Source organism: Rattus norvegicus, chromosome 4, assembly GCF_036323735.1.
Source record: "Rattus norvegicus strain BN/NHsdMcwi chromosome 4, GRCr8, whole genome shotgun sequence".
Classification (NCBI taxonomy): Eukaryota; Metazoa; Chordata; class Mammalia; order Rodentia; family Muridae; genus Rattus; species Rattus norvegicus.
Window position 1 is genome coordinate 161940522 of NC_086022.1, and position 144179 is coordinate 162084700.

Here is a 144179-nt window from a genome sequence, read left to right on the forward strand (position 1 = left end):
CTTCTCCAGACTGAAACAGCCTTCATAGCATTTGATGGCTTCTGGTGTCTTGAGGAAGTAGATACCCACACAGATCATCCAGAGGATGCTTCCCTCTCCTCTCCCTCCCATGTCCTTTCCTTTCCCTTCTCTTCTCTCTCCCTTTGCTTTTTGGTTTTCCTTACCTTTTTTGAGTATTTTCACCACGCTGGGGTCTGAACACTGGTCCTTGACTCTGAGCTACTTCCCCTTCTCTTCCTTCCCTCCCTTGATCTTCCCTATTCTCTTTAATTAAACAATTATGCATTTGTTTGTTGTTATTATCTTTTAATGAGTATGAGTGTTTTGCCTGCAGAAAAGGTCATGAGATCCCCTGGAACTGGAGGTGGTTGTGAGACAACATGTGCTGAAACTTGAACTTGGATCCTTGGCAAGAGCAACAAGTGCTCTTAACCACAGAATCATCTGTCATTCTACCTCCTCCTCCTCCTCTTCCTCCTCCTCCTCCCACTTCTCCTCCTTCTCCTCCTCCTCCTCTTCCTCCTCCTCCTTCTCTTCCTCCCACTTCTCCTCCTCCTCCTCTTCCTCCTCCTCCTTCTCCTCCTCCCACTTCTCCTCTTCCTCCTGTTCCTCCTCCTTCTCTTCCTCCCCCTCCTTCTCTTCCTCCTCCTTCTCCTCCTCCACCACCACCTCATCATCATCATCACCATCACCATCATCATCACCTATTCTACCCCTCCTCCTTTCTGCACCCCACCCCATCTCTTTTGAGACAGGATCTTACTGAGTTGTCCAGGATGCCCTCAATTCATGTTTCTCCTGCTTCAGTCTCCAGAGAGCCCTGGGATCACAGGCATGCATGTCCTGACCTAGCCTGGCTGAAGAACCTTCTATGGTTGTTGTAAGGAATATCTATAGGCACTGGGTTTCTTTTCAATTTCAGTGATAACCATCCTGCTAAACATGGTGGCACTACCTTTAATCCCAGTATTCAGAACACAGAGGAAGGGGGAATCTCTGTGAATTTGGGGCCAGTATTGAACCTAACGAGATCAAGATCAGCCAGAGCTGTGTATAGAAACCTGTCTAAAACAAACAAACAAACAAACAAACAAACAAACAAACACATTTTTACTTTTCTTTATTTTTATTTATTTATTTATTTATTTATTTATTTATTTATTTATTTATTTATTTAGGTTCTTTTTTTTCAGAGCTGGGGACCGAACCCAGGGCCTTGCGCTTCCTAGGCAAGCGCTCTACCGCTGAGCTAAATCCCCAACCCCACTTTTCTTTATTTTTGAAGGTTACAAAATTCCAGACTGGCCTGTGTTTTCTTCAGTAGGATTTCACCTTTTCCCTTGCATGCTTTTTTGGTGGGAATTTAGATTTAATTTTTGCCTTTCTTCCACTACAGGTAAAATATTTCCCCCTTGGCCTCATCCGAGATTTCCCCCATCACCCTCTGAGTGTGCTCTGCCCAAATGCAGGGAGTTCTGGTTGTCTAGGACATTTATCTCACTTGTATTCTCTGTACTTTCTGGTACTGTGGTTTTGGTGTCTGAGCAAACCCAATTTGGGGAAATTCCCAGTCATTATATGTTCAAATAGCTCCCTGCCCCTGGGGTGTGTGTGTGTGTGTGTGTGTGTGTGTGTGTTTGCTGTGGGGCTAGGGTTTAGCCTAAAGCCTACTGCATGCTAAACCAATGCTCTCCCAGGGGCTCGATTCCCAGCCTCCCTTGCTCCATTCTTTTTCACCCTCTCACTCACCCCACAAATGTTATGCCTTTTTCTTCTTGGATTTTTCTTGTCTTTATTTTTCTTTCCAGTTCTTATTCCTTTGATTTTCCACGCTGAGAGTTCCTATGTCAATACCCTCATGCTTAGGGATGATTTCCTCAGCCCCACTCAGTGTGCTAACGAGTCTGTCAAAGGCAATCTTCATCGGTTAGTGTCTATAACCCCTTGTGCTTCCTTTGGACCATTTATTGCTCACAATGTCCATCTCTGTTCACAAGGCCCATCTGTTCCAGCGAGCTGTCCCCTTCCTTCCTCCCTCCCTTCCTTCCTTCCTTCCTTCCTTCCTTCCTTCCTTCCTTCCTTCCTTCTTCCCTTGCATATGAAGCAATTGTTTTAAAGTCCTGTCAAATCTGAGTCTGGCTCTGATGCTGTCTCTGCCTTTAGTCTTTCACTATGCCTTTGCCATAGAGATGGACACAGGGGAGTGGGTGAAAAAGGGCATTCCACAGGCATCTGGAGAGTGTGGGTGAGGGAGGGGAGATAAGCAGACCACCCTGGGATCAGGTCTCAGTGTGAGACCTACTGGTTTGGTGAGCTTGTACCCTGACTATAAATTCCACCAGGGCTTCTTGGGCCTCCACTCCTCTCTGGAAGGGACAAGATAGCCAGACAAAGGAGGCAGATGTTGGGTATTTCCCTTCTATCAGGCCAGGAAAAGGTAAAGGAGGCATTCCTTTCTTCTAAAGGAAGAATGAAGGATTTTCATCATAAAAACAAAAGGAGAATCAGGTTCTCATCAAACCCAAGGACTGGCCTTGGTGAGGACACTGGTAATCCCTGCAATAACCAGGAAGAGTTTCTGAGATCACATCCAGGAAAATATGGCTGCCCCACATAGGGGACACACTTGACTTGAATTCATACTGGTCCTCCCAGACCCTGCACACCCTGCCTGCTGGCATCTGGTGGCTCCAGTGTTTTCTGATAGTCCAGTTCTGTTCTTTCCCATGTTTGGCAATCTTCTTCTGCCATTTTGGGATCAGCCATTTATTTAGTCCATGGCCTCACTTCTCCAATGGAAGAACCAGGTTTTCAGTTCATTCATTCATTTATTAATTCTTTTTTTTTTTTTTTTGCCTTGTGGATCAAATTGTAGTTTGCATACTTTGTAAGCACTACACAGAAGGAAAGCTAGGGTAACTTACCCAAAAGCCTAAGTTCTCCTTTGCCCTTCATGGCAGCCCCTCACTTGGTGACTGCTGCTTTGACTCCAGTATTGGCAGGGACTGAGAGGGAAGCCCACATTGTGTAGGCCTCAGGAGGCCCTTCTCAACTCAGGGCGAGACATTACCTTCCAGGAAACAGCTGGAAATGTCTGAAGACTTTCTTTTTTTGCAGTCACAAATGTGGAAGCACTCTTGGCTTCCAGTATACACAGGGAGCTAGCTACTCACCATTCTATGGAAACCCTCTCCACAAGAATGGTTCTGTTCCCAAACCCCAATGCTGCACAGTTACAACTCATCCAGGATCAACCTTGAGGCATGTTTCCCAGCTCTGGCTCCCCATCCCCTGACTTTAGTGTTGAACCAGTTGATGCTTTCAACACCACCCTTTGAATTTAGCTTTTCGTTGAATCCTTCTGGGATCTTACCATGAGTGATCAATGCTTTACAGTGTCTACTGTCCACCAGGTAGCATGCTGGTTGCTTCTTCCCATTGTCTGGCTTTATCCCTTCTCAGCAGATATTAACCGAGCTTCTCTTATGAACCACATACACCATGCACCTGCAACAGGGTCGGGGGGGGGGTGGTGGTGGTCAGGGGCTGCGAGCCTTGAGTTTCATACTCAACTCTGCTGAAGCTCAGAAAAGTTGTGACGTTCCTAGTTCAACTTGGTGGCTACCGTTCTTTAAACAACCTCAGCCACTACTATATGAGCCAAGAGAAGCCACCACAACTGTTTCCTTTGCTAGGGACATGGGGGTGCCCAGACACTCCATCGTTTTGTGCCTAACACTCAGGGTCTGCCAAAATTAGAAAAGTGAGGCAAGATTTCGAGTGGGTCATCAGGGCAAGGGGAAGACTGGAAGCGCTGGGGTCCGAGCCCTCACCCAGGTGCTTCACAGGCCTCCCAGAGAGAGGGAATGGGTCTTGGTGGGGATAATAGTCCCTCTAAATACACTCAGTGCTGGCCTTTCTCATTGAGCAGTTCAGCTTTCAAACGCTTTGCTGCACAGAGCAAGGGCAGGGTGTTTTGTAAGCCCCCCCCAACCCTCTGCACGCCTTTTTTCTTTTTTAGGAAAAGCAATTTGCTCCTTTCTGATTGAGAACAAGATCTGGCAGGGAAGGGCTTGTTTTCCCCCACTTCCCTCGCTCCCCTACTCTCTCCCCACCCTTGAGTGGAAAAAAAATTTTGAGATGGGGGGGGTGGAGGAAGAGAGGGAATAAGAACACAGGATCCATGCTAAGCAAAACTATTTGCATAAGCTGTGCACTCTCACTTAGAGCCTGGACCCATCCAACGTATGACGAATTCCCCGTCTCGGCTACCTGCCAGCTGCATTTTCACGGGGCTGGCAAGACTCTGCGGTCTACATTCTACACTGATTAACGACCTTCAGTGAGGAGACCACCAATTGCAATGCCAGCACACTTTGCTTGTTAAAGGGGACAGGGGGCCTTGTTGGACAAGACCCAGGCTTTTTTCTTTGGGTGGTGGGCGGGTAAGCAGGCCAGGAAGGGTAAGAGCTGGGCAGGAGGGGTACATGTGTGCAGTAAATAGACCAGAAAGACAAACTTCAAGTGGTAGGAAGAATCTCATGCCAGATCCTTGTGGTGAACCCTGGACTTCTTCTAGGTAACTATGGCTAGCCAGAAAGGACCGAGGGTGAGGGGTAGTCAGTCCTGAGAGTTGCAGGGGAACACATGCTATAATGAAGAGCTCCAAGTAAAAACACCGGAGCTGCCATCCCCACTGGCTCTATGCTGGGGGGCTTCTAGCCACACCTACAGCACAGAGAAGCATCTGAATTGGTAGCTTCTTTCCCCCAGAGCAAAGATCAGAGATGTGCCATAAGTCACTCAGGGAGGAAAGCTCCCTATCCCCACCCAGACCCCACCATCTTTTTCCCGAACTAGTGGGTGTGTGGTGGGAAGAACACAGAGGTATTTCTCATGATCACTTGACACAAGGAAGCATGGCCCGGGAGCTCATCACTTGCCCGACTGCTGACTTGACATACTGTCATACCTGTCTGTGTCTCTGGCCATGGGATTGAACTGATGGAATCTCTTGTCTTTTCTCTTCAATTCCAACTGCATCTTGTGAGGGCTGGGGAGTGGGGCTTAAGAGGCCATCTCCCTGGCTATCCTGGCCCTTAATGGTTGGGCATACCAGGTGTTTTTGAAAGAGACACTAGGATTCTCCAGTGGCTTTCTTTCACAGTCACATGCTGGAGGTGTGCGGTCCTCTCTGTCTAGGTAATATATCTTCTCTTGGGATGTCTCAGTTGCTCAGCTCCCAGGGTAATAACGGAGCCCTCTCTGTTCCAATCATCAAAGCTTCAATCTCTCTCTTACAGATCCATTGAGAAGTAAAGGGAGAGGAAGGTAACGGTCCTGCTCTCAAGGAGTCTGATGTAGAAATATGGGGTGCCCCTTTGCTCACTCCAGTCTCTGCAGGCCCCAGCCACCCCCGTATCACCAGCCCCATGCTTCATTAAGGCAGCACAATGTGTCCCCATGGTCGCTTGCCAGCCGGGATGTCCTGTGTGACAGCAGATGCAAAGAGAATGAACAGGCGGCTGAAAGGCTTGGGGACAAAAAGAGCACATTGTCCAGGGCTCTGAAAGGGCTGCCTGAGAGGAGACATATGCATGTGAAAAAAATACCCCAGTGGGTACCCCCCTGCTGGCCCCAGCCGGCCCTCACCCAAACCTTCCCTTGATGCTGCACCAGGATGTCTCCAGGCTGGTCAGGGTCAATCTAGCTTGGGCTAACAGCAGGCAAGGAGTGAGGGTAGAGGCCAGGCTTTGGAGCACAGTTGCTCAAGGGAACTTCCCCATCCCCAGATGGCCCGTCAGCCGTCAATGCATAGGGTTACGGCATCAAAGTTATCCACACCAGCCAGCTCCTCCCATTTGACAGGTGAGAAGACTGAGCCCCAGGAGAGAGGTAGCTGAATTGGTCAACTTGGTCAGAAGCTTCCCGTATGTAGCTCTCATCACCTGGTCTCATACTCTTCCGGGTACCATCCTTGTCCATCCAGATGGGATTCTGAAAGGGGTTCAATATTTCTTCTGGGTTACCCTGCTGCTGCTTTACCAGGGTCTAGAGCCAAAACCCAACCAAATTCTAGGCTTGGTTCCGTGAGTCTGGAGCTCCAAGGAACGGGAGAAGGAAAAGCTAATGGATTCCAGGAGCCGCTGTTTGGTGAGAAACAACTTTGTCCTTCATGGTTTCATAGAAGGACACGTGCCTGGGGTTGCAGGTTGGCACCAGAGACCCAGCTCTCTCCTTCCTAGTGAACTTGAATTTCTGAACAAATCTCCCCCAAACCATAAGCCTGGGCTTTGAGAGAGGCCAGGGGTCTCAGCCTGTGGGCAGGTGTCCTGGCTGCAGCCATAACTCCAGCAGTAACTCACCTGCTTCTCGAATGGACCCACTTGAGGGTCCAGGGCCACTGAAGGGTCTTCGTACATAACTGAACACTGTCAAAGCTAGACTATTCATGTTTTAATATTCAAAGGCTTAGCAGGGTTGGGGCAGGGCTGCAATTGCCCATGACCTTCATGGGGGTTATCTACATCAGCAACTGGTTCTTGAACGGGGATTTTGGGAGGAAAGAAAGAGGATTTGAGGAAAAACAGGGATCTTTAAAAAAATCAGTTGTGACCCAGGCAGTGGAACACACCTGAACAGTTTGCACTCTGGAAGTGTAGGAAAGATCAGGGGTTCAAGGCCATCCTTACCTACTTATCAAGCTGGAGGCCAGGTTAGAACTACTCAACACCCCTTCAGCTAAAAATAAATAGAACAAACAATTGTCACTGAAAAAAAGGGGACTGTGAGAGAGGAGGAAGATTATAGACGAAGTAGGAGGGAACAAGAGGAGTTAATGGAAGGAGAAAGACAAGCTAGCCCACATTTTCTCCCATTCTGGATACACACAAGTGTGTGTGCTTGTTCTCTCTCTCTCTCTCTCTCTCTCTCTCTCTCTCTCTCTCTCTCTCTTCTCTTTATCTCTCTCTCACACACACACACATGAACACACATACATGTACACACATGCACACACTCACACACAGGCATGTGCAGACACATATGCATGCACACATGCATATGGACTCACACACATGCTCACACACATATGCACACACATGCACACATAGGCATATGCATACACACATATGTGCGCATACATGTGCATGTATGTAGAGAGAGAGAGAGAGAGAGAGAGAGAGAGAGAGAGAGAGAGAGAGAATGGGGACTATCTTGGGGAATGAATGAGACCAGAGGGTATGGAGGGGCAGGAAATAGTGAGGGGACAAATATAAGCAGGTTATACTGATACTGGGTATGAAACTATAATAAACCCATTATTTTATATGCCCATATAGAAAATCAATAAAAATGTATTACTAATAAATACATTAGAGAAAATGGGTAGGAACGTGTAAAAATTAGGTTTATAATATATTTTTCTTATTTCCACAATACATTTCAATTTTAAAACATTTTTCAGAAAGGTAGCGTCTCCCTTTAACTATCGTGAGCTCCAGGACCTTTCTAGAGGGAAACTGTCTCAAAACAGGAAAGACTTCTGCAGGACCACTCTCCCTGTAGCTGTCTCCAAAGGACTTCTGACAGGAGGAAGCCTCCCCCCTCCCGCCCAGGGCCGTTTCTCTTCTGTCCCTGCCAAGGCAGGCTCTGTTCTGGTGGCAGACCGCACAGGTTGACTCCCTCTCCCGGCGACATGAGCTCACCACTTACTAACAGATGTGAGGAAGTCTGTGTGATCCCTACCAACAGCTGTGCGAGATTCTCTGCCCCTCAAAGTCCCCAGCTTCCCGTGGGGAGGTGTGCAGGAGGAGACAGGCAGGCCAGGAAAGAATGCCAGCTCTCCATGCTGTCCGAGCATTGGTTGGCTTCTGGGGTGGGGGTGGGGGTAAGCTTGCTATTAGAGACACACATGCCGCACAGGGTAGAAGATGTCATTAGGGAGTTTATTTTGTTCCAGATGTATTAAACCAGGAGCTCCAATTTGGACACATATGTCACCTTGCCATGTCAACACACACACACACACACACACACACACACACACACACACACACACACTTACACATGCAGTGACCCAAACTGGGCTTAGGCACTAGAATAGGAAACCTTTTAAATTTTTGTTTATTTATTTAGCTTTCAAAAGACTCTGTTACTGAGAAGTCAGATAATCGTTTGCTCCTGAATCATCTGGGGTCCTGGTGAGTGCCCTCAGACCCTAAGGAAAGAAACTTCCTTTTAGACTAGGTTGGCCAGAGAGGCTCTGTGGAAAAGAGGCGTACTTGAGTTGGCTGGTGGAGGGCACAGCAGGACCAGGAGGGCAAGAGTATCTAGGTATCCTTTGCTCAACACGGGAGGGAGAGGCAGTGGGTGGAGTCAGCTCTTCAAGCTCCCATGAGCCCCAGTGAATGGCCAGTGGCTACAGAAGCATCCCTAGACCTCAGGAGGCTGCATAGGAACCCAGGATGGATGCCAGAGTCTTAGGAAGTTACTCAGTGGCTGAATTGCCCTAATGGCCAGTCGATGTTTGCTTCTGTTTCACTTGGCAGCCAGGAATTCACAGTTGAAAAGCAAATCTCAAACTTCTGGACTTCCAGACCACCAAGAATTCTTACTTGCTTTTGGAAAGGTTTATTTATTTTTATTTAGGTGCATGTGCATGTGCGTGTGCGTGTGTGTGTGTGTGCACGCATGTGTGCCTGCCTGCATGAATTTGTGTGCACCACATCTATGCGGTTCCTCATGGAGGCCAGAAGAGGAGTTGGAGTCTCCTAGTACTGGAGTTACAGGCAGTCGTGAACTATCTAATGTGGGCACCTAGAACAGAAACCAGATCTACAGTAGTGAGTGCCCTTGGCCATGAAATCTTCTCTTCAGTACCTCAACAACAACAACAATAAGAACAGCAACAAAAATCTATTGAATGCCATGTGCAACAGTCTCCAAGAATTTGTAGGTAAATTTGGGTGTTCCTTATTCAGGGTATAGGAAGCCCAATATCAGAAAGTCTACTGTAAAATACAGGCAAAACCAACCAATCAAACAACTCACAAGAAAGTATTATCAACTCTTTCCCAGAGGCCAACAAATACTGAGGCAAGTTTCAGAGAAGGCGATAGCTACTCTGGGCTTTGTGGCATGCGTAAGACTTTTTCAAGCAGTGAAGCAATGAATGGTTTTCACCACAGGAGTCAGCATTGATAGGTGGAAGAACCGCCCCCTTGATATGTGTGAATGCAGGAAGAGGTGGGTAAGCACCCACCAGGATCTTACTCTCACACTTCCCAGGGCAGAACTAGCACTGAGAGATCATATGCAACAGGAATCTCCTGGATATTTACAGATTCACCCCAAGGATTTGACAATCTTATCCATAGGGCCCAGTGTCCAGAATTGCTGAGGCAAGAGAGCAGAGGGTCTGGGGTACAGAAGACACTTGGTCACTGATTTGCTCACAGGCTGCCCTGAGCAAAGAGTGTCTAACCTGGGGTCTTGTAGATCTTCAGCAAAATCTCATACAATAAGAGGGATTTGAGCAGAGTTAGTGTTGTCAACGGAAACCATGTTTGTCACACTGCACCCTGAAACTGTCCTCAGGTGTTTCTGTCATATCACCTCTGTCTGTCTTCTCCAGTCCTAAAGCACTGGAAAAGAATCCAGAGCCCAAGAAGTGGGGGGGGGGGGCGCGCATGTAATAATTCTTATAGGGATGACAGAAATGCCACATGAGTCAGACTCTCTCTGGCCAGAACTTCATATTTCTGAACTCTTGTCTGTTCTGCAAGGCAGGTGCAGGTGGTGTCAGGCCCTATGCTCCAGAAGGGAAGGGAGAGCCAGGTCAAGCAGCCTGCCCAAAGTCACACCACTGCTGACTACCAGTGGAACCCAGGCTGAGTGATTCTGAATTCCAGAGCCAGGGACAGGGATGCACCCACTTGGTCATCTAGTAGGGACACAGCCTGAAGCTGAGCTCATTGTGGGACTGCTGTTCCTGCTTCTGTGTTCCTGCCATCTTGCCTTTCCCCTGTATAAGAATAAAGCCAGAACTGCATGAAGCAAACATATACACTGGGAAGATACTGCATGCTGTGGATTGTTAGGTAATTGGGAAGTGGTCCCAGGTACCCCTAATTCCTAAACATCCCGATGCCCTCAGTGTTGTCCCTTCAAAATGCTAAAAGGAAGATATTTCATTACACAGGTGGGAATCAAAGGTATAATTACACCAGGTCACAGTGTTTGTGGCATCCTGAGATCCCAGGACAGGAGTGGATAGGACTCCTGTCAGATGCCCTGCCTACCACTGGCGTCTAGCCAAAGCACCATGTCCAGAGCCCAAGGGATGGGAGCTTTGTTTGTTGTGATCGCATGAGTTTTTCTTCTCTCATATTAGGACTCTGTCATGATCAGAGCCTCCTACACCATCCACCACCCTGGCTCAGGGCGTAGCAGCTCAGAATTTGGAGCATGAACCTTGTGACATTCCGGGACATGCTGGGGCTAGAGAAACTTATTTCGTTGCTGCTTCTGTCTCAGGGGCTCATGTAGCCCAGGCTGTCTTCGAACTCAGAGGGTGTCTGAGAATGACCTTCAGCTTCTGGTACATGCCCATGCTTGCTTGCAAACATGCACCATGACATCCAGTTTGTACAGTGCTGGTGGTAAAATCCAGGACCTTGTCCATGCCAGGCCAGCACTCTGCCAACAGAGCTACACCAACAGCCCTTTTAAGCTCTCTACTTGATCTAGAATCACACCCAACCTCCAAAGAGAATGTGAAATCATTGAGTTAGCTACAATTTCTTCCTTCTTAGGTAACCATGGCAAGAAGAAAAAAAAATAAAGGCAGATGCTTTCCACCAGATAAAACAGATTTCCATAGTGTTCCACACCTGCTTAAAAACAAGGTTCAATGTTCTCAAACCTTAGGGTTGTGAAGGGTATATCTAGACTACATTGTAAGTTCTGCCTCATAGAGTTAAGCAGTGCAATCCGTACAACTGTCCACTAAGGCCCTCACTAGCCCTCCCTGTTTTAGTCTGGTCTCTGTTGCTGTGACAAGACCCGAAGACCAAAAGCAATGTGGAAAGTAAAGGGTTTATTTGACTCATACTTCCAGGTCATGGTCAACTAAGGAACTGGGGCCAGGAATTGGAAGTAGAACCCACTGAGGAATGCTACTTCCTGGCTTACTCTCTGGCTCATACTTAGTCAACTTTCTTATAGAGCTCAGACACCCCTGCCTAGGAATAGTGCTGCCCATAGTGGGCCAGACACCCCATGCTGATCATCAATCAAGACAATGTCTTATAAACATGCCCATAGACAATCTGATCTAGGCATCTCTTCAATTAAGGTTCCCAATTCCCAGGTGTCTGTAGGCTGTGTCACGACGACAATACAAAATACACACTGCCTTTGAGCATCTCAGGATGTCTACATAGGGTGGTCTCTAAACAAAATCGCCATAGTATACCCCATGGCAGCCCCCTGAGGGAACACACAGAACAGAGAGAAGGAGATGGGAAGACAACTAAATGCTCCTAAAGATGGGTCAGCAAGCTAGGAAAGGGGGAATTCAGAACAGGATGTTAAGCTCATGGACAGCAATCCAAGGGAAAAGAGAGGGTACAGGAGCAGGGCTTCATGCTTAGACTCGGGAGCTGCAGCTCACCAGGCCCCTCTCAAGATTCTCTTGTCTGGGCTGCTCAGGCTGCCTAGGAAAGCAAGGTCCCCAGAAACCAACATGTACAATGCCGAGGGGAGATGAGAGAGCTGGGGTTTTCCAGCCACACTCGCAATCCTCAGCCCCACAGTACCTCAGTGTGTAAAGGGGAGAATAACAATCTCCCTCCTGTTCCAATGAGTCTGAGCAGGAGGCCTCCTGGTGGATAGGAGCTCTTCCCAGAGGCTCCAGGCTCTGTCTGTACAGGCAGAATGGAAGGTTTTCAAACTGGCCAGTCTGGCTTCCAGGAAAACCCATGACATGTGAGGAATAGGCTGCCAAGTCGGCTAGAGGTAGAGCCAGGGCTCTGAGGCTCTTTGTCCTATGTGGTGGTCAATTCCCTGTGGAAACCCGAGGTGTCCCAGGCCTTCAGCTTCATCTCAGCTGAACAGAAAGGCTATGTCTTGAGTGGGTAGAGAGGGGGAATGGGGATGTTCGGAGACTATCCGTTTCTTAAGAGAACCTCTGAGGAAGAAACCACCCACCTCTGACAGGCCTGTCCAAGCTCAGTCTGCAAGATTACAGAGGGAAGAGCCCACTATGCTGCTTCCAGTAGCTATCTGGGTGTAAGTGGTGCAGAAAGCACACATAACCGTAAGCCTCAGGATAAACACTGGCTGTCTGCTGCGGCTTGCAATGCTTGTGCAAACTAGACATGGATTCATGGTCACTGTTGCAGAAGCTTCTGTCTCCACCCTTCACCTTTGCATAGACACAGTATGGCTGACGAAGAGCCATGTCTGCCTCCGTCTGTCTTGCCGTAGTTCCTCTGCCAACAACAGCTCACAGATTCAGCACTTCACACCCCGTGTTGAGCATTCAGTCTGTCCATTTCCTCCCTCTGTCTATTGAAGACTCAGCTCCTACCTCCAGCTGATTCCCCGCACCATGACCCACTCTCCTCGCTTTATCTCTGCACACCCACATCCTATTATTTTAGGGTCAAAAATAAAATAAAGTTCAACTGTAAAACTTATAAATTATGAGCAACTGGATCAGTCCTTGGAGATCAGAAAAGGGAAAGGAAGGGGGAAGGAAAGGCAGGAGGAAAATAGCACCCCACCGCCATATGTGTGCACGTGGAAGCCAGAGGATGTTTCTCGGATGCTGTCTCCTTTGTGGGGGACAAGATCTCTCACTGATCTGGAACTCACCAATTAGGTTAGACTGGCCGGTCAGCATGCACCTACCACACTCAGAATTTTTCAAGTGGATGCTGGTACTGGAATTTGAGTCCTCCTACAAGCATTTGTTACTGAGCCATATCCCTAGTCCAATAGTTTAATTTCTAATGTTAACTAGATTGGAGTAAGAAATGGGGCACAATGAGGCAAACCTGTTGGGTTTATTCTTGGGGGGTTTTCCAGAGAAGGTTAACAGGGTGGAAAAACCAGCCCTGAATGTAAGCTGCACCTATCCCATAGCTGTGAGGGAGACTATCAAATAGGAGTAAGAGGCTCTATGAGGTGCTGGGAAATGGAGAGAGCTCTATCTAGAGCTTTGCCATTGAAGGCCTGGAGCTTATAAATTATTTGTTCATTGGCAAAGGAGTTTTGCCTTGGAAACCAAAAAGGCTCAAGACTCAGACCTGGTGATGAAGTGTCTCTAAACTGGGTCATGGACAAAGGCGAAGGATAGGCAACACCATAAATAATGAACTTACAGGACAGATGGTGTCAACCCAAGCATTTAGAAGCTCTCTACAAGGGACATGAAACCCAGAATGTAATGAGCTGCTGGGAAGCTTTGGGAGACTTCAATGTCAATCCATTGACTAATGATTTAGCTCAGTACTTATCTAGCCTGTTAGAACTACTTTGAACAGAATCTTCAGACTTCAGTCTGTCTTAGCTGTCCTCTGCAGATTTCTAAGGTGGATATTTCTGGCACAAGATGGGCATTCAAGGTCATCTTAACTTGTGTTCAGCTTTAACAAGCTCTCCAAGACAATTGACCTGTACTGAGGTTGGAGAGCTATTCCAACAGAGACAAGCTTGTCTATACAATACTCATGTTCTTCCAGAATGAGGGTCTTTCTCATTTAGAAAATGCATTTCTAAATGCATCTGGGAATCCCCTTGTCCCAAACTAGTTCAATAAAACATGGAAAATATTTTGTTCAAGAAAATATAAAAAATAGAGTGTGTCTTCTATATAGAGGCTCCTATCTGGATATGTGGGAAGAGCAGTGAAATGCACTACCATGTGCGTGTTTTTAAGAATGTGTTGAGAAAGCAGAACACAAAGCATGCAAGAATAAATGCAGTTACTAATGGCATCATGAATACAGTAGAGGTGCCAAGAATTTTAACTACATATTCTTGTGTAACTTCTGAAGACTGATTCTCCATCTGTAGTAATAAACAGAAAACGAGAATATGAAACAAGGACAACAATGATTGTGGTGGTTTGATGATGACGGTAGTTGTGATGATGGCAGTGGTGATGACAGTGATAGTGATTGTGACAGTGATAAATATACTGATGTTGATGGTGATGACACTGGTAGGGATGATGGTAGTGATAATGATGATGATGACAGTTAAGATAGTGATGATGGTGAGGATGGTGGTGGGGATGATGGTAGGGATTTGGTGGGGATGATGGTGGGGAGGATGATAGGGATGTGGTGGGGATGATGATGGGGATGATGGTAGGGATTTGGTGGGGATGATGGTGGGGAGGATGATAGGGATGTGGTGGGGATGATGATGGGGATGATGGTAGAGATTTGGTGGGGATGATGGTGGGAATGATGGTGGGGATGGTGGTGGGGATGATGGTGAGGATGGTGGTGGGGATGACGGTGGTAATAACGATGATCGTGATGATAATGAAGACGGTGATGTGGGGATGTGATGATGGTGTGTTGGTGGATGATGATGTGGTGATGGATAGTGATGATGATAATGGTGGAAAGGACAATGGCAGTGATGGTGGAGATCATAGTGGTGATGGTGATGGTGGTGACAGGGATGCTGGTGACAGTTGTCTGATAATGGTGATAGTGGCGGTTGTTGAGAATGGAGAGACAAGGTCCCAGCACTCTGATACAATCTGCAAAGGACAGCTTGGAGGTTTTGGAACAAATGAGAACATTCTGAATAACACTGTAGTACCAATTCTTCTGAATTGCCTTCCCTGGGCATTTTGGGTCTGTCATTAGCCTGGTCTCTCTCCTACACAACTGGACTCTCTCTCTCCTAATGTTTATGGTTTTGATTTTGTTCTCATCCTCTTTATTGCATGTACACCTCTTTGGTGACATACACTTCCTTGTGCTGACTTAAATGGACTTTTCTGTCTGTCATACTTAGGATCTTTGAGTCCGCCCTTCACCCCAGAACATTCTTTTCTTTTCCATTCCATAAAATCAGACAGGTCATTTCACAAAACAGACAAACAGAAAGTTACAGTGCAATGTGACACCACAGGGCCAATGCTCAGAGGCTCACGATGACTAAGAAGTGTGTCGTCTCTGACTTACTGTGTGACCTTGGGGCCAGCCACTTGCCCTCTCTGTGTCTCAGTCTCCCGTGGTGGGATCATAATATCTACCGCCCAGCAGAGCTGAGAGCATTGAATAAATGATTATCTCGAACGCCCTCTGAGCTTCTGGGACAAAGGTGCTATGTAAATGCTCAGTACCCTTCTTCGTCTTCTTCTCATTAGTATTATTCAAACCCAGATGGCATTATTATTGTTGTTGATTGACAGCCCTGCATAGCCCCATTCATGGGTGTCAGAGAGCCAGGCGGTAGTTAACACAAGCAAAAACCATGTTTAAAACAAAGCCCAAGGAACACTCCAATAGTCTGTGCCTTGGGTTGCTATTAAAGCCACAGCAGCTGCGGTGGCAACACGGAGGGACAGGGCAAAGGAAACGCATCCCAGAGCACAAAGAGGGGAAAGTGGGTCTTGACACTGATCATATAATCGTGCTGGGCTTTTATAGACACTGGGAGGCCTCAAACAGAATAAATGCTTGAACTTGATCCACAGTTTACAGGCAGCGGCTGTGAAGGTCTTTGTTGCTGTCACTGCCATGTTAATGACCCAGCTTGGGGCTCTGCCGCCACCGCCACTGCTTCTTCCAAAGAAAACAAATCAAAACGAGGAACTCCATGTCCAGCAATGAGTTTTCCATTATACAAAAATTAAATATAACCCTTTGGTAGCTGGGCTGTCACCTTGCCCTAGTGGAGGCCGATGAAGGCATCAAGGTGCCTGTGAACACTTTGAAGAGCTCTAACCAGTTCATCCACAGGGAGGCCTTGTGTTTTTAATTGCAAATAAACAAATAGAAATCCATGATGGTGCCTTCCAACTCTGAGGATGGTGTCTGCTCTGAGGGAGCCTAGAGGCAGCAGCTGCCGAGGGAGGATAGGACCATTGGCTGATTTCTTTACACCATTCTCTCTCTCTGTATGGATAAGACCCTCCCCAGAGTACATGCTGACCACACAGGAGCTTTAGTATGTGACACTAGAGGACTTGAGTCCTACGGGTAGTCAGGGGGCATACAATTCACAGCCTAGGATTTTGATTATTTATTTGCTGTTGACACAGTAGCTCACGTAGCCCAGGCTGGCCTCACTCGATACGTAGTCAAAGATGACCTTGAACTTCTGATCCTTCTGCTTCCTTCTCACAAATGTTGGGATTCTAGGTAGTGCTGTGAATAGAAGCCAGGGCTTCATGCATGTGAAGCAAGCACTCTCCCAACTACCTTTCCCATGCCCCTCCCACTACACACACAGAAAGGGACGTGTAATGCACCTTTAGTGGGGCATCTGGACAAGTGAGTAGATAACATATCTCTAGGATATGGGCACACGTACATGGGAAGGTGGGTGACTGTTATAAAATATGGTGAGGCAGAAGTAGGGATGGTAAGGCAAGAGAGAAATCTTGGGAGCAGATCACTCTTGGGGAAGGTTTAGGAATGCAGTAGAGGGCATGAAAGTAAGTGAGACATCTGAGGTCCAGGAAGGCTTCCTGGAGGGGGAGGTAAACTGGTCCTTAGAGATGCTGGCTGTCTATGCCCCTCCCTCCATCCCCATTTTTCTTAGATACAGCATTAGGAGCCCAGTGTGTTTCTCCATGAAGCAGAAGGCACCGATCCTAGTCAAGGGGAACATTTCTTTGAGCCAAATGCATTGCAACTTTGCTTTCTTCTCATCTCTGTATTTTATCATGCTTTACATTTGTATCAAACTCTTCTCCCTCACTGGATCCTTCCCGGTGGTCCTTCGATTTACACTAGGAGGGCACCCACACACCCATCCATTCATCCATCCATCTTCCCATCCATCCATCCATCCATCCATCCATCCATCCATCCATCCATCTTCCCATCCATCCATCCATCATCCATCCATCCATCCATCCATCCACCCACCTGGTGGGTCTTTTGCTTGACATCCTTCCTGATGGTCTTTCACTTGACACCAGGAGGGCACCTACACACCCATCCATTCATCCACCCATCTACCCATTCACCCATCTATCCATCCATCCACCTACCACCCTCCCATCCATCTTCCCAACCTTCCTATGGATTCCCTTCCCACACCTTCCTTATAGAAACTGTGTAAGTATACTAGATGCTAATTAATAGGCTCTGTCTTCCAGCAGAGCTGGTTTCTTTCTTGGGTTGGGAACAGCACCCTAGTGGCACAGAGTGTTTTTTTTTTTAAGATTTATTTACTTTATTTATATGAGTACACTGTCACTGTGTTCACATATGTCAGAAGAGGGTGTCAGATCCCATTACAGATGGTTGTGAGCCACCATGTGGTTGCTGGGAATTGAACTCAGGACCTTTGGAAGAGCAGTCAGTGCTCTTAACCCCTGAGCCATCTCCCCAGCCCTGTGGCACAGAGTGTTAATGCAGAAGCAAGCCCAAGCACTTTTGGCAGCTTCAAAGGGATAGAGATGAGGTAAAAGTTGTGATCTGAGACCAAAAGCAGGTTCCGCAGGAGTCACTGGAGGTGTAAAGGGATGCAGTCTAAAGTAAAGGGTGCAGGAACTGAGAGGAAAATGGGGTGCTGCCATAATATAACACTGGAGCAGTATTGGCAGAAGCTGTAAGGAACTATTAGTGGAAATACACAATGCTCTATGTTAGCGACTTTTCTTGTCATGGTGATAAAATGCTCAACTGAAGCAACTGAAGGAAGGAAGGCTTGATGTGGCTTACAGTTTCAGATGACAAAGTTCATCCTGTCAGGAAAGAACGGAGGGCAGGGTCAGCTTCATCCATGGCAGTGGAGGTTGCAGCCTACCAAGCTCACATCTTGATGGAAAATGGGAGAACACAAGGCCAGAAGCTAGACGAGGTGATAACCCTCAGAGGCCCACCCCCAGTGGCCTACTCCCACCAGTTTGACCTGCCCAACACAGGGAACCAGGTTTTCAAATCCATAAGCCTGTGGGGGTACATTTCACACCCGGACTGGAGCAGGCTCACAGAGACTGTTGGCAGGTACCTGAGGTCTTAAGACGATTGTCTACCACATACTAAAGAATCCTGTGAAAAAGATGTTTTAGGGACTTTGAAAGAGGAAGATCCAATATGGGGTGGCAGCAAGTTTGGCATCAACCTTTCCTGCAGTCACGTGGGAAAGAAGTTGCCCCTAGAGGACAGGGTGATGCAGATAAGGAGATCTCCAGGGTTACAGGGGACTCTGGCTGCTTCTTGCTATAGTGGAACTTGAGGCAGGGGGATAGCTCAAACTAGAGACTAAGGAAGCAGGTTTTCCAGAGTTTGAAACCCTCCTGTCCTTCCAGATAGAAGTAGGATGGATGAACAAATGGCTCTGGACAAGATTAAACCTGGGGAATGATGAGGAGAACTTGGTCTGAAGATGGAAAGAGGGTGTGACCGTAGCATCCTCTGTTCAGACCTTGGAAGAAGCTGAGGGAAAGCCCTGGAGAGTGGCTCATTCAGAATAAAATGGAGAACAGGATGGCAGGACGTTTAAGACTCCTGGGCAGCAGCTGGGGCTGGAGAGATGGCTCAGTGATTAAGACACTAACTTCCCCTGCAGAGGACCCAGGTTCAATACCCAGCACCCGCACGGAAGTTCACACCCTCTGAGACTCCAGTTCCAATGGATTTGACACTCTCTTCTGGCAGTCAGGGGTACCAGACACAGATATGCCACAGACATACATGCAGACAAACACTCTTACACATAATATAAATATAAGTATTTTTTTAAGAATTCTAAGTAGATTCAACAGGAGCTCAAGGTTGAGAGTGGTTTACCTGGGAGAGAGGCATTGCTGTGACCTTTTCTCATGCTGTGAGCTAAAAAATGTACAAGGTTTTTTGTTTGTTTTATTTTATTACCTTTTCTGTCATGTGGTATATACTAAAAACATCTTCTAAATTGTGACTGACATATGGGAAGAGGAAGTGGGAGTATTCTAGATGCTTTCTAGTGATGATGTTTTTAGTGAACGTTTTGTTTACAGAGTGGTGTCATTGGGAGGGTGGTTTGACAGCATCAGGACAAGACTTCTAATGGCTGTGTTAAAGATGCCTGTCCCCAGAAGGCATCCTACATCTGAAATGTAACCCTTCCTGTGTCTTGGGATCACCCCTGAGAGAGCCCAAGGCCAAAAGCTGAAGTTTCTTATTGTCAGGACAACTGCATCTGAAGACCAGTGAGCAGGCCATGGAAGAGTTGGTCCACTATGGACTGAAGAAAAGATTCTACCAAAAACATTTGCTCATCTGCTCTCTTTCTAATCCTTCGAGAAAGCCACAGAATCCAGACCTAAGGATTACCATAGGTGTGTACATCCCAATCTACACAAGACATATGCAAAGACGGTACAAGGTCCTGCCTGCAAAATGTATTTATGAGGGAAGAGGAGGCCTGCTCTTTTCCAGGATGGCACAGCTCTGGGTGGAGCTTGGACGAGCAGCGTGACAGTGACATAACAGCCTCACTCACAGCCTTGGCTTCAGGTGTCGTCTGAGATGTCAGACTTGCTGCTCTGGAGGCCATCACCCCAGCAGTTGGTTCTGTGCTGTGCAGGCACTCCTGGATATTGAGAGATGAGGATATACGCGGCTCTTTTAAGCGATCAAGACACTATGTATTGCTAAAGGATGATGACCAAAGAACTAGCAAAGAAGTAGACACAGAGTCTTGCTGTTTGGATCTGAACTGATCCCTGTTCATCATTCTGAGCTCTTGTTTCTATGGCTGGTGAGGATGCTTGGGGAGGCTGCAGAACCATGAGGAGGTAGCAGCTGCTGGAGCCAAGCTGCTGGGAGTTTTCTTTGGGGGTCTGCTCTCAAAACTAGCTTCTCGTGACACAGTCTCTCTCGACTTCCTGGCCCACCGTGCTCTGAGAAGCCTCTGCTATGCCTTCCTGTCCCCATAAACTGAACTGTCCCACCATGGTAGGCCAAAAACCTTTGAAACTGTGAGCCAAAGGAAACCTTTGTTGTTTCTGCCAGGTTTTGGTGACAGTAAGGTAAATAATAGAGCAAGAAGCATGCGCAGGGTGGCAGCATCGCCCATAGAGGCAGAGTTGTTAGTAGGCCACCAGATGTCCCAGAAAGCAATGGTCACAGTAAAGGGGAAGGATAAAATGCTATTTGGCAAGCCCTAGTTCCGCCTTAAACCTGAGAACGGAGACACAGGCGCACAGCTCCAGAGATTTTTCTGGAGTTCATTACTTCCTGGGGTATCTCTACCTGAGCCTTGAAGCCTGACTCGAAGTCAGGCAAACTCAGGGTGGTAGAGAGGGCTTAGCATGGAAGGAGAAACAAAAAAACAGCCATGGATGAACAGGTAGTCTAAGGTGTACGGGCAGGGCTCTGAGCCGGGCAACTCACAGTGCTCTGTGATATGTAGAAGTTGTATTGGTCCCTGTGCATGTAAACCTTCAGCTCTCGTCTGGCACAACCTCGCTGTGGGATGCAGGGATTGGGAAAATCCTGTTCTGTGATAACTCCATATACTGTGGTGTTTATGGACATAAGGCTGCCCTTTCCTCCCATCTAGCAGGCAGAAATCTGCGGGTGAGGTAGGAGTGAGACATTTATTACATTGTGATAGTTGAAAGATGGACTTTCAGAAGTTAAGCGGTGATGGTATGTCTTTATAGTGCTAGCACTTGGGAAGCTGAAGCAAGGGCACTGCAAGTTCAAGGCCAGCCTGGGAGAAAAAGGAAGTTTAAGGCTACTCCGGAATAGAATATTCAGTTATTTTTTTCGGGAAGCATCTTCCATTGCTGCCCAAACCTATTTTTTTTTTTTTTTTTGGACAAAGTTCATGCTTTGCTTCTGGCATAGCAGGTTGTCCATGAGATCAAGGCTCCCAACAAGGTGGACATCGGAGCATCATGGATCCCTGTTCACTGCCCCAGAATTAGGATGTAGGACCTGGGCTGGGGCAGCAGCTTTAAAGGCCAGGGGTTCCCACTGACCTCAGGCAAGATGGCTGCCATTGTGTAGATGATAAGCCATCCCCTAGAGTAATCTTGTAACAGGGACACACGTGCTTTCATACCTGTGTTGTCAGCCGACAGAGACCCCGCTCTTTCCTTAAGGCTCTGGTTCTTAGATGTGGGCCCAGAAGAGACTACTCAGTGCTGGTGTTACTGGTTAACTCTGGTTCTGGGTGACCAGTATGGTCACCAGAGATGCAGCTGGCTCCTGAACCCCTGACTCTGAGTTAGAACAACTTAAGCCGTGTTGTATATAGTACTCAATAAACCGGGTATGGTGATGTATGCCCTTCATCCTAGCATTTAGGGGGTGGGAGGAACTAAGGCAGTAGAGCAGCCACGAGTTTGAGAATAGGCTATAGAGTGAGCTCCAGGCTATCTATCCCGGGCTACAGAATAAGATCATGTTTCAAATGAGCGAACACACACGCACACACACACCCCCCCACACACACACACCCACACACACACATCTTGAAGATACCTTGGGAATAAGCTTATTATCTTTGTATACATTACAAGTTGAAATGATAATGTGCTAACATTTTGGTTGTAGTGGGTCAACTACAAACATGTATATTAATATCATATATTTTCTTTTATTATTATTAACTGCTACTAGAGGTGGACCCCTGGTCATCCTCTTTTCAAAGCACAGGCTCTGGTGCTGAGCTACACTCTGGCCTAATTCTTTCTAATGCATTAAAGTATATAATTTTTGAATGTAGCCGATAGAAGCTTCAAGTTCACACAGCGATCTATTCTGTACGTATTTGTGATGAATGTGGCTGTTGTAGAACTTAACTCTATTCCTAGTGCGTGATGGAGCTACTACGCATGGTGTGAGGTGAAGCTAAATGTCAATGGTTTGTGTGTGGAGCTGTGATTGGTGCCTTTCCTTAAAGCTACGGTCTTTCCCTAGTGGCTACTATTTTGTCTATTTTGTTCTTTTTTATTCTCTTCTCTCTCCCTTTTCCCTTTCCCACCCCCCTCCCCCCTCCCACACCCTCTCTAGACCAGACTGACCTTGAGCTCTGAGATCCCCTGCCTCTGCTTCCCGAGTGCTGGTATTAAAGGTGTGAGCCATTTCTGCCCATTGATTTCTGTTTTAAACATGTATGGTTGCTTAGCAATAAAAATCAAAATGGTAAGCCCAAAGCATTTTCTTTTCCTTTCTTTTCTTAAGATTCCAAGCTTTCTTCCCTCTTCCTCCTGCGCTGTATTCTGGGTGTCCCCACTCTCCAGCTCAGCAGGAGAGATGGCCAGCCTTGGAAGAAAGGCAGCCTGCTGACTTTGGTGTTAAGTTGGTGTTACACTGCGTATGCATTATGTAGAATGCAGAGGCTGGGTCTCCACATTCTAAGTGGTCTTAAGCTAAACTCTAAATCATTTCCAGGGATTTAACCATGGATTCAAAATCTGTCTCTTGGAAGTAAAACATTGATTGGGGGCAAGTTATTAATAATTATCCATTAAATATGGCACTGTGAAATAAAGCTGGGGGGTTTTAATTAGACATGTGCAGAAACAGCAATTTGGAGAATTTTAAGTCTGGATTTGTTAAATCGTCAGAGAAGAAGACAGGATCTCATGAGTTAAATCCAGATTTTCAGAGAGGTGAGATCCTGGAAGCAAGGAGCAAAGTTCAAGTGGCAGAATGAGAATAGCATATTAAACTGCTCTCCTGCCCAAGCTTCCAGCATGGGGCTTTGCCGGGTACATCCCTTGCTTTGCACAGGGCATGCTCTCCCAGTAAGAGCCCTTGGCCTGGTGGGAGTGCTGCAGGGGGACTGTTGGCCAGGCCGTTCTGGGAGGAGCCTCTAGAGGGATGCAGACAGGCACCAGAAGGAGGCTGTGGTTTTAGGGGATTTGCTTCTTTGTTTAATTCCTTTTTTGAATGCATTAAATTTCTTTTCCCAGCAGATGCACAGATTTGAGATGAAATTAAGATTTTTTTTTTAACAGCAAAAACCCTACTCAGTTGACTTGACAGTGTGACTGAGCTGGGGGGCAGGGAGTGACTCTAGTCACTTTCTGAAGATGAAAAGAAAACTCTTCTGTTTGTCTCAGGCCACCATATCTTTTTTTTTTCTCTTATTTTGCTGTAGAGAAAGGGAAAAAAAAAAGAGCTGGAAGGATTCAGGGAAAGTTGGGCAATTAGGCAAACACTGCTGTCTGCACACTACAGCACTGCCTCCCAATGTCCTTGACAACTGACCTCCTTGTCAAAAATGGACTCAAATGTACCCCCCACCCCAGATCAAACTCTAATCTGCGGGAGAGACACGTTGGGATTTTATAAACAGCAAAGCTATTAAACACACTGGAGCCTGAAGCAGCTGAGTGCTTTCTATCATGTTTCGAGCCCTCTGAAAATAAGAGGGTTACCCGTGCTGACATCTGTCTGTTCTTCGGTAAAGCACACAGCCTGAGGAACGAAATGCGATTGCTTTCTCCTGTGCCTCAACAGCCCCCAGGCCCCCAACACCATACTTCTATGAGGGGTTTCTTAGGAGAGCACAACTGGCTTTGTGTCGCCAGTTTACAACCCAGAGGGTAGAAGTTTTACCAGGAAAAGCCATGTTCTGTTTCATGTCTGTGTTTCTAAGTGCAGTTGAGTAAGGACAGCGCATTAGCAGAAGCACAGTGACTGTTACTGCAGAGACAACAGCACAACAATAAAGCATGTGTTTTCTCTTTTTCCCACATGCTTCCTCCTTGTCATTCACTCCCTCGCTCCCTCTCTACCTCCCCCGCTCACCCATTACGCCCTCATGGAGTGTCTAGCTCTAGCTGAGCCCTTTACTGACCTCCAGTCATGTGGCTATGGCTTGAACAGCATTTGACTTGAGGAAGCGCTCAGCCCCACTGGGGAGATACTGAGAACTAAAACTTTTTTTTTTTTTTTTGACTACTTAAGCAGTCTTTAATGAAACCGTGCACGAGATTTCTACTCTTGCATCGTCTTGATCGTTTCTTCCTTGTATTTGCCTTTTTTCTACTTGTCGGGACTTGGCTTTCCTTTCCAGGATCCTCTTGCTGTCCTTGTCCAACTTTAGCCTGCTAATACCCACCATGATGGGATAGAGGCCCACATGGAAAGTTGGGCCATTAGCCTTCTCTCGCTGGACTCGTTCGATATACAGGACGCATTTCTTCCTGTACACTTGGACCACTTTGCCAATCTGCTGGCCTCTGTAGTGTCCTCAGACAACCTGAATGTCATCATCCTTTCGAACAGGCATAGACTAAACGTTATACTTCTGTCTCAGCAATTTGGAAAGAGGGGAAAACATGATCTTCCAGATGTGAGAAGGTGCATTGAAATGCCGTTTGCGGTTCTTGCTTCGGTCAGAAGTCACGAAGGGATAGAACTTCATTTTGGCGGCTACAATCCAGGAAGCTTGATAACATAAGCAATGGGAAAAGGTGAACAATAGTAGACTAGGAAAAGTGCTCTATGGTAGTACGCAATAGTACTCTCTTGCCCCGAGAAGAAATAAACAAGTTTATATGTAGGATTGGGAGCCAGCTTCCCTGCTGAAATGACTTCTGAAAGATTAAAGGTACAGCAAGAGAGCTGTGTGGCAGAGGAGACAGCACATGCAGACAGGTCATCCCTCAGTGTCCACCCATGGGGTGGCTGCCAGGATCTTCTGCAAATACCAAGACCCATGGATACTCTAGTTCCTTCTGTGAGCCAGTGCACTGTTTTACAGAGCACTTTAAATCATCTCTCGACTGTGAGTGGCACCCTGAGAATACTGCTGGAAGTAACTGTCATCTGCATTGCTCTGCGAATCAAGACAAGAAAAGTATGTGGGGGCTGGGGCGATGGCTCAGCAGTTAAGAGTACCTGTTGCTTTTGCACTTGTGGATCTGGGTTCAATTCCCAGCACCTCCGTGGTAGTTTACAACTATCTCTAACTCTATTTCTGGAAAGCCAATGCCCTCTTCTGACCTTTGTGGCTACCAGGCATACATGTGGTGCTCATATATACAGGCAAAACACTCATACACATAACAGAAAGTTTTTAAATTTAAAAATTAAAAGTACATGCACTAGAGAGAGAGAGACAGAGACAGGGAAAGAGAGCGACAGAGAGAAAGAGACAGAAAGATAGAATGAGAGAATGAGAGAGAGAGAGAGAGAATGAGAGAGAGAGACAGAGACAGAGACAGAGACAGAGAATGAATTAAAACTCAAGTACTCAAGTACAATGATGATCAGGTCTCTTCTGAAATCATACCACCAATGTCCACTGGCCAAAGAAATCTCACAAACAAGACTAGAATAAAGGAGGGAGAGACAGATTCTAATACACACAGACACAGACACAGACACAGACACACGTACACAGACACACACACACACACACACACACACGCACGCACACACACACAGGAAGCATATGGCAGACACATTGCAAAGGACACACAGGTAGAGATAGGATGAATTCGTGGCAAACCACACAAGATCAGGAGGAGCACCTGCTAACAATCGAGGCTGGGATCAACTAACACGGTGAGTGAAATCCAACCATGCATCAGACCAGAACCACCCACGGGGACAGCATAAAGCCAAAGCTTTAAGATCAAGGATGAGAAAAACAAATTCCAATTCCCAAAAGAATGTTGAGCGGCAACATTCGTATTTGATAATAATGTTAATTTAGCTAAACGGACAGAGAAAAAGAGGAACATCAGGTAATAAAAAATGGATCCCACAAGTTAATGAAGCAATCATGATATTGCATGTACCTAACAATTCTTTATTTTTGGTTTTTTTAAACAGGATCTTACTATGTAGTTTTGACCGTCCTAGAACTCATTCTGTAGACCAGGCTGGCCTTGAACTCACAGAGATCAACCTGCCTCTGCTTCTTGGGTGCTGGGATTAAAGGTGTGTACCACCATTTCTCAGCTCTAATAATATATTTTAATGATATAAGAAATATAATGATATAATAAATTTATAAAAAACAGTCTTGACATTGCTCTACCAGAAAATGAGCCCAATAATCTATAACTTTTGAAGAATGTAATCATAACTTTATTTATTAAATTTATATAGACTCCTGTATGCAACACATTAAGATTATACAGCTTTCATATTGAGATATTTATAAGATTGGTTTTGTTAATAATTTATATCACACACATTTTGGCCATCGTACACTTACTTAGACATCCACAAACAAAATAGAGAGCTTTAAAAGAAAGTGAAACAAATCATGAAAGAAAACTGTCTTCAAAAACAGAAATAGATTCACAGTTAATATTTGGATTCAAGAGGAACCGTAATGGAAAGTCTAAAATAATCTAAACTAAATCTTTAGTTTAATAAATAAACTAAATTGAGTGGAATAAGAGAGTGATTAAACTGTATTTAACATATTTACATATATGCATATATAACTTAATTTATATATAATTTAACTGTATGAAATACAAGAAGTTCTGCATTTGCCCTCTATTGAAAATGCAAGGTAAATTGAGTGTGGTGGCTCTCGCCTGTGCTCAGGAGGCTGAGGTAAGATCTCAGGCCTTAGGCACATCCTCCATCCCTGAGTTTTTACAACCCCACAGTAGATTTCAGTGCGTCTTCTTGACATGTGGAGGAGAGAATGGGGAACAGCTCCACAGTGGCACTGTCTTTACAGCCAGAACTGCTTATCTCTGAGCATCTTCAGTGCGAAAAGTAAGCCTCCGCCTCACGTCTGTTGCTCTTCAGCCTGTTGTCATACTCGTAACCAAGCCTCATCCCACGAGCACAAAGAAGGCACATTAGCTTAATGAAGCATGTTTATTAAAAAATATATTGCAACATTGATTGTAATGCCCAACACCCGTGTGAGATCCCTGCTGAACTCCCACTACGGATGATCTAGAATGAACCTTTATACCTAAGCCAAGAAAGGAGTGTTGCTGTACTTGAAGTCTTAGCTAATACAAAAAGACATGGGAATGAGTAATAGGCGTGAGAACTTTAAAGTAAAAGGAGAACTGCCCTATTTACAGGTGACATGACATGCTCTACTGGACTTCATAAATTGTCAGCATCAAGTGTTCTCTAAACTTAATCTTAGACCAACAAAGAAATCAATACTTTACCTGTCTCCAGGAAAGCGCAATTACAAGTATAGAGTTAAAATGTACAAAAATTCACAAAATGTCTCTATACATAAGTGGTGATAGGTTATTGAAGGAAATGAAAGACACCCGACTTGTTAATTAGGATGCTTTTAAATGTAAGCTAACATATCCAACAGGAAATGTCTTAAAAATATTTTTAGGTCTAGGTATAGAGCGTTTTCCTGGCATTCATGAAGCTCTAGTTCCATCTCAATCAATGTAAGATCAGTTAATCATCGATCAGGCAATCAATCAATCAATCACTAATGTACGCACAGCCTGATGGCTCAACAAGTAAACAAGGTGACCACCAAGCCTGATGACCTAGATTCAAATTCTGGAACCCATATGGTAAAAGGAGAGAACTGACTGCCAACACTGTCCTGTAATCTCTAAATATATTCGCAAGCATACACACAAAGACACAAATAAGTGTATTTTTAAAAGTGTTTTACACAATAAGACGTCTAATCTAACTGAACTGGGTCCAGGATTGGTTAGCTTGGCAACTCAAACATGCCATCAAACTTCTTTCAGGCTGTCTCCAACTTTATTTTCAATCACTCCAGCATGGTTTTATGCCCAAGTCTCTCCTCCCAGTAGGGTGAACTTCACATGGAGTCTTCACATGGCTGTTATTATCATGTATCCACTCAAAGTTAAGCCTTTTCTATAAAACGCTACTGTGTGTGTCACTGTCATCAAGAGATGATGAACGGTACCTCAGACCTGCACAGTATCTATTCAGAGAGGAGAGTTTCCTGCCAGAAGAAGAGGGGCAGGGTGCAGTTATTGCTGTGGGGTAGACAATCGGCAGACCCTGCAAATAAGAGATGAAGGAACCACTGTTACTACAACTCCCCATGATCTATGAGTGAAGTCTAATTGATATAAATAACATATGAGGACAAAAGGGCAAGAATAGCTACAACAGTTCTATAGGGGGGAGATGAGGGGGACTTGATCTACCAGAGATCAAACATCTTGAAGAGCCATGCTGGTTCAGATGGCAGGGCTTTTGCACAGGACAGAATAGGCATGGGACCATGATTATTTGAAAGTTGGCTTGTGGCAGAGGTAGCATTATCTTATTCTTTAAGTCAATGTTTCTGTGATGGCTAATCCTACTTGTCAGTTTGACACCCCTGGGAAGGGGGAACCTCAGCTGAAGAATTTCTTCTACCGTGTTGCCCTGTGGGCATCACTGTGGGGGAATTTTCTTGATTGCTATTTGATGTAGAAGCATTAAGCCCACTATGGGCGGTGCCATCCCTAGGCATTTTGGCCAGGGCTATATAGAGTAGCTGATTGTAGATAAATCTAGGAGCAACCAGGAAGCAGTGTTTTCCCATATTTACTGTTTTCTGATCCTGCCTTATGCTTTGGCTTCCCTTCAGAATAGGCTGAAGTCTCTAATAGGAGACAAAGTATTTTCCTCCCCAGGTTGTTTTGGCCTGTGTTTTATCATTGCAACAGAAAGTTAACTGGGAGAGTTTTGAAAAGAAGCACAATAGTCAAATCTTTGACTCCACTGATCAGAATGAACAGTATACTCTTCCCAAACTTCAAAAATACTGTGTTCTCTCACAGGCCGTGAGTTCTAGGACCACCCAAGATGCCCTACCAGAAAGGAAAGGCATTTAGGAAGCAGCTATTTCAAGCTTTTTTTTTCAATGAACACATTGTGTCTACTGCTTCAACCCATATTTCATTTCCTCCCAGGGTTTGGAAATGGATATTAATCTCTTGTCCCCAGTTCCTGTTCAACTGGGTTAAGAGTCAGTGTGGGAGAGATGAAGAAGTTATGAAGAATTCAAACCAGGAGGCTGGCAGGACCAGATGTGCCTTTTATACAGATTGTTGGGCCACAAGAGGATAGGATACAAAAGCACAATAACAGATAATCTTACCCTCAAGGGTTTACAAACCTACCTGAATGGATTCTGAATACACACAGAAGAACAAGAAACCGTGCTTGCTGGCTCACGAAACAAAAGCCTGGGAACTCAGAGAGGGAGGAGGGGGTCTTCGATTCATGGAAGCTGTTAGGGAGGAGCTGGGGACTGGGCTTGGCCAATTTACTCATCACTTTGGAGCTCAAATTTCTTTTTAATTAATTAGCTAACTATTTGGGGTGTGTGTGTGTGTGTGTGTGTGTGTGTGTGTGTGTGTGTGTGTGTGTGTATGTGTGTACATGCTACAGCATGTATGGAGATCAAAGAACAAGTTCTAGGAAATCTGTTTCATCTTCCCATCTTGTTGAGGCAGGATATGTCTCATTCCCACTGAGTGGTGCACTCCAGGCTGTCTGGCTTCTGAGGTTCCAGGTGATTCTGCTTCCCACCTCACTCCAGCAGCTCTAGGATTGTAGACTCACACCATCAGACCTAGCATTTTAGGTGGGTTCCAGGGATGGAGCTCAGCTAGTCATTGCACAGCAAGAGACTTTCTCTGCTGAGCCATCATGCCATCCTTGAACTGGATTCTTGCCTATAAGAGTGGAATAATGTCCCTTCCTAGCCCAAAGCTGTTCTAAGAATTATGTGATGTGCCTTGGATCTCTGAACTATAACACTTACTCATACCAACAGTAAAGTGAATGACATTGGCTTCTTTGTCACTTGTAGTCATATTCATCATGACCCCTTTACAAATGAGGGAAGGAGCACCCAGTCTTCCTGCTGGAAGGAACATAGGAGTTTCTACACACATTCTTCATCCAAGTGGCTGTCTTGTCTCCAACTGTCCACTTTCCAGGACTGCTTCTCTTTTCCATTGTAAGGTTCCTTAGTCCACTGCTGTGCTGCAGGAATTTTTAATCCATGGGGATGAAACCAGACTCCCTCCCACTGCATCTCTGTCCATAGTTTGACCTGTGGGAGCCACACAAAATGACCTTACTCCCTTCCCCATTTGACAGCATTGTGGGAATTGATGGACGGCTGTCAGGGCTCCTCTGTTGTATCAGCCTTCACAGGTGTTGGAACTGCCCGTCTTGTGACATGGTTTCTGGGACAATTCACTAACCCAGTGTCCTTGGTTTGCCCATTACTTTGTCAGTAAATTCTTTAACATGAGGATGCCACCTTCGCTGCCACTTCTAACCAGAGAGAGTGTAAATGTTCAAGAGTGAGGCATTTGAAACCAAGCATGTTCCTAACAGAGTAATGCATATCTATCAAAGCTGTGTTTTCAAAGACTATATAGTGACATGAGGGAGATAGTCATTGTCTAATGAGGAAATGATTATTCTACTGTGAAACGGAATCAACTCCATGGTCTTGCATGTTCTAGACAACCTATTTACTTCTGAGCTATACCCCCAGCCCCAATACCAAGTTCGTTGGTGCAGAATGTAAGTACATAAACCTCACTTTAGATAGTTCTCTCCACGTAGCTCCTTGAGGCATGCAAAATAAAAAATTGATGAACAAACAAAATGCTAACCAATCAACTAACCAACCAATCAAACAAACCTTCAGGGATATATAGTAAGCAGACAATAGTTGCTTATGTTGTGTGTAATTTTAAAACTCCATGGTATCACCTTCTTGGGCTGTGCTCTCACTCAGCTCAGCTCCATGAATTCACTGCCACTGGTCCCACTCCAGTCATAGCTCTGCCAATGGTCAGCTTGTTCTCTGACCTCTAAGAGCTGCCATCAGTCCTCCAACCCCTCCTGGCTCGCTCCACCAAACCCCCAACAACTGCCCAGGCTGCGCCCTTTCTTTTGTTCACTTGAGTCACTGCAGAGGGAAAACACCAGACAGCTTTCATATTAAAACCAGTCAGATAACTCAATGGCTGGGTGAAGAATATCCTGCCCTATCCTCCTTCAAAGGAGGAGACCTACCTGTCTCATGCTCCTCTCTCCAAAGCCTGGCTGAAAAGCCCATTCTCTATATATTTCCCTCCTCTTCCTCCTGGGACCCAGAAATTCCACCTCTACACCTTTGCCCAGTGATTGGTTTCTGCCGTCTTTATTGACATAATCAAGGGTCATTAGGGAACCAGATTTTAGTTATCAGCTCCTCCCTATAGTTTACATGGTGGCGGTACAGTAACTTTTCTCTTATTTCAATTGCTCTGCCCTTTGTGATGATAACTGTATTTTTCTTTTCATGACTTAAAAGACATTACAAATTTGACAGTGGAGGAGAAACATGGTACCCATAACAAGTCATGATGCTCAAGTGGCAACAAGGCCAACAACAGCCCCAGCCTCCCCACCCTCGCTCTGAACAAATTCCTATCAAACATTAAGGTTTGTTCATTTTTTGTTGTTGCCTGTTTGTTTGTCTTGCATCTGGACCAAGAATTGTTTCTCTGGTCATGCTGAGATTTTCTTAATAATTTTTTTTCAAGTTGTTTTGCCTTAGTGCTTCAAAGAACTGAGTTGTTTTTTATTTTTCAGTTTGTTTTTTCTTTTTTAACCACAATAAAGAGCCTTTGTTTCCCTTCATTCCACCGTGCTCTGTGTCTTTTGGCTTCTTGTTGGTGGGAGCCCATCCTGTCTCTGATGCAAGGCAGAGTGTCAGTTACTCTGCTTGCTTTGTGTCTGTCACTGGACCCAAACAAGAGTTGGTGGCATCCTGTTCAGTCCTTCCCTGAGTTAATGAGACTCTGTTGGCTTTCTGGGTACAGCGGTTGGTCCAATGGCACCTTCAACCAGTAGGTTCTTCAGTCTCTAGATATTCAGCTTCTAAGATGTGTTGTCCACAGCCTTGCTGAGAGACTTGCTAAAAAACAACCTTGTGAGTTCTGGATCGCTTTCAAAGGAGGAAAATGAGAGACATGATAGCGTGGTGTGGTTTGTTCTACATCGCTTGCCCTGGCTGCTGGAGATCACCACTTCCTTTGCTAAGCGATTACAATCTCTTTAATAATGTAGGTTAGAGTTTGCTGTGGATCAAAGCTAAGCTAAGCCGGGCAGGGCAGCATTTCACTAACCTACACATTCCTCACTTTCAACAGCTCGGAGAGTTGCCCATCACTAATCCGTTGGCATGAATACCAAGACTCCTGCAAAATTCCTGACGATGTCTCTGTGATTAAATCTCCGAGTTCTTTCCATCCCCAGGAATCTGCCTTAGACCCAAGGTGGGTATTCGTTTTCTGTGAAGCTTCACACCCAGGGCTGCAATTTCCTCTCCCCCATATTTATACCCCCTTTCCCCCTTGGACCATTCTTCTTGGTCAGAGTTGATAGAAGCTAGGTAGGTCTTGGGTAACTCTAGCTGTCTGTCTGTCTGTCATCTGCTGACATTACACCATCTGCTCCGAGCATTGGCCTTCGCTCTTCCCTCTTCTTCCTGCTCCCAACTTGCACAAAGCTGCTCTTGCTGTCACTGGTCAGTCTCTGCAAGTCTCAGGCTTGTTTTGAGCCCTAGTCTTGGAATGTTATAGCCCTGGACCCCTCCCTTTCTCCTTTAGTTACGTTTCCCTCTTTCCCCTTTGAAAACCTGAGAGAAGGTTCTGGAGAGCTTCTCGTCACTCTTTTGTCAGGACCACTGGTGAATACATTGCCAGAACTTAATTTTGGAGATGTTGTTGCTTTACTATGGCCGCTGTGCTCTTTGGAAGAACACATGAGTAAGAAGACAGAAAGAATCTCTTTAGGTTTGCATCATACGATAGCTCCAAGGGGAGTCGGGCGAGTAGCTGGCCCGGTGGTGTGCCTTTTAGGATGAACATGCTAAATTTCCCCGGAAAATTGTGTGACAAGTGAAATTTTAAAAAGTGTTTCTTAGGGTGTGGAAGAAGGGTTAGTTTCAGTTTACTGTGCAAGGAGAAAGAGGGGAGAATGGAGAGAGCAGAGAAAGAAGGAAACTGGGGCTAGGTTTCCAGCTGCCTCACCTTCGGATCAATCCTTGAAGCTCTGTCCTGATATTAGAGGAGGGAACGGAGCACGGGTTACATGACTTTGGATAACCTTGCTTACAGCACAGAACCTAGAGCCAGGAGTCAGGCCCAGGCAGTTCGCCTGGACTCTTCACTCTCACAGGTGGCTCATAGGCAGCTTATGGGACTGCTCAGCCCAGAAATGGGGTTCACTGTGATCATTTAAGAATTCAAACTTTACATCAAACTCTAGATTGATTGCTTCTTTTGAAGATTTCAGGACCCATGTTTCTGCTTGGTAGGAACCTTTAACACCAGGCTCAATCCCTTCAGAGAGTTGGGCTCACTCTAGCTCCTAATATTCCCCATGTTTTTGTTTATTTACGTTCTCTTCTGGGCCTTGATAGACATCAGAGTCTGGAGTGCTGCTTCCCACTTCCCGTGGACAACTCGTCGCTTTTCCTGGTTTCCAAAAGAAAGCCTTTGGCATTATAGAAAAGGAGAAAGCAAAAACAGTGAAAAGTCAACTATATGACTGCTATGCTACACTGAGGTTAGCATTGTTAAGCCCCTGGAAAATGGCAGCCCAGAAACTTGAGGGGTTCTAAAATGTCTGGGATTCATTTCCTCAGCTCATCTCTGACCCCTTCATTCCCAATGACGTATCCACTTTCAGCACCATGTTCTCAAACCAGAGTCTAATGAGGACACCACCGGAGACTGTAGAACCTCTAAGAGTGGCTTCTGAGACAGGAGGGCACCAGCGAGGAGAGCATTTATTGTGGACTCTTGAAGTTGTAAGATAAATGAGGCTCCATAGAATGAAGAGGACAAGTGAAATCTGAAAAGCCACGTGAAGGGAAACACTGTTTATTTGTTCATTCTCTGATATTTATATCTTGCTGGATACCTTTTTATTCTGTGTCCACTATGCACACAACTAGACAATGGTAACTCTGGCAATTCAAGTGATCTAGATGGTGAGAACTTGTATATGAGCAGATAGATAAATGTCTTTACTACAGAGGACTGTATGTTAGTAAAGAGGTTGGAAGACAGGGTTGGGATGAGAGCAAGGACACTGTGTTCAAGTTTCGTAGGTGGTTCTGGTGGATTTCAGCAGATAAGAGTGCCAACAGAAATCTGGACAGGAAGGACTGTTCTGGAGGATGTTTAAGCCACATTCAGTAGAGCCTCTGGGCTTTTTAACGAGGCTGGAACTGGGAAGACGTCTATCACTCTTGAAGTTGAATTATGTGCATTTTAAAATTACCAAATGTATGTGAATCTCAGAGGGTCAGGGGTGGAATGTAATAGTTTGAACTGAACCATTTTAGGGGCTTATGCTTTACATGCTCAGAAACCAGCTGTAGTGTATTTTAAGGACTGTGGAGCTTATAGAAGGGGGCACAGTCAAGAAGAGCTCTTACTGCTCTAACAGATGAAGTGGGCTTGGTTCCCAGAACCAAGGGGGTATGACACCATCTTCTGACTTCCATGGGCACTTGTATGAACTTGATACATAGAAACTAATATAGGTGGACTTGCGCACACACACACACACACACACACACACACACACACACACACACACACACAAAACCAAATAAATAAAAAGAAGAAGGTAGAGCCTGACTGGCAAAAGTAGACCACTAGAGGTGAGCCTTTGAAGGTTATATATTTCTGGTTCTGGCTTTCTTCCCTGAGAAGTTCAATGGACAAGTCCCCACACATGTTCCCACTGACACAACTCTTCTAGTTGCCCTTCCTGCCATGAGGAACTGAAATCTCTGAAACCACTGGACAAAATAAAAATTTGCACCCTTATATTACTTTTGTCAGGTATTTGCTCATAGTAATATGCCCCCAACCTTGTGTGTGAGCATGTGTGTGTTGTGTGTGTGTGTATGTGTGTATGTGTGCATGCACATGCATGTGTGTGCAAGTCTACCTATATAAGTTTCTATGTATCAAGTTCATGCACTTACAAGCACATACATGTAGGAGTGAAAGAGGCAATAAAGACAGAAATAAGGCATTGGACTTGTGAGTCTCTGTGTCTCACAAAACAGTGAAAATATCTGTACCTGTGTGGAAGACTAGGATGCAGAGTGTGTCCTAAAGGACAAAGCCATGAGCAGAGAGCAAAGAGGTGGCTCGAGGCTGAAGAGCACTTATTGCTTTATCAGAGGATATGAGTGCAGATCCCAGCACCTATGGAGAGTTAAAAGCACTTTCTCCTTTCACAGGGAGCCCAGGTTCAATTTCCAGTACCAACATGATGGCTCTCAACCATCTGTAACTCCAGTCCCAGACATTCCGATGTCCTCTTCTGGTCTCTGCACACACATGCGGCATAGTCACACATTCAAATGATACACATAAAATCAAAATTAAAGCTAAAAAATCCAAAACCAAAACATGGGTAAAAATCCAACTACCCAGGGAGGCCTAGTGGGGAGTAAGGCTGAGAACCATCATGAAATTTAGAGAAAAATCCCTGATTCGTAGAGAGCAGGAACAGTGGAGGATTTGGGGCAGGCACCCAATCCCAGAGGCTTGAGATGTGATGGAAGGAAGGAAGGACAGGAAGAGGGTGTAAGGTCTTACATGTTTCAGTTGTGTACCCAGGACAGGAAAGCGAAGCATATAGTGACCCTAAGAAACAAGCAAATAATCCCAAGGAAGTCCAGGACGCCAGCAGGAAAAGGACCCACAGAGAGGAACAGGTAAATGCTTGGGGGTAGCAATGAACCTGTTCTTTCTTGGGTCTTCTGTCCAGCTTTTCCTTGAAGCACCGTGTAAGCTCCGTGTGGCAGGACAAGGGATGTTTCTAGAACTTTCGTTTGCTCAGTTGACTTTGTACAGTGAGGGATGGGAAGCTGAGACGTTGTCTCTTAAACGCCCCCTCACACGCCCCCATCTGCTGGGGTGGGTGCTTCCTGTGCCTTAGGAGACACCAACTCGGAATGCCACCATCAAATCTTCTTTGTGACCTTTGCTTCTTAGGAACTCTCCTGAGGTCCACGAAGTCTGGATGCACATGTTTCTCTGAGACTCGAGGCGGCACAGCATGGGTCCAGTTGGTGTGAGATACTTGAGTCTCCTGGTGTTGATGACTTTAGGGATGGCCTGATGTATTGGAGAGTAACAGGTCACTGTGCCATGGGCTCTGAAACATTTCCTTGGATCCACCAAATAAAAACCTGTTTGAACCCTCAGAGGCCAAATCTTTACCCACAGCATCCTTCATCTTACTTTCCTACTGTTGATTTCCTGTATAGCCTTAGACAAGGTCTATGAAGTCCTCAGAGCTACAATCCCAGCAGCGTGTTTTGTATTTGTTTGTTTTGTTTTTAACTCTGAGGGGGGGGGCTGGAGGAGAAAACTTTCATTTTTATAAAACATAATAGTTGTATTGGTTCTTTGGGGATTTCCCATCATGCACCTCATCATGCTCATTTTCTAGCCCTTCTCTACCTGTTCTGACCCCTGTGACCTCTTCCCCCCAAATAAAACAAAAGAAAAATTAAAACAACAACAATAAAAACCAAGTTTGTGTTATGAATATATTCTCTCGAGCATAGTCAAACTCTCTGGTCATCCCCTTAAATAGAATTGAATCCTTCCTCTCCTTACTCTCAAGAAGCCATCAATTGTGGAGAGCTCAGTTCGTTATCCCACCTCCGATAAGGATAAGAGCAACCTTATCACACTTTTTAATAGTTCCCTTTGATGGCTTCCTCTTTAGGCTGCTATTTTGGGGTAGGGGGTGGAGGGGTAGGAGGCTGTCACAGAAGCCTTCCATGTTCCTCTTTCTTAACCACGCATATCTGCAAAAGTAGCTTCCTTGCTCTTTACAATCAGTGGGAGCGTGGATCATGAACTTCCACATGGTTTCTGGCTACATGGCAGACCATGAACACGGCCCCTGGCTGGAGTCGGACGACAGATCCAGAGAAGACCCTCTGGCATCATCATGACCTCAAGTGGCAGCACGGGCTACTCACATCAATATGTCTCCCTGTGGCAGTGTAGCCCACATTACAGCAAAATGGCGTCAGGCTGCAGTGGAAACCAGGGATGTCCACACGGCCATCAGTGACGGCAAAAACTATGGACATCGACACAGACCCAGGTTGCACCAGGACCTTGGATTCACACTTGGCCCTCAGCAACAGCACAGACTTGGACATTACTGACACGGCCTCGGGTGGCAGCATGGGCCACCCACGTCACTACAGACTCCAGCAGTAGCAATGCCAAGGGAGTTTAAAACAGCTGCGGGCGCCAGTGCAAACCACGACATCTACATGGCCTCCAGTGGTAAGATGACATCAACCCAGACCCTGGACCTCAGCCCCAGACATGGTCCTTGATGGCAGCACAGATCCAGACATCACCATGGCCTTAGGTTACGGTGCAGGTCACTCACATTAGCACGGTTCTCACTGCTCTTACACCCTGTCTCGGCTTCCATTCTGCCTCTCTCCACAGTACACGTAGGTACCTCCGTGTTTTTTCTGTCTTTTCCATCTCTCCATTATGTACTTGTTAATTCTAGCGGTGCCTGCCGCCTGCTTACTTATTTGTAGATGTATTGATTCATGCTTAAAGTTTAGGAAATGGAATTTTAAGAATCAGGCATTCACTTAGGGAAAAGATCGCTTCATGTCATAAAAACGATATTGTTCAACTCCCGGCTTGTGCCAGTCGTCAACCCACATGCTTGGCCTGGCTTATCCCTTTGACTACTTAAGACAAATTAGTAAGTATTTATCAGCTAGATTTGTTTAAGATGTAGAAATGAAGCCTTAGAAGAAGTCATAGACTGGAGACCCAGAGCTGGAAAGCTGCACTGGGTTCAGTCCGAATCCTACTCCTCAAATGCCTGTTGCTATGGAGATGAAAGTGCCTGCTGCGATTTAATGAGGTGGCTGTTTTGTTTTGACCGCAGCGGCTCAGCTTCCTGTCACTATCAGCTATCACAGACACCTGAGAGAATGAACTCAGGAGGAAGGAGGTTCGTTTTGGGCTCACAGTTCTGGGGATGCTGGTTCCTGATGGTTTCCTTGGTGCTTTGGACCTGCGATGACACACTGTGGAGGAACATGTAACGGGATAAAACCCCAGTTGATGGCTATTGAGCTGGACTTCACGGTTGGGGCTCCACAACCTCCCTCAAGGGATCAGCCCCAACCCCCCTCAACCCCTTGGATCTAAACACCTCTTCCTAGGCCACCCCTTGAAGGTTCCATAGCCTCTCAATAGCTCTGCTGCTATATGGCTGAATAGAAAATGTCCTCCACAAGTCTGTGTATCTAAGCACTTGGTCCTCAGCTGCTGGTGCTGTGGGTCGCCGGAGACGAGCCTTGAAGGCTATTCCTGTGTCTGTTCTCTATTCTTGTACGCGGATGGCAGTTCCTGGAATCAAAAGAAACTGGGTAGGACACACCTCGCAGTAACAAATCATCTTCTCTTACATTTAGTGGCAGCCAGCCCCAGTCATAAAGGATGCAAAAACCTCCACGAATGTGTGACCTGCTTACCTGTCTCTTCCCTAACACTACCAACGTCTTGTGTCAAGGTCTGCGAATTTTTACAATTTTGCTTTGTTTTGGTTTTCGTAGGTGAATTAAAAAATATTATTTTATGCGTATGGTTGTTTTGCCTCCATATAGGACATTAGAGTCCCTGAAACTGAGTTACAGAGGGTTGCGAGGCACAGCACAGATGCTGCAAATCAAACTAGGACTCTCAGCAGGATCAGCAACTGTCCTTACCGCTGAGCCTTCTCTCTAGCCCCCTGTAGTTGAATTTTTTTTGAAAGACTTTATTTTTTTTGCTTGAGGATTTTCTTCTTCTGGTTCTGGGAGCTGGACTCAGGGCCTCACCCAGTCAGTCAGACAAGCACCCTGCCACTGAGCAACATGACCAGCTTTACCCCCTCACCCACCGTGCTGAAGTTTTACTGACTGTCACTTCCCATGTAAAGTCACAGCAGTGGCGGGAACCTAAGTGATCTGTTCAGAGTACTTACAAGGGCTGAGAGATGACTCGGCTTTTGAGAGTGCTTGTTCCTCTTGCAGAGTACCCAGGTTTGGTCGCCAGCACCTGCAAGGTAGCGTACAATCATCTGTAAGTCCAGTTCCAAGAGGTCCAGGGTCTTCTGAACTTCTCAAGCACCACACGCACACCTGATGCACATGCAAGCCTGTTCGCCTGCAAAACACTCAAAAAAAAAATTCTAAATTAGAAAAAAAAAGCAGACTTGTAAGTTATAACTTGATGAATATTGTGGAGGCAGTGGTATTTTCCCCCATTTTGTGCATCAATATATTTATACTTTCCATGTTGGTTGAGAGTTATACATGGTATATAACATAGGACACTGGAAAGTCCTTTCTCCTCCTTAGTAAATGTGAGTAGGGGTTAGGGATATAGCTCATGTCATAGATTGCTGCTTCAGAATACCCCAGGCCTTGGTTAGATCTGAGCACTGGATAAAACCGGTAGTGACAGCACACGCCTATAATCCCAGCACTAGAGAGCTAGGAGGGTCACAAGTACAAGGGCATCCTTGGCTACACAACGAATTCATGGGAAGACTGAGATGCAAGAGAGACCCCGATCAACTAACCAAAATGCCACTCCCTAAATAAAATATAAATAACCAACTAAAACGCTACTCACTAAATAAAACACATGTTTGGCCTTCGATCTGCAGATTGAAGCTACGTCTGACGTTAGGTATTCGGCACAGTGGAGAGAGTGCCTGCTTCATGTGCGTAAGAGTTTGATGCCCAGCTCTGAGAAGCAGGGGGAGGGTGGGGAGAAGATCGCCCATCAAGCTGCTTTGACCCCACAGGAAGGGTAAGCTGGGTGAATTCCCAGTGAGTTAGACTCAGTCCTGAACCTGTTCATATTTCTGGCTATTCTGGAACTCTTCTCGGGTCCCCCTCACAGGGTCTTTGTTTTCCCTTATTTACTAAAATCTTTGCCTTGCCTTCAAGTAAAACAGATTTGTTTTTTAGAGTTAACTCATCTTGCAATGGCTCTACTTCCTATGAACCCTAAGCTGAAAAATACAAACACTTTTTTGCGTTAATTACTCAAACATTCTGATTAGGAGGCAAAATGCTGATAGTGATTTCAAATTCATGCCATCTTCCTCCAGGAACTCCCTGAGTGTCACGCAGAAAACTGATCATCTCTGAGTAGGCGGAAGGACAGGTCTCAGACATGTGAATCCATAAGGGGGAAATCCCGTCGAGCATCCACACCCGGCTGGCACAAGGTATTGTGATGAGTTATCAGGGATGTTCTTGGAACACGGAGATGTGGGGTAAGGAGACTGCTGCAGCTCTGGGCGTCTACACCTCCTACAGGAGGATTGGAACTCGGTGCGGCCTGAGTACAGGGCTGGTGTCTGGCTGAGAGACACAGCTGCTGAGATAGGACACCTTAGGGAGCTGACCTTAGCCAAAGGCCCAGAGTACCATGCATAGGACACACATGTTCAGGGAGTGATTCGGGGTGCAGGGTTTTGTCCTCCAGAGTAATAGAAGATACAATTGTAATGACCATGGTGTCCAAATTTTATGGTCCCCAGGTGCTGCAGTAAGCTTTCTGGATTCTCAGTCAAATGGTGTACAGGCTTGTCAAGGTGGATTAGCAGGAGCTTGCCACCAAGCCTGACGATCTAAGTTCAATCCCTGGACCCACATGGCAGAAGGAAAGATGGACTTGCACAAGTCGTCACCTGACCTCCACAGCCTTGCTGTGTGGCATGTTAGCATACACACAAACACATACAGAATAAATAAACAAATCACCGTAAAATAACGGGTGGTCAGAATAAAAGAGGAGAGGAAAAAAAGTCTATTGAGAGGACAATCAAGAGCCAAGAGAAGTAAGAAAAGTAAGTAGGAAAATGTTTGCTGACTTAGGACACAGAAGCCATTAGACCTTCATGTGACCTTCAACTTCATCCGCTCCAAGAGCCTTATTTCACAGATGGGGCCAAATCAGACTAAAACAAAATCAAAAGCTGCCTGTGCTCTCCAGGCTAGCGAATGGCAAAGCCAGGGCTGGAAACCAGTGTGGCGCGCTTTTCACCCCCCTTAATAAATTCAAATCTCCAGACTTAGACAAATCACGTCCCAGGTTGTTCAAAGGACTCCCAGAACCATTGTCAATAACCTTTGAAAAAGCATGGAGAATGGGGGAACTGTTAGCAGACAAGAGAAGGACAAAGTTGTCCCCGTTTTCAAAAGGGGGGAAGGGGCATATTACAAAAACTATAAGCCAGTCAGCCCGACAATTACTCCTGGCAGAATTCTAGAACAGAATTTTAAAAAGCTATTTACTCCACAAACATTATTATAATAATAGAAACGAAGGGGAAATAACCCACAATTTCGCCACTTTTAACCCATCAACTGAACAGACTAGTAAGTAGACTCTTTGTACGTCTTTAGAAAAGCAGAGATCGCTCCGAGCCAACCCCAAATCTTTGGAACAAAACATGTCTTCATTTATTCCTTTTTTGATAGGGATATTAGATTGGTAGAGAGAAGAGACATCAAAACTATCCTTGCTTTCAGCCTGGCCTTTGGCGAGACCCCTCGTAATTGCAGTGTGATAAGACAGGAACTGGCGGCTGGCCAGGAGGACAGGCGAGGCTGGGCTGGCCCTTACACCTGCAGAGGGCTGATTAGCGTGTGGAGCAGCCTGAAGAGACACTGGTGGGGGCATGAGTTCTCTTATGCTTTCAGGAGAATATATTCTTTTTGTCTTAGAGAAGATAGTCATCAGATTTCCTTGTGTCACAAAAGAGAACAACCGGCGTGAGGGCTAAGCGGATAACCAGTAACAGTAACAAATGGTTATCGATCGCTTACTAGGTGCTATGAATTGTGGGAAATAGACTTTTCCTAATTATCACATAGCACTTGTAACCCACCTACCGAGAAGGTAGCAATAATATCTCTCTCCATTTTAGAGAAAGCTTGAGGGAATTAAGTCTTTTGTTCAAGTTCACAAACAGGGCAGGCATGTGAGGAAAAGAGGGAAAGAACAGACTTTTGCATGCCAGAATATCTCGTAGCCGACCCAGTACTACACAGTTCTCAGTAAGTCGCCCAACTTAAAACCTTATGACGACATCAGGTTTAATGCTTGTATTTTGGTTTTTGAAATGAATTGTATGGGTTTCGAAGTGACTGAGTGAGACGAGAGCTTACTGTGCAAGCATGAGTGTGGACCCCCAGCTCCTGTAAAAGTTGACTGCTGTGGCACAGGTCTGTAACCCGAGCCCTCAGAGGCTGAACAGGGTGACTGTCTCTTACTGGCCGGCCAGCCTAGCTGAATCTGTGAACTCCAGGTTTAATAAGAAACCCTGTCTCAAATACACCCAGTATTGACCCCTGGCCATACACACACACACACACACACACACACGCACACGCGCACATATGTGTGCATGCACACACATGCACATGTACACTTACATATAACCTACATCTCTCTCTCACACACACATGCATGCATGCACACACATGCATAAACATAGCACACACATAGCACATCCATGCACAGGCACACACATATGTGCACACACCTGCACAAATGCACACACACACACACACACACACACACACACACAGGATTTCATATACAACAATGACATAGGACTCTTAGTTGACCAACAGTTCCAAAGAGAAATCATGAAAGTTAATCATATTTTGGCCCCAATCATAGAAACACAGCAAGACATACCACTGTTGACAAGATCGTAACATTTTAATGGTAAAGCAGCCACACTTTGGCTCTAAGAAAGAACATTCAAGCTCTTGGAAACATCTAGAAACTCAGAAGGCTACTTGCTTCTCTGAGTGGGCAGTTCTAGCATCTGAAAGAGTTTAAACAGATTGGGGGGGGGGCGGGGTTGTAATGTGGAGATTCATGTAGAATCAGGGAGGAAAACTGAGGCCTGGCGAATTCCTTTAAAATCCCAGCTTTGTCCCTAGATGTTAAGATATCAGAACTTGGTTGGTGATTATAGATCCAACAGTGAACTGTCTATCAAAGAACCTCCAAATGACTCCATTGTACATCGAAGCAATCTTACTACCCCAGTCTACATTGGCATGAAGTGGTTGAGAGACATCCTATATCAGAATATAAGACTCATCACCTTTGATCACAGTGACCCAGCAAATGTTCCTGACGACCTACCTCTGATTTTGACAGATTGTTTTAAGGGACTTCTAGTTCAAGTTGTTAAACTTTTACTTTTAAGTACACATTAGAACTACAATTCCCACCGTCCTGGATAAAGCAATATGGACAGCAGAATCCTTTGGAAATGGCCTTCACAAAAGCTAGCTTGTCCATCCAAAAAACCACAGGAACTCTCTGGCTTATTAGAAAGTTTGTGGGGTTGGGGATTTAGCTCAGTGGTAGAGCGCTTGCCTAGAAAGTTTGTGCCTGCGTCTTAGTCTCTTCGTCCGCTTATCAGGAAAACCGTCGCCTGTGTAACAGCGCCATCTTGTGTTGGAAATAAGCAAGACTTCCAGTCGCAGAGGAAAAGAGACCACCCATTCTGTACCCAGAAAAGACAGATTGGAAGAAACTCCAAGTCAAATATTGTATGCCCCAAGCCATCTAGGCAAGATTTATACAACATCGTTTTTCAAGCATGGACGCTTTCTGTCCTCACTCTGAGTAGAAGACCAGATAACTAGAGCCGTGGGAAACATCCTTCAGAAGAATAAAAAGGAAAGCACTCAATGTGCGAGATCATAGTGGAATTTTTTTTCCTTTTAGTTTCGCTTTCTTAGAACCCCTGGCATGTTCAGACATGAACAGTGTGACTAGAAAATGTTCAGAGAAAATGTGACTACAGGCCTTTGGAAGAGGTCAGACATCACCCTGCAGGGCAAGACTGGTGCCGGTGCAAGGAGCAGACCGTAAGCTGCATGCAATGCTCTAGCAGAGGCTGAGGGTTCTGGTTTTCCCCTCAGCACAGCGCTTTTTGAGAACTGGTTGCCAGGTGGGTCTCGTTCAATGCTACGCCAAACTATTCCAAATCATATTTGCTTTATTGGGCTTTGGGGAATACAGTATCATATGAGTTTCTATTGCAGCGTTGGTCTTAGTCAGGGTCTGGAATAATATCAAGAATCGTCTATTAAAAATAATATATTAGGAGTTATGCCAAATCTTGCACATAGGTGGGGCAGGGGGTGACTTCCAAGATCCTTTCTCTGTGACTTGGGGCGATCCATGAGGTATAGTATGGTGATCTGTCCCAAAGGGTCCAGCGGGTGCTGGGTGAGTTTCCAGGTCAGTTCTTTGGCACCAATGTAAGTTGGTCTCAGCGCAGGCGTTCCTGCAGCTTCCTGTCTTCCATTTTGTCTGGGTGGCTTGTGCCTTTGTAAGCCATTTGTGTGGGAACATTTGAGTCTTCTGTCTGTGGGAAAACTCAAAAAAACAGAGATAAGAACATTTGCAAACCGGTGGGAGCCTTGGTAAGGATGAGCCTTACATCTGATTGTCTCTTACTACAGACAATTTCCCTCCCTTTCCCCTGAAGCAGCAAGTCACAAGCAAGAAAGGGCTTCAAAGCCGGAGGCCAATGTGGCCTTTTGTGTCCTAAGAGACAGGTTTATTTAAACATGAAAGGCTAGAGGTTTTTTCCTAACAAAATGGGAACTGAAAGTGTAATGAAGAAAACCCCTGCCCCCACCCAGTGGCACAGCGCTACCAACGCCAGTCAACACAGTTTAACTATGGGCATCCTGGGATCTAGGAATAGTGGGCAGCTTTCAGAGCTTTCAGAGAGGCTCTGGACCCCTGAAAGCCCTGGGAAGGAAGAAGGGAGCCAGAAGGAAGACAAATGGGAGGAGAAAAAAAAGATTCTAGCTTTTAAAAAGTAACCGTTCAGATTTACTGATGGATAATTCACTCACCCTAAAACATGCTCAGTTCACTAACTTCTAGTGTGAAGGTACCCAGCCTTGAGAGAAAAGGTAAAAGAACACTGTAAGCCAGGAGTGGGGTGGGGGCACCACACCCTTCCCCATGTGGTATCCTTTATAGTAGGGGTAACCGAAAAATACAGCTTTAAATGCAGGTCATGCTTTCTTGCCTCTGACCTGATGGCATTATTAACCAACAGAGGCACCCCTTCCAACCCCATTGACTGGTGGTGGGGGGAGGCCAAAACTCCTCCCTCAGACGTGTGCTTGACTTGGCAAGCAGAGGCCTTGGCCACCAAGGATTAGCTACCAGGAAAGAGTGCCTCTGGAGCTGAGAGTCAGGAAGAGGAGCAAAGAGCTAGGGTAAGGGTCACAGGCAATGCCACAGCAAGTGACAGGTTTTTTTTTTTTTTTTTTTTTTTTTTTTTTTTTTTTTTTTGAGAAAGAAATGCATATGTCGTTCTTGGGAGGATACCCCAATCCATTTGGGGTTGAATAGTTAGAAGAGGGTGGATTAAAACCACACGGAGAGATCGTGTAAGGGAGCCATGAGAGTTTGGGGCTCTAGAGTGAAGTACCAAAGTTAAGCTTCCTTTCCCTTGAGCACAATAACTTTTCTGTACCTTGGTTTCCTTGCAAGAAGAATAGGTGCTATTTCATGAGATCGTTGGTCCTTACACATATATACATCTATAAATTCATGGATACACACACACTACTCCCAAAGTTCTCTCTCTCTCTCTCTCTCTCTCTCTCTCTCTCTCTCTCTCTCTCTCTCTCTCTCTCTCTATTGTTGCTATGTAGGAATTTTGCATTGACTGCCTCCTCTGCCTGAACACATCGTTAAGATCTCTATGAACTGTTCACTCCTATCTCTTCTGAGCTGTTCCCAAATGTTCCCTTTCCCAGGCCTATCCTGGGTCCTCAGAATGCTATTTACCCTGAACTCTGTAACGCACTTATTTATCACACATGTTGTCAGCTTCCTCTCCGCTCCATCTCGAGGCCTTCTGAAGCCTCGGATGTAAGTAGCACAAAGGTAGGGGTTTTTGTTTGTTTGTGTTTTTTAGTGCTTACTGACCTATGACAGAGAGAGAGAGAAAGAGAGAGAGAGAGAGAGAGAGAGAGAGAGAGAGAGAGAGAGAGAGAGAGCGCCTCAGACATGGAAGGCACCCCATAAATATTTGGAGAATGAAGAATTGAGGAGTAACTCAAACTAGATAATTGACTGCAATCCCTTGATGTCCCTGGGTGTGCTAAGGAACAAGCTGGACCCAGAGACCTGGAGTGGACTAAGTGTGGGCAATCCAGCCTCCACCTGCTCTCTCCTCTCTACTCCAAAGCTTTCTTTCCCTCACCTTCTCGCTTGCTTTCCTAGATGCCCTCTCAGGCTAGCTTTGTTTTTGCAAGCTTCCTGTTTTCCATATCAAAGCCTCAGGCACCCTTTCCTGAGTCCCTCCTGCTATCTCTGCTCCGGTCTTTAAAGTCTAAAAAAGATCCCACGATGTGGTCGCGATGACCAAAACCTGGATGTGCTGTTCCTTGAAGGAAAGCCCCAGCCGGGAATGGGAATGGGGCGGCTCTGGGCTCTTTTCAGAGCGCTGCATCCTCTAATTAGGATAGACACACATCTCAGCTGCTGCTTTTGCCGGCTGCTGTGAGCTGAATGCTGATGTCCATCTTTGTGCTTGGATAATTTCCCCCAGCAGCTAAGGCTAATAATCACCGGTATTTTCAATAGAGTCCTTCCAGTGAGTGTGGGGAGTTACTTAGCACTTCATTTTTTTTTAAAGGTCGAATTTAATTCCTTGTCATGTTTCCTAATTAAAATCTGTGGGGATTGCATTTTGATGTTTTTTAAAGAGAATTCCTTCCCAGGAATGCTTATCTCGGCTTCTGCAAATGTTTCACCTGCTTCTTTCACCTCTTAATTCCTGTTGGGGTTGTTAACTGTCAGACTTCAACAGCAGGGCAGACTCTGGGGCCTGGCCCCATTGTTGGCTCCTTCTCAGACAGCGGCTGGGTCTTTACATTCAGTAGGTGCAAATGTGCTTTCTCCAGCACTCCCTCGCTCTTCTGTCGGCCCCTCCTCTCCCCCTTTGAGCCTTCTTCCAGGCCCCTCTCCTTTCTGATACAAGAATCTGTCCATCATCTCCTTTCCTGGTGCCCCTCAAGTTCTGGCCACGAATGTGGCAGTTAGAAAAGCAACCAGGGGAAGGGGGTGAGACAGGGGAATGGGCATGAATATAATCAAAGTATGCTACAGGCATGTGGGAAATGATCACAATGAAATCCAGCTAATGTGTGGTATTAAGCTACAGCGTTAACATTGGAGAAACTGAACGGTTGGATGGAAGTCCTATATAGCCTGATTAGTTTTTCTCTTTAATTCTATCAAATTAAAAGGCATTCTGGGATTCAAAGGTAGGAAGGCTCACTTAGGTGGGAGGAAAGGGAAGACAGTGATGCCTAATACCTGGAAAAAGGGAAAGGAAGAGAGGGAGGGAGGGAGGGAGTAGGCAGGGAAATGAAAGAACTGAAAATTATGGTAATAATATTAAAATAATATGCAATGTTGCATCCTGTATCCTAGCGTTTGCTTGGCTCTCTTTTCTCCTTATTGGCTTAGGAGAAATGTATCCTCCACCCCCATAACTTCAATCTGAGCCTGCACATTCATCAGTGCATCTGATAATTTTCAGGTTCCCTAGTGGGGTTTCTTTCCTCTTCTTTATCTCTGATCTATTGGTTTCCATTCTGCATTTTCTCCAACCCTCCCCCAGGCATTCAAAGACCTAAAACATCTTCCAATCACCCAGTAATCCCCAGGCTGGGTTAGAAGGTTGGTTTATTCTCATACAAACACTGGAACCTGAGAGGTAGAAAAAACAGTCTAGTCTTCCTTAGGACCATGTGATCAGCGCACATGGTTGTCAGAGCTCTGGCTCTGGGTCTACAGTCCAGTGAAACAGAGAGGTGACCCCTGCTGGGTGTTGTGCTATTACCTAAGAAGGAAACTGCACACATTTCACATGGAAGGTGGTTTCTCAGAAAGCCGTGACAGGTTGAACCCCAATGATTAGCACCCACCTCCCCTGAAACTGGGAGGCAGTAATGAAGTCATTCTCCACTGGAATATTTTAGAGAGTTTAAGATTCGTTTCATTCTTCAGCAAAGTAAGATGCAAGTCTTCCTAACTCATGACTCCAAATACCTGAAAGGGCTCAGGCAGGTCCAGTGAGGAAGAGAGCCAATCTGTGAGTTTTATTCATAGAATAATGTTTGTTGCCTGCAAATAAGATCATATTCTAAAACCTCAGAAAATTAATGTATGCCTTAAACACACTATTATTTATAAATCAGTTTCTTTCTGTCCCTAGTTTAGTACATGAAAGGCTATTAAATTCTATCAGTTGCTTCTTCTAGTTCATTGTTCTATCTGCTTCCAACTGGGCCATCAATATAAAGAATGACATGAAGAGATTTACTAATCTCCTATCTGCCCTCACATTCCTGAAATTAACTGTACTTGTCATAGTGTATTTGTTTTATAAGACTTTCTTAGTTCGATTTACCTTTTACCTATTATTATAATTTATACTGGGTATGATGGCATATGACTGTAATCTCAGCCTTTGAGGGAGGGGAAGTTTGAAGTGACCTTGAGCTACACAAACAGATCCTGATTACTTTGAATAAGCTGTAGTATCAGGATGGTGCTAGCCTTGGGAAGGGAGCAGTAGCAATTGAAGCAGCTTTGGGATTAGTCTTCTTCGAAGGCCAAGTAGGTCTCTACAAGGCAAGTTAACTATGGAAGTTAGGACAAAAATCTTCTGTGGGTTAGGGGTTAGACCACATTTCCTTAAACCTTAGAGTTATCAGGGTAGTTTGACATGGTACATTTATAAAAGCCAACAGCTTTCCTGAATTAATGAAAACTATTTCACTTGAAAAAAAAGCTATAATATATCCAGAACAAACACTTATGGATTGTTGTAAAAATATCTTTAAGGTATTTAAAGATACCAGAGAGTTTTAGGCAGTAGAGGCATAACCCAGTGGTGGAACATTGTTTGGCATATGTGAGGGTCTGGGTTCAAAAACCCAGACCACCCCAACTCCCGACACATGAGCTGGACACAGGAAGAACTGTTTGCTGGATGAGAACTCATTGTTTAAAAAAAAAAAAACTGAAAAAGAAAATTAGGAGATGTTCCTTATGAAAGAGCGAGTATACTGGGAATCTATATGTTATAATAGCATAGGAACAAGCAGGTGATTAGAAGACAGTTAAGAGTGTTCAGAAATACACATATATGCAGGTGCATGCAAATTTAGCAAACGCACTTCAAAGTAGTAAGTTAAAAAGAATTATGCTATGTAGTATATATTTGGGCAACTGATTAACCATATGGCAACATTTTTTCTTTAGTTTCTTATTGCACAGTATCATTTCTAAGAATTAGTTCTAAAGAGGTTAATGAATGAATGTCTGAACAAAAAGTGATTATTTAGAGTAACCTTTGTTACATAGTAACTTGTGTCTGTTACAGTAGATTTCTTCAGGTATGTGTACAAAATGCAACCTATGGAACACTATCAGTCTAAAGAAATAGACTCACACATATGGGAGCGGAAAAGGTCGTATTAAAACGTAAAAAAGGAAAATATCAGGTTCTAAATCCGTGGGTATTCTTTGGCCTTTTTTTTTTTTTTTAAATACACCTACAATCTCTCACTACTTCTTCGTCTTTAAGAATATTTGACCTATTTGTGACCTTAACTTTCAAGGCATTCTAGGTAAACGTGCTTGGAGACCTCCATATTTGCTATTGCTGTCTAAAATTTCACGTTATGTGTTCTTGCGTTTCCAAACTACTTTTTGCTTTCTTGATTCTAAAATCCACAAGGACAGAGACAACATATAGGTCAGTGTGGAGTTCCAAGCCCAGTGACGCATGGTCAATAGCTCAAATTTTGTTTTCTAGATTGCAAACACCTAAGTACTTGGTTTCAGCAAGCTCGTTTACACCCTAAGTAGAACTATCATCATGTCCAATTCAAGGGAGAAGGAAACAAGAGTATGGAAGCTTAACCCAATTGTAGTCGGTAGAGCTGGCCTAGTACTTGGCCACTAGACTCAGTATAAGGAGATATTAATAAACGTGGGTTCTGCATGGAGGAAATGCAACCTGCCAAGCTCGAGGATCACATAGTGGGAAGGATGGCTAGCTTTAAACAGCTTTATCATACAGGTAAAGGCCCTCCCCCGACGACTTGCGCGGAAGTTCCCGGGGTGCCGTAGGGGCGGAGCGATTTTGTGGTGGGCGGGACCACCACTGATTGGCTGGATCCAGGCGGAAGTCGGAAGGTTCGATGGTCCGAAGACGCCAGCTTGTGACGGGGAGGGGGAGAAGGAAGGCTTCCGTAAAGGGTTCCTTTCGGTCCTTTCGCTCCCGGGGACCCTCGGAAAAAGCCCACCATACCGACCCCACGGCTAGCCCCTCCCCCAGGCTCTCTCCGCTCGATTTCGCACCGTTATGTGGGAAGCGAATCCGGTGAGTAGCCGGCGGGACGGGGCGGGCCCAGTGGGCGGGGTTGCCTGAGAAGGGCGGGAGGCGTTCCCGGGAACTCGCCCCCGCGGTGCCTCAGGCTCAGGGTTTGCGTTCCGGGGTCGTGGGTGTCCCGGGTCGCGGGGCCTACCGCGGGCCTCAGGCTGTCAATTTTGAGCCATGGGAGCGTTCGATGGCCTCTTCCACGCTATTGCTTTATTTATTGTTGATGTTACTTCCGGGGGCTTCTCCGTCTTCGTTTTTTTTCCTCATTATTTTATCTTTTGTATTTTGTATTTTGCTTTCCAGTTCAAGTTACTGGCTTTCGAACCTGCTAATTCCTTTCGATCCCCGCGTCCTCTTTGTCCCTTCTTCTTTTTGGAGCTACAGGGCTTTGAGGATCCTCTTTGAGTTTCAGGGGATGACGTTCTTAAATGTTTTCTTTCCGTGGTTAGAACAATGATCTGGAATCCTTCTTTGTTTTCAGTAGGTCTTATGTCTGCAGGCTTTTTTTTTTTTTTTTTTTTTTTTTTTTGTAATATTTTGTCTTCATTCATTCATTCATTCATTCATGCATTCAAACTCCAACCCGCCTCGAATGAGGATTGAGATTTGTCAAGAATATTCAGATCTTGTTATGGAAATGTAGTGAGAAAAATGTACACTGAAGTTAAAACTTCGGAGTTGATGGGCAGAATTGCATTTCAAGAAGTTTGTGGACTTAATTTGTGAAACAGACTCAGAAGCTGAGCTAACCCTTGACTTGACTTCAATAACCCTCTAAGTCAATACTTGAAATAACCCGTTTGCTCCTCCTCACAAAACTAGTAATCTACTTCCTACTTATATGCTTATTTCGAGTTAAGTGTATCAGTTAATTCCCCCATTTCTAAAAGTTTGTACTTGGTTAGAAATGAGCCCATAGATTGGGATTGGGTCCACATTGTGGTTCTTTTTCCATTGCATCCCACCTTGACAGTCACCAGATATTTTTGATTTGTACACTAATATTGTAATCAGATTGGGACAGAGGAAAGTACAAGGTTGGATGTGATTTTTAGCAAGATGTTTAGCATTGGGATAAAACTTGCTTATAGCTTACAGTTCATACATATAGTTCATACACACACTCTACTCGCTGTTATCTATTAAGTATCTTCATCTCATGTCCGTATCCATCTCTATGTGTGTATATATGGATGGTTGGCTTTCACCAGCATCCCCTTTCTCTTGATTTCCCCACAACAAACAAGCGTCAGCAGTGTATATATTCTCTTCAAGGTCATATATTTCAAATCCTCTGAATTGTTTCTATATGAATATGTTTTGTTTAGTGTAGTATATTCAACTAGAGAACAGGTCCTGTTGCATGACGCATGCTTGTTGAACTCTTGACAGTGACTGGCAAAGGAATAATGCACTAAGAGCTCTCTGCTCACCCTGTTCGTCTTTGCTTCAGGGTCACACTTATATCAGTACTATTGGGCCATTTAGACCCTGGTGGGAATTACAAAGGATCTAGTGAACATCTCATGTATTTGGTTTGTTATAAAACCATTTTCTTGAAAAGAAAGGGGGGGAGGACCCACTCCTCTGTGAAATCATGAGTAAGACAAGCTGACTTTTGTTAATTATAGTGGGCACACAGCCTTGTGTTCTTTGTCCTCTGTGCCATCCTCATATGGCTGAGTGCTATTTTGTTTTATCTGCCAGTACTGGTTTGTTTTGGTTTTGGGTTTAGTTGTTTGTTTCCCCTTTCTTTTCCTGTGAGTACCGGTATGTTGTCAATAGACATAGCTTAGTGTTTGAAAAAAATATTTCATTATATGTTTATGGTTGTTTTGATCACCTGTATGTTTGTGTACTGCACTCATGCAGTGCCCTCAGATGCCAGAAGAGGGCATTAAATTCCCTGGAACTGGAATGAGCTGCCATTTGGGTGGTGGGAATCAAACCCTGGTCCTCTGGAGGAGCAGCCATTTTCTCAAGCATGGAACCATCTCCAGCCACAACAGCTTAATTTTGATTTTATTTCATTTATTTTTTTAAATAAACTTCACATTCATGGGTTTCACTAATAAATTGTGATTTTTCTTTTGAGAGAAGGGGCATCTGGGAGACTTGTCTAGCTTTGCCCAGGGAATAAAATTGACATCCTAAGCCATGAACATCTGGGAAGATTTAAAATTCAAGTAGAAAAGTAAAGCAAACTCTAAGCACTGTGTACTTTAAAAATCAGTACAGACAGCATTTGCTTCCTGATCAGATTCTTTTTGTTCTGAAAGAAGGTTTTGTTAAATGATTTTGTCTAGTTGTCTCTTGTAGTTTTTTATATATATATATATATATATATATATATATATATAATCAAAAAGTTTTGGTATATATAAAACATAGGTACATAGAACTGAAAAGTAACAGACATTTGTTTAAGAATTAGTTAGGGTTTTATTGCTGTGAAGAGACATCAGAACCATGGCAACTCTTATGAAGGAAAGTATTTAATTGGTTCTGGCTTATGGAACTTTAGTCCATTATTATCATGGTAGAAAACGTGCCAGTACAAAGGCAGACATGGTGCTGGAGAAGGAGCTGAAAGTCTACATCCAGGTTGGCAGCCAGCAGAAGAGAGAGATGCACTGGGCCTGGCTTGAGCATCTGAGACCTCAAAGCCCACCCCCAGTGACATACTTCCTCCCACAAAGCCACACCTACTCTAACAAGGCCACACCTCCTAATAGTGCTACTCTCTGAGCGTATGAGGGCCATTCAAAACCCAAGAGCACACACTCTTTATTACACTGACATCGTCTTTATAGAACTTGTTAAATTCTTCCAAAAGTCATTTCTGTTTATTGACTCATCCTGCTAGAATACTGAGTTAGAAAACTGTTCTCCCAGGCTCATACAGCATAGGTTTCTTCATGGCCCTCTCTCTGCTCCGTGTTGATCCTTGGTGCAGTCAGCTTTCTGTGTTAGCCCCTGCTTTGACTGTAGGGCCTTCCTTTTCACGATTTTGTATTCACAGTTGCTTCCCATTTCCTTGGAGCTGTGCTTTTGTCTCTAATCCTGTCAGGCTGCTTGAAAGACTGATCATATACCTGTCATTTTTAGCCATAATCCACTCCTGCAGGCTGGCTTCTGCCAACACTGCTTCTAGGAGGTCCCTAGATGCCAATTACATATTCCCCCTAAACCTTCCTCTTCATTGTTCCTGGAACTATATACTTACTTGGGTTTCTTCTGTTACCCCTTTCTATTTTTTTCCATCTTTATTAAATTGTGTATTTCTTATTTACATTTCATGTAATGTTATTCCCTTACCTGGTTTCCAGGCCAACATCCCCCTAACCCCTCACTCTCCCCTTCTATATGAGTGTTCCCCTCCTCATCCTCCCCCCATTATCACCCTCCCCCCAAGAATTCCATTCACTGGGGGCCCAGCCTTGGCAGGACCAAGGGCTTCCCCTTCCACTGGTGCCCTTACTGGGTTATTCATTGCTACCTATGCAGTTGGAGTCTAGGGTCAGTCCATGTATAGTCTTTGGGTAGTGGCTTAGTCCCTGGAACCCCTTTCTATTTTTATTGCTTTTATTTATTTGTTTGTTTGTTCATTGTGGGTGGGTGCATGCACACTCAAACCATGGAACAGTAAAATATTAGGACAGCTTGTAGGAGTCAGTCCTCTCCCTCCACCATGTATGTGGGTTGTGGGGATCCAGGTCGTCAGGATTGGTGGCGAGTGCCTTTGCTGCCAAGCCATCCTGCCTTCTGAATTTCTTCTTCCTGAGATTTGCTTTTCAGTTACAGTTCTGGGCTAAGCTGCAGGACCTCTTGAAACAGCCCATCTTTGTTGTTGTTTAGTTGGCTGTTTTTTTCCTCAGCACATCCTTTTCTTGGTAAGCTCCATGGCTCTCATGTGAGCAAACCTGCTAAGGGTCATCCTTAGACTTGATTTCTCTCACTGCTTGTCCCTCTGATGAACTGAATCCTTGTTCATTAGTTCATTTCACCCAGCAAGTCATCAGGTGGTGACTCTGATACTCGAAGAGGGGAGTACAAACGTGAAGTAAATCAGAGCCTGCCCCATGAGCCCATGAGGACCTTTAGGGTATGCAGTGTGACTTGTGGGAAGAAAGTGGTATCTGAGGAAGTCTGGGCTGCTGGGAAGACCTGTTGAACTAAGATATATTTGTGTAAATCATTCTAGATGGAACCATGTGAGACGGCCAAAGCAAGCAAAATGACCCAAACCCAGGAAATGGAAAGTGGATGTCAAGTACAGAGAAAGTGTGTCTAAGACCAAAGAGGGAAGGGTTGTCATAGTTACTGTTCTATTGCTGTGAAGAGACACCATGACTAAGGCAACTCTTACAAAAGAAAGCAATTAATTGGGGGCTGACTTACAGTTTCAGAGGTTTAATCCATTTTCATCATGGTGGGGGACATGTCAGTATGCAGGCAGGTGCTGGAGCAGTAACTGAGAGTTAACATGAGAGTATCCTGATCTGTAGAGGAGGGGAGGGGGCTGTGGGGGAGAGACCTGGCATGGGCTTTAGAAACCTCAGAGCCCACTGACAGTGATGGTCTTCTTTCAACAAGAATACACTTCCTCATCCTTTCAAACAGCTTCGCTCCCTGGTAACTAAGCAGTCACATACAGGAGCCTATAGGGGTCATTCTTATTCAAACCACTATATTTGCTCCCTGTCCCCATAGGCTTGTAGTCATATCGTAATGTGAAAATGCAGTCAGCCCAACATCAGTAGTCCCCACAGTCTCATGGTGTAAAAGTTCAAAGTATTTCTTAGACTCATGGCATTCTCTTAATTATAACCCTTGTAAAATCAAACTCAAAAAGGAGACCACAGACTTTGAACACACAGTGGCACAGGATCCACGTTCCTGTTCCAAAAGGGAGGAAATGGAGCATAGTGAGGAAATGCTGGACCAAAGCAAGACTGAAAACCATTGGGGCAAACTCCAAACTCTTTATTACCATGTCTGATGTCAATGGACTCCTCAGCTCTCCCATTCCGTTCAGCTTTGTTGACTTCGTCACACTTTTCTGTGTTTGGCTGGCTCCACTCTTGGTCTGCAGCTGCTCTTGGCAGGTATCCCGTGACTCTAGCATCTGCAACATCTTAGTGCCTCCAGTGAAATCCAAGCTTCACCTTCACAGCTTCACTCAGGGACCTCTCTGGGCCTCCATTCAGCAACACCCTTGACACAGACCTGGCCTCAGCAACTTTCCTCAGTGAAGGAGGGAGATTCTACAACCCCTTTCTGTATTCTTGACTCTAAAGCTGGAACCAGGTGGCTGAACCTCTCAGTGGGTCTGGTAGTTGGCCCCTCCTTCAGTTCCATTTGCGTTAGCTTTCTGTTGGTGATGGATTCCTTCATTGCTTAATCTTTAATCTCTTTTCACAAATCGGAGTCTTACCTGGATGGGGTCTTTCCCCAGGGCACCCTTCCTTTTATTCTATGTAGCATCAAACTTTTCTTTAAGCTTTTTATTGCCACAAACACTGGACTTGGCTCCAATAAAACCTTCCATGGTGCCCCTCTTCTCCTCAGACTACATTTTAGTTGGTTCCTTGTCCTGCTTGCCCCTTTCCACTATAGATCTGTGGAAGAGTGACTACTAATAACCATACATGGTCATTACTAGGCTATCTTAAAATCTTCTCTGCCAACACCATTAATCCAAATCTCTTCAGTTTAGCCTCAGGTAGATTTTTAAGATGAGGGCACAAAGCAACCACATTCTTTGCCAAAATATCACAAGGATAGTCTCTAGGGTGTACTAATGTCCTTCCCCTTGAGACCTCTTGAGCTAGGCCCACATTGCTTTCAGCACTGCTATCCTCAATGTTCCTACTAGGGTGGCTCATTAAGTCTCAATTAAAGCATTCAGCTGCTTTCCCAATCCAAGCTCCTTAAATCTACATTTCCCATAACAATAAGTGTGCTCAAGCCTTTCATAGCCATACCCCACTCCCAGCACCGACTCCTGTCTTAGTCACTGTTCTGTTGCTGTGAAGAGACACCATCACCAGTTCAACTCATCAAAGAAAACAATCAATCGGAGCTTGCCTACACTTTCAGAGTTAATCCATTATCATGGTGGGGAATGTGGCAGCGTGTGTTTTACATCCTTACCTGAAGTTGGAGAGACAGAAATGCTAGAGAGGAGAGAGACTGAGACAGACCTGGCAGTTGGGCTTTAGAAACCTCAACGCCCACCCCTAGTGACATACTTCCTTCTACAAGGCCACACTCCCAAATGCATCTAATTCTTTGAAACAGTACACTCCCTGGTGACTAAGTGATTAAATATATGAGCCTTTGGGGGCCATTCTTGTTCAAACCACAACAAGGGCATTGGCAACAAACGTGTGGGCTGTTTCTTCCGAGTCAGAAAGTACATTTTCCACATACTCACAGGTTGGGGTGAAGATGGGTGTCCTGACGGTGTAGCTTGATCTCCCAGGTTTCTAGGAATAACAGTTGTCTCTGTCTTCCAGGCATTCTTTATAATTTTTCTGACAGTATTTAGTTAAGCTTGGAGGATAGCCCGAATCTGTAGTTGTTAAGAAGCAGAAGCCCTGGATCGGGAACATCAAAACAACAGCAGAAGAATGTACGCAGTGACACTGTGCAGCTGGCGCCTTGCTGCGTAGGGTTGCGCTTGGAGTATCTAATACTTTGGTTTTCTAAGAGTTGTTCTTCTGATTAATTATCCTGTAATGATCTTGATCTACGTGCATCACTAAGGCTCAAAGCACAGTAATTTTCTAAGTACCAACCCGTGTTTGAAATCTAGAACTTTCTAGTTCTAGAACACTGACTAGTTCCAGAATGGAGGATATTCATTGAGTAGAAAAGGCCCTGTGAAGAATACCCTGGGAGTCAGAGGTTAAGGAAGAATTCCTTATTTAAAACAACCCCAGACTTACATGTGGCACAACACTTGTGTTTCTAGAACTTTTTCCTAGTGGTCTGTCCCATAATCATGAATAGGGAGGTGATGTGTCTGTCTGCAGCACTGAAGGGCTTAACTGTAGGAAGGGTGGCAGATGTAGGGTGTAGGCCGAAGACTTGGTTTGTGATGGAGATTTGGAGCAACGAGTGGCCAACTGTCTGAGTCTGACCCACTGAGTTTAAAATAAAAATGCTAAAATCTTTGGTTAATACCATTCACACTCCACAAACTGAATCTTCTGTTCAAATAACCTTTGTTAGCACTTGCTCAACTTTAGATCCAGCGACCAGTTGATGACTGTGAGGGTTTATGATTAGCCTTTATGGGTTTTCAGTGTGATGTAGAAAGACAAATCTAACATAAATATTCACAGATAAACCCTAAGTCCAATTGTGGAAGAAAAAACTGTGAAGGAAAAAGAATGGCAGTGTAGAAAGAGCTCAGGGATAGGCTGGGAAATCAGGGAGGGCATCCTGTGAGTGTGGTGGTGTTTAGAGATACCGAGGACTGCTCAAGAGCTAACCAGATGAAGGTTACCTGGGAGGTAGAGCAGTGGATAGCACATGAGAAGCACATGAGGCTGAATGGAACAAGACCAATTAGAACCAAACAAATATTTGAGGCAGGAACATAGGGAAACAGGAAGCGGGCTGTACATCTCTGTGGAACATGACTGGAACTTTCAAGTTCATGCTGAATGAAAATTCAGCAGTTAATCAGTTTTCCCTAAGATAGGATGATGGCGAATCTTGGTTATTAGTTTGACATACCTGGGAAGAGGGAACCTCCGTTGAAGACTCTCCTCCATCAGATTGGTCTGTGGGGCACTTTTTGATTGTTATTGATAGAGGAGGACCGCTCCACTGTGGCTAGTACTGTCCCTAGGCGGGTGGGTCTGGGCTGTGTAACAGGTAACTGAACGTGAACCTGGAGCAAGCCAGTAAACAGTGTTCCTCCTTAACCTCTGCTTCAAGCTCTTGCCTTGTCTTCCCTCAGTGATGGACTGTAAGCTGTGAGATGAAGCAAACCCATTCCTCCCCAGGTTTCTTTTGATTGTGATGTTTATTGAAGAACAGAAACCAAACTTGGACAAATAGGGAGATTTGCTTGTTTGATCCAGATGTGGCCTGATGCAATCACAAGAGGCCTTCTAAGTTCAAGATGGGAGCAAAGAAGCACCAGGGCACAGACAAGACAGAGTCAAGGCTTAGGAGGTAAAGGGAGGGGCAGCAAGTCAAGGTTGCTGGCTCAGCTTCCACAGTTGGAGAATCTTATTTTAAGTCATGAAGCTTGTAATACGCTTTCCTAGGAGCAGCAGAAGAACATAAACAGGGAGGAGCCAAGAGGCTGTTAGAGACCAGTTCAGAGGCTCTACCATGGGGCAAGTGTCAGAGGCTCTACCACAGGGAGGAGTGTCAGAGGCTCTACCATGGGGCAGAGTACAGGAGAAAATGTTTCATACTAGGTAGGTGGTGTTGGGAAGACAGAGAAATGAAGGGATTCAAGCTACACTTGAATGACAAATGCTAGATGCTTGGAATCGAACCCAAGGCCATAGCAGTGCTCTGTCACTGAGCCATGTCTTTAGCCAAGGAGTTTTCTTTGGGATCCACAAAGTCTAATGTGTTAATATGATTTGGATGAAGTCATACTGTGCTCCTCAAAGGTTCATGTGTTAAAAGCTTGGTCTCCCTAGGTATTACTGTCTAGGGCAGTAGTTTTCAACCTGTGGGTCAGAACCTCTTTGGGGGTCACAGATCAGATACCCTGAATATCAGATGTTTACATCACAACTCATAGCAAACTATAGTTATAAAGTAACAACAAAACAGTTCTATGGCTGGAGGTCACCGTAACATGAGGGGCTATCTTAAAGGGTCACAGCATTAGGAAGGGTGAGAATCTGGAGCTCAACATGGAGCACAGGGGAAAATCTGACATGGATTAAAGAAGCAGACACAGTCAGTGGTGAAAGAAACTTTTATTAGTGGTGAGGGAATACACTTGCAGCAAGCACACGAAAAATCTCCCACAAAGTAGAGGGGTCCTCAGGAAGCCAAAGCCTGTTGTTTAGGGCTGGGCTATTTTAAAGTCCTTGAAGTGTCTTTCTTCTCTAATTTGGGGTTCATCAAATTTGAAGAGAGACCTGGTGGCTGAATGGCCTCCAGCAGTTTATAACATGTCCTGCTGGCCTTGAACTTGTTGAACCATCACCAGGGGCCCATGGGTGGGAATAAGCCAATAAGGCCTTTGTTTTAAGCTTTGTCTCAGGTCAGGAGGGTGAGGAAGAAGTCCATATCTTGGAAGTTGTCCATCTTTATTACACTATTATGGCTCCTCTCCCTCTATGTTTACCCATTTAAGGAGTCTGTCTCCTAGCCCCTCTATGCTATTGGGACACAGTGGGTACTTTAAGAGGCAGAGCTCAGTAGGAGTTTCTTAGGTGCCGTGGGTATGGAGACGCTCCCATAAGCCCCTCGAGGTCTTGCAGGAAGGGATCAGGCCTGGTTCTGCCTGTCCTGCCTGCCTCTCATTTGGGATGCTTGCTGTCCTGACAATTACTTTCATCCATGTCACCTTCAGCCACCATGAGCCCAGAGGCTGTGCCCTTGGACCCTCTGAGCCCTGAGCTTGCAGCTAGTCAGGTTAAATGTGCCCATGTGGCATCAAGGACTAAGGCTGAGAAAGGAGCTGGGAATTGAAATAGAAGTTTTAGCTCCTAAGATTTCCGGCGAGATCCTGGGGAAAGCGTACCTTTTGCACTCCTGCAAATAGCAGCATTGTGTATGTACACATGTCATTATTAGTGCCGGTTGGCTTTGTTTTGAGAAAAGACCTCTGGAGCCCAGGGTGGGCTCAGGCTTGTGGCAATCCTCCTGTTTCAGCCTCTCAAGTACCGTGCTTACATATGTGTACCATTCTATTAGGCTTAGATCACCATTTTTTACATTTTAGATAATAGAATTCACTTAATATGTTTATTATTGAAAAAGGCATTATTGCAACCTTTTATAATGTGCCTATATTTAATTTGATTCTGGTTGCCCAAGGTATATTAGACCCAGATGCTTTGATTTTTTTTCCTCCCCTAGTAAGTGTTTTACTAAATTAAAAAGTCCCATGCCCTAAGTGCTGGTTGTCCAGAATTGCATTTGCTTGCTCTGTGAGGTGTATTGGACTAAAGATCAGACACAGCTTGAGATGCCGTGAGGAGATTTCTCCCTGAGGACTCTTTCTAGCTCTCTGTCAAACTAAACAACAGTCTTACAGAATTAAACAGTTCTGGGTGTGTTCCAAGCACAGGAGCAAAGGGGTTCTTCAGTCATCTCTTGGCCGCATCAGTGTCAGGAAACAATAACAGCTCGGTAGGGTCTGGAAACCCCATCTCTTCTCAGCATTAAAACTTGGAGTATTAGTGGGGCTGGGGTGGAGCTCGCTGGTAGACAGCTTGCCTGACATACCCAAGGCCCTGAGTCTCCAAAACTACATAAACTAGGCATGGTGGTACATGCCTGGAATCCTTGGGCTAGGAGGGGGCAGGTAGGGGGATCAGAAGTCCCAGGTTGTCCCTTTACAATATAGTGAGTTTGAAGCTAGTCTGAACTGCATAAGATCTTTAAAAATGGAGTATTTGGGCTTGAAGTTGTAGATTGGGGTTCTTTAAAACTCTATATGCACCATGGGGTGAAGGGGACTCACTGCATGCAAGAGAGGCGATCACAGCTCGTCTCCATCATAGTTTGGAACTTGAGGAAGTGAGCTTTTGCCTTGAGAGACGCACAGGAGCACGACTGAGGCCTGCGCCTCCTTACGCCAGTTTGAGCAGATATTTATGCCTGGGGTGGGTCGTCTGCTTCCCCTGGTGATGTGGGGCTACATGCAAGTCAGCCACATGGGGACTGTGAATCCAGTGATTCTCAGCAGAAGCCCTGGCCCCTGAGCTCAGGTGACCTCGTGGCTGCAGTGTTTTCTGAGAGGCAGCTGTGTGCTGTGTTCTGGGAAGGGACACTGAAGCTCGCACATGCTTTCTCTGGACTTCATCATGTGTGTGTGTGTGTGTGTGTGTGTGTGTGTGTGTGTGTGTGTGTGTGTGTGTCCTTCTGCTGAGTGTATTCTCTTGTCCATAATAAACACCTACAACTCCAACAGCTGAGTCCTAGAAAGTCATTGACCCTGAAGCAGAGTGCCTCAGATATGCAGGAGACATCTGAAAACAAGATCCAGCTGTGTAGCCCAGGCTGACTCGAATCTCTAATGCTGAAATTACAGGTGGGTGCTACCATGTGTGGCTCCGATATACACCTCCCTGAAAGACTCAACACTTTTCCTTAAGGTCAAGAGCAGGGCGGGCATGCCCAATCCTTCTTGGGAATTCCTTTAGAAGTTCTAGGATAAGAAAGCAAGACAAGGAAAGGAAAAGATACATGACACACAAGTGCAGGGCACACAGATGTGTGCTAGGAGGAAGAAGTGAAACCCACAAGTCCGTCTCTAAGCCTGTGCCCCTGTTGTGAGGCAGTACGGCTGTTCACCCATTGCAGAGTACTTGCCCATCTGTCTGCAGCCAGGCTGACTACTCTTTCTGGTGGCGTTGCTTTCAGAGTCAGTCCCTCAAGTAAGTTTTCCATGCTGGCTATTAACACTTTTCAAATCCAGAATTTCTAGTTGTCCTAATCTCCATTGTTGTTGTATCTGTGTGCCACTCCAAAGCGAGTACTTGAGAGAGGAGTTGTTGGGAAAAGAACCAGCTTTATTCAAGGCCAGAGTACTGAGAAACGGAATGAACCTTCCGTTACAAAGCAGATGTTTATAAGGAGGCGAGGGGCTCAAGGGTGGTGTTCTTTGCTCTGACCAGATCGTGACAGTCAGCCTTCACTCACGGGACCAGTTCCAGAGCTTCTTGGATAAGCACTCTTTTCTGCAAGTTAAAACTCAAGGCACTTTATATGCATTGTGTCTGTCCATGCCCAGATGTTATCTGAAGGCCACCAGATGTTTTGGGTTCCATAAATCCAGAGAAAGTGTTAATGTTTTAGTGATTTTGGTGACTTTCATTTAGAATGTTAGACAAGGGAGATGACATAACCCTGCAAATGGTACTACTTCTAAAAGGAACGGCTACTGCTATACCGTTCTTTAACTTTAGATAATTAATTGACAAGGTCTCCTTTTGAAGTCCAGGCTAACCTGAAACATGCTTTGTAGTCCAGGTTGGCCTTAAACTTTCCAGCTTTGTGCCTCAGGCTCAGAGACGAAAGACTTGCCACCACCCTGTGCAGTCACCATCTCTTTAGGAATGGTCTCTCGTGAGACATTTTCATCATCAATTGCCCTATTTTTAGTTACATGTTTTATACATTCGTGTGTGTGTGTGTGTGTGTGTGTAGACATGGGTATTCAGTGAAAGTAATTAAATGGTTTATTTTGAGACAGAGCCTCCCCATACAACCTGGGCTAGGCTTGAGCTCACGGTGCTCCTGCCTCGGCCTCCTGAGTGTTGGGGTCAGGGGCAAACAACCCCATATCTGAACCCTGTTTTATTCGATCAGTTCTGACCTATCTTAGCCACTGGAGTTTGGGTCCCATCTCTGTGTGAGGGTTGGGTACTTGGCTGAACTAGTGTATGAGTGCAGCCTTCCTCACACTGCTCTCACCTCCGGTCCTGACTGCTGAGGCAGCACTTGCAGGTTAAGGTTGGCTGAAGTCCCCAAGCAGTCAGCTGCTTACTCATTACTTTGGTTGTGAGTGGCTGGGAGATTGCTCTCGTGGCTGAGTGGGGCTTTGGCAGGGAATGCGTGGGGTGCTGTATTACTATTTACCCAGAAAGTCGTTATGAGGTTTCCTTTTGGGTCACTCCTAAGAGGACCTAATCAGGGGATTATCTTGTGTGTGTGTGTGTGTGTGTGTGTGTGTGTGTGTGTGTGTGTGTGTGTGTGTGTAAGTGTAAACCTGGATAATCAGTCTTCCACATTGCTGAGGGCGACTGAGCTATATGTTTAATTTGATGAAAATGCTGTAATGAAACCCATTGCTTTGTAAACTAACATAAAATTAATCCTTGGGGATGGCGAGATGGCCTAAAGAGCCTTACTGCTACACTCGATGACCTGAGCCTGATCTCTGGGATCCATGTGGCAAAGGGAGAGAAATGACTCTTGAAAATTGGCCTCTGGCCTCCACACGTGAGCCAGACATACAAGATCAGGGCACAGAGATGCGTGCATAGCACATACTAAGTAAAACAATCAACTTCTGCTGCCAATGGATCAGAATAGCATCCTCTGTGGTCTGTCCGTGTGAGCGATGTTGAAGTCCTTTGCCTATCTTACGTTTCTTCCTTTGTAGATGGGCATAGATGCCATGTAGGAACACTTTCAGGTCTGCCCAGTATCTTGTTCCATTCTTCCCTAGATGGGTACAGGCCAAGAGCTCTAACATCCCTTCGTCTCTTTTGATCTAAGAGGGCCCCTTGCTGCTGCCTCCCCTTCTCTGTAGGATCTGCTGGCTCCATGGTTCTGCTTCAGTCCACACCTCCCTTTCTGTGGTTTTTCATGAAGCTGTTCAGTTTCTCAGAATCCCCTTAGTCTCGGGGTCTTCTACTCTCTCTTCCACATACTCCTGCTCCTTCAGGCAGAGATGTACCCGTCCTTCCTTGTGTTCATTTGCTTTTGAGCTGGGTCCCAGTGTCACTGCACCTGCAGCTGAGGGTGGAAGCCTCTTTTGTAAGAGTGACATTGTAGTCCTTGAAAAGGCACTGGGTGAGGGAGCTAGCAGCCCTTTACTATCTTGGCTTCTTCGTCTTAGCCTGAAACTTCTCCCAGGGAGCCACTTGGACTGGTGATGGTCAGGATACAGTGTCTCTGGGTTCCTGATTTAAATAGACCTTCCACCATTTGTGTGAACTAGGAGAGGGAGTTTTTCCTTTGTTCTCTCTCTGAAATAGAGCTGTCTCATGGGCTGAGGAGAGCACCAACAGCCCGATCTTCCTCGGTCTGGGGGTGCAGGGGCCCCATCTTTGAGCACAGAAGAGCCAGCAGGACAGACGATGTTCATTTTCTTGTGTGTCACTCACAGAACCTTCTGCGCATACTCTCCAGAGTTAAATGACTTTTGAAAACAGTTTTACTAGTTGAAAAGCTGATCTTTTAGGAAAGGGTCCACTTCCAGATGTCCTTATTCTGTTAGTCTGAAAGGTTCACCCCTGACCAGCATTTAGTAGCAGGTTTTGGAAACACATGCATGTGTGTGCTCGCACTCTGCCTCTATCTCTGTCTCTGTCTCTCTCCCTCTTCCTCTCTCTCCCTCTTCCCCTCTCTCCCTCTTCCCCTCTCTCCCTCTCTCCCTCTCTCCCCTCTCTTGCTCTCTCGCTCTTTCACTCTGTCTTTCCTGATAACCTGATTCCATTCCTGAGACCCACGTGGTGAAAACAGAGAACCAACATCCACAAGTTGTCTAATGACATCCACACATGTGCATGTCTGTGTGTGGCTCATGAATGCCTATATACATGCAATATGTAAACAAATGTTACTTTGTGTACGTACACGGAAGTGTGTATGCTTTGAGACAGTGTCTCCCAACATACTTGCCTTGAACTTGTCTTTTCCTGTGTCAGCCCCACAAGTCCTGGGAATTCAGCTGTGCCATAATACCAAGTCCTGATTCTTCTTTATAGAGTGGCAAAAGTGTCTTCATCACCAACTGTGACTTCCTCAAGTATGCTAATAAAATAACTTACATTTATAGTAACATTCTTACTAGAAATGATAAGTCTGGAATGCAGCATTGCATTCTGGGATATGGACCAGGAGTTGACTTGAACTCATCTGCCCTGTGCTTTACCGCTGTGGTTGTGTGATTCAGACGGAGTGTGCCCCGGTGCTGTGAACACGGATGGATGACCGTGCAGACAGCCTCCACCAGTATGCACATTTGACACCATGAGAAATGCTTTGCCACTTGAAGCAGCTGTTTCTTCTTTGCAGCCTTCTGCACAGGAAGTGCCATTTTCTCGAAGTTAGGAACAGGAAGATCAGGCCAGATGTGGCATTGTAACCGAACTGGCCTATTCATCTATTGTGCATTAAGTGTCACCTTTGTGCTGGATGGCTTGCATGTGTTCTTTTGATTACCTGTAGACATGTTCTAACTAGAGCTGTGGTTACTATGGTGACAGCATTCTAAAGTGTTGTATTTAAGCCAAATTATATAAAATAGCCATTCCTTTGGAGAGGAAACTCACTATAAAACATGCTGTGGTATTTTATGGGATGAGATGAATTGTTTGAAAGGAAGCTAGCACATCTGTGAAGCTTGGCAGCAGAGGAGTAGAGGCCTGGCTGTCAGTGTAAATGAGACCGTGGGGTGGGCACCTGGAGGGTGACAGAATTCTAGCAGGCCTCAGGGGCTTCTTTAATCTTCTCTGTACTGTACATGTTGCAATTCTAGACAAAATAATCATATTATTTTCTGCTTTGTAATTTCCTAGATTTTAATTGGAAAATCCTGTATATAAGGTTGTGGAGGAGAAAATAGTGTGAATTGTAACCAAAAACTGGCCTAGCCAGTCAAGGCTATTTATGGCAAAGAGTTCCCCTCCCTCCCTCCCTCCCTCTCTGCCTCTCCCTCCCTTTCCCAGGCACTTCCTCATTCCCTCCCTCACTCACTCATTTTCTATTCTCCTTTTCTTCCCTTCCTTTCTCCCTTACTTCTCCTTCCTCCCTCCTTCTTTCCTTCTCTCCCTCCCTTCCTTCTCTCCCTCCCTTCCGTTTCTCTGTGTTAACCTTGAACTCTAGTCTTACCCCAGCCTCAGTCGGGTAAGCCAGGACAGCTCAGGCAGAGTCATAGGGCCGAGCACACACTGTGTTGTAGCCATGGGAGGGAACCTTTCTGCTAACCCTGTCCCTTTTCTAAGAGAGAGTACTGACCCTGTAGGCCAGTATTACCTTAGGTATTTGCTTCTCGTCTCTGTTTCCAAAACTAAACCTGCCTTGCCCTGGCTTTCTTTCTCCATGTCCTGCAGTGAAATGGCCGAGCGGGGTGAACAGTGCTGGAAGAAGAAAGCAGGAGTGTGGAATAGCTAACGGGACAGTGGGTCTTTACATGTTAAGTCATCGTCTTTATTATCTGGTCAAAACACATAAGGTAAATGAATGCTTCATTCTAACCTGAAGCCCCCAATCCCAGGCCATTCTGTGCTTTCGTTTCTTAGCAGCTAATCAACTTGTAAGACATGAAGGAGTAAAAACAAGGACACAATCAGAAAAGCAATCCTTGGAGAGTTTCTAGGCATGAATAAGAAAATCAAAATAAATGAGCCCCTGTCCCAGAGCCCAGGTACTCACAATAACTACCCAGTGAGCAAGGAACTCTAGTTTCTGTTTTCTGTGGGGAAATGTGACCTAGACAAAATAAGGAAAACTAATCCCGGGTTACGTAGCTTCTACATTTTATATGACGACTTAAAAGTATTTTCTAGTTTATCAAGCAGTACAGATTCTTTGTTAAAAACAACCAAAGGTGTGTAGATGTGTACAAGATTTTATACCACTCACACCACACACCACACAGACACACACACACACACCACACAGACACATACACACACACACAATGCACACCACACAGACACACACACACACCACACAGACACATACACACACACAGACACACACACACCACACACCACACACCACACAGACACACCACATACCACACAGACACACACACACACCACACAGACACATACACACACACACCACACAGACACATATACACACACACAGACACACAATGCACACCACACAGACACACACACACCCCTCTGAGAGATACATTATAAAATGATAGCATTGGTTCACTGGGAAGGGAAGGTAAGACAATGACAAGGATCAAAGTGTGGTGGGCAGACACACTGCAGCAGAAGTACTCTGAGTTCTTGCAAGGAAGATGTCATGTTAGTCATGCACATTTATTTGTTTGTTAAATGTATTCATTTATTTATTGGATTTTTGAGACAGAATCTTCTATGTAGCCCTGGCTGTCTTAGAACTCTCTAGGTAAACCAGACAGGCCTTGAACTCAGAGATCCACTTGCCTCTGGCTCCTGAGTGCTAGGACTAAAGGCATGCACCACTAGGCCCAGAGCTTTGTTTTGATTTCTCTACACCCCCTTTCTCAGGAGCTGCAGAGCTTGTCTGTCATAGTCTAGACTGGATGTGAACATCCAAGTACTACCAAGGCCTGACCCTGCTCAGCTTCAGAGATCAGGCCTGTTCAGGGCAATATAGCCATAGTTAGGCTGCTTGTGCAAATTTAGATCAATAATTTAAAAACCTTTAAGAGTGATGAGAGGAAGTCAAATTCCAAATGAAATTAAATCATTTTTATCAGCCACTGGGTCTCTTTTCTGGTGGTTTCATCGCACTTTCTACCCAAGAACATCAGTTTTTCTTTTCAAAGATTAGGTACGCATCAGTTAATGTTTGAGTCAGCACTATAAAACTCATTGATCGTGAGGCAAAAAGGAGCATAACGTGTTGCATATGCGTACAGACCCTGCGGCTAGTCTGCCTGAGCTTAGCTTCCTATTGCGGAATCTCTCTGCCTCAGTTCTTGATTTATCCTACGAGTACCTGTCTTATACAGGCTGTTGTTAAGCCTAAATAAGTTACCTCTGCGGTTCTCAGGCGAGCTTGACACGTAGTAAGGGCCATATGAGAGTTAGAGATTGTCATCATTGCAGCCCTTACCCTCTGGGTGCTAAGAAAACTCTGTGACAGGTATCTATCATATCTATTCAAACTTCCCTATGTACCTGCACACATGCACACACTCCTGCATATAGCCACGTGTTTATGAAAGCAGTATAGATATATTTAATCAAAACTTTGTTGTGTTATTCTTTACTTTTATAGCCTTTTAATGCTTTACGCCATATTTTAGCAATGTCTCTTCATACCATTAAATGAGATGACTATTTGAAGTAGAAACCAGGATACATCTGATCTTAAGCAGGTGTGATGCAGGGGCTCCTAACAAGGCAATGATGACCCTCTTCCTGGGCCTCCGTGGGTACTGACCTTTCCCACCTGAGCAGGATTATCAGTCTGATATGTTTGTCAAGCTGCTTCCAAGGGCCAGGATGCAGATAGCTGCCATGTGTCACTGTGGGAAAGACATTGAGTCTGGCTCTTGGTAATAAAATAGAATGCCCCATAGAAAGTCCATTGGTTCTTAATGGCTGTTTCCTTCTCTGCCTCTCACTGGCTCTCCAGAGATGTTTCACAAGACAGAGGAATTCTTTCCCAAGAAGACAGAGAGTGATGTGGATGACATGGACACATCGGACACACAGTGGGGCTGGTTCTACCTGGCAGAGTGTGGAAAGTGGCACATGTTTCAGGTACCCTGCCCCAAGTTTGACAGGCAAGGGCTTGCTGATGTATACAGTCGTATTCCTGGAAAACTGGAGAGAACCAGCCCTAACGGGAACCAGAGTAGCTAGAAGTCTGTGTCCTCCCTTGGCTGTAACCTCTCAGAAGGAGCAGTGAACTTAGACAGGGAGCATGCCTGGGCCATGGACTAGGGCTTCATCTGGTAGAAGCAGGGAGGGAAGAGCCGGTCCGTGTTAAGCACCTGCTCTGGGTGTCATGCTAGGTACTGTATGCGTCCTGTGTGTCCTCACAACAGTCCAAGGTAGATGGCTCTTCTCCACCTTCTGTCACAGAACAGGAACTCAGGAAAGTACACCCGCTCATAAAGTAGCTAAGGCTTGAATGCCCAAGCAAGACCTTGTAGTTTGGGGATGTTTTTCCTCCCATTTTACAGTTACCAGACTGGTGAAAGGTTTACTTTGAGCCACTTAGAGTAATCCTGAGGAATTTGTGAAAAGGCTGTTAGAGAGACCTTGTCCCAGTAGCTGCTTTCCCAAGCACAGTCTTGGTGGCCTCTCCCTGTGTGTGTGGGAGGTAGAGTAGCAGGCAGTAGGACCCCTCATTCTCAGGCACTGTGACCTCAGCTCCACTTCTGCGGCCAAGCCCTTACTGTGAACAGCTGGTAAATGCAACTTTCTGGTTTGTCTTAAAGCCGGATACCAACATTCAATGTTCAGTTAGCAGTGAAGATATCGAAAAAAGCTTCAAAACAAACCCTTGTGGCTCCATTTCCTTTACTACTTCCAAATTCAGCTACAAGATAGACTTTGCAGGTATGTTTCCCCTCCTAGTCGTGTGTTTCTAGAATATTCCTAGACTATCGGCACAATGCAGTGTGCAGCTCTGAAGCGCAGGATTAGCCCAGATGTCTTGAAGCATGAAGTAAACCCTCCTGTTCTCTGCAGAAGTAGCTCAGTAAAAACTGCAGTTAGACTCTTGAGCAGCACTGCTGTGATAAAGCATGTTTCTATGTTCTCGTGTGTTAGCATATGTGCTGTTGGCCGTGTGTTCTAAGTTCATGTAAAGTTCTTTATAACTCTTGTTTTTTGTGTTTTGTTTTGTTTTGTTTTTTGAGGTGAGATCTCCCTGTATTGCTGGTCTGGTCTTAAACTCACAATCCTCCTGCCTCAGCCCCTGGAGTAGCTGGATTGCAGGCCTGTAATACTGTGCCTGGCTTATAGCTCTCAATTTCCTCTGCACTCCAGCAGCCTGGAGACTGCCTTCAATTGGGAAACTTTTTAATCTTAAAAATCAAGCTGATAATAAAAGAGAAAGTCACTGCTGGCTGGTGACTTTCTTAAGGCAAAGTGAGGCCATGTGACCTTCCTGTTGATACTGAGGTCAAATGGCTGCCTCTTCAGTGGCTGCTGCTTGTGGTGGTTCCTCATTCACTGGTTCTTTCCTAGATGAGCCTAGCTGATGTGCAGATCGGCCTCAGTTCGGATGCACGGTGCTCTGTGTCTCACCGCAGTCTGGGGTCACCTTACCAGGTGCCTCACAAAAGCACTGTTGAATTCAGTCTGTAAGTCCTAGGCCGCCTTCACAGTGTGTATGGCTTGATGTGAAGGAGGTGAGTGGGGCAGCTTCTTAATAACTGTGTATCTAGTAGTGCCACACCTTGGCCCTCCAGCTCTTCTTTTCCAGTAGCTGAGCTGTGACTGTCCAACCATGGTACTGCTGTGCTGAGGACGGAGCATAAGGCCTGAAGTGCTTTCCCAGAAGTGGTAAAGGGTTTGGTATGGACAGTGTAGACACAGTGTAGACACATAGCTAAGAAACACAAGCCTACAAACGTGCTTTCCTTGCACATGCTGATTATCAAGACAAAATCAAAGAATAGGTGATAAATTAAAAAAGAATGTAAACCATTCTGTTTTGACTTTCAACCAGTCCTGACTTTAAAACCTAGCATTAGGCAAACAGGCTGCCCACGGGGGATGCTGACATTGGTGTTTCTGTTCTAGGCGAGGCAGAAGGTGTTGGGCAGATGTTACCAGAGTTCTGTACTAGTGTGGATGCAAGCACAGTTTTGGAGGCAAAACAGACGCAGTGTGATGTGCACAGACTCAGGCTTCAGAAAGGGGATACGCTTGTTAAAGTATGTGGTAGATATTCAGCAGGCCACTGTGTCTAAGAATACTCACCAGTGAACTATACGCCCTGGAAGATTCCCTCCAGGAAATGGAATTTATCCAGAATGGTTTCGTAGACGCTCGGAATGCACTTTAGTTGGTAGAGTACTGGCCTAGTGTGCATGAAACTCGAGCCCAGCATCAACCAGGCTTGCTCGCACATGCCTGAAATCCCAGCACTCAGGACATAGAGGCAGGAGGGTCATGTTGTAGGCTTAGCTACTTAATGAGTTCTGGGCCATCTTTGCCTACAGGAGACCCCATATCAAAAAAAAAAAATCCTTGCGAAAGTATGACAGTGGTGTGTGGCAGTTTTCCACATGTTTTCGGGGTTCTCAACCCCAGTCACCCTGCCACTGACCAGCTTCTCTATTTGAAAGTTCTGGAAAGTAAATTCAAATGGAGACAGCTGTGATGGTGACAGCACAGGTTTTGTGTCATGTACTGAAATGATCTTGCTTTTCCCTGAACGGTAACAGTGCTCTGGGTGTGCTGAATCTAGGAGAGTACAGGAGCGGTAGAGCACGCTTAACACCAGCATTTGACAAGTGCACTGGCATCAAGTGCGTAACCTGGCTAGTATCATGCTAAGATTACAGCTTAGCTGGGAGATGATAAACAGGACCTAGTAAATGCTGCCATGTCTGAGGTGTAGACAGAAGACACTGACTAGATAGTGGTCTTCTGCTACTGGGATCTGTGGCCAGGTCCCCGTCCCTACCCCTGCCTTTGGTTTAGGTGTTCAGTTTAAAGAGGAGTAAGGAAAAAACATACACAGTTTTGAAATTATATGCATCGTGCAGATGTTATATGGAAACAACCTCTTTCTAATTTTCAAATTCTTAGGGAAGCCAGAGTGCACTTCTCCGTGTATCAAATCTTTATGATTTTGTTCTATACTCTTAACTTCCCTGCCTTTAGGACTCTTGTATTTTGGTGTCATTCTAACAGAGGTACACCTTGCATGTGGAGCAGCCTGTGAGATGAGCATCTAGGTGTGGGCCTTAGATCAAGCACTGAAGGAGGGCCCTGCCTGGCGCCTTTTCCACATGATAAAGGGGTCACATACCAGCCATCAGCTCTCCCCAAAGCTATGTAACCTTCATGTATTGTGGCTACTAATCTGTACGACACTTCAGAGCACCATATGCATCTGCGGCTAATCTGATATGTCTGTCTTTGTCTTCAGAAATGAAGCAGATGAATCTTGTCACTGGAAAACAGCGCCTAATAAAAAGGGCTCCCTTCTCCATCAGTGCCTTCAGGTATTGTAAAGGGGTAGGACGAAGGGCGGGGCTTCCCTTTCCCTGCTCTTTCTTACTCTTTGGCAGAACACCGGGTAGACTGACATTCATGTCATGGAGTGACCCTTGCAGTATTAATCCTCACCTCCGCTGACAGACTTACCTTCTGCCTTCATTCTTGCTTGTCATGTGTAATTTTCTTCCGTCCGTAGGCTAGTGTGCGCGGGAATTACAAGATGCTGTGTGGTTTTTGCTTAAAGTAGCCTGTTGAGCTTATGTTTGAATTTAAACTGGACATATGCTCAGAGAATTTTCCAGATATTTGACCATAAATCTTAGAGAACTGCCCACTTGGTCTACCCCTGCACTGATGCACGTCCGCCTTAGACATCTGCTTGTACATCCGTATATCTTGGATATGACTCCAGTCCACAGTGACCAAAAGCCTTTGGTCCACCATGGGCCGCAGTGCAGCGCCTTCCCTGTTGCTGGGGTGCATGATTTCCTTTGGTTCCCTTTGCCATATATAGACTGAAGAAAGAATTGCGAAGAGCCAGAGGCAATAAATATTTTATTTGTTGCACATGGGAATGGAAAACAAGAAAAAAAATTAATAGTATATCTCCTTTTTTTCTAGAACAATCCCTCAAGCAAATATTGATTTTTTTTTCTATTCAGAGAACTTAAGAGGCAGCTCAGAAGCGTGGGAGTGTGGAAACTGTAAGGAGTCCTCTTGGGCTCCTTCCAGGGATTTCTTGGAAAAGTAGAGCAAAGGAAGGGGTTGAGGGAGCTAGAAAATAAATAAATACTTTTCCTTTATCATAATTTAAAAAATAATGATGGTTTTCTTGCATCTCTGGGACACAGAGAATATGTTCTTACCTGCTGCACCATGTCTGCATTCCTCGGTGCCAGGAACAGAATGCAGCAGTCCCTCATCCTCTAAGGTGTGGAGTCTGGGGGTGAGCCACAGTAATGGGAGGTAGCAGTAGGTACGTTGTTATGCCTGGTGTCCCTTCCATGGGGAGGAGAGGTACACGCTGAGCCAAACAGTTTCTTCTGTCCAGGACGATACAAACTGTACAACAAAGGCAGGAAGGAAGGACCAACGGACAGGGGTGGTGTGGGCGGGTGTTTAGGGGCGTGTGACCAGTGCTGAGGACAGCAGTGGAGGCAGGAATGACAAGGGATGAGTTAACTAGAGAAGCCCAGGGGGTGATGAGCAGGAGGTGCTGATACAGAAAGCTTGACTGCAGGATGGCGCTGGGCACTCACTGCAAGCCTGACATGAGTGTGCCCTGTGAAGGCCATGGATTCACACTGGTTATTTAAACCATTCCCGATAGCTGAAAGACACGTTGGACACAGTGGGGGTGGGAGGATGGGAGTGCTTTGGAAAAACAACTCAGTGTTGAAATTAATTTAAATAATAACTCCTATAGTATTTGAAGTTCTTCTAGAACTCCCTCAAGAAAATTGGAATGTTCCCACTGTCACACTCATAATGAAGAAAAATACGAGTTTATGCCAGACTCCTTTGTTAGCAGACTGATGGAAATGCAAAAGCAGGCTAAGGTGTTTTTCTGGAGAGGTTACTGGACAATAGGTGCCCTCCACATTCCTGGCCAGAAGGTTAATGAGTACAACATCCCAAGACTCCATTGGGCATTCATCCATCACAGCTGTCAATAAATGCATCCTTTGATTCTGGAGTCCCACTTCAGAGACGTCCTTCCCGGGCACATGAGAAACAGATGGGTAGATCTGTTCTTTGCTGCATTCAGAACAGAGTAGCAGAAGTTGAAGCTAAGTGTCACCAGAAGCATGCAGTTAAATTAATCATGGTTCTGTCACTCAGCTCTCCTGTTATTTGGACCCCAAGCCCTCAGGAACTGCTCACTTCTTCCTGCACCAGTGCAGAGCCCCACTGGGTAATCTCTAGATGACACACCAAGCCCCTAGTGACTAAAGGAGGCCTAAGGAAGATACTCCACACAGACGTACTTCAGCTCCCCTTCCCTGGGCCTGGGATGCATGTTTTCCTTTATGCTTCCCCTGGCCGTGCACAGATGGGTGGAATTGTGTGTGTGTGTGTGTGTGTGTGTGCAGCAGAGCAGGCCTTGAGTGTTGACTAGATGTGGCCATGTGCTGCACTTCCCATGGCCTCAAGAACGAGGAGACTGGGTCCATACTGATAACGGGCTTGATAAGAATTGATTAAATGAACACAAATGGGTGTTTTGTGCTGGGTAAAAATTCTGAACCCAAGGAAGCTCTGAAAGGACATCTGGGTCTATAAACAATGACTTACCTGGTGGTGGTGGCGCACGCCTTTAGTCCCAGCACTTGGGAGGCAGATGCAGGTGGATCTCTGAGTTCGAAGCCAGCCTGGTCTACAGAGCAAGTTCTAGGACAGCCAGAGATACACAGAGAAACCTTGTGTTAAACAAACAAACAAAAGTGGAACACAGTGAGTGTGTGGAGATGGAGTGTAACAGCTGACAGAACATTGTCTGCAGCCAGAGAGAGGGTCCCACTTTGACCTTCTTGGCACTCGTGGAACATTCTTGAATGGTTCCCAGCACCCACACACATACCTCACAACTGATTGTGACTGCAGCTCCAGGGGCTTGGACGCCCTCCTCTGCCTGCTGCAGCCACCTGCACATGTGTAGCACACTTGTACACAGATACACACACATACAAATAAAATCTTTAAAAAATTATATATGGTATTAGGGTTTTTTCTAAAAGTTTTATGAAATCTGACAAAAAAGAGCTAAAGATAGGTTTGAAGTTTGTGTCTTTCACTAACTTTTGATTTCCAAGGAAGGTTGGTGTGCCTGTTGACCGTTAGCTTCTGAACCTCTCACCGTCCTCTCTCTGTGTCCTGTGGCAGGACTGTATCTGATAGGTTTTAAGATTTGCTGCTGGGCATCTGCACTGAGCAAGTCAGGATGCACTGTATGCAGAAACAGTCGGCAGAATAGGGAGGGCTGGGTCAGGCCTTGTGGGGCAGAGGAAGGGGAAGCTGACCCATCCTGGAGGACAGCAATGGCTGCTGGGGTTCTCAGTTTCATTCAGTAGGAATATGAAGAAACACTTTTGGGTTTTTTTTAATCAGCCTAAGTTTTCTTAGAAATCCCTTTTCTTTGGCTAAAATAGTCTTCACGTTTTATAGAAATTTCAACAAAATAAATTGAATTTCCTGTTTTGAAATGTAAAAGCTGTGTAGATTTGTATATACCCACCATACTTTATAGCTCGACATGTAAAAATTAGGAAACATAGTCATTCAGTAAATATTTCTAAGTGAAGTCAAGGGTTAAACTTAATCACATTTGTCAAATGCCTTGTAAACAGAAAACTCAGCTGTGGAGGAAAGGCTAAATCCCCGACATGATTATAACCTGCTTCTGACGCTCTGCTCTGTCTTTTGCTGTTTGAAGTTACATCTGTGAAAATGAGGCCATCCCCATGCCAACACACTGGGAGAACGTGAATCCTGACGTTCCCTACCAGGTAGAGCAGGTGGGCTGTAGGGCAGTCGGTCCTGGGCCATCGGTGGACAGTTCCTGCTAACCGGTGTGATCTTCCTCTCCCAGCTGGTTTCCCTGCAGAACCAAACACACGAGTATAATGAAGTTGCCAGTCTTTTTGGGAAAACAATGGACCGGAACCGAATTAAAAGGATTCAAAGGATTCAAAACTTAGACTTATGGGAGTTCTTTTGCAGGTAAGCCAGTTTCTCCTCCCTCCCTTCTCTGTGTCTCCTCTCACTCTTCTAAGTTGTAGGGCTGGCCACACACACAGGTTCGCTGTACTGACTTAAAAAGCAAGCAGAAAACAAAGAGTTAGACTCTTCTTCCTGTAGCCTTTCGCTTGCTTTGTTTGAAAGCTGCTCTTCTCTTGCCATACCGTAATTTTATTTTACATTTATTATCTTATTTGATGTGTATGACTGTTTTGCCCCCATGTATGTCTGAAGAGGAGGTCTGTGTCCTAGTTCTGGAGTAACAGGCAGTTGTGAACCACCATGTGGGTCCTGCAAAGCACTAAGTGCTCTTAACCACTGAGCCGTCTCTGTAGCCCCTCGCTGGCCTCTCAGCCCTCCTCCATCCTGGGGATGTGGGGAAGCGCAGTGGGAGAGGCTTGTTCTCTGCTGGGCCCAGCATTGCATCTTGGTTGAAGTGGAGCTTTCCCGTGGCTTTGCTCGCTTCAGTCCTTAGATTGAATTAGAAATCTCTGACTTAAATTAGAAATGCTGACTTAAAAAACAAACAAAACCCAAACACTTACACTATCCTTCCGGTAGCTTTTTGCTTGTTTTGTTTGAAAGAACACTTTGTAATTTACTTTCAGATTCCTTGCTTCATTCAGAGTTTATGCTGTGGATTTTAAAATCTCTATTCATTACCAAATCTAAGTTAGAAATGACTGTTAGAACCCTCAATGTGCCTCTAATCTAAAAATAAAGCTCATTACATTAAATTTAATTTGTTTCCCAAACTAACCTGTTGTATTGTACTTTTGTAATAAATATTACTTAAAATAAGTGGTTCTCTGAAATATTTTAAATAAACATTTGTAGATGTGATTTGATTTCTGGTATTTTTATTATAAGCTTTTAAGGATTTATTCCAAAAAAAATTTCTAATGAACACAGAATTAGGAGTCTACCATCATAAGCACCATTGTCCTTGTGATCTTGTTCAGTATTTGTTAAGGTTTGCCCCACAAGCCAGGTAAGGAAGCATACCGGGCTATCCCAGTACACAGAAAACTGAGACAGGAGAATTGTGAGTTCAAGGGCAACAGAGCAAGTTTGGGGCCAGATCACACAACTACATAATGAGACCCTGTTTCAGAGAGACAATCAAATAAACATTCATCAAAAACAGACGAAGATAGCAGCATAACTGGTTTTTTTGTTACTGAAAATTATTCAAAGCAGTTCCCAGCCTGTCACCCGTTTCATTTGCATGTACTTGAGAATTAAACTGACTTTCCTTTGGTGATTGTTATAGTTTTGTTTCCTGTTGCTATGGTAAGGTATCTGGACCAAAACAGCTTAAGGGAGAATGTTTATTTGGTCACAGTTCCAGATTACAGTCCATCATTTCAGGAAAGTCAAGTGGTAAGGAAGGTACAAATGTTGAAGCAGTCACATTATACCCATAGTCAAGTTAAAAACGAATGCATGCATGCCAGTGCTTAGCTTGCTTTCTCCACTCTTACCAGTTCAAATCCTCCTGCCTAGGGAATGGTGCCACCCACAGTGGACCATCCCAATTAACCTAATCAAGAAAATCCATCAAAGACATGCCCACAGATCAACCTAATCTAAACTATTCCTCAGTGAGATTCCATCCCCAGGTGATTCCACAATCAGAGCTAAGCATTACAGTAATGGTATATGGAATTCTTCTGTGGTCCCAACTCAGTTTGTTCCAGATATTCTTGTAAGAATTTATAAAAATAGTGGGACTTTCAGCTTGTGCTTTTTATAGTGTTGAGTATTTGACCAAACACCTTTTATTTATTTATAGTCACTCTTTTTACCTGAATTTAGAAGGTTTTATTCAGTTTGTTTGGGAGAAGATAGAAGCCTCTGCTCCCGTGATTTTATTCTTTCAATGAATAGTTTGTCTAAAGTGAATTGGTGAAACCCTTATGTATTCTTTTTTAAAAATTAGATTTATTTATTTTATACGTATTGACTTTTTCCTACATGTATATAGTGTATACCACATGCATGTCTAGTGCCCATGGATGTTAAAAAAAGGGCATCAAGTCCCCAGGGACCAGAATTACAGGTGATTGTGAGCTACAATGTGGCTTCTAGGTCCTGAACCAGGTCCTCTGCAAGAGCAACAAGTGACATTAACTACTTAGCCATTTCTCCAGCGCCTGCTATATGTTCTTTTTAAGAGTAATAATTCTTATTTTTTATATATATTGGTGTTTTGCCTACATGTATGCCTGTAAGGATGTGGGATCCTGGGGTTATAAGCTGCCAGTTAGGTCCTGGGAATTTAATCTGGGTCCTCTGGAAGAGCAGTGAGTGCTCTTAACCACTGAGCCACCTCTCCAGCCCATATTGATTGTTCTTACTTAAGCCTATGAACTGGTCTCCTTCATGTGTCAGAGCTCTCAATAAAGCCATGTAGTAAATGTAGTACCGAGTCCTACAGCATTCATACTAAGAGCTCACTAGACATTTTCCTTGGTTTGTGCCCTTTGTAATCTTCTGTAATATCAACCACAGACACCTGCCATGACAGCGTGAACACCGAGGCTTACGGTAAAGGCAGCCTGTCACTCTGACATCTCTCTCCCTGCAGAACTAAAATAGCCTCATGGGTCTCCTTGACATGGAGACTGTGACTCACCATCTGGATAACCAGGCCCTGAGTGAGTCCACTCTGCTCCATATTGGACATTAGTTTCTTACTTCCTTTCCCCCACAGGTAGTCTGATCCACCACTTTATGATAGGAAGTATTGTAAGTTCTTGGGATTTGATGGTGTATAAGTCCGTAAGTCAAAGAATCAGGCCTCTGCCAACCTGAGATGTATGGGTAAGCACAGGTTACCATGGAAACACAAAGGGCATCAATTCACCCTTGCCTATAAAAGGAGGATGTTTGTTGTGGCATGGGAGGTACCAGGGAAAATGGCCTAAAGCTGCTGTTATTTGCACTAGGCTGGGAGTGGAGAGCAGCTCAGACATGGGGATATCATGACCCAAAATTTATATGAAAATGTCACAGAAAAATTCAGAGATTTTCAAATAGAAGAGCATTAGGGTGAGTGGCATTAAAAACCTAGCCAAGAAGTAGAGTGCAGGAGCTAATAGTGCTGCTGGCTGGCTGTTCGTCTTCCCTCTATAGCCTGTCAGTTAAAACGATCTAGGCTACAGAGTACAATTAGCAGGACCTTCCATACAGCAGTTTATAAGCCACGCTGGTCATGTTTTATTGCTTCTTCTTCTTGGGTGTTTTCCTGAAACAATGGAAAGTCTGGAGGGAGGGAAGGAAATAGGAAGACAGAGAAAGAGAGAACATTCATTCATTCATTCATTCATTCATTCGTGTTTACAATGATAATTCACCAGGTAATATTGTAGAAAAAGCCATAAGGTAGTGGCTGTCAGCTGGGAGTGATTTTTTTTTTCTACCAGGAACCTTTGATAGCAAGGAGGCATTTTTGATTGTCCTGTGGTAGAGTGTAGGGGCTATTGGTAGATGGCAGATAGAGGCCAGAAATAATACACAGGTCAGCCTCCACAACAAGGACCTCTCCACCCTCAAATAGCAGTTCTGCTAATGCTGTGAGCCCTAGAATCACAGCTTGAAGCAGGGGGACCAGTTTAGGAAATGATTCTGTAATTAAACCGAGACTTTGGATGGCCTCTCAACCAAGACAGTGAATGCAGTGTTGGAGCAATGGCAATGATTTGGAGGTATTCAGGATATAAGATCATAGGGCTTGATGCGTTATTTTGTTTGCACACTGAGGGAGTGAGGGAGACTGACAAGGCCACTCTTAGATGTTGGTTTTTTTCACCTTACTTAACTAGAGGAGTGGAAAGCACACTTGGTCTTCGTAGAGATGGGAGGGATAAGCAGCAGATACTCAGTGCTTGCATGTGGAAGTTGATGTAGACTAGTGATGAAGGCTAGAAGATAAAGGGTACTACCAACAAGGGATCTAAAGTGTGTGTGTGTGTGTGTGTGAGACAGACAGACAGACAGAGACAGACTGGAGAGGATGAGCAGAGGTAGATAGTGAGACAGGGAGCAGCAGAAGCTAATGGAACCAGAGGGGTTGTCTGCAGGGCTGCATCCCGAAGTGCCAGGGAAGGTGAATACAGGGCATGTCCTCAGGTTTGCACCAAACCCTGATGAAAAGGAAAGTAATTTTGGGTGTTGTGTCATGTGGACAAGTAAAAGTTGACAACTTCTGTAGGAATCTTGGCACTGGGGGGTGTGTGTGGAGAGGACATAAATAAAGTGGGCAGGAAGAAGAGCGGATTTGGTTCTTATTACCATCGTTTCTATAATGGTTAACAATGGGAAGGAACCTATAAACAGGAGAGGTGAGAACATAAAGGCAGAGGGCGGTGGGGTGACTAAACTCTCAAGGAGCATGATGGGATGGGATTCAGTGACCATGTGGCAGAAAGGAGGGAGACACATGTCGAGGAGAGAGCCTGGCTAGCTTGCAGACCTCAAAGCCACTTTTGGTTTCTATGGTGAAGCAAATGAAGTCACCTACATAGAGTGAAATCCTAGAAGTGTGGATAAAGGGAAAGAAATGAGAGGAGCTTATGTGGCCACCATAGGAAGTGGGGGGCAGAAGAACTTCGAACCACAGGGTTTCCTGCTCTGAGGGTTAAGCCTCAGGTGAATGTGGAGTGTGTGAGTGTCTGGAGGGGTCCTGCAGAAGTTGCCTGTGGCTTAGAGGTACAGTTGGAAGGGCAGCAAGGGGAGATGGCTGCAGCAGTCAGAGTTGCCAGGACCCCGGTCTTGATGAGGATGTGGGTTTTGATCAAGCAGAAGATGTCAGACTTGGCTTTGGGGTTCTTCAACGTGTAGAGGGATCCATCACCCAATCTAGATCCCCAGACTCAGAACCCCTGTTTCTGCCTGCTGTTTGTATCTGTAAAGGTTCTGGTGTTCATCTGAAATGGAAGACAGTGGCTCTAAACTCGGATGAACATGCTCAGTCCAGAGCGTGGAGACACTGCTGCTCTGAGGTAGTGTGTGGGCCAGGCACTGGGCCTTTTCGGAACATTGGTACTCACAGGAAAGGGATGTTGAGACATCTTTGAGAGCTGGGTACTGTTATGGTTTGTATATGCTTGGCCCAAGGAGTGACACCATTAGAAGATGTGGCCTTGTTGGAGTGGGTGTGGCCTTTTGGGGTAGGTGTGGCCTTGTTGGGGTAGGTGTGGCCTTGTGGGGGTAGGTGTGTCACTGGGTGTGGGCTTTAAGACCCTCATCCTAGCTGCCTAGACGCTACTATTTTGCTGGCAGCCTTCAGATGAAGATGTAGAACTCTCAGTTCCTCCTGCTTGGATGCTGCCACGCTCCTGCCTTGATAATAATTAACTGAACCTCTGAGCCTGTAAGCCAGCCCCAATTAAATGTTGTTCTTCTAAGAGTTGCCTTGGTCGGTAGTGTCTGTTCACAGCAGTAAAACCCCAACTAAGACAGGTACCGTAGTACTTTGTGTAGATTCAGAAGTGGATGTCTGATCCTCTGGCAAGGTTGGGAAGCATTTACTGTAATCTTAGGTCTTTTCTTGCAAGTTTACCTTGATTCAAGTTTCTAGAAGACCAAAAGCATGGTCTGTGAGCCCACATTTCCTGTTATAGTAGTAGGGGTGCAAACCTTTAAGCACCCTGTCTACTCTGGTTCTGCCTGGTATGTGCGATTCCTCCATTCCAGTAGCCACTCAGTATTTCGTGCTCAGTGCCAGACTCCACATTCCAAACCAAGGTTCACTTTGGGTCATTAAACTCCAGTGCTGAAGACTTGTGGCCGATCTCCCTTTCCAAAATTCACTTTGGGAAGTATTAACAAGTAAGCATCCTTGTCGTGTGTGTGTGTGTGTTATGAATTTATGCACACCACAGGTTCGAGAAGCCCTCAGAGGCAAGAGGGCCCCAGAACTCTTGGACCTGGAGTTAGAAGTGATCATGAGCTATCTGATGGGGTGCCGGGACCTGAACCCAGGTCCTCTGCAAAGAGTAGTAAGAGCTTTTAGCCTCTGAGCCATCTCTCCAGCCCCAGACACCTTGATTCTTAGAGTGCAATCTCATTACATCATTACAGCTCATAACTCATTGCAGCTCATAAAACCCGACCTTAGCAGTGAATGTATTAATCATGTGATTGCTTTAACGAAGCAACAACCATGGCATAGACTAATGAATGTTGAACTTAATAAGTTTACCAATATTATATGTGGGAAAGCTCTTTGGATTATTTAACTGGGCCTCTGTAAAGTGGCTGCAAAAGTTTCTTATGGTGGGAGCAATATTTTCCAAGTGATGGTGCAAAAAGAAAGAGTAGTAGGCCCTTAGAAGCTCTTTGCAAAGAGCTGGATGTCAAACTTGCTTGCTTCTTGAGCCCTTCAACATGCCAGGTACACAGATGAAAATGTAGGTTTGCTAATCAGGCTCAGGATAGATTCAAAACCAGAACTCGTAGCTTGACTTCTGAGTCAACTCAAGTCCAGAAGACCCAGGAAGTCGAAAATGAGCCTAAACGAATAGGTAATTTCTTAAAAGCATTCTTTCCCACTATCTGGTAAAGGGAATTGCATGTGCAGTGCTAAAAAGCAATGAGTCAGTTCTCAGACACAGTCCTAGAAAAAGAAACTGGGTAGAATTTCTTAGTGAGAAATGCACTTTTGTTGTGTGAATGAAAGAGTTGTTGGCTGCGTGCCCTTCTAATATGAGCTGTGGTCTGGAAGGACGGTTGCTCCTTATCAAAGCCTGTACACTGAATTTTGATACATATTCCTCGATGATGCCTTAAGAGTGTGCATTTCATTTCTGAAAACCATTAGAATGCATATCTTTCAGTTGCCTGTTATGATTAAATTTGTCCATTTATAATATGAATATTATATTTTGTTACTTAAATTTTACTTTTAAAACTGAAACAAGCCTAAAGAATTAGGTTTATCTTTCAGTTGTTCAGATGATTACATGGGAGAGGTCTGATTTGAAAAATCTCGAGAATTTTATTTGGCCCCATATAGCATGGTGGCCATTTCATGGCACTATTAGCTCAGTTCACTGGTTCTGGTCCCACCAGTGTTTGATGATACCTGGACTGGTTGGTCCCTACCAATGCTAGTAAGCTGAGGTAGCCAGCAAATTCGGTTTAAGTTTTGCTGTGGAGAAGGGTCTGGAAGCTTTGCTAAAGTGTGAGGAACAGCTAGGGGAATAATGTGTCTTTTCCAGAGAACAAAGCTGGGGGATTATTCACAGTTTTGGGGTGGCTATCTATGAAGTCATTTATGAAAGAAAAGAGCTGCTCTGGGTTTAGAAGAACATCCCAGGCCAATCAGTACACAGAGAGGCGGGTTCTAGTGCAGTGTTGGGATGAATGTACTTTGTTGGAGTTACAGCTGATGACAGGGCGATCTGGCCCCAAGTCCTCGGCCCTACAATGGATTGAAGCCGCGGCCTGTCCATCCAGTGGTTAGTTACAGAAGAACTCTGTGCCCCAGCCCTCTATCGAACCCTGCTCTTTAAGGTTATAAACAGCACCCCCTGGTATACTCCGAGTGTGCAGACGCATTTCTGTGCACTAAGTTTTTAAGGAAAGGCTCAGGCACAGCTCAGGTGAGCTGGCAGAGAAGTCAGAGGGTGCACTATTTTAAATATCTTCCTGGTGAAGTATTTCAAAACCCCACGTACCACAAACAGCTTGCAAACCCCTGCATGGCCATCATCAGATTTGACATTTCCGACCTTGACTCATCACCTTCATCTCACATCTCCCGAGGGGCAACAACAGGTTTATTCCATCCCATCCCGTTCTTGTCTCCCCTCAAAAAGAGACGCTTTCTTGCCTGTAGATTTGTACTTTTATTTCCTGGGTGGGCATGTAGATCTGTATAATTAATACACTGTATTACATTGTGAAATACATTGATTTTTTTTCCCCACATTCTATTTGGGCTTATTATCTTTTGTATTTACAGTGCACATGGACATAGTTTAACTTTTGTTTTTGTGAGTCAAGGTCTCACTATGTAGCTATGGCCGTCCTGGAATGCACTGTGTAGACTAGGCTGGCCTCAAACTCACGAAGATTTTCATGCTTCTGTCTTCCAAGTACCGGAACAACTTCCACCATCCGTGGCTCCTACTTTTGAGTTTTCTATGTAAATAGATAAGTATCCATTCTTCTGTGAAAGATTTTAGGCTTTTGGTTTTATCTTTTCCGGCATTACTATGACCAGCCCTCCGTCTCTGCACTGGAGATGTGTTTGCTGAGAAGAATGCTGAACTCTAGTTTGATGTTCCGGAAGGTTCAAAATCCAGCTGATCAAAGTCAGCTGATCAGACTTTGGGGATAAAAAGATTAAGACGCAGTTCCAACTCTGAGAAAGATTTCTTCATCTAAGACCTAAGAACTTGGGGTTATTTGCTTATAGCCTCATTTTTAGACATCTATAATGCCTGCTCTAGGCCATCGATTCTTTCCTTCCTTCCTTCCCCCTCCCTCCCCTTCCTTCTTCCTCCCTCCCTCCCTCTCTCCCTCCCTCCCCTTCTCTCTTGTCATCTTCGTCCCACAGTGCTGAGGAATGGACCCAGGCTCTTCCCAACATGCCAGAGTTCTACCACTGAGCCACATGCCCACTCTTTTAACATAATTTTCAGCCTTTAATCACAATGTAACTATACATTTTTTTGAAACTCATGCAACCTAAACTAACTTCAAAATCATTTAAAAAAAAAAGCTGAGGGTAGCCTTGAATTCTTGATTCTCCTGTCTCTGTGTCTTGTACCATGGGATCACAGACATTAAGTACCATACCTAGCTGATAGCTGTCATCTCAAATGAGATGGCTTTTATGTATCCAAGAGCATTTGAAATAGTTTCTCTGCTCTGTCCACTCATATGAGTTCTATTTTTGTCTCATCCTTTCTATTAAACTTTGCCTTTAACATTTTAACTTAATAATTACTGCTCACCGGTATATTTTTCTGTGCTTTTGTATCTGGATGTTTTATGATTTTAGGAAAAAGGCTCAGCTCAAGAAAAAGAGAGGTGTCCCCCAGATCAATGAGCAAATGCTGTTTCACGGCACCAGCAGTGAATTTGTGGAAGCAATTTGCATTCACAACTTTGACTGGAGAATCAATGGTGTGCACGGTGCTGTCTTTGGAAAAGGTAATAATGCGAGTCTCTGTCCAGGCTCAGTCAGAGGGGAGAGTTCCCCCTCTGGAGAAAGTTGGTTGCTCTATGATTCAGAGTTGGCAGTAATGAAGCTAGAAGTTACCAGACTAAGCATTCTAGACAAACCTCAGTGCTTCTGAGCCACAGAAAAGCACACAGGGTGGAAGCGAGGCATGCACATCTGCCATATTCAATAGTTTTTGGTCACCCAGGTGGGATGGCGTGTGCCAGAGGGGCCTTACGGCATCTGTAGTGCTGAGTCAGCCCTTCCCATGGATGAGCCTACACACTGAGCTGCTCTGCAGCAAGTGCCTAGAGTGACAGAAACAGATTACTCTCTAGCATAGCTACCAGGAGCTTTGGTATCTTGGTTGGTTGGTTTTGCTTGTTAGAAAATGATGGGTAAGAGGGATAGGCAAGATCCCAGTGTGCACTAAAGGGAGAAGTGGGGGAAAGCACCATCTTACTTCCAGTGCAGGACAAGTGTCAGCTCTCCGAGAGCGTCATGATGTCACTCAAATAGATAGGGATGGGTGAGGAGGACAAGGGGTGTGCGTTTGCTCTCCCAGTCTGTCCTTTGCCATGTGGGGCTAGGATTTGAAGCAGTGAGTTAATTTAAGAATACGTACTGAAAAGCTGCTCACTTTAGCTGTAAGAGGTCAGAAAGGTCTGGCTGGCACCAGTTCCATCAATATTGGGTGGTTACGAGACTTTGCAATTCATGCCCCGATTTTTGAGAATTAAGTACGTGCTTGACGGTGTCCGTCATTCTCAGAGTGGTGACTGCTATCTTGAGTGTCTGTGACAATAACTGACACGTTCTGGAGTACTCAGGCAGGGCTACAAAACACCCAAGACAGCACAGGAAGAGGAGAGTTTCACTGTGACTCACAGTTCAGACATTTTAGCCCGTGCTGCATTGGCTCTGTAGCCCTGTTTTGAGGCAGACCATCCCAGCAGGGAGTATGTGGTGTAAGGTGAACTAGCCATGCCTCCTGTGAAAAGGCTGTGAAGGTCTGTAATCTGCATTTCCCTTTAGACCATATCCTCTCTTTCGGCTCCATCTTCTAACGTCCCCACACCTCCCTTAGTACCAGGATCCCAAACCAAGCCCTTTAACACATGGGTCCCAGGGAGACTGAAGACCCAAACCACAGCAGGTACTTTATACAGTCTCAGAATTCCACTCCTCAGCGTAGCTCCTGGTTCTAGAATTACTTCTGGATTGCCCCCATGTCATAGCCAGCAGCTTCTTGGGTTTGAGCTTCTCAGGTAGACCAATATGGTACAGAGCTTGGCTGGATGCTGGGTGAGGGCTGTAGGGAGGGGCTGAGGAAGGACACAGCTCAGGAGGAGGGCCTCCAGGTGAAATTCTGACCTGCCACACTTCTCACCAGGGAATGGTTTTGTGTTTTATTTACTAGATTTTCATGTAAGCTCTCTTTTGGAAATGCAAGTTTGGCACCCAGTTTCTCAGGGGCACAGGAGGGCACTGGTGAGGCCTGATATACCACAGTTGCCTCCACAGGATGGGGGAGGGGAGATTATGTCCTCTTCTTCAGTTTGCAGAGGAGGAGGTCCACACTTGCCCCTGTGATGTGACTCATGCCTGTCAGATGCTGTTCCCCTGACAGTCAGAATGTTGTCTCCTGAGTGTCATGTTTTCTCCCGAGTAACCTTGGCCCTTTCTGTTGAAGGAACCTATTTCGCTAGAGATGCGGCGTACTCCAGTCGTTTCTGCAAAGATGACATCAAGCACGGGAACACATTCCAGATTCATGGGGTCAGCTTGCAGCAGCGACATCTGTTCAGAACCTATAAATCCATGTTTCTTGCTCGAGTGCTAATTGGTGATTACATAAATGGAGACTCGAAATACATGAGACCTCCTTCCAAAGATGGGAGCTATGTGAATTTGTATGACAGCTGTGTGGATGACACCTGGAACCCCAAGATCTTTGTGGTTTTTGATGCCAACCAGATCTACCCTGAGTACCTAATAGACTTCCACTGACCCTGCCTCCCAGGCTCAGTGGTCAAAGCTTTGCTCTCTCACCGCAGGAGGACTTGACCCCCTGTCTAGCCGCTAATAGAAATATTGGATACTTTTGAAACAGATACAGAAAAGAATGCGGCCTAAGTATATAAAGAAGTACTGGCTGTCAGGTTGGTTATATGTTGTTCTGTTTCTGTCTGTTCCGGTTTTGTCAAAGACCGATGCTGTTGCCACCTTAACATATAGGAGAGAGAGGTACTTCTCAAAGCCGAGTAGGATAAGTCTCATTACCATGGCCAGGCAGACTTCAAAGTACACACACACATGTGACCGGGTCAAATGATTTTAGTTTTTGTACCCTATTAGGACAACTGGCCCTTTATAAATTGAATTTTGGCATTACTATCTATCAATGAGCATGTGACTTTGTTGGCCCTTCTGAGGGGGTATTTAAAACCCGGAAACAGCCCCTGGTGCTCAGCGAAGTAAGAAACAAAGGACACCGTCTGCTGTGCTAGGAGACAAGCTAGCAGAAGAGAGACCAGGACAGAGCCTGCTTCCCACTGCTATAGGAAGGCGGTCTGTAACCCCAGAGCAGCGCACACCCTTCTCACACACCTCCCACAGTTGAGCTGACCACTGCCACGGAGGGTCAGTAGCTCCCAGTGCAGCCCTCCAGCAGTCTGTGGTCCATGCTCACATTATTTATTTCTTCATTTCCAAGCCCTGCAGTGATCACTCCTAAGAGGTTTTATCGGTCCTGCCACAACCCCTGAGAGACACATAGCTGTTCCCCAGTGATTCCTAAGATCCACGCGTGTTGGTGGGTGGTATCTTTCTGTTTTGAACGATTGCAGAGAACATGAGATGCTGGGTAGAAGTCTGATTTCTCCTTTAGAGTAGTGATTGACAGCTTCCAACCCATGAGCAGCTACGTACAACTTAGAATTGTACTCACGGCTTGGTGTACTGGTCTCCTTGCCTGCTGTTCTGTCCTGAAGATGTAGATCTGTACCAGCTAACTGCCCGTTGGTGTCCTAGCAGAGACTCAGGCATGATGCTGTCTAGGTGTTCAAGTATCAGACAGGGAGCTGCCTGGATGATTGTCTCCTCAGCGCTGCTTTTTCCATGATTCCTTATGGGAAAGACCGTTTCCTCCAGCCCTTCACCCAGAACCTTTTCCTAACTCTTACTACTGAATCTCGTCTCCAGTATCCCCATCCAGCTCTGGGTGCAAGTAAGTGAACACATTTAGCTTCTAGTGCCTCCATGTGTATTGTGCTCTTCCATCTCTCAAATCCGGAAGCATCTAGAAGTAATATGTGTGTGGAACAGGATTAGGGACAATGGTTCTTTTTTTTTTTTTTTTTTTTTTTTTGGTTCTTTTTTTCGGGGCTGGGGACTGAACCCAGGGCCTTGTGCTTCCTAGGCAAGCGCTCTACCACTGAGCTAAATCCCCAACCCCAGGGACAGTGGTTTTAAGGATGGCAATTCTTTCAGCTTCGTATGTCACCAGGTTTTCCTTATAGCCCGGAATGAGAGTAATTGTGCAGTAGGAAGTACCTGAACGGCACTCGGGAAAACGTGTGCACAGTGCTGCGGCACATCGTGGCAGCCATGATGTCCTGGCTCAGATGTGTCGGCCCGCCATTGGTTTAAGAACGGATAGGAAGGACACATTTCAAAACCAACAGTGGTCCCTGCAGAAGTGCCTGAATGCCTGCTCGCCCACAGAATCAGTGTTAGGGGCATTAGGAGGTCAGACCAAACAGTCTCTCTCCTAGCTCTTTTCTTCTATTTTTGTTTTTTTTTTGTGTGTTTGTTTGTTTGTGTTTGTTTGTTTTTCTAGACAGGGTTTCTCTGTGTAGCCCTGCTGTCTTGGAACTCTCTCTGTAGACCAAACTGGCATGCGACGTGTTTGTCCCTCTTACGTGGCTGTCTCCCTCTGCCCAGTTCCAGGCACACTTCTCTTAATACTTGAATGGAATGTAGTTGGGGTTGTTTCCTTTTAGACTTGTGTATCTGTGCCAAGGTGACTGAGAACGCAGGCAGTCTGTGCAGTCACCCTCCCTCGTTGGCTTGCATGAAGAAGGTGGGGTTGTGTCACAGTGACCACCGTCAGAAAGCATTGCACTGCTGTTGTTGGAAGGGACTGCCAGCCTCCCCTCCTTTAAAAGGAAGAAGTGATTTCAGTATGTGTTTTAAAATATAATAATGTAGAATTCACTCGTGTTAAAGTTTTACTGCCTTGTCTGTTACATGTATAGAAGGGTCTTATCCCCTCTGCGCATCCAGTAGAGTGGGAGGGAGAGTAAAGGGAGCCGTTACAGAGTGGCACGCTATGCCACCGAGCTGGCTGAATAAACTCCATTGAGTACAAACCTGTCTTTTTTCTCTGTGGGGAGTCTAGCCTTGGGGTAAAAAATAAATGTGTTTATGGGAAAACATTTTCCTAAATCTTTTATCTCCCACCAGGAATGTTTGAGATTAGTGGATTACTTCATTTCTAGACTGGTGGTGGTGGTGATGGAGATTTCTCATATTTAATGTCTGAGTGTATTGTTTCTATAATTGTTGATTAAAGTTTTCTGTATCGGGTCTTGGCTACCTGTGTGTGCTATATGTGTGCTTCTGGTTTCTGGGCCTTGGTTCCCACCTGAGTCTCCCTCTCCCAATTCACAGACCGTCAGGGAGTTTCCGTAGACCTTGCTCTGGGGCACTACTTGGTCTTGGTTTTGGTCGTTGTGAGCAGTGGCTGATCAAGTCGCCTGGGGATGAAGCCATGTCCTCTGCTCTGTTAGGAATTATGAATAGATCAAGGCCTGGTGGATGCACTACCCTTCCCTCAGGGTTCGTGGCTCAGAGGATCAGTTCCAGGGCACACTAGCCTCTCCCACTGGCTGGCACTCCCAGCAGTCTCCGGTCAGTCAGCTTTGCTGAACAGGATAAAGAACAGTGTGCTAGGCCAGCCTCTGGGTCTGTGTCTGTCTAAATGCCCAATGGTAGTGAGCTTCACTGCGGTAAAAGTAAGGTGACTTTTGGTTGGTAGTAAGCGTGCTATCTTCATAGGTGCTTCTGACTCAGCAAGGGTTTGAAGGGATCATCTAAGAATCTCCTGAGAAGTGAGCTTATACTGTGCCTGGGGCTGTACTTCTCAGATTCCCTTCTCTCCTCAGGGGGTGGGGTCTTGCCTTTTCATTTCTTTTTTTCTTTTTCTTTTTCTTTTCTTTTTTTTTTTTTTTTTTTTGAGATAATGTCTTTGAGATAGTCCATGCTGGCCTCAAACTTCATACACAGCTGAGGCTAGTTAGCTAATTCACAAGTCGTCAGATTACAGGATATGCCACCCTGCTCAATCTGCTTTTTATTAATATTAATATTAAAATACCTTGGGCAGCCTGGAGAAATGGCTCAGTGCTTTAGAATACCTACTACTCTTCCAGAGGTCCTGAGCTGGGTCCTTACACCAACTGTGGGTGGCTCACAGCGGTCTGTAACTCCAGTCATAGGCAGTTGGAACCCATGGGCATCCTCCCCCACACACATGTGAACACATGAATGCACATACAATAAAATTGAAAATAAATTAAATAATTTGGGGACCTGGGAGATGATTCAGTTGATAAAGTGCTTGCTGCACAAGCAGGGAAACCTGAATTTAGACTCCTACAGCTCATGCGAAGAGCCAGGCATGGGGGTACATGCCAGTGGTCCCAGTACTGAGCAAGTGGAGACAGGAGGATCCCCCGGATTTTCTGGTTTTATAAACTGAGAACATGACCACTCCATGGTATGGTTGAGGGGAAGGCTTTTATTGTAGGTCTGAGAGAGAATAGCCAGAGGTATCTGGAAGAGTCAGAGTAGAGAGAGAAAGCAGTAGACTGAACTTAGCCAGCAGGCTGGACCAGACCACAGAGCAGAGCAGAGAGATGGAGATGGTGTGGGCAAAAGAGAGAGCCTGGCCAGATTAGCAGGGTTATAAGGAGAACGAGATGTGGGGAGAGAAGCTCCGGACCTGGAGAAGTTTAGGGTAGGGGAGGAGATGAGAAGGGCCAGCCAGGGTACCAGCTTGGACACTGAACTGGGTAAGAGGTACTCATGATGCCTGAGGGAGCCTGGAGGCTGGCATGTGCTTTTGTATGCTAATAGGCACCTCCTCCTGTAGCTATCTGTCCCTTTTGCCAGCGGTAGGGGATATGGCTCCTTTGGACAGAAGGGAACCAGTTTCACAAGTTTCCTGAGGAACACTGGCTTTTGTCTTAACTACCAGAATTGGAGGAGATCGGTTCCTTTGGACCTGACACCGAGTGGCCTTTTGCTGAGTCAGCTCTAAGGTCATTAAGAGGCCCTGCCTCGAAAAACTTGGGAGAGACTGATAGAAGAAGACACCGTGAAGTGCACCTCTGGAGGGCCTCCAGATGCATTTATGTACACACACACACACACACACACACACACACACACACACACACACACTGCTTACTATATAGATGACTTCTTAGTGAAATTATACTTTCAGATAAAGAGAAAATATAAAAGGTTATGGAAGATAAAAAAGAAAGTAAAACATTCTTAGAGTCTCACTGTGTTGCCCAGGAATCAACCACCATGTCTGAGAAAAATTGTTTTGGTGGGTACTTCGGCAAACTGGCATTGCACACGCATGTGTGTGTGTGCGTGTGTGCGTGTGTGCATGTGTGTGTGTGTGTGAGAGAGAGATTGATTGATTGATTGATTGATTGATTTTTATTTGTGTGTCTGTTGAATATGTGCCACATGTATTCAGGTGTCCTTGGAGGCCGGACGAGGGCTTTAGAATACTCTAGAGTTCTGGGAGGTTCTGATGTGGGATCTGGGAACTGAACTCAGTTCGGGTTTAGTGTGAGTAATACAGGCAGCTAGGATCTCACAGGTCATCTTTTTTTTTTTTGGTTCTTTTTTTCGGAGCTGGGGACCGAACCCAGGGCCTTGCGCTTCCTAGGCAAGCGCTCTACCACTGAGCTAAATCCCCAGCCCCTCTCACAGGTCATCTTTTATCTTTACTTTCTCTCAAGGTAGTTTCTCTTCTTCCCCCAACCTGCTGGAAGGATGGAGAGCCCGGGGAGAGTGTAAGCAGCCTCCCTCTCTGCCTTGCCTTTTCCTTACTGACCTGTGCTTGCTCTGCCAGGTAGGAAGTCTTCCTCACACCACCCAGCCGCTTCTCCCTGCGACTGATCTAAGTTTCCTGCCGAAAGGTTGCACAATCCTCTCTCTGGCTCTGTCTGGCTTCCACTCTTCAGTGCTGCAGGCTATGAGGACTTGGCTTGCAGTTAACTCTCACCATGAGGCCTGTAGTTTGGAATTTAACACTGGTCTTGCTCCTTTTCAAGTGGCTTCTCTTGAGAGCAGAACACAGGGTTTACGCCAAAGACATTAGCATTTCCTGCAGCTTCCGAGGTGTGCTGTGCCCACCATGAGCCATCAGACAGCAGGCTGCTCCTTGCCTGGCTTACGCTGACTTCACTGTGGTGCTGGAGCTCAGGAGAGGCTCAGTGCAGAATTGTGTTCAAATTGCTTTGCAGTGTTAATTACATATCCAGATGGCACGCCTTGGATTTTTCCATCTCCCTTTAGAGATACCTTTTCCTGTGGGTCTGATTATGCCGCATTGTCTCTTAAATACCAGGGAAGCTGTCAGGTAATAAAGCTCTACTTGATTAAGAGTCGGAGTTGGCGGTAAGGCCGTTTCCCCCACTTAGACCAGGTAGCAATTGGGGAGCCAGCCGATCTGGCTTTACAGTTTGACTCGGTGTGACCTTGGGTGACTCACCAGAGGGCCAAGGTGAATTTAATGAAAAGCCAAACAGAAAAAGGCAGAAGATCTGAGCCCACAACTGGCCTTGGCTAGGTGCTGTCTGTCTGTCAGGAGGACTTTCCAGTTTGGGTGAAGAAATTACAGCCGGAAGCATCGGGAAGTGGGCAGGGAGGGAGTGCTTGGTTTTAAATACTGCTGTCTGAGCTACTGACTTGAGTTCCTTCGGAAGTCATTAGATGCGTTTTGATTTGGATAGGGACGGAATTTCCAGCAAGTGCTGGAGTAGGAAGAAGGAAAGATTGCCCTGGCCCTTGAATTCAGACTGGCCACTCAGCAGTTCTCCTGTGCCCCTCAGGTTCATAACTCTGGGCTCCTCCCTGTGGGGTGCCACTCAGGGAACCAGTTGAACCTGGTCTCTGTGTGCATGTTAATAGGAAGGACATACATCAAGAGGAAAGTCACTGGCCACCTAGAAAACCGAGGACAGAAGTGACCTCTGAGGCCACCAGCACATACGTGATTTAACGTATCCTAGACAGATCTTTTTTTTTTTTTTAAAATGTATGTTTGTCTGTCTGTCTGTCTCTCTGTATGTATGTATGTATGCATGTACGTTTGTATGTGCACGCACATCTATGCAGGTTGCTCAATGAGACCAGAAGATGGCGCCAGTGTCAGATCTCCCGGAGCTGGAATTTAGAGGTCGTTACCACCAGACTTAGGTGCTGGCACGTGAGCTCAAGTCCTCCGCACAGGCCCCTAAAGCCAAGCCAGCTCTCTGGCCCCAGGCAGGACTTCCAAAACTACTCTTTCTTATCCAAGAAAATTGTAGGCAACCCTGGGTATCTAGATATATGAGATAGACATATAAATCAAACGCGTACTGATAATCATAAATTTATTTTAAAGTAATTCTGTGGTATACATATAATTTCACCACGTATGAAAGACAAGACAAATACTGCACACCAACAAGATGCATACGTGTTTGTTTATTTACTCATAGGGAACTGAACCTGGGCTGAACACGCAGCCCTGGAGGGGGTGGAGCATCTTACCACTGTTCACTTGGTCAATATTTTGATTTTTACAAGCACCAGTGCTGAGAATTCCACTTTGTATTGATGGGTAGCACAAAACGGTAGAAGTCTGTTTGGAGCCATTTTAGAAATTGCTGGAAATTCTATCTGAATCCAAAGCCAAAATGCATTTAATGATTTTTTTTCTTTTTGTGAACTCAGTGCCTCAGACAACAAGAATCTAAAGGCATTCTAACCCAACCTGAAGACATAGCTCTATATGCTGAACAGCGGGAGTAGGAAGATTTAGAGTTCATGTTTTATATAAATGAAGGCATCATGGTTCTGTAAATATGGGGAAACTTTGTGCAAAATAATGGGGTACATGGGAGAGGAGAAGGGATCCTGAAAAGGGGGCTGGAGAGATGGCTCCGTGGGTAAGAACACGGGGTGATCTTCCAGAGGACCTGGGTTTGGTTCCCAGCACTCACATGGCCGATCACAACCCTCCCTATCTCCAGCCTCTGGCCTCTGAGGCCACCAGCACACACGTGGTACATACACACATACACAGGCAAGATACCCATACAAGTGCAGTCACTCCAAGAGGAGAGCGCCGTAAATACACCTCTCAAGTGTGAGCTTGCGTGCCAGGCAGTGAGAGCTCACTAGCATTTCGTCGTACGTCAGCTTGCACATTGCAAAGCATGGTGCAGCGTGTGGAGAGCAGACAGGAGATGCCGTGACCCTGGGCGTTGTAGCGCAGGTGAGCACTGTCCAAAGCGCACTAAGCAAGTTTGTCATGTATCTGATTCTGAACTTATGTTTTGGTCCTTGCATGTTTTAGAAACCTTTTACCACGTTTCCCATGACGGTCACATTCATTTATGTGACTCTCACCCTCATTTCAGTTTAATGCAGCCCTCGATAGAGTCACAGCCACAGGTTCTAAGAAGCTGAGCCCCGGGGAATAAGAGAAAGTGTCCCCGAAGAGTGGCATTTGGATGTAGAGACAAGAAGGTATAGGATGGCCCCCTAGCCATACCCACCTCGTCCATACCCTTGGTAAGAAAACAGGCTGAAGCCGAAGGCAGCCAGAAGGCGTTTGACTCAAAACCCTCAAAATATCTTGACCCCCAAAGCTCTGAACCTGTTGCAGGATATTTGCTCTCACTGTGAACCCTAAAGTTGCATCATTTACTGAGAAAACCTAGTTCCAGTTGCGGTGTGGTTCAGCCTTAGCAAGAGCTTTCTGTTTACTGTGAACAGGATTAAATAAAGTAACAACCATAGGCAGAATGGGGTTATTGAGAAAGAAACAGAGTAAGAGAGTCAGGAGGACTAATAGACACACAGGAAGTCGAAGGAGAGGGGCCTTCCATTTGAAGGACTTTTGAGAAGGCGTGGAGGAGAGCTAGCTTTTCCTTTTGTCAGCCAAGGAGGAAGGTCAGCTGGGTGCCTTCTCTCCTCTCTGAGCTAACAGGCGTCCACCCCAGCTTCTGAGTCTCTATTAGTAAAATCAAATGTTTGAGATTTTGATAACAAACAACATATATTTGGCCTGGGGACTTGTTCTCCAGGGAGCCTTGCCGAGTACTGAGGAGTATGTGGGGGAGAGAAGGGATCCCGCAGACCCCTTACGATCAAGACGTTGATGAGTCTTGGAAGCCTCCTGCCACCAGTCATGCCTCTCTGCTTGGGACAAGCGTGCCTTGCTGCTGCCTTGCAAACTGTTTATCAAAACTGAGACTCTGGAGTCCTGCGTAGGTGGATTCCTGGCCTTGGGGAGGAGCCTGAGCCTCCCTGAGCTTCTGTTTCTTTGCAGCATGGCTAACCCCAGAAGGTGACTAGGAAAATGATATGGCACAGCACCCAGAAGGACTTGGGAAGTGTAATGGGAGACGCTGTCAAAGATGCTCTTCCTCAGGAAGGGCGCTGCACCTGCCACAGCCCTCGGACAGCCAGGGCTCCCATGGGCATCAGACTGTGCTTGGAGTCAGGAGCAGGCTTTTCTCCCCCACACTCACATTTGCTAGTCTAGTGTCTTGTAGCCAGATCCCACCCGGATGGACTCTGTAAGCTAACCCAGTCAGCCTTCCTACTTACCACAGCAGAGGGGCCACACAGCAGGAGCGCTGTGGTTGTTCTAGGGAAGAGAATGAGGGAGCTTTGGGGACGGGTCTTGTGATTGGGTCCTGTTATTTGTGGCTGGTCTGAGGAACTGAGATTCGAGTTAGACTGGATACTGTCGGAGAGTAGGATTTGGGATGTCTTACACGTCATCTCTAGACTGGCTCCGGATGAGCTGTCATTGTTAAGAGTGGCTATTTAATATTTGCATTCAGTGGGTGGCACAGTGACCTCATCTTTGTCTGCTTAGACAAAATTAAACGATGGCCTTGCCTTGTCTCGGTTCTTCATGGGCTCAGTAACCTTGTCTGACTGGGTGCTTTCTGGGTGAGTGTGTCGAAGAGCTTAGCTGTGAGTGCCAGGCTGCAGCCAAATGTCAGCACTGTTCTTGTTTTGTCTCTGTTTTTCTTTCTCTACTTATCTTTTATTTCAGCTCTTTTTCTCCCAACATGGAGTCCTACGTGAGTATGTTCATTCATTCCACAAACCACTCTCTTTTCCACATACTAATACAGTACAAAATACAGGACACTTCAATAGGAGGCCTACCTGGAAGGAACTCCAGTAGAGTAGGCAAGAATCAGAGGATATGTAGTCACCTAGTCATTTTGATCGTTCCTAGGCCTTGCTGGGCTTTCCACAGAGAATCTTGTGTCTGGATTTTCCTCAGGACAGAAGTTCCTAGGTAGGTAGTTCCTAAGGACCACATGGTTAAAGTGAATTCCTTCCTGGATCTGTGGTCTCTTTCCTTGTGTATTCCAATGCTCAGACTCAAGTCTACCCTCAAAGTTCCCAGCCTCTGCTATGGTTCCTAGCCTCTGTTATGGTTCCTAGCCTCTGTTATGGTTCCTAGCCTCTGTTATGGTTCCTAGCCTCTGCTATGGTTCCTAGCCTCTGTTATGGTTCCTAGCCTCTGCTATGGTTCCCAGCCTCTGCTATGGTTCCTAGCCTCTGTTATGGTTCCTAGCCTCTGCCTTGGTTCCTAACCTCTGCTATGGTTCCTAGCCTCTGCCATGGTTCCTAACCTCTGCTATGGTTCCTAACCTCTGCTATGGTTCCTAGCCTCCGCTATGGTTCCCAGCCTCTCCATGGTTAGTCTGTGAGTGATTTCCCAGTCCCCCCCCCCTTATATGATAATACACTGCTCAAAAGACAGTTAGGAAGGAAAGGGTTTATTTAGTCTTATGACTCTATCACTGAGAGAATCCAGGCCAGGAACTCCAGGCAGGCAGGTAGGAACCTGGAGGCAGGAATTGCAGCTGAGACCTTGGAGGAGTGCTGCTTGTTCTAAGGTTAGACCACCTGCCCACAGGTGGCAACACCCCTAATGGACTGGCTGCTAATCACCAGTGGGCAAGAAGATGTCCCACTGACTTGCCTACAGGCCAAAGTAATGGGAGCAAGTCTCCAATTGGGATCTCCCTTCCCAGGTGACTCCAGTTTGTGTTAAGTTGATAAAAGGAAAACGAACACCCCTAACCAGCACGGGTGATGGAGGCCAACTGTGATGTCTTGCCTACTCTTACTACTCTCTTCTCAAAAGAACCCTTTATTTTGCATGAAAGAAACTTCTTTTCAATTAATTTTTCAAAAATTCTGTGCGTATACATGTGTGTACACATGCACTTGTGTGTCTGTGGCATGGGGGTTGTGTAAGCCATTCGTATCCAGGTGCCTACAAGGCCAGAAGAGCCCACGTGACCACCTGGATTACAGGTGATTGTGAACTACCCTATTTGATAGGTCTCCCTATAGAGTAGAAGGACTCAACCACTGAGCCATCTCTCCAACCCGAAAAGGATATCTTAATTAGGCACACGACTTGACACCGATTACATTTTCTGACTGGCTTTACTGTTTGGGTTTGTTTTATCCAGGTGAAACATTAAAAAAGGTGTCCTGGGAGGTTTTATTACAGGTCAGTGTCTACACCAACAGTTCTCTACCTGTAGGTCAACAGATCAATTATCTACCCTTAGGGGTCACATATCAATTATCCTGTATACAAGATATTTACATTATGATTCATAACAGTAGCAAAATAACAGTTGTGAAGTAGCAATGAAATAATCGTATAACTGTGGGTCAATATAACACAAGGAACTGTATTAAAGGGTTGCAGTATTCTGAAGGTTGAGGACCAGGTCTTCACAGAGCTGTGGAATGACAGCTGCAACCACTAGGTGGCAGCATCTAACTTGAGAACTGGGTCAGCAAAGATTAATATTTAAATTTTAGGGGAAGGTGAACGGACTCTCCAGAAACCGTGTAGTCCATTTCCTGCCATCAGGCTGCGGAGCCTTGTTTGTTTCGGTCGAGTTGTGTATTTTGTCCATTTATAGCAATTACTGGGGAAAGTGAGCCCCACCCTAATAATAGCCCAGCCTCGTAGTTGTCAATCTGGTGAGTTTCCTTTAACCACCTCACATACTAAATAACAGTTCACTTGTGTGTTTTCCTCAGGCGACATGTGGCTCAATCCAGAAAAATAATTCTGGCACTTTCTGAGCTGATGAACATTGGTTGTTTCTGTGAATCCCCTGCCCTCCAAGAAACCTTACTCCCTCCCCTCATCCTTAATCTTTTAATCTTCTTCCCAGCACTGCTTGTCCTGCTGCCCTGGTTGGCACATATGGCCCCTCACTTCAAGAGCCTGCAGGCTTTACCATCCTCCTAATGCAAATAAGATAACCACGTCTCAGTTTTCCACTCAGCAGCTCAGAGCACCTGGGCACTCAGCACCTGGGCACTCAGAGCACCCGGGCACTCAGCACCTGGGCACTCAGAGCACCCGGGCACTCAGAGCACCTGGGCACTCAGCACCTGGCACTCAGCACCTAGGCACTTAGAGCACCCGGGCACTCAGGTGGGACTTCCCCTACTCTTTACCTTAAAACTGGAGCCTGTGATGTGTCAGCCTACCCACCCCATACAGCTTCTCTTGAGGCCTGAGCTGTTGCACATGGGCAAGCTAAAGCGTTTAAAGCAGTAGTGTGTATATTGTTCCTACAAAATGGAGGCAAGGTCAGGTTATTTGTCACAGTGAAGGGACAGTGAAGAACTGTCTGGTGTATCAATGTCAGAGCCAGGCTTAGTCCCTCCCCTTCCCTTCCTGTATCTTCATTCTCTTGCTGCAATCTTACGAGTGTGGCATCTTTGTTGCTCTGTAGCCATGGCGGCTGCACTTCCTAACAATTTTGTGTTAGAAATTCCAGGTACCCTAGTCAGCCACTGGCATATGTTCACCCTACTTAGAGACTCTAATTTATGACTTACCAGCTACACAGAAGTTGACCTGATTCTCAGAACTACTGTCCCTCATCCTTTAGTGTTGCTGAGGGAGATCCTGAGAGTGTGGGGGGGTGTGAACCCCTTGGCATGGGGTCTGATATTTGCTAGCTGCTCAGTACTTAGCTGGGTTAGTCCAAGAGCAGGGCCTCAGTAGTCATGGTTAAAGGCCCAGATGGTCTGGAGAAACGTGGTACCAGATCTCCCACCCATCTGTTCCTGAAGACAATATGGATGTGGGCACACAAGAACCACCCTTTTCACAGCTTCTAGATGCTCGTACTGTCCAGTTCAGTGCCCTGATGTCATTGTTCTGGAAAATCCTCTTGAGCCGTGTCTCTGTGGCAACTCTCCAATGCCTCAAACGTCAGCATTTACATCGTTGGCTTTACAAATACTTTGCTCAAGTTGGAATCGAACACTACCTCTTCTACCGAGCTGCCAACTCACGCCCTTGCCTGAGCCCTGGTTCCACATCCATGATGAGATGCAGGCTTCATGGTCCCTTTCAGATCTACACATAGCTTCTTCCCTCTTGACTCCTTTGGTGATCCATGGTGGGAATGAGATATGAACCCTGCGAAGAGGCTATCGCTGATCGACCTTCTGGTTCAGGGCCAGACTTGGGCAGAAAAAGTGCAGAACAGTCACAACTTTAGCATACAAAATACACAAACGTGAAGGGCTCAGCGATGGTTGATGGGGTGGGCTTACAGCGTAGGCCCCTGGATGGTCTGGGAGAGCACTGGTTCTCTCTCTTGCCTCATGAGTTGGAGAAGTCTACTCCATTCTAACCTGAGGATGATGATGGGGTGGGGGATACACTTATGCTTGCTCCCACTGTGTCCATGTGGTCTCTAGCCTTTAATAGCTGAGCCATCTCTCTAGAAGCTTAGGTGACCACAGGCAGAAAACAACCACGGAGGTATTTGGATTTTGAAACAGTGTCCCCAAATGTGTGGTCAACACAGTGGAAGTTGTCATTGACACTGTTTCCTGTGGGAAAAGAAGTTGCCATGGGGTACTGTATTAGGCGCCTAGGAGGTGAGCATCACACCCTCATCGTCTCTGCGAAAATAGGCGAGGGAGGCTGAGACAAGGACAGTCATTATTAAAAGGTCATGTGCAAAGGGCTGGCCTCCGCAACAGAGCTCTCCTGGGAGGAGGAAGGCATCCACCGTGACCTGCTCCTCACTGGTTCTAGGTATGCTGAAGCTGCGTCAACTGTGTTGTGGTCTGGTTATTATGAGTCAATACATTATTCTTTCTAGGATATTCTGTAGGCCTGCAATCCCAGCTCTCTAGAGGTGAGGCAGGAGGTCTATGAGTTCAAGGCTAACCTGGGCTACATGTTTCTAGGACAGTCTCAGAGTTATACTGAGACTCCCTGGCCCAAGCTGGCTGGTTTGGTTTTCTGACACATTCAACCTAACCGAAAGAACAGAAAGACAGCTATGAGTTTGATGTATTGCATTTTTAGAAGACTCCCCCACCTCAACCTTAACTGAACACAACAGAAAAGTCAGAAAGGTTCAATACTGTGTATTTTCTCTCATTTCTGGTTTCTCAGTGTTTCATAGATATTTAATCTCATGTATATATGACACGGATGTAGAAATGTAACTCTCTAGAGGAACAAAAGAAGCTACAAAGAAAAAGGGGGAGGGTGTGTTCAACCTTCAGGATATATGGTGAAAACTTAGAGTAGGTAAAATTGAAAGGGTGTGTGTGTTAACACTGATGGGGGATAGGGGAGGGAGGAAGAGAGGGAAACAGAGGAGGGGAGTGGTGAAAGACCAAGGACCAGGTGGAGAACAGCAGTTTCCAAGAGCATGCAGAGGGGGTGGGAGCAGTTGGTGGGCACTCCAGCCCTGCGAGCCTCACGATTCACAGCCAGAAGCAGATTGTCTATTGAAGCCCATTGGACCATAGCTAGCTGTGGGGTTTCCTAACTGCTGTAGGTCACATCCTCTGCGATCTGCCTCATAAACCTTTCAAGGATGGGACCAGGGCCCATCTTTATTACTCACCTATCAGCCATCCCTCACAGCTTCCTGTCCCCCAGAAATCCTTCTTGTGCTTAGAACCTAAAATCTCATGACCTCAGGTTTAAATCTCTTCTTCGGGGTGAAATCCCACATTTTCTAGCCATCCATCATCTGATGAATACCATGCTTTTTGTTTTTGAAGCTCTCCTAAGATCTACCCATATGTCCTATGGAAAGTGGCGCCAATGCAGACATGGTCATGGTGCTACAGATCTGACATGGCGAGGATCAGTGTGGGAAGATTAACAGCTGAGTACAATACCGACTTCCCTGCTGGGCACTCTTGCATGTGAAAACAGTAACAACAAAATCCCAGATTTCTTTTCTTCAAAAATTAAAAAGAAAACCCACAAACATACAATATGTAATTATACCATTGCATTTTTAATTAAAATTTTATTTGTGTGTGTATGTGTGTGTATGTGTGTGTGCCTGTGTGTTTGTGTGTGTGCCCCTCTGTGTGTGTGCGCCTGTGTGTTTGTGTGTGTGCCCCCTCTCTGTGTGTGTGTGCCTCTGTGTGTGTACCTGTGTGTGTACCTGTGCCTCTGTGTGTGTGTGTATGCCTGTGTGTGTTTGTGTCTGTGTGTGTGTCTGTGTGTGAGTGTGTGTGCCTGTGTGTGTGTATGCCTGTGTGTTTCTGTCTGTGTGTGTGAGTGTGTGTGTTTGTGTGAGTGTGTGTTTGTGTGAGTGAGTGTGTGTTTGTGTGTGTGAGTGTGTGTTTGTGTGTGTGTGTCTGCCTGTCCGTGTGTGTGTGCCTGTGTCTCTGTGTGTGTATGTGAGTATGTGTGTGTGTGAGTGTGTGTGTGTGAGTGTGTGTGTGTGAGTGTGTTGTGTGAGTGTGTGTGAATGTGTGTGTGTGAATGTGTGTGTGTGAGTGTGTGTGAATGTGTGTGTGTGTGTGTGTGTTTGTGCATGCCTGTGGAAGCTTGGGAGAGGTAGCAAATATGTTGGAGCAGGAGTCACAGGCAGTTGTGATCCACCTTACAAATGTACTGGGAACCAAACTCAGGACCCCTGGAAGAACAGCCAGTGCTCTTAACTGCTGAACCATCTCTCTAGCTCCTAGCCTTGCATTTTTAAGCCTAAACAAAGGCTTTTACGTTGCCTCAAATTTGTTTTCATCTACACAAAAGATCGTACCACAGCACATGGGTAAGTCTGCAGATAAACCAGCCTCCAGAAAGGGAGATGTTAAATATCTTATAATCCATATACGATGCAGTCTCGGGTGCATTGTGAAAACCATCTTCCTGAGGAATATTTGATTTCGTAGCAGTATGCTTGTGGTATAATGTTAGGGAAAATGAGGAGCTCAGACTACATGTAACCGAAGGTCCAAATTCCTTCCACAAGAGAAGGGACAGAGTGTTCCTATTAAATTTTATCTGATTTGGATTAACTCATGATTCCATCCTGAAGAACTACTTCTTCCCCTTAATTCTACTGCTCTACCATCGCCATCGTTCATGCCTCTGTGTCATCCGGAAATTGGTACACCAAATAGGACATAAAGGTGGTTGTACCATTGGGCAAATAGGCAGTGGGAATGCCCTGCATTCAAGGTCAGAGTAACCCAGAACTACCTGAAAGTGTTATTGAGTGATTATTCGACTCTATTACAGTGTATTCCTCGGAAAGACACCCAGGCTGGAAGCCTCTCTAGGGATCACATTAGGGGCTTCAAAGTCAGTGGTCCTCCATTGAGCATGTGCAGAAGCATGGGGTTTCACCCCCCAACCAAAAAGATCCATCTGTCTCTTCACCGTTTGCTAGACTTGTGCTGGAGGCTGGGGAATGGTTGTGTAAGGCCGAGTGTCTGGTGAGGGTCTGCACCCAGATTCTCCATGCCTGCTACAAAGAACAAACCAACCTCTGTCTCCTATAAGGACACTGATGTCATTTCATGAATACGCTTCATGACCTCATGACCTCCCAACCTCATGGGGAAGTAGGTTTTCAACATAAAAAAATTGAGGACAGCACTAATATTCAGGCCATAAAGAACGTTTTTGCCCTGATTCTGATCATTTGCCCAGCAGTTCAAAGTCTGAATTCCCTGTGCTCCATTGTATGATTTCAACCAAGACCTGTAACCTAGGCTACTGTCTCCCCATCTACAAAGCGGGACTTACTTTCTGTGAGGGGTCTAGTGTCTGGTCTCTGGAGAGAGGTGTGGTACAAACAAGACACTCTTGAACTCTGCTGCTAGAGAAGACAAGTGGATTAGAGTGAAGCTTTTTCCTCTTACAAGCTAAGTGCCTGGAGAGAGCCTCAGATGGGAATTAGGCTCCAACAGCACAATGTGAAAAATAGGAAAGACTGGAGAAAGAGGAGGAGGGGCCCTTCTGACAAACGGAGATGCATAGCATCTGCAGACACCTTCTGTGTTGATGACAGGGAAAGAATGATCCGCTTACATGCCACGTAGACATTCTTTGTCCTCAAAATGTCATTTATTTTCACGGAGTTCTCGAAGACAGAAGGTGTCCACATGTCTGCACAGCATCAGTCAAGCAACGGCTAAGCCAGTGACCTTAATACTGCCTGAAGGCTTCCAGGAGGGCAGCACTTAGAGTCCAAGGATGCTCAATGGTAAATATTTTAAAAGCATAGCATCTCTTTTCGTTTTCTTTTGAGTTTCTCTTTGTAGCCCTGTTGTCCTGGAACTTACTATGTATACCAGACTGGCCTTGAACTCAAAAATCCTCCTGGTTCTGTTTCCTGAGATTAAAAGCATGTGCCACCATGTCTGACAGCACAGCATTTCTTGCCTTGAAATTACTACCCTAGCAACTGGTATTCTTGTCCAACAACATATTATATAGATTAAAAAGACGACCACCCAAGATATTGTATTCAAATTACTTAACGGATTCTAAATCACTTCGAGATTTTTGCTCAATTCTATAGTTTGATTGTTTCCTCTAAAGTCCGTGGGTCAAAAGCTTAATCTACAACACTGATGGGAGGTGGTACCTAAAGGGAGAGATTCGGGTCACTGGGTTAAAGCCCTGTGTCATTATAAGAGGGCTTTTCAGATTGGGTTCACTCCTCCTGCTTTCCTTTATGTGAGGGAGGACACAGCAAGAAAGACCTTCATCAGAGTTTGCTAATGTCTTGCCTTTGGAACTGTGAAAAACAGAGACTTAAAAATCACTCAGTCTTGGGCATTTTGCTATAGCCACACACTGCAGAGCATAGAACTCATGGTCTGATTTTTATTAGCGTGTTGAGGTATCAGGTTCAGAGAGGCCAGGCCATTGAAAGACGTTTTAAATATCAGCACAAGCCAAGAGAAGAGGATGCCATGCATGTGAATTTGTGGCCTTTATTGCAGTTTTTCTGGGGAAAGAAGGGATGGTACAAGTGAGAGGGACAGGCTAAGGACTTAGAGCAAGTATGGGATTGGGTAGTTTGAATTTCATTCACACTCTGGGGTAGGAAAATGGCTTCTGGTGTTCAGTATCTGGTCCTATGGTGATTTTGGACAGGGGATTTTGGATAGTTAGTGCTGTCTAACTATATGGCAGCTAAAGGGGGTGACTGAGATGGGGCTTTGGCATTGCTCAGCGTGTGCATGGATGAGAGGTCAGAGAAGCCTTCCCTTTTGGAAGGGCAGTCTCTGTGGCCAGCAAGGTCCCCAGGATGTCAGAGTACATCAAATATAGAAAACAAGAAGCATAACTTGTGGCTTAGTCTCTGAGAGCCCCCATGGGCCCAGGTTTGTTGACTCTGGAGGTCTTCCATGCTGTCTTTGACCCCTATGGCTCCCTTAGTCCTTCCCCCCACTATTCCACAAGTCTCCCTGACTCTGCCTAATGTTTGACTGTGTGTCTCTGTATCCACCAGCTTCTGGATGAAAGCTCTCAGAGGATAGTTATGCTAGGCTCTGTCTACAAGCATAGCACAATATCTTTAATAGTATCAGGGGTTGGGCTCCCTCCTTGGGGTAGGTCTCAATTGGACCAGTCATGGCTTGACCATTCTCTCAATCTCTGCTCCATCTCTATCCCTGCACATCTTGTTGGCAGGACAAATTTTAGGTTGAAGGTCTTATGGGTGGATTACTGTCCTCTTCTCTCCATTGGAAGCCCCTCCTGGTTACATGAAGTGGCCTCTTCAGTCTCCATACCTCCCTAGGGTCATTCCCATAGGCTCCCAGGTTCCCCACCCCAGGTTTCCAGCTAGTCCCAAAGATGACCCCTCTACACCACTGATTCCTGCTCTCTCTCTCTCTCTCTCTCTCTCTCTCTCTCTCTCTCTCTCTCCCTCTCTCCCTCTCTCCCTCTCTCCCTCTCTCCCTCTCTCCCTCTCTCTCTCTGCCCTCCTCAAGCCCTCTCTCACACCCCAGCTCTCTCTACACGGCCGATCTTCATTCATGTTCCCTTCCCCACCACCCCTCTCATCCTGTTACCTCAATCCATCCACCTCCAATGTCTGCTTTATGTCCCCTTCAGAGTGAGATCCAAGCATCTTTCCTTGAGCCCTCCCTATTACTTAGCTTCTTTGGGTCTGTGATTTGTAGCATGAGTATCCTGTACTTTATGGCTAAAGTACTTCATCTGCTTATAAGTGAGTGCATGCCAGGCATGTCTGTCTGGGGCTGGGTTACCTCACTCAGGATAATATTTCCTAGTTCTATCCATTTGTCTGCAAATTTCATGATGTCTTTGTTTCTAATAGCTGAGTAGTATTCTGTTGTGTAAATGTACCACACTTTCTTTGTCTATTCTTCAGTTGAGAGACATCTAGGCTGTTTCCAGTTTCTGGCTACTATGAATGAAGCCATTATGAACAAAGTTGAGCAAGTGTTCTTGTGGTATGGTGGGGCATCTTTTGGGTATTCGCCCAGGAGTGGGATAGCAGGGTCTTGAGGTAGAACTATTCTCAACTTTCTGAGAAACTGCCACATTGATTTCCGAAGGAACACGTGAACTCTTAAAGATAATGGGAAGCATTTATTTACCAGCCAGTGGGTGTAGAGAGAATCTCTTATAAGTGCCACTTGTCAATAAAAAAGCTGATGACCAATGAGCTGAGGCAGGAAATAGGAGGTGGGGCATTGGCAGGAAGAGAGATGATTCTGGGAAATAGTAAAAGATAAAAGAAAAGAGTGATGGGGGACAAGGCAAGAGGAGAGACGAGTCAGGAGATGACCAAAGAGACAGAGGTAAACCAACAGAGGAACTTGGAGAGACACTGAGATGAGGAAAAAAGAACAGGCGGGGACTGAAGAAAAGGTAACTAACCAGTGGTAGCTAGTCAGAAAATAAGCCAAAGTTTCTGTCCTAGGCATTTCATAATAACTAATTAGTCTCAAAGCCGTCACTCCGGGAGCCGAGGCTGGAAAAAAAAACTTAAAATTTAAAAATGATTTTTATAAGTGGACTACCAGGAAACTTGCCCAAATTGTGTTCTTGGCTTACCATTCTTGGCTTTTTATGCTCAAACCCCATGTTCTGATGGGCACACTTCAATTAGCAAGAACAGTTAGCAATGGACAGACCTGCAGAAGCCAAGGCAAGGCTGATACATTTAGGACTTTCCCAGAAACCTGGGCTGTGATGGGTCAGGTTGTTGACCTCATCCTGGCACATTCTGGGGGTCTGTGTGCTGGACTCTCAGGTCAGAATGGTGCTGCCATGCCTTCTAACATGCCATCCGTTGTGCTAAGGCCTGGGGTCCTTCACAGTAGGTGATTACAGAGAAAATGATGACTGGGGTGACCACATTCAAGAATACCAGAGAAGTTACCATTAACATGGTCTTCCATTCCTCCTCAGAGTACGCGAGTGCCCTTGGTGGGTTCCGGAAAAGGACCAAAGGCAACCTGACCACCATCAGCTGGAAAATGTTTCTTACTCATGTCTGCAGGTCACAAGTTTGACGTCTTTCCCTCCTCTGCTGCACATACTCCATACTGTGACAGTTGCTTGTCATTTGAGAGACAACAGAAAAATTACCATCAACTTTTGTACGGTTATATTTTTCAAAATCTACTTTAATAAGTGCACCTAAATGCTTTAACCTCCCTTCTAGCCTTCCACCCAGCACAGGTAACAGAAAGGAAAGGTTAATAGGGCAAAGAGGATGAGGACCTGTTTAGAAATGGTTCTTTGGGGCAATTCCAGTCTGTGGTGTCAGGATACCAGCAGTTCAGTTCACACGAATCAGCTAGATCCACTTGCAAACAACATACATAAACCAGCAAAGGTAGTTCGAGCCAGAAGAAACCAGGGGGCTCTCTCAGCTGGCCCACGTCTGCAGAAGCAGCAAGAAGCTGCCAAAATGACACCAGAAGGTCTTTGGTGCATTTCTCTCTACAAGTCACGACAAACAATAACCAGCAAAGAGTGGCAAGGGGAACCAATACCACACAGTGTTGCCCACTGTCTGTTGGGTTATACTTATACCCTTTCCAAACGTCATGTGTTCTCTCAGGCGTCCGCTCTAGCAAAACATCACATACCCATTTCTCCAGGCAGCTTCCAGAAAAACACCACATGTCTGTTCTCAGAGAAACGTCCTCTCATGTGTCTACTTCAGCCAAAACATCCTCTCATAAGAAAGCTTCCAGAAAAAAACATCACACAACGGAGTCTCCAAAGAAACCAGAAATTTCCACTTCAAACTTCTCTTTCCTTCTTTTCGGTTTCATAGATAAGAGTCTCATTCTTACTGTCCGCTTTACCTGTGGTCATTTCCCTCTTCCTCACGGCACATCTGGAGCCTTCTACCTTTTCCTGGAAGCCGTTTAGAGATTCTCTTTGGTTGCACTTTGAGGTCACTGTTATTGTAATATAAAAGTCCTTTGAACAGTGTGGTAGCACCCACCTACTATCCCAGCATTGGAAGATAAAGATGGGAGGATGAGAGGTCAAGGCCTTCCTCAACTACACAGTACATTTCAAACCAGTTCAGACTTACACACGTGTGCATGGGCACATACATGCACCCGCACACATACCCATACCTATACAGAGACACATACACATGCACACACACACACACACACACACACACACACACACGCTTACACATGCACATACAGGCATACACATGCATGCACACACACACACATAAAGAAAAAAATTGCTTAAAGAAAAATGCTGTGATACTGTAAGTCAGTCTTATAATCAGGACAGCTACTAGGTAGCATATATGATGGGGATTCACTCACACATCCCAGGCAAGGCAGAACAGGGCATTGTAAAGTTTCCTAGGCCACCTCAGGAATGTTGACACTTTAAAATTCATGAATTATCTGTGAGATATTTTATCCATTTCCAAATATTTCATCTTAACATTTTCTATACCGTCGTTGAGTGCGAGTTATGGAAAACATGAAAATCACAGATAAGGAGTGATGGAAGACTACTTTGCAACACAGATGTTTTAGTTAGACTCCAGGAAGGAATGCCTGCCATAGCTTTAGACACAGAATTGATGTCCGAAGTAATCGCTTGAGTAACTTCAACAGCAAAAAAACAGGCCAGTGCCGAGGCAGCCTGCTAGGGCGGGTGTGCAGCAGAAGGTACCCTTATTGATCTCCTCCTGGGTACACCAGGGCTTGTCCTTAGATAAGCTTTTCTCAGAAGACTGCTGCATGCCCTATCTCCCTAGCAAGCTCATAACTGTGTATACAATAGACTCAAAAGGAAGGTTATTTAGAATGAACAAGCAAATGAGTACTGTCTTCCCAAGCCCTTCTACCTTACCTTTCTTTTTTTGCCTCTAAGCCCCTCCCTACCCAGCTCAGACATTGATGCTCCCTGCTCTGTTTGCATGTTGTCAAACCACGTTGCTTTTCTGTGAAAATGCAGAGTTTAAAAATCATACCTGAAGATGAATTCCGTACTAATGGGATAGTAATCTCTAGTCTCTCACTGATTATCTCCCCTCACCCTGGCCATGCATTCACACATCATCACACAATCACAGCAAGCAAATGAAAGCTTAGAGCGTGGTAAGCCCAAGGTCAAAAAGTTAATAATGAGGTAAGTCTACCTCTTCCCAGAGCCCAGCACCTGTGATCACTCTCATGCAGGAATAGCTATGCACGTGAAGAGTGGGAAGAGAAGAGCCCAGGCACATAAATCTCCAGGGGACTTGTAAGCTCTGTGTCCTCGAATAAAAGAGACATAAATTGATGTGTGAAGAGTTCATTCCACTCACAATGAACTCAGTCCTGGGGCTGGAGAGATACCTCAGTGCTTAAGAGAGTTTGCTCCTTGTGCAGAGGACCAGAGTTCCATTCCAGCACTCTCATCAGGCACCTCATAGTAGTTCTGGCCCTCGGTGAATCCAGTACCTTCTTTGGGACACACACACACACACACACACACACACACACACACGCACCCCAAATATCTTTTTTAAAAAACTGCTGTGATGCCCTGCTCATTCCTGGCTACTGCTTACAGCCTGTAGGGTACAAAGTGGTCCCCCATTGTCTACTAGGGTGCACACTGCCAGACTCCAGAAGCTTCAGTGGCACTCAGGCCCTGTAACTGCCTTTCGTCTGTTCAAAGAGTTCATTTTCATCCCCTTCCTGGCTTACCAGCATCTGGGAGTGCGAGTGCTCTGTCATCACTGCACTCTGACAAGCCGTTTCCCCTTCTTCCGTTCCGTTTGCTCTTGCCTTAAATCTTTAACCACTCCCTCCTCCCCTCATGGGGGAGATTCTGATCAGACCCGGGTCACAGAGGATGAAGGCGCTAGTGTTTTTTAGCTGCTATATCAGAACTGGCAATTCTTCAACACGAAGTGCAAGGTGCCCAGGGCCTTCTGTCATGAGTTCTCTCCGTGAATCTCCTGCCTTTCACACAAACAGGAGGTTTCTTTTTATAGAAAGTAGTCAGTTCTCTCCCTGAAGGTGTGGTGTTGTTCACTGGAAAAGGAGGTGGTAATTTGTGTATCATTTTTCCTGGTTCCAATAACACTGAGGCAATCTTCAGCTGAAGCCTGAGACTGTAAGCCCCAGAGTGGGCAGCAGGGAGGGGAATCAGCAATGCAGGCTGATGGCAGGGTCCCACTCATCCCTTCCCTGTAGCAGCAGAGAAAGATAGAAACTACAGGAGCATGAGAAGGAAAAGAAGCCCCTTGCCCTGGGATCTAGTTTGCCTGTCTTACTGAGAGTTCAACACAACTAATAAAGCGAGACTTGCTTATGGGGACAATGCGTGCCTTTTAATGTGCCTTCAAAACGACATCTCAAGTGAGGATGCTGAAGACAGCAAGCGACCTGTGCTCCTGTGGGCAAACCGTGTGGAATCTGTAGTCTTTACCATGTTAGCGCTCCCCCCTCTCTCCGAAACCCAGTGTGCCTCAGAAAGCCACCTTATCAATTCTGTCCACAAAGGAAAATTTTAAGATTGAAAAAATAAGTAAGAAGCCGGAGAAATGGTTCAGGGGTTAAGAGCACTGAATGATCATCCAGAGGACCCAGATTTGACTCCCAACATCCGCATGGCTCGCCGCCATCTGTAATTCTAGTTTCAGGGCATCTAACGCCCTCTTCTGGTCTCCTTGGGCACTACATGACTGTGGCACACAGACATACATGCAGGCAGAACACCCATGCACATAAAATAAATTTAAAAAAAAATAGGCAAGTCAGATCATATATTTTACATTTTAAAAAAATTGTTTTCCTTTTTGTTTTTTGCTTAGTCTTTCAACCTTATAAATGACATCCTCTAAGGGATGTAACTCAGGAAGCCGCAGAATCACATACAGCCATCGAAGAGTGTGCCCCTTCCAGCAGTAATTCTGTCTAAATGCTTAATAAACTCACCGGCTCTGCTTCACCCTGGGTTGCCTTGGAGATGTGATGGGAAGGGTCCTCAGGCTGCCGGTGGCTGTTGATCTGTGTCTCCCACCTTTACTGACCCCACCATTGCCATCTCCCATGGGTGAAGGTTGATGAGGCAGGAGGGACTGGAACTTTGCAAAGCACCTACTTTGCAAAGATAACCAACTCTGGGCATGTATTCGTCAGACACTGGCAATCTTTGAGGGTAAGGCCTGTGCTCTGGGCATTATGGTTAGGAATCTGGACCTGAAGCCAGGCAACCTGGCTCTCAGTCCTGTCTGTAGCAATAGCTGCCTGGGTGGCTTCTCGGCACCCTAGTTCCCTCATCAGTCAAGTGACATCCTCTCCTGAGCTGCTGGGATGATGGCTCCATGAACTTATATGCAAGAGTACTCAGGACATAGTATCTAACACCAGGCCTGGGCTCCATGAGTATCAGAACAGGTGACAGCATCCTCTCAGGTACTTGGAATGACTCCATTGTGGCATCCTTACCAGTAAGTACTGAAAGAAGGGACCAAGAGAGAATGGTAGCAAAATTCAAAGGGTTGACAAAGAAGGAAGGAATAGAGTTGTGTGTGGTTCTTGTAACGGTATCCTGTTTAAGCATTTCTGTGTGTGATAAAGGCCTGGAAGCTGGACATGAGGAAGAACCTGGCTCACAAGCTCTACGTGCTAATCCTCTTTGAAAGCACACCATTGCACTCACTAGGGGGCGCGTGCTGCCTTTAGTGAGTTCTGAGAGGGCTGTATCTTGAGCTCAAGACCCTTCTGTTTGCTTGCTCCTCCCACTTCTGGGGAGTTTAATAGCTGAGTATCTCAACTGTGAGTCATGCTCTCCCGTGTTATTTACTTATGCCTGCACCTAACACTGAAGGTCCCCTGTGTCCTCCCTCACGTGATTCCAAGTGTTAATATCAGACTGTGCATATGTAGAGTCCGCAGACAACTTGAGTCTGTAGTCATCAGAGACGAGTCACCTGATTGGCCCCCACACATCAGACATGTTATACGTCTTTGCTTCAGCGTGTTCTAATATCACGTGTCTGCATGTGCCCGTGTGTCCTGTGGCACCAAACCTTAAAAATTAAAGCTGACCCTGTGCAATGCCTTGTTTCTCCTCCTCCACAGGCCTTCCAGCTTCCTGGGCTCCTTCTGCCTCCCTAGAATTGTCATGACTAGAATACTTAACTCGCCCAGTGTCAGGGGCACTTCAATGCCTGGAAGTCCAAGGAAGAAAAGGAGAAAATGGCTGCGCTACCTCTCATCTATACACGAGTCTTTCTCTCACCCTCGAGGCCCTGTAGGGGAGGAAGAGCGCTTCTCAACTTCTGTGTGCGCGGTGTATGCATGTGTGTGTTTGTGTGTGGGGGGTAGGGTTGCCTGCTTGTGCAGATGTGGAAGCCAGAGGTCAACACTGGGTGTCTTCCTCTGCTGCCACCCACTTCGTTTTTCCTTTTTTTGAGATAGGGTCTCCCAGGGAACCTGGGGTTTGCCATTTGTGTTGGCTGGCTGGCCAGGGAGCTCCCACATTCTACCAGTTCCCGTTCTCCAGCAGCAGAGCTGCAGATGTGCACTGCCTGCTTTTACAGGGAAGTCTGGGCATCCGGACTCGGGTCTCGTGCCTTCATGACTGGCATGCCACTCACTGAGTCATCTCCCCAGCTCCCTTCTCAACCTTTAATCCCCTCTCTTTTAATCGTGCTGAGCAGATAGCCAATAAGTGTGTCAGAAAGCCAATTTATCAAGTGGAGAGAACTAGAAAAAAATCGTCCTGAGTGAGGTAACCCAGGCCCAGAAGGACAAATACGGTGTGTGCTCACTTATAAGTGGACGTTAGCTGTAAGGTGAAGGGCAACCACGCTACCAGCCACAGACCCAGAGAGGCTGAGCCACAAGAGGGCTCCATGTGCAGGACAGATGAATCTCTCGGGAAGGGGAATTAGAATAGATAGTGCAGGTTGGAGGGAACAGGAAGGATCGTGTGTGTTGGTGGGGGGGAGAATGGGGGAGAGAATACTGGGAATTGGGGGGCATTAGAGGGGCAAGGCTCAAACCTTGGGCAATGGAAACTCCCAGGAATCTATGAGGGTAACTCTAGCAAAGACTCCTGGTAATGGGGGATACAGAGCCTAAACCAGCCGTCTCCTTTAACCAGGCAAGACTTCCAGTAGAAGGATTTGGACACCAACCTGGCCACAAAACCTTCAACCTACAATTTGTCCTGCCTGCAAGATGTGCTGGGGTAAAGGTGTCATAGAAATTGTGTGAGTGGCTAACCAATGACTGGTGCAATCTGAGACCCACGACAGGTGAGGAGGTCTACCCTGACACTGCCCAGAGGGTAGATCTCCTCACGTGTCGTGGGTCCAAACACGTGAAGGAGTGTTTTCCTGAACCAGAAACTGGAGAGACCAGAGACCTAGAATAGAACCAAGCATGATAGGGAGAAAAGTCAATGAAATGAAACGATTTCTAGTGACATTCTGCTACACCTGTAGACAGGAGCCTAGCACGATCGTCTTCAGAGAGGTTCCTTCCAGCAGCTGCTGGAAACAGATGCAGAAACTGACAGCCTTAGGCAGAGCTCCCCGAATCCTGCAAAAGAGGGGAGAAGCACTATAGGAGCCAGAGTGGTCAAGGACACCAAAGAAAGTGCATAAAATCAGCTAACCTGGGCTCACAGGGGCTCACAGAGACTGAGCTAGAAATCAGGGAGTTTGAGTGGGTCTGACCTTCTGCATAGATGTTACAGTTGTGTAGCTTGATCTTCTTGTGGGACTCCTAGCAGTAGAAGTAGGACCTGACTCTGACACTTTGCCTGAATTTGGGGCCCTTTTTCTCCTACTGGGTGCCCCCTCCAGCCTTAATATAAGGGGAGTTGCTCTCAGACTCCTGCCCTCCCCCAGCCTCAGTCCCCTGAATGCTGAGGTTACAAGCAGACACCAAGCCCACCCCATGGCAAACGTTCTCATTTTCCTACAGCTCCCCCATCTTCCCTCACGGGCTCCCCATTTAGTCCCCATTCCCCGACCTAAGTTCTCACTGGCCTAGCTAATTCCCATCTCTTTCCTGGATAGCCTCCTTCTTGTCAGGCTTTCTTCTTGATCGACACCTAGTCTAGGGCTAGCATTTAAGTTAGGTGCACACTCTGACCCCACAAGGCTGCCTGGCCTGCAGCTTCAAAGGATAAAGGGAGAGGAGCTGAAAGTGCTCTTAGAGGCAGTAGTGAAGGAAGCAACAGTGTTACAGAACATAGCAGACAACCCTCAGAGAGAGGGCGACTCTGCACTGTACCATCAGATAGAGGGTTGGCCTGGCACCCAGGGTGTGACTCAGTGGTATAGTAGAGCCTGCGTAAAGCAGAGAGCTCTGTTACAGGCACTGACAAGTACTAAAGCATCCCTAGCTGTTGGGTAATTTACCATTACCAACCCATGGAACTGTTCCACGCCCTGCACACCGTAACTCACTTGACCTTCTATGATGTCACATTTGAGTTGCCTGGCTCCGCAAATTCAGTTCGGGGTGAGTGCCCAAGTGTCAATGAAATTCAAACCTAACAGAGAGTGTGGCAACCCTGCGTATCCCCATTTTACAGATGAGGACATTAAGGCACAGGGACAGCTGGAATACAGCATGGAGCTAGATGTGACAGAGCCAACCAGCTTCAGGGTCTGCGTTCTGATCAATTGTGTCACACTTCTGCCTTTATGCCTGCAGCAATGGCAGGGATGGACACACACACACACACACACACACACACACACACACACACACACACACCAATGAAGAAATCCCACTATCTTCCTCTATTCTTGTTAATGTCTTTTGAAAGAGCAAATGAAGTGGAAACATAAGGGTCCTTTGGAGAGTCAGTTGTGCCGGAAGGTGTTTTGCTGGGGCACACACATGAAGAAGTATTTTCCTGAAGCAGACACAGGTGAAAGGCTAAGGCAGACTTGTGAAGAAAGGTTTAGCTGAAGCAGACACAAGGTGAAAGGGTGTTCTGGTAACATAAGCACAGGAAGACACGTGATGAAGGTTTCTTTGCTAATGACGTACTTGTGTTAGTCTGTCTTACATTGCATAATTGAGCTGCATTTGTCAGGACTCCATAGAGAGAAATGCACCAAAAAACTTCTGGTGATGTGCCAAGGGTTCTTGCCCCTTCCAAGGACTCAGGCTGATTGGCAGAGTGATGTCAGTTGAGGCAAGACGTGTAGCAAGGCAAGACTCGGGGAGGACACGTGACATTTGGAAGGAATGTAAATAAGCCCATCGCACAGTGACAGGCCGAGCTAGCTTGCTGATAGAGCTGGCTGTGCAGCCCTCGCTGGCCTTTCGTCTTTGCTGATCTTTGCTTCGCCGAGGGAGGCACAGCCAAGAACTTCTGGCATTCCTGCTGGCCCTTCCTACTGACTCATGCCAAGGCTGAGGCCTGGCTGTCTCTGCTATATCGTGTCACCTCTGATGCTAACCTGACTCTGCCGAACTGCACTGCTGGTGTATCCATGAAGTGTCGGTGAGTAGGTCGAGCTGCTGCTGCCTGCTCACCTGCAAACTGACCTGCTGATTTCCAGACAACACAGATGGGAGTGGCTCCAAAGAACCTTTCTAAACAGGTCCGCTTCCCCAGTATTCTTTCTTTCCCACTACCTCTGGTGGCTGGTGGGCTAAAAAGGAGGTTAAAGTGTTTAAGAGCCATCATTAAAAGTAGGCTTTGAAAAAATTAAAGTTACAAACTGCCCTGAAGTGTTGGATCAATTAAAGTCTAGAGAAGAGACAGAAATCACAGTGAGAATTTGAACAGGAGAAAGTTAATACGAAGACATGTTGTCAACATTATGCAACGTACCCTTGCCTAAGCAAGGGAAAAGAGAATGAAGGGCAGATACCTCATTCATGGCTCAGAGTGGCCATCTTCTGACCTAAAAGACAGTAACAGGAAGGTGCTTGGAACCCTTGCCCCTCCCAACTACAGGGAGATTTCCCAGTTGTCACAGGAACACAGAGCCTGCCCTGCTAGTGCCAAGGACACTGGCTAGAGGCCTCCGTTGTGAAGCAGCTCTGGGCAGCCTGCCACTATTGCACAAGGTAGCTGGGATAACTGCTTGCTCATGGCCTTGCTACAGCACAGGAAACTGAAAACCAGAACAAACTCTCTTCTTTCTCTAGCCTTTCTCTGTTGCTTCCATATCCCCCATTGTTCTGATCCAGCATTGAGCCAGCTGGCAACAGAGAAAGCTCTGTGGTCTTTAGAGTGAGAACTGATATTACAAAGCAGGCCAAGGTGGTGGGTTTGGAGTAGAAAGGTGGTGAATGGCTAACTGGCACAAACAGGAAATTCATTTTTCGATCTTCAAACATCACACACACACACACACACACACACACACACACACACACACACACACAAGGCTTGGGTAAACACATCTCTCTGAGTGGATTTATAAACTATAGCCTGCCCTTGGGGCGTTGATTAAGCAAGACAAGGCCACAGAAAGCCCACTGTGGGGAAGAACTCAGAAGGCCAAGTGATTTCCAGGTAAGCAAGTGTTCATTCAGCACAGAGTTAATCGAACTGAGAAGCTCAGTGAGTAGAAATTGAGTCAAAAAATAATAATCAAGCCCAGACAGCTAAGACACCGAGGAGCCTCCTTCATTGAGACTTGAAAGAGACATGATAAACATGTACTACACGAAATGGCACTTACGCCCTGAAGCCCTTGACATTTGAGACTGTAAGAGTGATATGTGAGGAGGCAAGGGCAGGATGTGATGAACTGTGAGGACCCTTCTCCTGCCAGGAGGGATGTTGTCTAAGAGGATGATGGATAGATAGTCCAGGAGGAGGAAAGGGAGGCAAGTGTTGGGCCTCTTGCCTTCAGTCATGAGTGTCATCTTCCTTTACAGACAGCCCTTCCTCTTCCTCTTCTTCTTCCTCTTCCTCTTTTTCTTCTCCTCCTCCTCCCCCTTTTCCTCCTCTTCTTCCTCCTCCTTCTTCAATTCTCAGAGCCATGACTTTGTCGCCTCCACAGCAGCCCCTCTAATTGCACAGTGTCCTCTCAGATTTGCTCTCTCAACAATCATGTCTGTCCTGCAAACTGCTGACTCTCAGCCTTGCTGGGGAAATTGAACACATCATTCTTTGGTTGTGGCAATGTTGCCAAGGTCAGTCCAAGGGGCTGCTTCTATACTGGACATATATGCCTCAACTTCTTCTCCACCTTTACAATGGTGCCTCCTAGTAGTTATAAACCATTTCCCTGCCAGCCCACACTGCTTTGTGCTGATTGCCTCAGAACCTAAACCATCCAGTAGTTATGAAAGTAACCCGTGCCTATAGCTCATAGCTTGGCCTCCATCTCCTTCCTTCGAGAACATGACCTTTTCAAATGTCTTAGTGTGCTTTAGAGTTTTATATTCTAATATAGCCATAAGAGTAATAGAGTTAAAAATAAATTAGGAACACAGTGAGCTGTGAGGTCTCCTTTCACTGTCAGAAGATGAGGGATAGAGTCCTGGGGGAGGATATCTATCTCTATCTCTATCTCTATCTCTATCTCTATCTATCTATATCTATATCTATATCTATATCTATATCTATATCTATATCTATATCTATATCTATATCTATATCTATATCTATATCTATATCTATATCTATATCTATATCATCTATATCATCTATATCTATTCAAGTCTGGGATCTCTTGATATGTACATGCTATACTATAGGAACTTTACACTATATGTAGTATAGCATGCCAAAGTGTACAGCAGCTTCTCTGGGTTGAATCTCAGATCTATCACTTATCAGGTTGTTGTTGCTTCTCCAAGGAACATAAACAATCTCTACCCACCCATACAGGGCACTGATAACAGAGCAGGGTAACTCCCACGTTCAAGTCCAGTTGGGTGAACCCATGAGTGTGTGCTTGCTGACAGGAGCTGGAGGGAGGACTTCGTTAAATGAGTACAAGTAACTAAGACACAGTTACGTCACTGGGAGGTCCTCCCACAGCAACAATGCTAGCCCCAGAGAAGATGGAGCACAGAGACTCACCTTCAGTTAACCCTCTACCTGCTGTGTACTCTTGCATCCCCGATCACGTGAAGCTGAAGGGCAGAAGGACGTGCTGGCTCACAGGAAGCCTAGATGGGTGTCCTGTGACCCTCCCCATTTCCTGCTCAGGAATATTGAAAGCTTTATTGCTGTTCTTACAGACCCAGCTACCGTTCTTACAGACCCAGCTGCCGTGCATTGTGGCCCTTGTTTCCCTGCCATGACTAAGGGACCAAGTCATGCTTAGCCTAGAGGAAATTGCTTTGCTACACAAAGGCATGTAAGCTCCTATGAAATGTTCACTTCTGTAGGCTAGTTCTCCTGAGGACAATAGTATTGACTTCAGCAGGCTGGAATGGGAATGGGTGTGCATGAAAAATACTTAGCAGCTGCTTTGGTCACTGCCTCCCTTCACCCAAGAATTGAATACATTGGCCACGAGGCAATCCGAGTGGGTGATACCTCAATCACCCCAGATTTATTGGCGATGGTAAGGTTCAATGAGGGTAGGGGAATCCAACAGAGGATGGCCTTCTCAATGAGCTGTGGAGACTGAGGACAGAGTTCAGGAATTGGGAATCTGCTGGAATTGCTAGCACCCTAAGTAGATCCTCCAAACAACTGCAAAGGGGTTTCCTTAAGTACTGATGTATCTCTGGGTAGTCAAAATTCTCCAGGGCTGAGAAAATAATTGCTAGAAACTAGGCCAGAGGTTATCCAAGGTTGGACCAGTTTCCATTCCTCCAGACAGAATGGGAAAGTCTTATAATACACAGGATGTTTGAGAAAAGTATTTTCCTTCATTGTGGACCTTTGTTTTGGGTCTCTTTTTAGCAAACGTCTAAGAGAGTCTCTATAGGAAAACTCATACTGCTATGACCTTAGCCACATGCTAGGACAATTGTACAACAAAATCCAGCAACCCACACCATGCGATTCAGTGTTACACACACACACACACACACACACACACACACACACACTCTCCAAACATTCAAGAGTCTGGAAAAATATAACCTATTTTCGATGAGAGAGTTGAGGTAGTTGCCAGGTAATGATCTCAGAGCACTAGTGTAATGGACAAATAGTCAAAGGACATCAAAAAGTAAGAACATAGGAGGAAAATGGAATGCAAAATGAAGTAGAGCATGCAGATAGAAACACATTATTTAAAAGACGAAAACATATTGAATGGTAGTAACTGAAGATTGTAGACTCCAGGAAAGGGCAGACAGGCAGGCAGGTACGCAAAGGATGCCTGCTAAAGTGCACAGAGGAGAAATGAAGAGGAGAGTACCTGTGAATGCCAGGACGCCAGGATGCCACTGGTGGCCAAGATAAGAAGAGAGAGAAAAGAAATCTGGAGAAATAATAGTTAGAAATTACCCTCCCCCAATCAGATTCACAGGTCCTAAGGATCTCATCAAATCCAGTTGGCGTGGACTCAGGGGCCATGACCTCAAGGCACATCACATCCAGTTCCCGAAGGTAAATGACAGAATGGAGAAAAACCCAGAGCAAGAATGCTTGGACTCACTGGCACCGAGGGCACCAGCGTACTCATTGGAGATCGCTCAGGCCAGAAGCACCCTTTAAACACTGAAAGGATTTTTTCTTTTTAAAAAAATTAAAGACGGGGGGGGGGGGGAGAAAAACTCTTTCAAAGAGAAAGGGAAACAGCAGCAGGAAAAGCATAACCATCTAAAATGGTGTCTGTTTGGACTTGGCGTGACTCGTGCATGGGTGCCCCACAGACCCCAATACCAGAGGAAACAAATGGCCAAACGGTAAATTCAATGAACCCCCCGCCCAGAACACAAAGGAGACCAAAGTAAATCAAAAGACATCCCATGGTTTTGAGTGAGAAGTCTTCCTAGTGTTAAAATGTCTGTACTGCCTTGTAAAAATCAATTGTGTTTTCTTGTACTAAAGCAGACTTCCCCAAAGGGAAATTAAGGAATCCCATTTCCATCAATACCAAAAAAAGAACAAACTACCTAGAAAAGAACTGAACTAAGGAGGTGAGAGTCCTGTGTGCTCAAAACCATAAATCATTGATGAGATGTTCGGAGAGCTACACACATAAACAAAGATATCCCGCGTCTTCAGATCAGAAAAGTCTAAGTGCTATTAAAGAGCCCAGATTTCCTGAAGCAGTTTAGAGAGACAGGATCCTCTTCAAAATCCCTGTGGCAATATTCGACAAAATTAGGGGAAAAAATTCCTATAGGACCACAAAGAACTCTGCACAGTAAAAATGATTTTGAGAAAGAAAAAAGCTAGAAGCTTTATGAATTTGAAGTAATAAAAGCAGCATGTTGCTGACACAAAGACAGACTTACAGACCAACAGAATAGAACACAGAGTCCAGAGATGAGCAGCTACCGCCAAGTTGAGCTCAACGGAGGAGGAGCCAAGAGTACAGTTGATAAAGAATGGTCTCTTCAGCCATCAATGCTGGGAAAATTGGGAGCCCATGTGTGAAAAGCCAGAATTAGACACTGCTTTAGAAAACATCACTCAGAGTGGACCGCAGCCTTATAAACATGAAACCTGGTGCCGTAAAACCCTTGAAAGGTAGCTGAAGGGTCTCGGGACGCCCGACGGCATCAGCAGATTTCTTGGCTTGAGCTCAGCGCAGACAATGGAAGCTGCGATGAAAGGAGAAGCTTCTGCACGGCTTAGGAAATGATCAACAGGTGGAAAGGGCTGCCTGTTGGATGGGAGAGAACATTCTCGAACCTTCCATCGGATGAAGGGCTAATGCCCACAACACACAAGGAGGACCTCCCACTCACTAAGAAGAACCCCAACAATGGAATCCCACAATGAGCGGAGCTGGGCTGGGGAGAGGGCTCAGTGGTTCACGTCACGGCACCGGCTGCTCTCATGGAGGGGCTGGGTTGGATCCACAGCACTCACACAGTAGCTCACAACCGTCTCTCACTGGAGCTCCAGGGGATTCCATGCCCTCTTCTGGCCTCTGTGAACACATAAGTGTGGTTCACATGCACACAGGCAGGCAAGACACTTATATGCATAAAATAAAAATATAAATTCTTTTAAAAAATAAACAGAGGGAAAAAAAAAGAAAAGAAAAAAAAGGGGTTGGGGATTTGGCTCAGTGGTAGAGCACTTGCCTAGCAAGTGCAAGGCCCTGGGTTCGGTCCTCAGCTCCGAAAAAAAAATAAACAGAGGATTTTTTTTTTAAATGTAAGTTCTCCTATATAGCCCTGGCTGGTGCTGTGATTAAAGACATGTGTCACCACACCCAGCCTGAGGAGGGAATCTTAACAGATACGTGCATGCACAAACACATACACACACACACACACACACACAAAACACACACACACACACACACACACACATCAAGAAGACCCTTGACACTAACAGGAAAAGTGCAAATAAAACCGACAATGAACCATCACTGTGTGCGTTTTTCGATGAATATTATTTTTAATGCCGATGACTGCCAGCGAGGCTGTGGAGAGCCCTGGGAGAGTGTGGAAACTCATGGCTGCTAAGGAAATCCATGGAGGGGCACCTTAAAAAGTAGAAAGAGGAACGACATATACAGCAATCCCATTTCTAGTTATTGATAGAATGAAATGAAATCAGGATGTCAGAAAGGCGTTAGTCCTCTCCAGTTCTCTGCAGCGCCATTCACAACACCTCAGATATGGAGAGAAGTACAAATATCCATTGGTGGATAAACAGGTAAGAGAATGCGAGAGGCTCGGTGTGTGTGAATAGTGTTCAGCCTTAAAAAGGAAGGAATTCCTGGGGCTGGAGACATTGCTCCAGTGCCATATTAGCACAGTTAATAACCCAAAACATGTGTAAAAAAATAAAAAAATCCTATGTGTTATTTCCAGGTGAAAACAAGAAGATGCCCAGGGCTTGCCAGCCAGCCTAGACAAACCAGTAAGCTCCACGTTCAGCGAGAAACCTCAGGAAATAATATGGAGAGTGATGGAGAATGATACCCAATCTCTAGCTTCCTTACACGTGTATACACACACACACATACACACACACATACACTCATGCACACACACATGCATACACACATATACACATACACACATATACACACATGCACATACATACATATACACATACATACACACATACACATACATACACATGTACACATACACACATATACACACATGCACCCACATGCACATATACATACACATATATACATACACACATACATATATAATACATACGTACATAAATACATACATATATACACATACACACATATACACGCACATGCACACACAGGGAGGAAAACTATCATATGACTAGGGATGAACCCTGGAACTGTAGAATTTATGCTAAATGAACTGTGGCATAGTTACTGAAACATAAGACTGCAGATATAGAGGGAGCGTTTTCTATAAGAAATAAAAATCAAATACACAGAAGCAGATGGCAGGGTGGCTAGAATGATGGCTGCTGAGGCCTCAGGGAGGAGGGGGAGGTTGGTGTTCAACAGGCGTAAAGCTTCGTTTCCACAAGGGAAGCAACTAATAGAGAGCAGCACACAATGTTGTGCCTCGACCTAACAGCTCTGTGGTGCACACTAGAAGTTGTTCCGACTGGGTCAGGCAAAATAAGATAAAATAAGCAATAGCAATAACCTTAACCACATAGATCTGACGCTATTTTTATCCAAATAGAAAGAGGAAAATATAGTTAAACTACGGCACTTTTCAGATCACTAGAAGTTAAAAGAATCCATTGCCAATAGATGTGTGCTGAAAGAAATTTAAAGTGAAATTCTTCAGGGAAAGAAGAGTGATGACAAATGTAAATTTGAATCTATAAAAAGAATGACTACTGAAGATAGAACCTATGTGGGTAAGTATAAAAGATAGCTTCTTTCACATTTAAAATTTTTGTATGGACGATTGACTGTCTGAAGCAAAGATTTAAATATAGTGTGAGGTCTATAAATGGGGCACCAAGCTGTAAACAATAGCAGGAAGCAAGGAGGAGCAGGCAGGATCTGCCAGGTACTTTTATGTCACAAGAGAAGAAGTACAAGTTCATATAAGGATGAGAATGAAACAGAATTCTAAAAATTATCCAGTTGTGAAGGATGTTAACTGTGTCCGAAGGGAACAGAGGACAGACACGGGGCAAACACAAGCTGGTGACACGATTGTGAGCTGGAACTGAGAGTAATTAAAATAAAATATAATATCTCAACCACCCAGTTCAAACCCAGACCGAGGCCGTTAGTGCATTAACAAAGTAAGACCTGACTCTGCCGCGTCCAGGAAATCCACTGTGATGTTTAAGGTGGACAGAGTGAAGGTGGACAGGCCATACTCTACAATCAATACCAATGACAGGGAAGCTGGGCCGACTAGAGCAGTACTAGACAAGGGATGCTTCAGACCTGGGAATGTTATCCAAGAGATGGAGAGGCCTTCCATGGTGATAAAGGAGCTCTCGAGGAAGACAAACAATACTGAATGGATATGGGCTCAAAAGAGAGGGCCAAGTACCGGAACCAGAATCTGATAGAAGGAAATCTGAGATGGGCAAATGCAGATGGAATATTCCTGCCCTCCCACCTCACTTATGGATGGAATAACTAGAAAATAACATAAGCCTGCAGCAGACTCCCAACAACCACGGCCTCGCCGATATTTATAGAACATCCCGTACAACAAGGATATAACAGATGTTGTCTTCAAATCTGCACAAAATGGACTACGAATTGGACCATAAGATTAACTGGTAATAAAGTGGAGGTGACTGGAGTTAAATAGAATATGTTATTTGGCCATTACAGAAAAAAAACATAAATATACTGAGAAAGATCTCCAAAGAGTTGAAAATTAACTAATTTCTCCAAACCAATGGCCAAAAGGAGATAGAAAAGAATTAGAAAACACCTTAAAGTTATTGAAAATGAGGATATGTATGTTAACATTTGTGAACTCTAACTAAAAAGGGTGCCCAGGAAAGCATTGTTTAATTGATCGTAACTTAGAAAACCTTAAATTAATAATCTAATTCTCTATCTCGCAAGACTACAAAAGGAAGCAAATTAAAATTAAAGTGCTCAGAAAGAAAGGGGGAAGAATGAGGTCAAAGCCTACATCAAATACACTGAAAACAGGCAGGAGAGAGAGAAGACCCAATAGAACGAAGGGAGGCTTCTCTAATGAGCTCCAACGGAGAAGCCTCTGTCCAGCTAGCATGACAGGCAATGAGACACAGACCGCCAATGACAAGGGTAAAAGAGGCACAACTACAGGTCCTATAAACACTGAAAGGATAACCCCGGAATACTATAAAATATAACGGCAATGTATTTGAAAGTTTAAAGGGAATGAAAAGTTGCTGTGAGAACACAGATGCCCAGAGTCCACTGTGATGGCAAGTTTTGTCAACGTGACACATGTGGGAAGAGGAACCCTCAGTTGAGAAGTTGCCTCCATCAGATTGCCCCATGGGCATGTCTGTGGGCATTTTCTTGATTGCCAGTTGCCACTGTGGGTGGTGCCACCTCTGGGCAGGGTGAGCCTGGGGAAAGGTAGGTGATGAAGCCAGAGGAAGTACATAAGTGAGCAGGGTTCCTCCCTGGTCTCTGCTTCAGTTCCTGCCTTGTCGTCTTTTAATCGTGACTGCAACCTGTAGGATCAAATGACTCCTCTAACCCAAGTTGCCTTTGGTCACGGTGTTTCATCTCACCAACAGAAAGCAAGTTAAGATGCACATCCAAGAACATATCACTTACACTTACAATTTTAAAACTTCTACAAACTTCACACCCAGGTGCCTTCAAACTGACAAATTCTGCGAAATATTTAAAGTAGAAATAGTAGCCACACCACACAAACACTTTCTAAATAAGGAGAAGGTATGCTTCCTGTCTGTCTTAGGGTTTCTAATACCGTGGTCAAAAGTAACTTGGGGAGGAAACGGTGTATTTCAGTTTACGACTCTGAGGCCACAGTTCATCACTGAGGGAAGTCAGAGCAAGAAATCCGTGTAGGAACCTGGAGGCGGGGAGTGAAGCAGAGGCCACTGCTTATTGGCTTGTTCTCCATGGGTCACCCAGTCTATTTTTTTTTATATCACCCAGGATCGCCTGCCTGGGGATAGTACTACATGTAATGCACGGGGGTCCTTCCACATCAATTGTTAATTAAGGAAATGCCTGTCTTAGGGTTTCTGTTGTTGTGAAGAGAGACACCATGGACACAGTAACTCTTACAAAGGAGAACATTTCATTGTAGCGAGCTTACAGTTCAGAGGTTTGGGACGTTGTTATCATGCCGTGTCAAGTATGGTGGCGCATAGGCTAACACGGTGCTGGAGAAAGGAGCTAAGAGTTCTACATCTTGATTGGCAGGCAGCAGGAAGAAAGAATGACACTGGGCCTGGCTCTCACTTCTGAAGCCTCACAGCCTGCCCGCCGTGGCACACTTCTCCCAACAAGACCATATCTAGTTTGACAAAGCCACACCTCCTAATAGTGCCACTCTCCGAGTATTCTGGGAATTCGGAGTATAGGGAACGGCAGTTCCCTACAGACTTGCCTAAAGGTAATCTGATGGAGGCATTTTCTCCACTGAGGTTTCTCTTCCCAGCTAAGTCTTGACCCCCCAAAAACCCACCCTGGATACTTCCCGACTCCTTTTATGAACCCAGCATTAACCTAATGCCAAAACCTAACTTATTACTAGAAAGCCAGTGATCAGTGGCATTTACTAATAGAGATGCAAATGTCATTGACAGACTAGTAGTAAGTTAGATCCAGCAATAGAGACAAAAATTAATATGAGGGGCGGGGAGATGGAACAGTAGGTAAAGTACCTGCCAACCAAGCACGAAGACCTGAATTCAGACCCCAGCAACCGTGTATGAGCTGGGTGGGGGTGGGCTTCTGTGGCTCTGGGTCTTTGGGGTGGAAACAGACAGATCTTCAAGCTCATTGGATAACTTATTAGGATCCGTGAGCTCCAGGTTCAGTGAAAGACTGTCTCCAAAGAATAGGCAGAGTGCGGTAGGGAGATGCTCAGCTGATCTCAGCTTCCTCGTGCACCACACAAACAGTCACGCGCAGGTTGGGCCACACCCACATAAGCATCCGCTGGGGCTGGCTACCACGTGACCTGAGTTTTGACGAACTGGTTTTCAGCAATAGTCACTGGGGCTGGGCACACATGATCCGTTACTCCTTGCGTTTTGACCGGTTGCGGCTCTTGGCAATCGTCTCCGCCCCCAGACGGAAGTTTTAAAGGAAGGAAGTTGGATAGGTGCAAGCTACACGGTTTCACGACTTATCAGAAACTGCGCTAAGCAAGACGGTATGGTATTTTCATTGACAACATTAAAGAAAATAGAGAGATAGACACTCGTGTGTGAGCGACTGACCTTCTTCAAAGTTGCAGATTTGATGGGAGAAACGACAGTCTTTCTAGCCAACAACACAGAAGCAGATGAATAGTTCGTGAAAAGAGGACTCTGGCCTTTCTGCTATGCCACCCACAATGGCTTGCTTTATAAAAAAAACTTACTATAAGAGCTAATTGATTTTAATACCAAACATCAAGATAAAATTATAGAAGACATTTTAGGAAAAAATGGTGCCTAGGGCAACAATTTCTTGGAACACAAAAAACCCAAACTAAAACACTGATGGATCAAACCTTATTAGAATAAAAAACTTCTGTTCTTCAAAAGACAATTTGAGAGGAATTAAGAAGTTAGTCCCAGAAAAAAGAAAGAAGTTAGTCCCGGACTAGGTGAAAATATTTATAAAACATATATGTGATTAAGAAAAAGCTTGTATCCACAATATAAAAAGAAATCAAAGGAAAAGTCCATGCAAAGGCATCCAACATCGTAGAGTTGTTTTAAAGTCATTAAATGAGATGCTACCCACTATAATGGCCATGATTTAAAAAAAAAAAAGAACAAAACAACAACTGACAATCTTAGGTGTTGGCAATGGTGTGGGGATAGTTAGAACTTCTACATGTTGCTATGGGTAAGCAGAAATGGTACAGACACTGGAGAACAGAGTTGTAGCTGATCCCAGAGTCCTGCATGACCCAGAAGTCCTACCTCACACAATCATCCAAAGGCAAGAATAATGGGTCTCAAGTGACTCATACATAGCTTTTCTAGGAGCTAAATTCAGAACAGCCCCAGCATAGAAGCAGCGGGGTAGTCACTGTTTGACTAGCAGGATGCTCGCTGCACTGGATTCATCATCGGAATGTACCGATGCCTGCAGCATCGGATCCACTTAGTGGATGGATCTGCTTGCAGGAAAGTCTAGGCACGGCCAAGCTCTCAAGATAAAACCCAGATTAGGGATGTCTGGCATCACAGATTGGGGTTGGGGAAGAAAAGGGTGGAATGGGAGTTTGAGGGAAATTTGGGGGAGTCTGTGTACTAGCTACTTGTGATTGTGAAAATGGGGAAGACACACTTATTAAAACTCATTAAGGTGCTCTCTTAAGGTGGAAGGTGGAAAAATAATGGAATAGTTTCAGCAGTAAAAAAGATAGCCAACTATGGACACACGTGCCAGTGTGTGCAAACACTGAGAGAACACGCCATTGTGCTCGTGTGAACCCCTGACACAGATAAACCCACCCAAGGCAGTGGAATGACAGGCATACTGCATCCGGCTGTGGCTGGAGTTGCTGACCACGAAGGGGACTTGGGTCATTTAGGGGTGAAGGATCCATTTTGATTGTGAGTTGCACAACTGTTTACATTTCCTAAGACCCTTTGGATTGTGTAGAGATTTGCAGTTTTCACTGTGTACAAATTATACCTCAATGATTTTCTCTTTAAAACAGCAAAATTTTTTTTATCTGCATGGGTTCTTTAAAGGTTTTGTTTGTGAAGATCAGCAAAACCTTCCCTTATCTCAACTTTTATAAATACAGGGTTCAGACCCAGGTACCGAGGCTCGCTCCAGCGCTGAGGAGGCTGAAACAGGAGGATGACAAGTTTGAGGTTAGCTTGGGCTATATGGTGAGACTTCATCTCAGGACAAAACAACAACAAAAGCAACTTCTCCAAAGCAAAACAACAACAAGAACAATAACAACAACAACAACAGAGAAAGAGAAAGACAAGTGGGCGGTGAAGGGATGGGTGTGTATGTGTGTGTGTGTGTGTGTGTGTGTGTGTGTGTGTGTGTGTGTGTGTGTAGAGGCAGTGTTCCAAGCAAGTGTTCTTGGCTGAGATCATACAGTTGGTAAAAAAAAAATTCAGTCTTTTTACCTCTATTCTAGTCTCGGAGCACAACGTAGCAGGATCGATCTTTTATAAATAAGCAAACGGAGTATTGTGTTCCACAGCCAAACCAAACCTAACCATTCCCGAGTCCGTGGTGCTCAACCAAAACCAAGAAGATAAAAAATCCTCTCAGTGGTCCCTGCAGCCATTGGCTGAATGTGTAAATTGCAGCCACTGCCCCACCATTTTCTCCACTCTTCGTTACATTGTAAAAGAAAGCCACTCAGCAGCAGAGAGCAATTCTGGTGGGCAATTCCCAGCTAACCAGCGGAGCTACTGATGGCTTCTATGTGGGGCCTGGGCTTATTGGGTTCACTCAACCAAGAAGCTGCTTTGTCACGGACCTGCGTCTGCCCCTGCTCCCACCCCTACTGCAGTGCGCACGCCCTCAGCCGGGGCCAACTCCGCCTCACAGATGTTCCTGAAACCAGGTGATAGAAGAGATTGACTTCTCTGCACAGAGTCTCATCCGGTCATGAATGGACTACAACTGATATGGGAGGAGCAGAGCTTCCAAGGGGTCTGAGCACGTGAAGTAGAAGAATACCCAGGGGCTCTGCCGTCAGAGGATAACTACAACTGCATTTGTATTTAGTACATTCAACTTTCAGGTCATTCAGTACTTTCGTTGCTGTTCTGGGTTTTCCCACGGGGCCCGTGAGAAACACGTGCGAAACATATTCTGGATAATGTTACCGCGGACGGCCTTAAAAAAAATTAGTTGATGTGGGTAAACTCTTCTTGCTTTGCCTACTTTTCTGGAGGAAATTTCCCAATAGGTCCCTCCTTGAGTCTTCTGACCTCTAGATGGCGCTCGTCTCACTCCATTCAAGGTTTCTGTGGCCACACAGGCTGGGCAGAGGATGGCACAGATGCTAACTGCCACATTCTCCTAAGAGTGTTCCCACTAAGAGAACAGCCTTTCCCTTCCTCGCCCTCTCCTTCCCTCCCTCCCCTTTTCTCTCTCTCCTTTTCTTCCTTCTTCCTTCTTTTCTTTCTTCCTCCTTCCTTTTGTCCCATCAATGTTTGTTAAGGTCCGCGACGTGCCCGCATCGCTACTGCAAGGGCAACGACGATAAAACCCTGATTCCAGTTTCATCTAACAGCGGAGTTCTCTGTGTATTGAGATGAGTGCGAGGCAATTTTAAAGCTCGGAGAGGAAGCAGACAGGAGACCTTGGAATGTTAAGTTGGGCCTAAGTGAGAAGCAGCATGTAGACTATGCTACAGGACGACATGTTTGCTGCACGGAGGAGACATGACTAGAACTCAGTGATGGAAACATTCCGGCCTCCGAGAGGGATAGGGAAGAGCTGCAAAATTAGAACTCCCTCCACTGGCATAGCCTTCTCTTCTGTCTCAAGCCTTCCTTTCTTTCTCAGTGTAATAAATGCCAACATGATCCATCCAATCAGTTACCCAAGCCGCTCCCCACTGAACACCCAGCTTCATTTCCAACTCTCTGCCATTGATCCATTATGTCTAGTCTCTGTGAAACTTAACCTGACTCGGTCTGCTTTTCTTGATCCCCTCTGCCAACACCCGGGGCAAAGCCCAGTGATTTCTCAGCTGTTAGCTCTAACTGCCCTCACCTCATCCCCGCATTCCTAGCTTGTTATAGGAAAGGCTGCTGGTCTTAGGTGTCCGCTAGCACATGAGGCCTGGGCTCGCACGTGTCCTCTGTAACCATTCTGTTTATGCAGCTCCTTGGTCCTCAGTTATTCTCTCTCCTGTTACAGCTCGTCTGTCTTCTAGAACATACCATTATTGACATTCATCTAGTTGTGTTTTCATTAGCTGGCACTGCCATTTAAACACAAGCACCATGGAAGGACAGACATCTCACTACAGTGCCCTCATGGGGACATCTCACTACAGGCCCCGTGTAGGGGAACATGTTTCATGTGGGGACTATGGTAATAGTTCAGGTAAGTGTTACAAGGGTTTGAAGTAAACAGTTGGTATGGGGTTGGGAAGCAGAAGCATCAGTCTATCCTAGAAGACTTGGTGGGTAGACTTAGTGGCTGAAGGAGTCTGGAGAGAAAAGGAAGAAGTAAAAGATAATTAATTCCTAATGGTATCACTGGTGTGATGCTCTTCAGGGAGAGCAGCAGAAGCAACAAGACTGGATGGGGTTAACAAGAAGGACTTCATCTATAGAACAGACTAGGGTTCTAAAAACATCGAACATGCCGAATTAGATTATAGATATTTCCACTTGCCGTCCATGTTTCTGTGATTTTTGCATTCGGTTAAATATATTGGGACAGGGCGGAGATGTGACCAGAATGATGTTATCCCCTGGGGGGAGGGTATATTATTCTTTTTAAAATTATTATTTCTCCAATTTTGAGATTATAATTACATATTTCCCCCTCTCCTTCTCCCTGTAAACTTTCCCATGGAACGTCCTTCCTCTCTTTCAAATTCATGCCTGTTTTCATTACTTTCATACAATAAGTGTGTGTGTGTATTCTTAAATCCACAGATACAGCCTTCATAGTCTGTGCACTGTTAGTCATATGGACATGCTTCCAGGCTTACCACTTGATATGTGATAACCAGTTGGCATGTTCTACCTAGGGAAGACTTTCTCCTATTCTTAGCATCCTTTACATTCTAGTGGCTTTTTGGAGTAGGGCTGTGGCCTCCCGAGCTTTCTCCCATCCATGTGTCTATCAGTATCATTGCTGTTAAGCTCAAGGTTAGACAGCCATGTTGGTGACACTTTACGGATGAGGCTTCTGATATTCCTAGGAGACACGAGCTCATTGCAGACTTCCTGTTTCTCTGGTTCCTATAATCTTTCTGCTTCTTCTTCCAAAATGTTCCCCAGGTGCAGGACTTGTGTCATTGATGCATCCTTTGGGGACTGGGCTCCACAATTCTGCATGTTGATTGGTTGTGGTCTATGTAGTGATGAAAAGTTTCCTTGATGAGGGCTGAGGAGCTAGACTCTGCAGAAGGGTATGGAGGATCTGACTGGGTGGAGAGGTTCTGGGGAGGGCACCACAGGCTGGGTCCTGGCAGGAGCCTAGAGGTAGGTTGTGGAGCAGCCTGGGGTAGCCAAATGAAGGGGTGGGGAAGGGTTTGTGGAGGGAAGAATTGGGTAGACTTTTAAATATATGACTTTTGAGTCTACTTCTCTCCATTTCTACTTCAAACTCTTTGACTCTGTCTCTAGAAAGAGTTTCATTTTTATATAATCAAAGAAAATCCCAAAAGGTAGTGTAATTTAACATATCGAGCTTCTGTATAAAATATTTTTTCAGTTTTATAATATGAAGTCATTTTGTCTCCAGACGAAAGTTTAGAGTTTTCCCCCCAAATGCCTTGACATTTTTGAATCTTTAACATGCTGAGAGCGCAGGAGTTTACTAGATCAAAGGAGTAGAAAAGAGTCCAGGCAGAGAGGACTTCAAAGTTCGCACAGTTGAACTGAGCGGTGGAGAAAAGCCCCAGTTGTAGCTTGCCCAGTGCCCGACTCTGAATGGAGCTGGAGGGAGACTTGGCTAATCGTATGTACTGAATGGCACTGGTGACCCCTAACCCCCATTCCATGGCAGTTCTAGCCTTACCTGCCACTACTCTATCAGCCCCTTCATGCTCGTCTGACTTAGAAGTGCAGTGAGTGTGGTGGCTGTCGCAAGCCCTCTTCTGCTCCTCTCCACACCCACTGCAGGATTTCTATGCAAAAAGGTGTTTTGTGTCCACGACACCAGCCGGCTCAAGCCATCTCAGGAAGGGAAAGCAGGTGGAGAGTCAGAGTTGCTTCAGACTTCTTCAGCTCATCTCAAAGTCCGCCTGGGCTCTCCCCGTTTCCTCTATGGGACTGCTTAGAGTAAAATAAACAAGGGTTTCACTGGTTATAAGACTATATGGGGGGCTGGAGAGACGGTTCAGTATATAAGAGCACTGACTGCTCTTCCAGATGTCCTGAGTTCAATTCCCAGCAACCACATGGTGGCTCATAACCATCTGCAATGGGATCTGATGCCCTCTTCTGGTGTGTCTGTGGATGACACTTTATATAGTGTACTCACATAAAAATTAATTAATTAATTAATTAATTAAAAAAAAGACTGTATGGGACATACTACCCGTCTCTCCCATCACTGTGTGGGTAACATAGACCAGTCTACCTGGTATTTGAAACCCAGGCATAACCATCTATCTGAAAGGTCTGTGCCCCGTACCATGAATGGTACTCGTTTCTAATATACCAGAGGGACACATTCCAAGCAAACCCTGCCCCTGGCACTTCTCAGAGAGGACAGAACTTTCACTCAGGAGGGATAAAAAGCTCTAGACATCCATGGCACCGAAAGGCAGAGTTTATTTTATGTTCATAGCCCTCCAGAGACCACCAGATGTTACAGTTCTAGAACTGGGTGAGACCTGACTGTCATCTAGCACAACCACCCATATGCTTGTGGTCATATTGGGAAATTTCTCCTGGCACATTATATGCATCGTGTCAAGGGAGAGCTGAGTCTGGTCTCCATTATTTAAATGCCTTTTGAGTGGAGAGAAGGTTAACCTGCCTGTCTAGAGATGAGTTAAAATCACAGCTGACATTCAATGTCCTACATAATGTGACTCCGGCTTGTATTTATAGACTCATCGGCTTCCCACAAGCAGATGTAGGTTCTGTCTTCCTCCCAAACATACCCGTGCTTCCCCACTTCCAAAAGCCTCTTCCATGCACAGGCCTTCCCTCCAGTCCCTTTTTCCTTTACGCTGGCAACTCTGTCAATCAAAATTCTATCCAACCTTGAGCCATAGTTTAAAGGACACTTTTCCTACAAGGACTTCTCCGTCGTTGTAGCTCAAAGGTTTGTCCCCCTCCCCAAGACTGATGGTGTAGTTGGTGCCTAGGTTCTCACCCATTACCTGATAGTGTGGTCATTTATGCCTCCTATCCATCTCCTGCTTTAGAGTGTGAGTTACTTGAGGGAAAGTCCTTCTTTCTGTCCCTGTATCTCCAAAGCAACTCTGATGGACTTTTCCACCTAATTGGAGCTCACAAAAGTCTGCTGTTGTCTTGGTGATGGTTCCTGTTGCCATGGTGAGACACCGTGACCAAAAGCATCTTGGGGAGGAAAGGGCCTATTGCAGCTTCCACTTCCACTTCACCGTTCATCACCGAAGAAAGTCAGGCAGAAACTCACACAGGGCAGGAACCTGGAAGCAGGGACTGAAGCAGAGGCCAGGGAGGGATGCTGCCCACTGGCTTGCTCCTCCTGGCTTGCTCAACTCGCTTTCTTATACCAACCAGGGCTAGCAGTCCAGGGGTGGCACTGACCACAGTGCCCATCTTGTAGGAACATTTTCCAGTGGATGTTCCTTCCCTTCAAATGATTAGCTTGTGTCGAGTTGACAGAACCAGCCAGGACAGTGGTAAAACGATCAAGGATGAAGAAATGAATTGCTGAGGAAATATGAAATGGTTAGCTAACGGATTCTGGGGTCCTGAAAGACTCAGCTGCTTCTGGCTTGGATGGAAAGAGAGCAGCAGGAGAGAGAAAAATGGGCCGTTTAGCTTTGGGGGCAGCCAGCTGCAGGCCCGGAGAAAAATCTATCTTCCTGTTAGAAAAATAAGAAACCAATAAACCAAACCAAGTTGTCAGAGGAAGTGATGACATCACCCCTTGTTCCTTCACAGGTGTGTCACCCAAGTCAAACTCACATACACATATACATACACATATATACACATACATACACACACATATTCATATACTCACACACTTGTGTACAAGGGACCAGACATCAAGGATGAAGTAGAAGTTTGTATGCATTCAACTGTCGCACAGAAAGTGTCATTCAGGGTTCTCTTTCACCACGTGGTTTTTTTATGATGGAGAAATGGGGCTAGCAACACACAAGCAATAAATAAGTGTTTCTAGTGTTTAGCGCTGTTTTGGTTCAAAGCCAAGATTGTAGATAAGAATTGATTTCAGCTGGATTCATACCATCCCCGGCATTGAAGAGATTTCCTTTCAATGCTGCTGAAAAGGATTGAGCTGGCCGCTGCAAACCTGGCTCATGGCCCCAGAAGTTCTGGCAGGGAAATAGAAGCATCCACAGAAATGGTAGACAGCTGGAAAGGGCATGGCCTGAGCAGGGCTGGCTACGGCAAGGTCCCGAGTAGAGCGGTGTAGGTCAGGAAGAGGGAGAAGAATTTATGTCACGACAGGCTCTCCTTGTCATGGGTGAAGCTCGTCACTCTGAGCTCCCACATCTCCCAGGGCTCATTCATTTTCTGAATCTGTACGGAACTGTAGCTTGCTGTGGCTTGAGTAGGGTTTGATTTTTCTTTGGTTTTGCAGATTTATTGGGATATACTTTCCAATACCTTAAAATCTACCTATGACAAGTGAGCAACTTCATGACCTCTAAGACATTTGTAGAGTTGGACAACCATGATCACAACCCATTTTATAACACTGTCATCCTAGAATCTTTAAAAGTGCCCTCTTGAGGTGAGCCCTCCGCTCCCCGCTTTGTCAGGAATCTGCATTTTATTACCGTGATGTGCTTTTTCCGGACACTGAACACATGGAGAACAGTGTACACTGTAGAGCCTTTGCATTGGCTTTTTAAAGTGTTCTGCTTGAAGTCAATCCATGTCACGCCACATTCTGGTGTTTCATCCTTTCTACATTGCCCAACCACATTGCACTGAATGTCTGAATCAATTCAATGGCAAATCCTTTCTTTAGATTTTTATATCAGTTCCAGTTTGCAACTATAATAAATAATGCTACTGTGAACATTCACTTAGAAGATACTTTTGTTTGTTTTGAACCATTTTCTCTCATTGAAGTTTCTAGAAATTTCTAGACCTCCAGAAAGTTTATGTTTAATTTAAAGAAAAAGAATGGAAGAGAGGAGGATGTGAAAAAGAAGAATAAAAGAAGAAGAGGAAGAAAAAGAAGAAAAAAAAGGAGAGGGAGGAGTAGGGTGAGGAGGAGGAGGAGAAGGGGGAGGGGGAGGGGGAGGAAGAAGAGGAGGAGGAGAAAGACAATGACTCAAGTGAGGTGTTTTTTAAAGTCGGAACCACACTCGTTTCTGCCAGGATCCTACAGGCGCTTTGCTTTCTCCGTGTCTGCATGGAAATCGATTTTTATCTGTTTGTTGCAATTGTTATGTGCGTGTGTTTTGTGCTGCACACTGCAGTGAGACTCCAGTGTGCATCTCCTGATAACTAAGGCTGACGAATGCTGGGCATGCTCTCCTGTATCCCTGCACCAGCCTTAAATCTTCCTTGATGAGGCATTTGCTCGAGTCTTTCATCCATTCTTAAGCTGGCTGTTTGTCATATCAAGCCGTAAAACCTCTATTTATAATCCGGGGATAAATCCTCCATCAGATGTGCATCTTGTAAATATTTTATCTCAATCTATGGCCAGTCCTTTAGTTTAACTTGGGTTGTTTCTCCAAGCAGAGAGCCTCCTACATTTAAGGGTAAAATGTCAGAATTTGCAAGGTTTTCACGCCTCTCGTTTATGGCTCCGTAGAGACTTGCCATGATTCCACCAAGACTTTCCTCCTGGGTTGACTTCTAGAAGAGTTGTAGGTCTTGTGCTCAGACTTCAGCCCATTTTGAGTTAATGGTTATTGTGTGAGATGAGAGACAGATATAGGTTCACCCCTGTTTTGGCCCCTGCTGTTGAAGATTAGCCTTCTGCAGTGAACCATCAGTTGACCATGAATATTAGATTTTATATCTTCTGGATTGTCCATTCTGTTCTAAGAACATCCCATCTTCTACCCCTATCTTTATGTCTCATTGTCTTGGGAATGAAAGCTTTACAATGACTTTTGAAATTGTGAACCACAAGTCCCTCGACCTTATCTCTTACAAAATTATCTTGCTTATTCCAGGTTGTTTTGTAGCTCCGTGTATATTTTAAGACCAACTTGTCACCTCCTATCAAAAAGCATGATGGGGTATGGTATGTTGCCCCTACAGACCGACTTAGGGAGAACTGAGTGTTTGCTTGGTTCTTCTCCTTTGACACAGGGTCCCTTGTAGCTTGGGCTGGCCTCCAACTTAATGTCTACTGGAGGGTGGCCTTGAACTCCTGATGTTTCTGCCTCCACCTCCCAAGCGCTGAGGTCATGAGCATGCAGCAGCACACTTGACTGAAAGTGGATGCCTCAGTCTTGTGAAGATCTGACTTTGCGTTTAAAGTTCTTTTCCCCTTTCTAGCCTCTTAGAGCGGACACCCAGACTGCTGGCTTTGATGTTTCCTCTTCTCTAGTGCACACTCAGTGCTGTAAATCTCCTCACCGCTGCTTCCTTTCACGGCACCCTGCAGGTTTTGATGAAGTCACGTTTAATTTTGACTTAATTTAAAATATTTACACTTTTCTTCCTTGTGCGTTTGGAGAGTTTCCAGCTTTCTTTCTGCTATTGATTTCCAATTCGATCCCATTGTGGAAAGAACATACTTTGGTATGATTTTTTATTCTTTTAAATTTGTTATGGTTTGTTTACAGGCCTAGAGTGTGTTCTGTGGTGACGAGGGTTCCATAGGAGCTTGACAATAATGGACATTGTACTGCTGCTGGATGAAATAGTCTATAAATGTCAATTAGACTCGGCTGATTAATGGTGCTATTCAGCTCGCTATATCCTTATTGATTTTCTGCTTGCTGGATCTCGGTCCTTGAGGGAAGGGTGCTGACATCTGCAGCCACAACAGCAGGAGTGTTTGTTTCTCCTTTTAGCTCTGTCAGTCTGGGCCTCACCTGTTTTGACACCCAGGTGTCAAGTGCACACAGCAGGGACTGAGCAGTCCCTTCAGGTGCACACAGCAGGGACTGAGCAGTCCCTTCAGTCTATCACCATTATATGCCACGCTGTTAGAGTTCACCTTGCATACACTCAGTATAAATACTGCACCTTTCTTCTCCTTGGTAATATCTGGAACCCCGTTCTTCTTTTGTCTGCGTCTTTGAAATCCATTTCTCATTGATATATAATCCTCTCTCTCTCTCTCTCTCTCTCTCTCTCTCTCTCTCTCTCTTCCTCTCTCTCTGCCTCCCTCCCTCCTCATTGTGAAAATCTCTCATTTTATACACACACAATACCATTTACATTTAAAATTAGATCAATAACCAACCGCAAGTATAACTGTCTCCCATGTGCTTCATCTATCCCATGCCCCTTTTCTAACATTCCCCCTTTTCCTGCCTTCTCTGGTTAGAACTGATCATTTTGTGGGATTCCATTTTCTTTCCTGTTTTATCATGTGAAGTGTTCTTTATTAAGTACTTCAGGTGTGACTAAGATGGCTGGGAGACTCTACCTTCGTTCAGAGCGCCTAGACAAAGGAGTTAGATCTGGTCTTGTCCATTGCTGTCTGAAGTGTGCTGTCATGATCAACAGGATGTACCCTACGATAGTGCAGTGTCCATTCTAGGTATTGGAAGCATGCCCATGGCTCCCAGTCGCCCTGAGGATCCTTGAGGTCTAAGACTGAAGAACCTGTGAATAATTCCACTCGTGAAAGAGGCCACCAATAAAGATGTGAAAGTGGATGCTGGAGAGATGGTTCAGTGTTTAAGAATACTGACTTCTCTTCCAGAACATTCAGGATGCTTCTCAGTATACACATGGCAGCTCACAATACCTGTAACTCCAGTTCTAGAAGATCCAATGCCCTCTTCTGCATGCAAGTTTTATATATATATATATATATATATATATATATATATATATATATATATATATATATATGTGTGTGTGTGTGTGTGTGTGTGTGTGTGTGTGTGTGTGTGTGAAACAAAGGTATGTTCTTAAATGCGAGTTTTTTTCTATTGCTTTCATAAGATCATAACCAAAGACGTCTTGGAGAGGAAAATATTTACTTCAGGTTACATATCCCAAATACAGTTCATTACTATGGAAGTCAGGGTAGGAACTGCAGCAGAGGCCATGGAGAAAGATTGCTTATTGGCTTGCTTCCCATGGATTGGTCAGTTTTATTCTTACATAACCAGGACCACTTGCTTAGAGATGGCGCTGCTCACCGTGTTCTGGACCCCACATCAGTGATTCATTAATCTAGAAGGTGCTCCCAGGCTCATCTGCAGGCCAGTTGTATGAAGGACTGGTCTCTATCGGTGTTCCCTCTTCCAAGATGATGCTAGGTTGTATCAGCTTGACAGAGGACTAACCATGGCAGCCAGGAAACGGAAACAACCTGAATGCCCTCAGCAAATGAAAGGATAGTAAAAGCATGGTAGATATATCCAAAGGTATAACTGTAAAGAAAAATGAAATTTTCAGGTAAATGATGGAACTAGAAAATACTATACTGAGTAAGATAACCCAGACAAAGGCCATATTTTTCTCTCATTTGGTTTTTAGCTTTGAATCTTCAAATGTGAATATATAACCTGGAGTAACCTCAGAGACAAGAAAGTTAAAGAGGGCCCATTGGAGTGGGGAGGGCCTCTAAATAAAGGAATATATATATATATATATATATATATATATATATATATATATCTTATGGGGTGAATCTTTTAGAAAAAAATATGTTTAGTCATTGGTCACGTGGAAATGTCTTTACTTTGCCTTCATTGTGAAGGATCATTTAGCTGGATATAAAATTTTGATTGACAGTTACTTTTTTTTTTAAATTTGTGTTGAATTTATTTTTTTAACTTCCATATTCAACAATCTTAGTATGTGTATAAAATAATGACACATTAATGGACAACACTTCCCTTTTGTCTATCTGTTTTATGACAATACCATCTGAATATAAACATTCTCTCAAGTAAGGAGAGGGAGGTACATAGGATGCAAGAGGTAGCAAATATTACTTAAGTAGAAAAGCTGAAACTTTGAAAACTCATTAGCATCCCTTTCCTGATTATAGAAGCAATAAGCAAAAGACAGGGGAGACATTTCTGACTTTCTGAGCTGCACAGAGACTCTCCATCATAGCAAGCTACACACATGTCTTCAGAGAGTGACAGGGATGCATGTTCCATGCCCAGCAATCAATGTTTGGAAAGTTTCATTTTGACAGAGTTGTGTTTGACACATCCCTGGTCTTGGAAGTAACCCTCACCTATGTTCTTGTAGCTAACTCTGCCAAAACCAACTGCTTCATTAACTTTGATATTTGTTTAATCATAACTTTAATCTGGCATGATTTGTTATCTGGGGTGAAAACTTTTTCTATACAGTAAAAGGTTCACCAAATGCTGGTATGTAGCAATCACTATCTTTTGTTTAATTTTAAAGAAACCCTGAAAAATATAATATTGCTATATGGTCTTGAACATGCTGATAACGTACATGTAAAAGAGACATAGAATTAGCCAGTCCCAGAAGACAGCCAACAGATCCTCTGATAAACTCTGATTAAGGCATCATCAAGAGAAAGATCTTTCCAAGGGAAAGATTTTGAAGGTGAATAAATATAGCATTTTTCATATTAGAGTAAGTAAAAGTATCCAAAAGCCCAACCCCTCTCTCTCTCTGTGTTTGACGTAAATATATCTTCCATAATAAATATGAGTTTTCCCTACTTGTTTTGCTATAAATGATCTTCATTTTGATAACAGAACTGTAGTGGACCATCAAGACTACATTGATGGTGAGGCATCATTTACACAGATCTCCAGCTTCCTGTTTAGAATGTGCATTGTGTTTGTTGTCTATATTACTTGGCTGTTGATAGCTACCTTAGAAAAATTTACACCTCTGTGTTTACTGAGATTTTATCATGCCTGATACTGTCATAGGTTGCCTGTCCCACTCTTATTTCCATTCTTTTTTTTTCAGTTTTTTTCTCAGTTTTTTTTTTTTATTAACTTGAGTATTTCTTATATACATTTCGAGTGTTATTCCCTTTCCTGGTTTCCGGGCAAACATCCCCCTCCCCCCTCCCCTTCCTTATGGGTGTTCCCCTCCCAACCCTCCCCCCATTGCCGCCCTCCCCCCATAGACTAGTTCACTAGGGGTTCAGTCTTAGCAGGACCCAGGGCTTCCCCTTCCACTGGTGCTCTTACTAGGATATTCATTGCTACCTATGGGGTCAGAGTCCAGGGTCAGTCCATGTATAGTCTTTAGGTAGTGGCTTAGTCCCTGGAAGCTCTGATTGCTTGGCATTGTTGTACTTTTGGGGTCTCGAGCCCCTTCAAGCTCTTCCAGTTCTTTCTCTGATTCCTTCAATAGGGGACCTATTCTCAGTTCAGTGGTTTGCTGCTGGCATTCGCCTCTGTATTTGCTGTATTCTGGCTGTGTCTCTCAGGAGAGATCTACATCCGGCTCCTGTCGGTCTGCACTTCTTTGCTTCATCCATCTTGTCTAATTGGGTGGCTGTATATGTATGGGCCACATGTGGGGCAGGCTCTGAATGGGTGTTCCTTCAGTCTCTGTTTTAATCTTTGCCTCTCCCTTCCCTGCCAAGGGTATTCTTTTTCCTCATTTAAAGAAGGAGTGAAGCATTCACATTTTGATCATCCGTCTTGAGTTTCGTTTGTTCTAGGGATCTAGGGTAATTCAAGCATTTGGGCTAATAGCCACTTATCAATGAGTGCATACCATGTATGTCTTTCTGTGATTGGGTTAGCTCACTCAGGATGATATTTTCCAGTTCCAACCATTTGCCTACGAATTTCATAAACTCATTGTTTTTGATAGCTGAGTAATATTCCATTGTGTAGATGTACCACATTTTCTGTATCCATTCCTCTGTTGAAGGGCATCTGGGTTCTTTCCAGTTTCTGGCTATTATAAATAAGGCTGCGATGAACATAGTGGAGCACGTGTCTCTTTTATATGTTGAGGCATCTTTTGGGTATATGCCCAAGAGAGGTATAGCTGGATCCTCAGGCAGTTCAATGTCCAATTTTCTGAGGAACCTCCAGACTGATTTCCAGAATGGTTTTACCAGTCTGCAATCCCACCAACAATGGAGGAGTGTTCCTCTTTCTCCACATCCTCGCCAGCATCTGCTGTCACCTGAGTTTTTGATCTTAGCCATTCTCACTGGTGTGAGGTGAAATCTCAGGGTTGTTTTGATTTGCATTTCCCTTATGACTAAAGATGTTGAACATTTCTTTAGGTGTTTCTCAGCCATTCGGCATTCCTCAGCTGTGAATTCTTTGTTTAGCTCTGAACCCCATTTTTTAATAGGGTTATTTGTTTCCCTGCGGTCTAACTTCTTGAGTTCTTTGTATATTTTGGATATAAGGCCTCTATCTGTTGTAGGATTGGTAAAGATCTTTTCCCAATCTGTTGGTTGCCGTTTTGTCCTAACCACAGTGTCCTTTGCCTTACAGAAGCTTTGCAGTTTTATGAGATCCCATTTGTCGATTCTTGATCTTAGAGCATAAGCCATTGGTGTTTTGTTCAGGAAATTTTTTCCAGTGCCCATGTGTTCCAGATGTTTCCCTAGTTTTTCTTCTATTAGTTTGAGTGTGTCTGGTTTGATGTGGAGGTCCTTGATCCACTTGGACTTAAGCTTTGTACAGGGTGATAAGCATGGATCGATCTGCATTCTTCTACATGTTGCCCTCCAGTTGAACCAGCACCATTTGCTGAAAATGCTATCTTTTTTCCATTGGATGGTTTTGGCTCCTTTGTCAAAAATCAAGTGACCATAGGTGTGTGGGTTCATTTCTGGGTCTTCAATTCTATTCCATTGGTCTATCTGTCTGTCTCTGTACCAATACCATGCAGTTTTTATCACTATTGCTCTGTAATACTGCTTGAGTTCAGGGATAGTGATTCCCCCTGAAGTCCTTTTATTGTTGAGGATAGCTTTAGCTATCCTGGGTTTTTTGTTATTCCAGATGAATTTGCAAATTGTTCTGTCTAACTCTTTGAAGAATTGGATTGGTATTTTGATGGGGATTGCATTGAATCTGTAGATTGCTTTTGGTAAAATGGCGACAGTTACTTTTTTACTAGTTTGAAAATGAGTGGCATTTTTCTACATCCTTGTATTAGAACTGATCTATTTCTATAGTTTCTATCTTTTTATTCAAATTTTACTCACTGCTGTAATACTTTGTGCTTTAAAACAGAGTTTCTGCTAGCTCCCAGAATATATTTGTAATAGATGTTTTCCAGATTTTGCCTGCTAACCCAATATCTAGTGGCATTTGGGGATGGTTTCTGTTGGCTGCTTTTCCTCCTGAACATAGTAGTATCTTCTGTCACTTTGAACGACTTGTGCTTGGAAACTATGTATTGTACACATTACATTAAAGACCATGGATTTATGTTTACTCTTGAGTAGTGGCAGTATCTGTGTGCTTGTATAGTAACTTGTTTGGCTAAAACCTCAGTCTTCTGCCTCAGCCTTACATATCTGTAAATGTCTCTGTCTTGTAGAGCAATTTCCTCAAGATAATCCCTCCAACTTGTAGCAAAGCTGGTTAAGACACAGGACATTCTAAGGGTAGGTAAAAACATTCCATCTTACAAGGAAGCTTGTTAAACTCGGGAAATAAACAATTCAAAGGCTTCAGGAAGTTCCTGAAACTGACCAGATTCGCTATGTCCTTCCCTCTCTAAGTTTATAGAAGCAGAGAGTGCTCGCTCAGAGATACTCCTAGACCAGCTGAATTTTCTAGAGGAAGCATAGATGACTGGGGTTGCCTGGAAGAGATTCAGGCCAACTGAGCTACCTAGAAAGGATTCTCTTCAACCTGCTGAACTGCCTGAAAGCTGTGCAGGGTGCTCCAGGGTTTTCCACTTTAATGAACTGTCACCATGTTAAGGGGGAGAGAGTTGATGATGCAGTGCCTTGAATCACTTCTGTCCTTTTCAGAACCCAGAGTTACACCATAAAACTCACACAATTTCTGTTCTTTTAAGTAAACCCTCATGTACATAAAATAAAAGGGGGGGGGGGGAAATGGCATATCCTTGAATGAATGCTTGAATCAAACTTATAGTTTCATTAAGATGGACCCTTCCCCCAAGTCTGCTTTTGCTTTAGTTTCCTCTGTAGTCTCTAAGCTCCTATGCATGGGAGGCCAGCCTGCTTCTGTCTGTGAAACGGGAATGCATACAACCTTTTGCTAGCCCATGGCACACCAGGACTTTAGCAATCTCTCCATGGCTGCTTCACTTTCTGGTATACGTTGCTAAGTACCTACTAGTCAGCTGACCATGGTCAGCTGTACAATTTCTGACGAGAGAAGCTATTACTTCCATTGTTCCCCTTGCTTCTGGGGTTGCCTCTTAAACTACTACTACTTCAGATCAAGTGAGTATCTTGTGGTGGTCAAAGTCTTTGATGATCT

At 45.2% G+C, this 144179-nt stretch overlaps 1 protein-coding gene, 2 long non-coding RNA genes and 1 pseudogene across 12 annotated transcripts; 2 read left to right on the forward strand and 2 right to left on the reverse strand.

The window, feature by feature from the left end:
* Positions 1–24149: 24149 nt before the first annotated feature.
* Rpl26-ps6 (ribosomal protein L26, pseudogene 6) lies at positions 24150–24579 on the reverse strand (annotated as a pseudogene).
* A 7717-nt stretch (positions 24580–32296) lies between these two features.
* Positions 32297–42079, forward strand: LOC120102394 (uncharacterized). Of its 2 annotated transcripts, XR_005503912.2 has the most exons (4): positions 32297–32434; positions 35807–35904; positions 36185–40472; positions 40788–42079. It is a non-coding gene; the product is annotated as an uncharacterized LOC120102394 (long non-coding RNA). The 2 variants fall into 2 exon arrangements; XR_005503913.2 differs by lacking the exons at positions 32297–32434; positions 35807–35904 and having other exon boundaries at positions 36984–37501; positions 40353–40472.
* A 1591-nt stretch (positions 42080–43670) lies between these two features.
* Parp11 (poly (ADP-ribose) polymerase family, member 11) lies at positions 43671–90029 on the forward strand. 9 transcript variants are annotated; one of them, XM_039108826.2, is made up of 9 exons: positions 43681–44231; positions 66719–66840; positions 68973–69100; positions 69784–69904; positions 72453–72528; positions 75957–76029; positions 76113–76243; positions 85278–85429; positions 87133–90029. In XM_039108826.2, exons 3-9 carry the CDS (start codon positions 68975–68977, stop codon positions 87447–87449), a joined length of 996 nt encoding a protein of 331 aa, XP_038964754.1. In that variant the 5' UTR covers positions 43681–44231; positions 66719–66840; positions 68973–68974; the 3' UTR covers positions 87450–90029.
* Positions 55683–57582, reverse strand: LOC134486844 (uncharacterized). Its single transcript, XR_010066269.1, has 2 exons — positions 57157–57582; positions 55683–55934 (listed from the first exon to the last, which is right to left on the reverse strand). It is a non-coding gene; the product is annotated as an uncharacterized LOC134486844 (long non-coding RNA).
* Positions 90030–144179: the final 54150 nt, after the last annotated feature.

Excerpts from the sequence above, each read along its gene's own strand:
- Parp11 (XM_039108826.2), top strand. The coding sequence starts at position 68,975 with ATGTTTCACAAGACAGAGGAATTCTTTCCCAAGAAGACAGAGAGTGAT. Across the intron at positions 69,905-72,452 it reads CTACAAGATAGACTTTGCAG|AAATGAAGCAGATGAATCTT; the intron begins GTATGTTTCCCC and ends CTTTGTCTTCAG. Across the intron at positions 76,030-76,112 it reads ATCCTGACGTTCCCTACCAG|CTGGTTTCCCTGCAGAACCA; the intron begins GTAGAGCAGGTG and ends TTCCTCTCCCAG.